This window comes from Mustelus asterias, chromosome 15 (genome assembly GCF_964213995.1).
Source record: "Mustelus asterias chromosome 15, sMusAst1.hap1.1, whole genome shotgun sequence".
In the NCBI taxonomy this organism is placed as follows: domain Eukaryota; kingdom Metazoa; phylum Chordata; class Chondrichthyes; order Carcharhiniformes; family Triakidae; genus Mustelus; species Mustelus asterias.
The window spans coordinates 23,140,181-23,284,359 of NC_135815.1; the positions used below are offsets into that span (position 1 = coordinate 23,140,181).

Genomic DNA, 144,179 nt, shown 5'->3' on the forward strand with positions numbered 1-144,179 from the left:
ACAATCCCACCCAGGCCCTACCCCACATATTTACCCGCTAATCCCTCTAACCTATGGATCTCAGGACTCTAAGGGGCAATTTTTTTAAACCTGGCCAATCAACCTAACCCGCACATCTTTAGACTGTGGGAGGAAACCGGAGCACCTGGAGGAAACCCATGCAGACACGAGGAGAATGTGCAAACTTCACACAGACAGTGACCCAAGCCGGGAATCGAACCCAGGTCCCTGGAGCTGTGAAGCAGCAGTGCTAACCACTGTGCTACCGTACCGTCTCAATCAATATCACCAAAAATCAGTTGCAAAGAGGAATCATATTGGGCTCAAATTGTTAACTTTCTCTCTCCACAGACACTGCCAGACCTGCTGAGATTTTACCAGCACTTTCCGTTTTAGTCAGCTCTCTAGCATTTTGCTTTTATATCAATATCATTGGGCCCTTGCTGTGTACAAGTTGGCTGCCGTGTTTTCTGTTATAGAGAGTGTTAGATACTATTTCTTTTATATCACGTTGTTGTAGTACTATACTCCCACATTAACCATATATATGCAAGACCCTTATACTACACTTTCCCCTGCCCTCCACCTTTATCCAATGTATTTCAAGTTATTCTTGTTTAGCCCTTATATTTACATAGTTATTACGATCCTATCTCCCCCCCCCCCACCCCCTTCAATTCTGTGAGTTCATGGGTTCAAGCGGTCTTTGTAATCTTAAATAGATATTTATTAACAATAAGAACTATGTATATTTATACAATAGAGAGCCAAACTAGGAGCCATCTCCATGCCTGATCTGACCACTAGGTTGGGTCATGTGTTCCTTTATGTCACATTGTTGGTAGTGCTATACTCACTCCCACAGTTACCATATATATGCAAGACCCTTATACTAAACTTCCCCCTGCCCCCCACCTTTATTCAATGTATTTCAAGTTATTCTTGTTTACCCCTTATATTTACATTGTTATTACGATCCCATCTCCACTCTTCAATTCTGTGAGTTCATGGGTTCAAGCATCTGAAGACTGTATAACCCTTCCACACCTTGTTCCCACTACTGTTTGGAGAATTGATTGGCTCTGTTGGTGCAGGTAAACTCTTGATTTGGATGTTATTCTGGTCTTTGAACATCTTCCTCAATGCCTGTTCACTGTACCATGGGACCAGGCACTCTAGGGATGATGAAGAGACTCCTCCTGTTTCTCCTGTTTGAACTTCTGGGATGCTGACCAGATAGGACAGAGGTTGATCATCGTCATTCTTGAAGTTAGTACCCTCTCTCTTAATCATTGTCTTTAATCCAGATCTTGTCCTCCTTTCATAGTGTTTGGGTGCTGTACCTTTTGCTGTAGATGGAAGCCTGTTTCTGCCTGTAAAATTGCTCTCGAGCGTGGATGTCCTGTTAATGTATTAGTTTCATCAGCAGGATTGGAAGTTAAGTGCAGAGTTTCCTGCCCATCAGGAGTTCGGATGGGGCCAGGACGCATTGTAACGGGGTTGACTTATAAGTTAGCAGTGTTGTGGAAAAGTCTTTATTCTCTTTTAGAAAAGTTTTTACTGTGTAGTCTCCTCTTTTGGCCTCCCCATTTCACAGTTGGTATCTCGGGACAAAGTGTACAAAATACTCATTTGAAAATTATGGGCCGTTATCAGACACAATTTTGTCCTGAATGTCATGGCTCACAAACATATCTTTCAGTGCCTTAATTATTGCCTCACCTTAACCCATCTGGAAAAGGAATAGACAATAAGGCACAATTTGCTGTTGAAGACAAATAGTTCAATGTCCTGTCTCTCCCATGACCTGGGAGGAAATTATGTGGGAATCAGGGACTCTCTTTGGTTCTGCCTGCGCATCGCACACATCTGACAATTTGCTATGTTGCCGTCAATCGCCCTGAAATGCCTCTTGGATAACAGTGGATTGGGTCTCTGCCCTGCACTTTGTAATGTCCAGGTGGACCAGTATATTTTTTGAAGAATCTTGGCAGAAGGGAAATTGGGATAACCAGTCGCTCATTGGAGACCAGGAAATTCTCTGCAACGTAAAGTCTTTTTGTTGTTTGAACCAAGCTCTAATGGTAGCAATGCTTGATCTCTGTTTTGGCCACCTTTGTTAGCAGTAACAGTGGATGTGGGAACACTCATCATCATCCTGGGGAATCAGTTGGAGTTTACTTATGATCGCTAACAAATTATCCTTTTCAATTGGCAGCATGCTTCTAGCTCTTTGATGTGATTGATGTCCTGTTTTGCCAGAGGGCCTACTGAACTCTGAAGAAATGTCATAAGGATTCAAAACATTAACTCAGCTTTTCTCCCCACAGATGCTGCCAGACATTCTAAGTCTATCCGACATTTTCTGTTTTTGTTTCAGATTTCCAGCGCCTGTCGTATTTTGCTTCTACCATGTTGTAGGGTGTTGGATACTGTTTGGTAGATCTTAATTAATTCTTTGTAGTCTTGGGTTAATTCTGAGTTTCTTAACTACAAAAACTACGTACATATCTACAGTAAATGATTCATTCTAGGAGCTGCCTCCATGCTTGCTTGTGCACACTGCTCAGTCCAATAACAAAATTGACCCCTATGTGTGGACCATGTGTTCTCTTACATCATTTGTGGACAATACTATACTCTAGTTCTGGACTCACCTACAAGAGGAAACAGCCTTTCCACATCCACCTTGTCAAGTTCATTCAGGATCTTATATAAATCAATTAAGTCACACTTAACTCTTCTAAACTCCAGTGGAAACAAGTCCAGCCTGTCCATACTTTCCGCATTAGAGAATCCGCTCATTCCAGGTATCAATCTGTTAAACCGCTGACGGATTCCAATGCATTTACATCATTCCTAAATAAGGAGACCAAAACTGTACATTGTATTCAAGATTTGGTCTCTCCAATGCCCTGTGTAACTGAAATATAACATCCTGACTTCTATGTTCAATTCCTCTTGTAATAAAAGGTAGCATTTTGTGATGATACTGTGCTATTGATATACTTTATGTTTCTGTAGTGTTTAAAATTCATTTTTTTTCTACAGGGAGCCAATGTGTCTGGAAGGAATACAGCTCAGATACTGGGAAAGCAAGATAATTATTCATTTTAGCAATGTAGTGTTTACTCAGGTAAGGCTAATAGACTGTTGTTTATAATTGGAGATTTCATAGAAATCATAGAATCATAGAAACCCTACAGTGCAGAAGGAGGCCATTCGGCCCATCGAGTCTGCACCAACCACAATCCCACCCAGGCCCTACCCCCACATATTTACTCGCTAATCCCTCTAACCTCCGCATCTCAGGACTCTAAGGGGCAGTTATTTTTTTTAACCTTGGCCAATCACCCTAACCCGCACATCTTTGGACTGTGGGAGGAAACCGGAGCACCGGAGGAAACCCATGCAGACACGAGGAGAATGTGCAAACTCCACACAGACAATGACCCAAGCCGGGAATCGAACCCAGGTCCCTGGAGCTGTGAAGCAGCAGTGCTAACCACTGTGCTACCGTGCCGCCCCATAATAGAAACCCTACAGTGCAGAAGGAGGCCATTCAGCCCATTGAGTCTGCACTGACAACAATCACACCTCAGCCCTATCCCCGTAACTGCACATATATACCCTGCTAATTCCTCTAATCTACACATCTCGGGACCCTAAAGTGCAATTTAGCATGGTAGTGCACCTAACCGGCACATCTTTGGATTGTGGGAGGAAACCGGAGCACCCAGAGGAAACCCACACAGACATGGGGAGAACGTGCAGACTCCACACAGGCAGTGACCCAAGCCGGGAATCGAACCCATGTCTATGGAGCTGTGAGGCAGCAGTGCTAACCACTGTGCCACCGTGCTGCCCATTTCGCCTGGGTTTTTTTTATTAACGGAATAGAAGTTTTTTTTAGGTATATAAGGTCATGTCATGATATGGTTAATGAGGAGAGCTAGGTTTGTGTGATGATACTGTGCCTTTAAGAAATGTATTTTTATCATGTTTCTTATAAGGGGTATGTTTAAAAGTGAGCTCTGTTTTATAGAGTGCTGATTTGTCTGAGCAACAGACAGCTTCAATGTTGAGAATGTAGGATTTAGTCCAGGATATGTTTATTTAAACAGAGTTAATGCATTTTGTTTACTTAGCGTTCCCTTGGGCTTTCAGAGTAAGGTTTTGATTATGTTGATTGACAGAGGCATGTGATTAATAGGAGTTGCTAAGCTTGCAGTAAAGACAGGTTTTTAGTTTCATTTTTAAAATCAAGAGCAGTTGCTGACCGTAGCTGTTTAAAAGAGGTGTCTCTCTCAAATGATCACTCTCTCTCCAGAGGTGTTCAAAAAGCTCTAGGACTGTTAATAAATACAAGGATGTAAGCCTGGGTTTTTGCTAACTGATTTTGAAGAGGAGTTTAAGTCTGTAAGAGGAATATTGCTTGAATTGGAACTAATAGAAATCGGTTAGCAGTTAAGAATTGTATCTTGTCATGTTTAAGTATTGTTCCAATGTTAAATGTTGAGCTGATTCATTTGTTATAGTTAAACTGTATTGTTAAATCCATTTTTTGATAAAACCTCCTAGTTTGTCAATCGAATCACACTTGGAGTGAAGCATCTTATCCTCACACTAATGCCGAAATAGAACAACTGTCGGGGCCAAGTCTGGCTTCATAATATACCTTGGGGTATCTGCTTTCTGTTTCAGTTTAAAGTTCAGTTGTTGACTGGAGCTGTTTATAGACAAAAGTCTGCTCTCTCTCTCCACAAAATCTCTCTGGAAGCTCCAAGGCTGTTTACCAAAGTTAGAGCAAATATATCTGTGATTGCCAACTATATTTAAAGAGGGGGTTTTAGTCTATAAGAAGAATGTTGCTTATTTGGAACTGAAGGTGATAAATTAGAAATTAGATTGTTTTTTTTTCATGTTTAAACGTTGTTCAACTGTTAAGAGTTAAACTGCTTCATTTTATTAGTTATGCTTAGACTGTGTTGTGAATAAAGCCTGTTTTGATAAAAGATCCCTAATTTGTCAGTGAAATTACTCCTGGACCGAAGTATCTTTTCCTCACACTATGCAAAAATAAAAAAAGTTGGGGTCTGGTCTAACTTCAGAATATACCTTGGGGTTCTGATCCGGGACGCTTACAATTCCATCAGCCTTTTTGATTATGTGCTGTACTTGCATTCTAACTTTGTGATTCATGCATTGAAGCACCTAGATCCCTCTTAGAATTCTGCAGTCTTTCTTTATTTAATACTTTTTTATTCTTCCTGCCAGAGTGAGCAACTTCATATTTCCCATATTATACTTCCATCTGCCAGATCACTCAACCTATCTATATCATTCTGCAAACTGTCTTCTTCACAACATACTTCCCCATTTATCTTCGTGTCATCTACAAATTTAGATAACATGCTTTCACTCCCTAACCTTAGTCATTGATGTAAATTGTAAAAAGGTTGAGGCCCCAGCATAGATCCCTGGTCACTTGCCATACCCTACTACTGCCAATCAGGCAAAGACCCATTTATGCATTTTCCGTTTTCGGCCAGCCAGACAATCTTCTATCCATGCTAATATGTTAGCCCCTACATCAATAGCTTTTATTTTCTGCAATAACCTTATCAAATGCCTTCTGGGAATTCAAGTACACTACATCTACAGTTTCCACTTTATCCACAACACATGTTACTCCTTCAAGGAACTCCAATAAATTGATTCAGCATGATTTCCCTTTCACAAAATCATGCTAACTCTTCCCACTTATCTTTACTTTCTCTAAGTTCCCAGCTATATCCCCTTTAATGATTGATTTTAACACTCTTCCCATGATAGATGTTAACTGGCCTATAGTTTTCTGTTTTCTACCTCCTTTCCTCTTGAATAGAGGGGTTTGTCAGGAAACAAAAGTAGGTTTAAGTGATCTATGTTTGTATCGTTAAATATTAGAAATGAAGTATAGATTAAAGTGGTTTAGTGTTTCTGCAGAAGAAAAGTTACAACCCTAGTTAGATTCATTTTAAACTAAGGTATTTGCATGTATGGGGTGAAATTATAGTCACTAAGAAAGCGGAGACAAGTCTCTGGGTCCAAGTGGACACCATTGTAGGGTGTTTCTGTTGTGCTATGATAGGAAAAGTGAACACTAGCTTGGAGAAAGAATGGCATATTGCTTAGCACCATGGGCCACGTTTAGGGAAAATACCTTTTGAGTTTAGTTTTAACTAACAGGCAGAGTAGAAGGAGCATAGCACAGAGAGGGAACATCTTTCACAGCTTTGCTAGAAGAAAAGCCAGGCAATGGAGTAAGGGGCAAGAAAGCAAGTGCCAGAAATCTAAGAACAACTAGTTAGGGAACCTACAGAAATGTGAAATTTCCAGAAGCCAAAGATATCTGAAGTGATCCTAACGTTTGTGACATTTTACTACACCTGTTGAAGTGATAATTGAAGTAACTGTGAAGCAACTAATGCTTGTTGGGTTATAGAGACCAAGAGCATTATATATTTTGTAACGCCATGTTATCCTTAAAATCTGTGAACATTTGTCAAGATAAGTGGGAGTGAAGTGGGAATATAAAAGTAAGGAAGTCTTTTTACAACTGTACATGTTGTTGAAGGTCTATTGTATTATAATCAAACTTTTCATGCTTAAATTATTTCTTGTTATTAAAAGCCAATTGGTAACTGACTGTTCATCCATGTTTTCTAAAAAAGTAAAAGTTGTGGTCTTTTGAGCCAAGGTTCTATTCTGGGATCTTCCTGTACAGTAGTATCAATTGGGATTGTGACAAGTTATACTTGTTACTTTCCAGCCTGATATAACTGCCAAAATCTAGTGCATTTTGGAAAATTAACACGAACACTTCTATTTCCTCATTAGACCTCTCTTTTAATACCCTACAATGGTGTCCACTTGGACCCAGAGACTTCTCACCGCTTTCTTAGTGACTGTAATTTCACCAAGTTCCTCTCCCTTCCGTCTTATGATTTACAGGTATTGCTGAAATGTTTTCTGCATCCTCTATAGTGAAGAAGCAAAATATTTGTTCATTTAATTCAACATTTCATTTTTATCTACTATTAACTCCCCATTCTCACTCTCCAGAGGACCAGCACTCACTTCACTTACTCTTTTCCCTTTTAAATATCTGTAGAAACTCTTGCTCTCCGTTTTAACATTTCTAGATAGCTTCCTCTCATACTCTATTTTTTTTCTCATTAGCAGTTTAGTAATTCACTGCCGGTTTTTATATTCTGATCAATCATCTGACCTGCCATTCATCTTTGTGCAGTTACATGCTTTTTTCTTACTTTTGATGCTTCCTGTAACTTCTTTTAGTTAACTACAGATGGTGGGTCCTCCCTTTAGAATTTTTCTTACAAGAATATATCTGTTCTGAAATGTCCTTTTAAATATCTGCCATTGCTTCTTGATTGATTTTTCTCACTAGGCTAGTGTCCCACTTCACTTCAGTTAACTCAGCTTTCATGCTCACATAGTTGTCCTTTAAGTGTACAATACTAGTCTTAGACCCACTCTTCTCCCTTTTAAACTGGATGAAAAATTCAATCACATTGTTATCACTTCTACCTAGGAGTGTCTCTACTCTCAGGTCATTAATCAATCCTGTTATATTACACAATATCAAATCCAATATAACCTGCTCTCTGGTTGGTTCCAGAAAGTGCTGCTCTCTGAAACTATCTTGAAAGCATTCTATGAACTCTTCCTCTAGGTTACTACTGCCAATCTGGTATTTCCAGTTTTTCTGTAGAATAAAAGTTAATAAAGCATGCTGGATCCTGGGCTTTATAAATAGGAGCATGGAGTATAAAAGCAAGGAAGTTATGGTGAACATTTATAACACTTTGATTTGGCCTCAGCAGGAGTATCATGTCCAATTCCAGGCACCACACATTAGGGTGTGTAGGCATAGAGAGGGCACCAAAAATATTTATGAGATTGGTTCTATGGATGAGGAACTTCTGTAACAATGGATAGATTGAAGAAGCTGGGATATTTTCCTTAAAGCGGAGATTCAGTACAAGTGTCCAAAATCATGAAGGGTCAGGACAGAAACTATTCCTGCTGGTGGAAAAGTTAAAAGTCAGATGACACCAATTTAAGCTTACTGGCAAAAGAAGCAATGGTAACATGAGACTTCTTATGCACTGCACATTTATGATCTGGAATGCACTACCCAGGAATCAACCTAGTAAAACCTTCTCGGAACTGCCTCCAATGCAAGCATATCTCCCATAAATAAGATCAAAACTGTATGCAGCGATCTCACCAACATGTACAGTTGTAAAAAGACTTCATGACTTTTATATTCTATCTTTCTCGATAAAGGCCAACATTCAATTTGCCTTCCTAATTACTTGCTGTATCTGCATGCTGTTTTATGTGGGAGGGCCATCCAGATCCTCTGTGCCACGTTTAAGTCTCTGCATTTAAATAACATTGTTTTATTAGTCCTTCTACAAAGAGAATATCCTCACATTTTCCCATTTTATCATCCATCTGCTCACTTTATCTATATTCCTTTGTAGACAGGAATTATCCTCACAATTTGTTATGTATTGTCATCAATACACCAAGTAGCTTCATCCAAGTCATTAATATAGATTGTAAATAAAGTCCAGCATTGATCCATAAGAACACAATAGTAGACCATTCAGCCCCTCCGTCATCCATGGCTAACATTCTACCTCAATTCCACTTTCCTAACTCCTGCCCATATCCCTCGATTCAGAGATCAAAAATCTGTGACGAATGAGGTGTTTGAGGACTCTGGATCTGGACTCGATGGAGTTTAGAAGGATGAGGGGGGATCTTATTGAAACATGAGAATACTGAAAGGGCTTGGATAGAATGGACATGGAGATGTTGTCATTAGTGAGAGAAAATAGAATCCGAGGGCACAGTCTCATAGTGAAGTGATGGCCCTGGAACCAAGATGAGGAGCAATTTCTTAAGCCAGAGGGTGGTGAATCTGTGAAATTTATTGCCACAGAAGGCTGTGGAGGCTAGGTCATTGATTGTATTTAGGACCGAGATAGATAGGTTCTAGATTGGTAAGTGGACCGAAGGTTAGAGGGAAAAGGCGGGAGAATGGGGTTGAGAAAGAAATCAGTCTTGATTGAATGGTGGAGCAGGCTTGATGGGCTGAATGGCCTAATTCTGCTCCTCTATCTTGTTGTCTATCATCTGTCTTGGATATGCTCAACAATGGAGCATCCAAAACCCTTTGGGCTAGGCAATTTAATGATTCATCACTGAAAGAAGAAATTTCTCACCTCGCCCTAAATGATCGGCCTCTTGATGCTGAACCCATGTTCTATGTTCTCCAGCTATAGGAAACAACCTCTATGTCTATCCTGTCAGATCCCTTCAGGATCTTATGTTTCAGTGAGATCACCTCTCATTCTTCTAAATTCTATTAAGTTTCACACCTTGTAAAAATGCTTTTCTATTTTTTTTACAAAGGCAAAAAATCCATACAAAATGCTATGCTACTTTGTTGCCTACTCACTTTTGTGCCCACCCACTGTACATTCCCTTACATTGTACTGTCAGCAAACTTGGATATATTACACTCAATCTCTTTGCCCGAGTCATTAATATAAATTGTAAGTAGCCGAGTCTCCAGCATTGATACTTGGAACATGATTAGTTACAACCTGCCAACTTGAAAATGGCCCATTTGTCCCTATTCTGCTTCTGGTCCATTAACTAATCCTCTATTCATGTTAATATATTATCCTTGCCTTGCAAATTAACCTGTGTGGTAACTTATCAAAAGCCTTTTTAGAAATCCAAGCATACAACATCTTACCCTTTTTGTCTACCCTACTATTTAGATCCTCAAAATATGTCGTCATTATTTTCCTTTTAGAACATAGACATAGAACAGTACAGCACAGAACAGGCCCTTCGGCCCACGATGTTGTGCCGAGCTTTATCTGAAACCAAGATCAAGCTATCCCACTCCCTATCATCCTGGTGTGCTCCATGTGCCTGTCCAATAACCGCTTAAATGTTTCTAAAGTGTCTGACTCCACTATCACTGCAGGCAGTCCATTCCACACCCCAACCACTCTCTGCGTAAAGAACCTACCTCTGATATCCGTCCTGTATCTCCCACCACGAACCCTATAGTTATGCCCCCTTGTAATAGCTCCATCCACCCGAGGAAATAGTCTTTGAACGTTCACTCTATCTATCCCCTTCATCATTTTATACACCTCTATTAAGTCTCCCCTCAGCCTCCTCCGCTCCAGAGAGAATAGCCCTAGCTCCCTCAACCTTTCCTCATATGACCTACCCTCCAAACCAGGCAGCATCTTGGTAAATCTCCTCTGCACTCCTTCCAGCGCTTCCACATCCTTCCTATAGTGAGGTGACCAGAACTGCACACAATATTCCAAATGTGGTCTCACCAAGGTCCTGTACAGTTGCAGCATAACCCCACGGCTCTTAAACTCCAACCCCCTGTTAATAAAAGCTAACACACTACAGGCCTTCTTCACAGCTCTATCCACTTGAGTGGCAACCTTTAGAGATCTGTGGATATGGACCCCAAGATCTCTCTGTTCCTCCAGTCTTCAGAACCCTACCTTTGACCCTGTAATCCACATTTAAATTTGTCCTACCAAAATGAATCACCTCACATTTATCAGGGTTAAACTCCATTTGCCATTTTTCAGCCCAGCTTTGCATCCTATCTATGTCTCTTTGCAGCCTACAACAGCCCTCCACCTCATCCACTACTCCACCAATCTTGGTGTCATCAGCAAATTTACTGATCCACCCTTCAGCCCCCTCCTCTAAGTCATTAATAAAAATCACAAAGAGCAGAGGACCAAGCACTGATCCCTGTGGCACTCCGCGAGCAACCTGCCCGAAAATTTTCCATCCACCACCACCCTCTGTCTTCGATCAGATAGCCAGTTACCTATCCAATCGGCCAACTTTCCCTCTATCCCACACCTCCTCACTTTCATCATAAGCCGACCATGGGGGACCTTATCAAACGCCTTACTAAAATCCATGTATATGACATCAACTGCCCTACCTTCATCAACACACTTAGTTACCTCCTCAAAAAATTCTATCAAATTTGTGAGGCACGACTTGCCCTTCACGAATCCGTGCTGACTATCTCGGATTAATCCGCATCTTTCTAAATGGTCGTAAATCCCATCCCTAAGGACCCTTTCCATCAAAAGGCTTAAGAGGAGGAGTGATGGTGTTGAATGTTAGTTCAGTTAGCTAGAGTGTGCTTAATAATGATGGCAAAAGTCCTCATAAAGGCTGGGGATCTCAGAGGTCTGCTTCTTCGGCTTGCCCCATTGTGATATCATGGTATAGAGATGTGAGAGCCATGATCAGCAACCCTCAGACAAGGACACAATGTAGAGATTTCCCTTTCATTAAACCATGTTGACTGCCTGATCATAACAATGCTCTTAGAAAAGCATGGTAAGATTTACAGATTTTTCCTGACAATTGATATCAGGCTAACTGGCCCACTTTATCTCTCCATTTCTTGATAGCGGTGTTAGCTATTCTGCAAGATATACAATATATAAAAGGTAATCATTTTTTAAACATGGTCTAGTTTACTTTCATTGAATTTTTCCATAATAGGAACAAAAGTAAGCCATTCAGCCCTTCATAATATCATGGCTGATCTAACACTGAGTCCACTTTCCTGCCTTCTCTCTGTAACTCTTAATTTCCCTACTGATTAAAAGCTTATTGATCTCAGCCTTGAAAATATTTAAGGACTTGGCTTCCAGTTTCCTGGGGTAAAGAATTCCAAAGAGTCACCATTCTTTGAGAGAAGAAATTCTTCCTCAAACCCATCTTAAATATTTGAGTACCCCCTTATTCTGTGACTATGTCCTCTGGTTCTACACTCTCCCATGAACGCAAACATCCTCCCAATATTTCCTCTTCCCCCCCCCCCCCCTCCTTCCATAACAGCCTTTTGGTTACCCTCGGCTTGTTTCTGAAGTTTTCCAAATCCTCAGACTTATGGTTTATTCTTTGCAATTTTATACACCTCTTTTAATCTAATACTGTCCTCAACTCCCCTTGTAAGTTACAGATGAATCTTTGATTTTATTTCAAGTGGAAGGTATTTTTGTTGAAAATTTTCAATTTCTTTGAATGCTTCCCACAGTGTATTTATCTTTATACCTATGCAATTGCAGTTAAGGTAGTTTTGGATTGGAATATATTCCTCTCACGATTAATATGGAATGAGTCACCAGGTAATACAGAACTTAAATTTTGCCGAAAAAGACATACTATCAAAGCTTTTCGTCTTGCACTCATCAGGATAGGCACAAAACTCCATCCCCCAGAGGATCTTTTATTAAGATTGCAAAATAACCCTGTCTCATTACACAGGTGTAGACATAGAAAATCTTTATACCTAGTTGGTTTACAACATGTTGATCTAGGAAGCAGTCACCAAAATGTTCCACAAATTAATCTTTGCCAATATGATTTGTAGAGATTTAAAATGATAATGAAGATATTTGATTATTTGAAAAAGAATGTGCCAAATGGCTGACCTTGCTGTAAATCCTGTAATTCTAAGTTCTGAGAAATGTTTGTGGGCTGGAGATGGGAACACAAGTCAGAATAAATGCAAGTCTTGTTTTCTTTCCTGTGCATCAACTGGACTGCAATCATTAACAATACAAGTTAACAGCCAAGTTCTTTATTGATACTGAGGCCAGCAACAGTACATTATGTAGAATCTGTCTTTATTGGCGAAATAAAAATCAAAGCAAATGACAGTATTTTCTTCCAATTCATATCATTCCTGTATTAAGTTTCAGAACAAAATCTTTGAGGAAAGATGGACTGTAAATTTTAAAAAATTAGAAATGTATTTCTTTCATAATGCTCAATTCTATGGTCAAATGAGCATAATTCTGCCACTTAGCTCTCAGTTTTACTAGATCAAAAACTAAATACAATTAAGGAAACATGCAACATAACTACCAATGAAGTAAATGAAAAGTGATCATCTCAACATGCCATTCTGCAGACATACACAGGATTAATTTTAGAAGTTATATCTACTGCACTGTCACCGAAGAGTTGGTAGTTCTGTTTAAAATTTGGGTAACCAGCTTTTTACTAAAAAGATGCTAAATGCCGGTACATTTATAAAAAAACATTTTTAACAGCGCCTTCATTGGGGTTAACAGTAATCTGTTTTATGTCAGACAAGGAATTCTGTACTGGTACACTGTGAAGTCAGCACTTAGCAATATAATCTGTACTTTCACCAAGAATAACAGGCTTTTCACTCTCATGCACTACATAAAATTGAGAGAATGCCAAGTTGACTAACTGAATATTTTTCAGACGCATTTACATGAATTACAAGCCAGGTGGGGTTAGACTTTGTATTCTCAAAACAAACATATGTTATTGTGAATTTCATACAACTCAAATTTTGTAATCATGTCATTCACTCATTACTTAGCTACAAAAGATACAAAGGCAACTGAACTATTCAAAATAAATGGGAAAAGACTAAGTATAAGTAGTGGAGAAAATAAAAATGGAAGAAATGCACTTAATTTTAGATACTTAGTCCACTTTACAACTACTATAAAAGACTCTTCCACAAGAATTCTTGGAACAAAAACAGCCATCACTTTAATGTTAATTCCAGTTCATTTTCAAAATCTACATTTAAAACACACGGAAAATATAAAGTGATGTGCTAATGCTAAATGCAGAAAAGCTTGGTAACAAATTTTAAAATGAAGTTACTAGTTCCCATTATTTTCTGCTTCTGAAATGTTACCTGTCTGGACTCAAGACTGATGTAGATTTTTTAAAAATCAAAACTTCTGCAGTTATGAAGGTCTGGTTGTTTTGACGTGCAGCAGAAGATAAACATTCATACACAAAACTGGACAATCAAATTTAATATTAAACAATGGCATACAAAATATCTTAACAAAACTTCAAAATGATTCTTCTGATTTTTTTTATACGGAGATCACAGACACAAACCATCAGTATACAACACTTTGAAAAACAGATTGCTGCAAACTCAATTAATGAATTCAATTTCTGAACATGTTAAGGCATTTCGTAACAATCTACCGCAATTAGTTTACACTTCTTTCCACCACAGAATGCTTTATGCATTACAAAGTTATGCAAGTTGGCTAAACGAATTTGTGGCAGAAATAATTTTATGGGGATATAACTTACACCATTAGCAGTCAACTAGATATTTTAGAGAAATATCTAGCCACTAAATTGTTAGAGTTACTATCCTGGCCTCATGAAAGTATTTTCTTTAGGTGAGCAGTCATTTTAAAGTAGCTATTTGATGCTAATTTCCACTATGCTAATGTTGATGAACACCTTACAACTAAAGACACACTACAAGTTAAAATCAACATAAAAGGTCCATTTTATTCCATTAAGCATGAGTGGAAGTTAAACAGAGCCTGCCACTCTTCACATGTCCTGAGCTCTTGGGTCAAAGAGAGGAGTTAGGACATTGTCTTCAGTCGTTTCTTCTATTGGCGTGGTGGGCTGAGGTTTCGGTTTCTTAAAAAGGGAGGGCAAGTTTTTGATATGCACCTCTTTTTTGAACTTCTGCCCAAGCGGCTTCTGAATAAGACAGGAAAAAAAGATGATTGGAATAAAAAATATTTTTAAAAATGGTTAAAGATTAACTTTGTGCACAAAATCTATTGTATGCAACATACTACATTGTGGTGAAAGCAATATGCAAAGTCAGGGATGCAGAATATAATTGCAATTAGGTTTAGTGGCAGTAAATTAACATATCTCAAAAGGAATAAAAATAAACAATCACGCCAAAACAAAAAAAACAAATTGTAATCAAAACTAATACATTAAAAACTACGTTTTGAAAACCACAGTAATCATTCATCACAAGTTTGCTTTCTTCACAAAAGAAGGGTGTCGTACTGGTTTAGGATTAGTTCCAGCACTTCTCATTTAAATGCTAAGTTTTGGTATCTCAATTTTCTAAGAGGAAAATTTACTCTCATCATCCTGTCAGACATCCCAAAGTGCTTCACATTCAATGATCTACTTCTGGAGATAGGTTACTGCTGGAGAATACAGCATTTTAGAGAAATTGCATTGACCTAGATTTATGTTTCAGCAGTGGGTCAAATAAAGGTTTCAGATTTCAAACAGCATTTTGTGTCACCTGCAGAATTCTCTCATGGGATCAAAGAGAACATTAAAGACGTCTTTGAAAACAAAGTTCTTGCTCCATGGATCAAATAAGATCCCTAAATGTGATATTTTGGTTCTCCACATCTGTCCACTGAGTACTAAAAATATATCCTTGCATTGTAAGGTCATCCATAAACACGTTGCAGTAAAACATATCAAGGTCAAGGTGCTTCACGGGAGTGTTTTCAAGCACAATTTGACACTGACCACAAGGAGATATTAAAGTGTATTGAAGGAGGAAAGAGTTGTTGAGGGTGGGAGCAGGGTGCTGGAGTGTTTGGGGAGGAAATTTAAGAGCTTGATGCTTTGGCACCTCAAAGCATGGCCAACGATGGAGCAATTAAAATTGGGGATGCAAAAGTCAGAATTTGGGGTGTGCATACTTGAGTGTTTTGGGTTGGAGAACTTTACAGAGATGGACCAGACCATGGAGGGATTTGAAAACAAGGATGAGACTTTTACAAATCAAGGCATTGACTCCAAGTAATGTACGTTAGCAGGAGATGGATGAATGGGTCTGAGATCGAGTTAGGATACGGGGAGCGGCTTGGATGACTCAGGTTTACGAAGGGTACAGCATGGGAAGTTGGTAAAAAAACATGTTAGAATAGCCAAGTTTAGAGGTAACAATGACACGGATGAGAGTTTTGGTTGATGAGCTGAGGCAGGAATGGAGTACGGCAATGTTACATGGTGGAAATAAGCAGCAATAGTAATGGATGAGGCCAGAAGCTATCTTGGGTTCAAATATAAAGTCAGTCACAAAGAGTCTTGTTCAGCTTCAGGCAGCTGTCAAAAAGATAAGTCAGTGGATATAGAAAAGAGTTTGTGAAGGGGACCTAATAAAATGGTTTTGATCTTCCTCAAATACAGTTGGGAGGAAGATCCTGCTCATCCAGTATTAGATGCTGGATAAGCAGTCTGGCAATTCAGAGAGAGTGAAGAGGTCAAGGAAGATGGAGAAATAAAGCTGTGTGTAGTCAGCATAAATGTAGAAAGTGAAGCAAGGGGACAGATCATGAGGACTCAAGTCAATTGCCTGGGTGCTGAGATCTGGTTATGACAGAAAAGCTAAGAATGGAACCAGACGAGTGCCTTCCCACACAGCTGGATGAAGCAGCAAAAGGTACTGTAAGAGGAGAGTATGGCCAGGGTGTAGATTGGTGAGAAGGACAAGGAGGGATAACCTTTGTAACAGTCACAGAATGAGATTTGTGACTTACTAAGAGTTGTTTCAGTATCTTAGAAGTGTCATCAACCTGACTGGAGGAACTTAATCATGGACTTCTGGCGAAGATAGGCACAGATATGGAGGCAGTGACAGAGTGGAGATGGGACATTCATTTGAAAGGACTTGGGGTTAACGGTTGTACTTTTTTGAGGGGGATGACGACAGCAGATATGGAGCAAATCTTGCAACAGTAACAAAGAGGACCATTTACATCATCAACTAACGCAGGAAATAGGAAGGGAAGTTTGGTGGCCGGCAATTTAGAAGATCAATCTCACGCCAATTTGAACTCAAGATTCCAGAGCTTCTTCGTCCTCATAACCTATCAATAGAATTCTAACAGTTCTTCAGCATATAGGAAAGTATCCTTTCCAAAATGTTCAAACAGTCCTTTTTAAAAAGATTGTAAATGGTCCAAAACTGCACACCAAGCAAGGCATTTTGAAAGACAAGCAAGAACATAACTAGGAGTAGGAGTAGGCAATTCAGCCCCTCGAGCCTGCTCTGCCATTCAATACGATTATTGCTGATTTCAACTCATCCCAGCACAGTGGTTAACACTACTGCCTCACAATGCCAGGGACCTGGGTTCAAATCCTGGCTTGGGTCACTGTCTGTTCAGAGTCTGCACGTTCTCCCAGCGTCTGCATGGGTTTCCTCCCAGTCTGAAAGACAAGCTGGGTAGGTGCTAACTTCTCCCTCAGTGTACCCGAACAGGCGCCGGAGTGTGGCAACGAGGGGATTTTCACAGTAACTTCATTACAGTATTAATGTAAACCTACTTGTGGCACGAATAAATAAACTTTAAACCTTCCTGCCCACTCCCAATAATCCTTCATCCACTACTAGCTAAAAATCTACCTCCTCAAATTTGTTTAGTGTTCCGGCGTCCACTGCAATCTGCAGTGGAGATTTCCATCAATTCATGACCCTTTGAGTAAAATAATTCCTCCTCATTTCTGTTTTAAAATCTGCCACCTCTTAGTCTAGAACTATGGCCCCTCATTCTGGAACGTCCAACAAGGGGAAACATCTGCTCTTTGTCGACCCTGTCAATCCCCGAAAGCATCTTAGATACCTCAATTAGATCTCTGTTATTCTTCTAAACTCCATCAAATATAGGCCTAAATTGCTCAGTTTCTCTTCATAAGACAAGTCCTTCACTCTTGGAATCAATCTTGCGAACCTTCTCTGAACCGCCTCTATTGATTTTATGTCCTTCATCAAGTAAGGGGACCAAAGCTGTGTGCAGTACTTCAGATGTGGCCTTACCAATGCCCTATACAGTTGTAACAGCACTTCTCTACTTTTATACTCTGTTCCATTAGCAATGAACGCTAAAATTTTATTTGCCTTTTTTATTACCTGCTGCACCTGCAACCTAACATTTTGCAATTCACACACGAGGATACCCAGATTCCTCTGCACCGAAGCATTTGGAAGTTTCTCTCCATTTAGAAAATAAGTTGCCTTTTTATTCCTCTGACCAAAATGGATAACCTCACACTTATCCATGTTAAATTCCATCTGTCAAATTTGGCCCACTCGCCTAACCTATCCATACCTATTTGTAAATTTCTTATTTTCTCATTGCAACTGGCTTTCGTACCCATTTAAGTGTCATCTGCAAATTTGGCTACAATACATTCTATCCCTGCATCCAAGTCATTAACATAGATTGTAAATAGTTGGGGCCCCAAGTACCGATCCCTGTGGCACACCACGAGTTATAGCCGGCCAACTAGAAAATGACACATTTATCCCCACTACTTCCTTTTTGGTGATTAGCCAATCCTCTATCAAAGCTAATACATTACCCCCAACCCGTTGGATCTTACTTTGTGTAATAACCTTGTGTGGCACTTTATCAAATGTGTTCTGGAAGTCCAGATACACTACAGCTACAGGACTATTATTCACTTTGGTATGAAAATCTGTGATATGTATTGGCGATTTAATCATATTTGCTTCTTAAAATATTACATCATTGTGGAAGGCAACCTTTTGAAAACACCATATACTCAAACTTACCCCAATGCAACCAGACAAGAGTTTCTTGAAGAGGTCCTTTCTCCTTTTGTCACCCATCTTATGAGAGGATGGGTTCAGAAGTTTTGTATCAAATTGATCCAAAGCATCTCCAGAGATTTGAGGAACCTGCTGCATCACCGTTTTCAAATCAGGATATCGTGGTCTCTACAAGTGTAATTCAAAAAGAAAATGATTAACAATAGTACATACAGATTAAAAAAATCAATTAAGTACATTATTGCATCATGAGGATGCTCAAAATGTTCACAATACTATTAGTCTCTCCATTCCAAATATTATTTTACTTGCTCAATTTAGATGCCTTGTGCACCATTTAGCATTATACCAATGAAAGGATGGGCACCTGTGTGAACATTCCCAAGCCTACAGTTCTTACTGTTTGTTAGAGCTGGGTACAGTCGTCATGGGGTGGGATTCTCCCAAAAAAATTCTAAATGCCAGTAAAAACTGGAGTAAGTTCCGCTGGTTTTTTCAGCGGGATTTTCAAAATGAATCTCCCACACTCTAGGGCACTCTGCAGTGCACAGTGTGAATCTCCTTAAAAAGCTGTGGGCCGGGCCTATTCCTGCAGGAGAGACTGGCAGCATAGCGCTGCGCAGACCAGCGCGCATGCACCAATCTGTCAGTGGAGATTAGTGCATGCGCAGTTGTCCCGCACTGCTGGCCTCCCGATCACTGGCCAGCACAGCAACTCTCCATCACCCAATCGCTGGCCTCCCGAATGTGTCCGGGCCTACCCCGACTCCAGATGCCCAATGGGCAGTGCCAAGGTGCCCCTTGGGCAATGCCAGGCTAGAGCAGCACAGCACAGCAGGCTGGGATAATCGCTCCCATGGTCTCTCTGAATGAGCACGAGCTGCTCACACCCTCGATGCAAGATGAACAAATTGATTTAAATCTGCTGAAAAGGCCTGTGTTCAAAATAGCGCGAATGGGAAACAAACTTATTTGAAATTCTAACTTTAAAAAAGTTAACATAGGTGATACACTGCAATAATTTGCCTCCCTTAGCTTTGGTAGTTAAGCAGTAAAGATAGACTCCTGATTGTTTAAATAAGTTCAAGTTGTAAGTGATTTTGATAGTCACACAATTTACAGCTAAACCAATTCTAAGGGATTGTATTATAATGGAGGATGGGTGCATGCTCCGGCCCCCAGTCTCTTGACTGCTTTTGCATAATTCCAGAGGCAGAGTACCAAGAAATCTGGCTAGCTTGGCAGCTGCAGTTGATGACTGGTATAGGTTTAAGTCATATCATCACAACGGGGGCAAGATGGGGAGGTAGGCCCCTGATGCTATCTCAGTTGTTTGTGTTATTCTACCACACTCTTAGCCAACTGAGCTAATGGCCCCTGGTATACGAAACTGTGAAATTAATTACCTACAGGATATATAAAAATCAGAAAAGATATGCATGCACAGACAGAACAGGAAGGTGGATCTTAAAAGCTACTAAAAATAGCTCTGGAAGAAAGGTAGGAGGCTGAAGGTTGAGTCTCAAGCAAAAAATGTGGCTGCAATCATGGTCCAGTGAGAGAAGTTCCACTAAGGCTCTGGAGGGAAAGAGGACATGAGATTGGAAGACAAATAGCCAAAATCTACCTGATCCAAGTTACAAGTGCCAATCTTAATTCAGTGGTAGCACTCTTGCCCTGGTCAGAAGATCATGACTTTAAAAGGCTTCACATGAAGATTTCAATGCCTAATCCAGGCAGGCACTTCAGTGCCTTACTGAGGAACTGCTAAACTCCAAGATGTGCCTACTTTCAGATGAGGTGCTTATATGGATGTTAAAGATCCCTGGTACTATTCAAAGAGGAGAGGAAATTTAATATCCTGGCCTAAAGTGAACCCTCAATCAACACCAAAAACTGGTCATGTCCATTTTCTTACAAGAATATTTCAAAAACCAATTAATCTGGCTGTAAACAGCAACTTCATTGCAGTGTTAATGTAAGCCTACTTGTGACGAATAATAAAACAAATACATTAAAAATGAGGATATGAAAGATGCTATATAAATGCATTTCTATACAAGTTATAAATGTGACCATAAGTAACCAATTTTACCATTTTGATTCTAAGTGCTGGGACTTGAAACTGTGTTTCAGATCTGACTTTTAGACATGTTCACACACACACTGCCTGAAAAAATATCAGCAATTCGGAATCGCACTGCAGAATCCTATGGGTGGGGCTTAACACGCACAAAATCCTGCAGCTCCGATCGGAGAATCCAACTGGGTGCGCAGGGAAAAAAAAGTGGCTCCCATGCCACATCGCTCCGAGGCCGGATAATGCCTCCCCCTGGCCCCTACAGACATTGCCCCACCCCCACAACATTACTGACCCCTTATTCCCCCCACCACCCAGACCGATTACGGGCCCCTCTCCCAGCTCACTGATCATATGCAGAGTGGCAGCAGATCCCCTTTCCCCTCACTGATCTCAAGCAGAGAGCTGTTGGACCCACCGATCCCAAGCAGAGAGCCATCGGACGCTTGGCACTTACCTCCTCACTACCTGGACTTTTACAGAGCATGTCTGTTTCGCGCCGATTCTGGATGGGTGAACGCGGTGGTAAAGGTTGGGCATGCAGCCCATTAAGTCAATTTAAATGCACGCAAATACATTTAAATGGCCATCACGCCTGTTTCGGGCGTGGGCCACATCGCGGCTATTTTCAGACCTTGGTAAAGGGGGAACCGGCGTGGAGATGGGCGCGGATCACGCTACTCGCCTTACGGGGAGGCGGGAGGCACCCAGAGGGAGGGAGGGGGGAGCGCCCAGAGGGGGGGGGGCACCCAGGGGGGGCGCCCAGAGAGCAGGTCACCCAGAGGGAGGGGGGAGGCACTCAGAGGAGGTGGGGAGAGGAGGTGGGGGGAGGGGGGGCACAGGGAAGAGGAAGAGGGGAGGGAGGGGGGAAAAGAGAAGACATTTGCTTTACACAAGATAGTAATTTTAAATTGGGGACATTGATAGATGAATGGAAGGTCAGCAGAACAAGACACTGGCCAGAGTGTTGTAGACTATGAGGGGTGAAGGATGAGAGTTGGCCAGAAGGACACTAGAATGTTTCAATGCTGGCAATTATGAAGTCACGGACCAACATTTCAGCAACAGATAGGCAGAGGCAGGATATGGAGCAAGAGGCTCAATTTAGGTTTGAACGCCACCCACTGCGAATTTTCCTTCAAGTTATTATATATCCCCCTGAATTGGATCTACATTGCTGTTCCTTCATTGTCTCTAGGTCAAAACACTGGAACTTTGCCCTAAACGTCACTGCAGTGGTTCTGGACATTACTCACTATTATCTTCTGAAAAGGTAAATAGAGATGGGCAAAAATGCTGCTGCGGCCAGCACTACACACATCCCATTTAAAAAGAATTCTAAGCTTGTCAGTAGTATGGTTCTGCCGAGATAGTACATGGTGAGGGGGGTGCAAGAAATAAAACATGTGGTAAAGGCATGCAGTTTGAAGACAAAGTTAATTTGAGGAAAGTGAGGCTCTTTCAGCGAGACATAAATAAATACAAAATCAAGGCCAGAGGCCAACTGCAACTCAGGGAAGTCTCATAAAATGTCACACTTTGTCAAAGGTAAAACCAGAAATTTCAGGTAATGCCTGGGATAGATCCCATGTGCAGTCAAAGATCAGAGAAGGGAAAGACTGAAAGCAGCAAACAGAAACTTTTTAATTTTACAGAGGAGAGCAAACAAACAAAGCCCCTTAAGCCCCTCAAAAAACTGCTCTTTTAAGAAACTTTAAATGTAAGGCAAAATGTTTAAAGTTTTAAAAAAGACTCAAGATTTTGAAAATTTTCAGAAACCTTGTGCAGAGATTTACAGAATGCACACAAATCCACCCAACTAATAAATCATGGGATGGAGGTATTACTGGCAAGGAAATCATTTATTGCCTATTCCTAATTGCCCTTGAACAGGTGATGGTGAGCCACCTTCTTGAACTGCTGCACCTTGTGCGGTGCAGGAACACTCGTATCACTTTTTGGGAAGCTGTTCTGGGATTTTGACCCAGTGTCAGTGAAAGAACAGCAATACATCCTCAAGTCAGGATGTCATATGGTATGGAGGAAAACTTGCAGGGGATGTTCCACTGCACCAGCTGTACTTGTTCTTAATCTAGGTTGCACATTTGGTAGGTTCTATCAAAGGAGTCATGGCGAATTGCGTATCTTATAGATGTTACACATTCTCACACAGTGTACCGATGGTACACATTGCTCACACAGTGGTGGAGGGAATGCATGCTTAAGGTGGTGGATGAGTGTCATACAAGTGGGGTGCTTTGTCCTGGACGGTGTTGAACTTCGAGTTTTGCTGGACCAGAACTCATCCAGGCAAGTGAAAAGTATCCCATCTCATTCCTAATTTATGCCTTGTAGATTTATCATTTATCATAGAAACCCTACAGTGCAGAAGGAGGCCATTCGGCCCATCGAGTCTGCACCAACCACAATCCCACCCAGGCCCTACCCCCACATAGTTACGCGCTAATCCCTCTAACCTACGCATCTTAGGATTCTAAGGGGCAATTTGTTTTTAACCTGGCCAATCAACCTAACCCGCACATCTTTGGACTGTGGGAGGAAACCGGAGCACCCGGAGGAAACCCACGCAGACACGAGGAGAATGTGCAAACTCCACACAGACAGTGACCCGAGCCGGGAATCGAACCCGGGACCCTGGAGCTGTGAAGCAGCAGTGCTAACCACTGCGCTACCGTGCCGCCCTCTGAGCGTAGATGGTATGACATAGATGGTAGATGAGCATAGATGGTATCTGTGCTCATATAATTCTGGACTCTTGAGCATCTCCAATTTTTAACTGCTCCACCACCATTGGTAGCTGTGTCTTTGGCTACCAAGGCCCAAAGCTATGGAATTTCCTTTCTCCACCTCACTTTCACGCACTCCTTGAAACCGACCTCTGATCATGCATGGTTACCTGACCTAATATCTCACATTTTGTTTTATGATTTATGTTTTATGAAGTGTGAAGCACCTTGCGAAGTTTCATTACACTATAAGAATTATAACAAGCATTGGAATCAACAACTTTTGTATTGCATTTATCAGACACTTTTCTTACCAGTGCCTCATAGATCATGAAAGCAAGGTGCACCAATGCTGCAAGGCAGCCTTCATGTTGTCCATGCATTTGCAGCCCTCTAAGCACACTCATGAAGAACCAACTGGCTGCGTCGGAATGCAGGGTTGCAGACAATACCTGAATACAAAGAATAATCCAATTTGACCATCAAGGTTCATAAAAAGTAAAGGGAACATAAGAGACATACAGGAGGGCGGCATTTAGTCCCTTAAGCCTGCCCCACTATTCAATAATGACTCATTTGACTTTTGGTCTCAACTCCACATTCCCACCTACCCCCGATAATGTTTGACTCTCTTGTTAGTCAAGAAACATTCTACTCTTACCTTTAAAATATTTAATGTCCAGCCTCCACCTGCTGTAATCTCCTCAATAAAAGATTCAAGCATTTTCCTTTGACAAGATTTTAAGCTAAATGACCTGTAGTTTCCTTTCTGCCTCCTCTATTCTTGAATAAAGGAACCACATTCGCTATTTTCCAAACTAATCAGACCTTTCCAGAATCTAGTGTATTTTGGAAAATTAAAACCAATGCAACTACCAGCCATTTCTTTTAAGATCCCAAGATGAAGTCCGTCAGAACCTGGGGATTAGTCAGCCTTTAGTTCTAATAATTTTCACATTACCCTTTCCCTAGTGATTGTAATTGTTTTAGATTCCTGCCTCCCTTTTGTCTCCCGATTGTTACTTATTTCTGGGATGTTATTTGCATTCTCTATAGTGAAGAGGGACACAAAATATCTGACCATTAATAGTAGTGAGCTAAATGAGAAGATCAGGAACTTAACGCAAGATGTCAGCAAGTTGTAACCCAATTAATGTATAAATGCATGTAGGTTTAAAAAAAGTCCAAAATTTCGTATCTGAAACATCCATGGCTCAATTGTCCAAAGAAAAAAAAATTGTTCAACAGAAACAGAAAATAGTTTTGGTATGCCTGCCAATTCCTTTCAACATTTAATTACATTATTAAATGAATTAAATATTTGATTAAATTTAACAGCTTTTTAAGTGAGTTATACATTTTGGTGGGGTAGGCACTGGCAGTCAAATAGGTTTCTAAGACAATGGACAGGGAAGAATGCTCCAAAATGAATTGGATAGAATGCAGCAAGTATTAATTGAAGTATGTTGCAAACAGCAAAATCTTTAGCTTGCCAGCAATGGCAGGCATAGAATTAGTAACTGAAATAGCAGTACAACTAGAAATAGCTTTTGTAGGCAATATTCTGCAGTATAACTGGAGTAATCTCCGCAACATTGTAACGCCTACCACATTGTTTGACACAAAACAAAATGGAGTAAATATTTTTCAAACACAACAGAAGTTGGAATATTGCTGGAAAAAAAAGTCATGTCAAAATGTTTTATCTTATGCCCATCGTAACATCACAAGAATGCCAATATAAGGGGAAAACATCAATTTATACTGTATGAGAATAGGGTGTTGAGTGGTTGGCAAGTGGCCTCTAATTGGTAGAGGTGTTGCCATCGAGAATGCACCAGTTGATGGTGACTGATAGATAAATGCCAAGCATTGTTTTAAATTTAAACCAGGCAGCTTGACTCTGATTGGTTAAAATCAGTGAACGGCCACCATTTATTTTGTTTGGCTGAAACAGATGCATTGTGCGCACATGTTCTTGTTTGCAAGGAACATGGCCCTGTGTATCAAGATATGTAGCTTCCAATCAACGCAAATGCACCACACTCCAAGCCCAACTGATTTTTAATTGGTTGTCAGCATAATTCATAGCATTCTGAGAATTATTTAGCAAATGTTGTTCAATCGCAGAATCACATCTATTGCTGGTCACGGTTTTGAATTTCACAAGCATAGGTTGGTTGGGTACGGTCTGTACCTTGAACATTTGCGAACAGGGGCTGAGACATGCTGTTTGATACAATCCACCAGTCTTTCGGCCATACGCTTATATACCTAGCATCACACTGGCACTGAAATTCATATACCACATATTTAACATTTGGAATGGGAGCAGTCAAATTAACTCCCTTGACATACTAGTAGAGAAATCTGCCAGGAAGTTCTCTACCACAGTCCACCCCAAATCTACCTACTGACCAATATACGTGCTGGGATTATTACAGTTCCACACGCTATAAATTGGTCATATTGATAACCTTGTAAATAGGGCTCAAGCCATTTCCTCACTGTGCAAGCTTGATGCTGAAATAGGACTCAAAGGCATTCTATGCACTGGAAGCTACATATATTAATACATCTGGCTCTGTTCTTTGCAGCCAGAAAGAACTGTACACACATTGCACCTGTTTCAGCTAAACAAAATAAGTGACAGCCATTCATTCCCCAGAATAATGCCATGACCAATCAGGTTCGAGTTGCCTGGTTTAAATTTCAAACAGTGCTTCGCAGTTACTCGTCTGTCACCAACATTCTTTATGGCAATGCCCCGACCAGAATCCACATGCCAACCAATCAACATTCTCTTCTCTTACAGCATAAATTAACATGTTCCTCTTCAGTATTCTTGTGAAGTGCAAGACAAAACCTTCGACATGTCTCTTTTTTTCAGCAATACTCAAATTCTGTACGACCAAACAACTATAGGTTGACGTTTTTAAAATATAGCAAAACTGACAAAACTGTGCAATAAACAGGCACGCCAGGCAAAAGGTGATATACCAATTTACCAATGGTAAATGGACTAAAATTGGTAGCAATCACAAAAATATCTATTTAAAGCAACTTCAAGCAGTAAACATTTCCCTTGATGATTTAATTAATAAACACACTATCCAGCTCAACATGCAAATCAGATGCAAAGATCTCAGGTGCAATCTCTTGTTTATACTATATTTTGTCCCACCAAAGCAGGAAGAAAAACAGGGGGGGGGGGGGGGGGGGGGGGAAGAGAGAGAGAGAGAGAGAGGCTCACTCCTACTACTAATCACTACCCAATGACAGGGCTGGAGTTGTTATAATAGCCTTAATGGCAAAATAACCCACCAACTCGTACTGGACTCTTTCCCAACACAAATCAACTCCAAAGACATTGGGAGGCAGGATGTAAAACATTCTTTATGAACTGCTCAATTCAAAATATGGCAACCACAGGACCGCTGGACAAAATGGATAGTTGCTTTATAGGATGCATGGCTGCTTTCTGTGCATCTATAAACCATTGTTGTCACCACTAACAAATTCATACTCTCACAAAAACATGTGTACTCTGGACCCACTTATATACTTGCCTGTTTGATCAATGGCCAGCAGAGTTGGAGTGTCGCTCGCTGGCATGTTATAGTGTCACTCCAAGTGACTGCACTGTAAGCGGTTGCCAACAGTGCTTTACAGATATCCTAAAAATGAATAAAGGAAATCAGTCAGAGCTATTAACATTACACAGAGTTAGCTAATGAGCAAATTTTGGTACTGGTCTGATCTGCACCCAAACAAAACCTAGTGAGATCACCAGTAGATATTAGAAATCAAGGCTTGTGCTTATAACTCCTCCCACTTTCAACCAAAATTGCTTTGCCCAACATTAAAGAAAAGCAGACCTGTTTACCTCAGACTTCAACAGACACTTTCCAAGGTCAGTGAGTTCTTCAGATCCAACATGTGGACCATCATTTGTATTCATCATTTCATCATCTATTTAAAAAGATTCACAATAAATGCAATGCTGCTATAAGGAAGAAGTGACATGTCTTTTAATGATTAAAGTTAAATCCTAGCATTCATTTAAAGAGTTCATCTAAGTTTTCCAAGTGCGTAGAAAAATACCACATAGAATCGAACTGTAAACTTTAGAGATCACACCATGGAATACATCCAGAGCACATTTTATATTTATGTTCAGCAAGACTTAGTGACAGTAACAGCCAGGAAACCAGATTTTATTTGAACACAACTAAAGGCATGTATTAGTGAGAGTGATGGTGAGGGGGTCAGCGAAGGTCAGACATTTGACTTCCTTCTGGCTACAGAAAAGGGTTAAGGCCTTAGCTAGGAAGGCATTTATGGCCTCTTTGTACCTTTCAGAAGAAAAAGACAGCAGTCTCCACCACTTAAAATGTTCCTATTTAAATAAAGCAGTTGCCTGCATAGACTAAAAGGTGAAAACCAAGAACCATTTTCATTAATGTCAAATTCAAAGTCGCCAGATGGTATTGCAAAAGAAAGGTATAAGCACTTTTATTTTGATGTATAACTATTTATTTACCTGTTTGCACCTTATTGTGGTGCACTATATGCTCCACTTAAGTGTCTGGGGACAAAAAGGTTCAAGAACCACCAGTTTAAATGAAATTAGTTGTAATGCATGCAGTCTTGTTCAGTTTCTTCAATAATGCTACCCCATCAATGCATAGAGTGGGAAATTAACTTTTGCATGAACATGCTCCACTGAAAACATTGGGGTCTATACTAGCTGATTTCAAGAACTGTTAGTTTGTAATGCAACTTTAGTCACGGAGGAATGGCATACTTAATTTAAAAGTGACATGTAGCAGGCTGAAATGGTTTAGTTTCTTGGTTTACAATTAAACTTCCCACACTGACGCAAGTATCAGTCTATGGAAATATCTAGTGACAATGAGCCTAAAATAGCTATCTAGACAAAAAAAGAAAACTCCTCCTTGCATCCCCATCTCATTTGAAGATTTACAGATTCCATCCAAGCTTTGTCAGTAGCACAGAAAATCAAACCAAGTGGTTTGGCCTATGCCCAACCTTCTCTATACCTTCCCCCACTCTCCAGCACACATGTGGACCCCTGGATCTGGTAATGTTTCAGTCCAGTAGGCGATTGGTTTTACAAATCTGCTCTAATTGACACAAAGATGACTTAGTGATAAAAAATGCTCTAAAATATGAAACAAGCCCAATTATTACACAAATAAATCTGAAAAAGTACTAGATTACTTACCATCCATATCACCTGATATAGACTCAGGGCCCTTCTTAACACAACAGCACACAGCTGCAATAGAGAAATGAAGAGTAAATATTTAGTACCAGTCCTTACAGTGCATTTACCATGTGAAAGTTACCATGCATGCTGGTGGATAGGAAACATTAGGGGCCACAATGCTTAATTATAATAATTGTATGCAACAAAATAGACCAATTGCTTGTTTCCTGTCCACCAGTTTTGCAAATATTGCTGTCCTTGAATGTTGCCAAAGCAGAACTCTTTACTAACTCACAGCTGGACAGACAAATATTCCACCTCTCATATGTTGTAGGAGACATTCTGGAATATGTTGAGCACTGCCCATATCTTGGCAGCTACCTCTCTCTCAAAAGGCCACCTTGAATGAGGGATCAAACAGCAGATCAGCTGCACCATCTCAGCTTTCAATAACTACAACAGGGAGTATCTCACAGCAAAGACCTTTGAAAGTCAACAAAACCACCACATTCTTGTACTGCAGTGCAGCATGGACTGTGTATTAGTGACACACAAGAGCACTGGAGAAATGCCAGCAGCAATACCTCAGACGCATCCTCGAGATTCAACAGGAAGGGCATCAAACAAACTTTCTTTCTTGAAGCATTCAGGAAAAACTCCTGCAAGATCACTGCAATGGACTGGACACTGTGCCTGGAAGGATGAAGAGCACCTTCCTGACCAGGTCCTGTTTTCACAACTCTCAATTTTTAAAAAATTCATTTTTACTGGATGTGGACATTGTTGGCTAGGCCACCATTAATTGCTCATCCCTGGTTGCCCATCAGAAGTGGCGGTGAGCTACCTTCTTGAAGCGCTGCAGTTGAAGTGAAAGTACACCTACAGCGCTATTAACAAGGGAATTCCAGGATTTTGACCCAGCAACTGTGAAGGAACAGTGTTACATTTCTACATCAGGGTGGTGAGTGGCTTGGAGGAGAATCGCCAGTTGGTCATGTTCCCAGGTATCTGCTGCTCTTGTCCTTCTAGGTGGTAGTGGTTGTGGGTTTGGAAGGTGTTGCCTAGGTAACCTTGGTGAGTTCCTGCAGGTCATCTTGTAGATGGTACATACGGCAGCCACTGTTTGTCGGTGGTAGAGAGATTGAATGTTTGTGAAAGAGGTAATGATCAAATGGGCTGCTTTTTCCTGGATGGCGTTGAGCTTCTTGAGTGTTATCAGAGTTGTACTCATCCAGGTAAGTGGACAGTATTCCATTACCCTGCTGGCTTGTGCCCTAGGATGGTGTACAGGCGCATGCATGTGTGCTGGGGGGGGGGGGTCGTCAGGTGGTGAGTTACATGCCACAAGATTCCTAGCCTTTGACCTGTTCTGATAGCCCCAGTATTTATATAGCTAGTCCAGTTCAGTTTCTAGTCAGTGATAACCCCCAAGGATGTTGATAGTGAGGGATTCAGCTATGGTAATGCTATTGAATGTCAAAGGGCAATGGTTAGATCCTCTCTTGTTGGAGATGGTCATCACTTGGCAATTGTGTTGTGTGAATGTTACTTGCTGATGGCCACTGTTCTAAGGGAGGACAAAGAAAATGTTTCAAATCCACTCTGAAGCTCTCTTGAAGTACGGCAACATTGACATGAATGACTGGGGGGAGCTTGCTACCAACTGTGCAAAATGGCAGCAACTTGTCCATGAAGCTGCATCAACTTTTGAGTCCAAATGATGAGACAAAGCAGCAGCAGAGAAGAAATGGAAGCTGATGACGAACAAAACAAATGGGTGTCAAGAAGGAAGTTGCTTTAAAAAGAACCAAAACAGATACCAGAGAACATCAGCTGAATGTGCTCCAACAATTAAGATTTCTGACCTCTCCCCTTGCATTTTTTTTTGCATTTGAACAATAGAAAGTGCCCGTTAATTGCCTGCTAGCGGCTATAGACATCTATTAAGTATACAATTTAATCAATGTTTTCAAAGCAACTCTTGCTCTAATGAAAATAGAGGCAGCATTCTTTTCAAAGCCAGAAAATCTTGGATTTTACTCTAACTGTTCAGCACCCAAGGGTAATAGTTACTGCTCCTCTATCTGGCCATGCACTGTGGGATACAAGATGTAATTACACACTCCAGCTCCCAACAAGCCTTTTCTTTAAAAAAAAAATTAACATTGGTAACACACACACAGACATTAACTTGTCTGGAATTTATTTCAACACAAAGCTTTTATTTCTTTATAAAATGCAATTTTCAGTTTATATCGTTGATTATTAACTGAACAAATAGTATAGCCCTTACTCATCAAATCAATGGATTCGCGGGTGAGAAGACGAGTCAGTTGCTCATCTAGCATTTCTTGGGACTCTGGATTCTCCTCAGGAGCACCACTTTCAGCCCTAAAAATAAGCACATCATTGTAATCCTCATAAAAAGGTCAAAAGGAGCAGGATTTATATTACTTCAAGGCAACACATCCATGTATCTACCTTTTCAAATATGAGGCCAACAATTAACAGAATGCACTTCTAAATGTAATTTGAAAATTAAATTATCTACAATTTTAAACTATAAACTATCTTGAATGTATAAAGCACTGGGAATATAAAACACTAATACTACAAATCAAAGGTGAAAGCACTTGCATTTATAAAGTGACTTTCAGGATGGCAGTGGTTAGCACTGCTGCATCACAGCACCAGGGACCCCGGTTCAATTCCTGGCTTGGGTCACTGTCTGTGTGGAGTTTACACATTCTCCCCCGTGTCTGCATGGGGTTCCTCCTGGTGCTCCGGTTTCCTCCCACAGTCCAAAAGACATGCTGGTTATGTGCATTGGCTATGTTAAATTCTCCCTCAAATGTACCCAAACAGGCACCGGAGTGTGGTGACTGGGGAATTTTCACAGTAACTTCATTGCAGTGTTAATGTAATCCTACTTGTGACAATAATAAATAAACCTGAAACTTGTGGGTAAAGCACATTCATAACTTAAGTATATTCACTGTTTTAACAAAGAGAATCACAATTTGTACACATCAATGTCTCATAAGCAACAATGGGATAAATGCACAAATTATCTCCTTTCGGCAATGATGGGTGAAGACTAAAGAGTGCCCAGGACATCAGAAGAAATCCCATGGGATCTTTGTGATAGGAGGACAGATGAGTCTTCAAGTTAATTATTCCATTAAAAAGACAATGGAGCACATCCTCAGTGCTGTACCAAAGTGTCAACCCAGGTTATGTTTTTAAACATCAAGTGGATATTGAAGGCATGATATTCTGATTCAGGGGTATGCTAGCACGGAGGAAAGCTGCACCAGGAAATGAATAAATCTAAAGATGGTAGGTAATTATCAGAAGTTAGTTTGATTTGGCATGATGATGGAATTAAGATTACTTTCTCTTAGGTAAAAGAAATGGAAGACAAAATTGTGTTTTAACATGCAATTTTGTTAAGACAAATTAAACCATCATTGGTCCCAGCATTTGTACCCTTGCATACATCCAAGTAAACTACAATCTCTACTTAACTGAAATCAAACCTGTCCCATTCAAAAAAAATATAATTGTGATATTAACACAATATGCAGACAGTAATAATGGTCTCAAAATCTAAAACTATGACCATAAAGTTTGACACTTACTCCAACAGGCCTCTCTGGTTGATGACAACCCACTTGGCACTTAGTCTCTGTCAGGCAAACAATGGTGTTACATAGTATACTGACAGATGAGCAAGTTATGAAATTTGAATTCTAAACAATACTATTCATCAATAAATTAGTTTCAATATGCTGACAAAAAGACAAGATATATCGTGTTTTTAGCACCACGTTTTAAAGTCTCCAACTTTTGAACATTTTGTTTAATCAAAATTTAAGATTATTTTCTAGATTATTTTCAGCCAGCTGGTCTAACAAAGTTTCAATGTAAGAGCCAATCACATTTTTCTGCTGCTCTCTTGAGTTTCACAACACTTTTTCTACATTGCATTGATTGCAAGAATATTAGATATTATGTTCTAACATTGTTGTCTCAGAATACAACACTTCAATCAGAATCTGCACAGAAAAGGCAAGTTAATAGTCCAGATGCTTAGTTGACTGATACTTTGCCCAGAATTTTCCTTCATTCCATGTTGAATTCACTGAAGTCTCTGCATAGTTTTTTGTTGCTCATCTACCTGAGCTACTGTTCTCACCAGACCATTCCTACCTTTGATTACAGGAAACTGTACAAAACCTACTTTAATACCTTACATCACTGTTCTCTGACTCACCGCTATCAGAATAAGAACCAACAAAATATTTAAAGTGTAATGTAATCTTGAGAATCAAGTCCGAAGAGAAAATCTCTGAAATTTTGAGGTACTGCAGAGTAACTTCTCAATAGCTAAACAATTATCCATCAGACTTTATTCAATACTTACCTGCAGTAGGTAAGAGAACAGGGGTCCAAGAATTGGGCACAACACAGATTCATAATTTTCAGGTGGGCAAGACTGGACCAAAGGCTTCACAAACACACGTGTGTACGAGTTAAGTAAAATATTTTCCACTTATTTTGCAACATTGCACAACACAACATAATCAACACATAAGGGTGGCATTACTCAGCATTCTCTCCCTCCAGGTTATCAAGTACATTTCCATTATAACAACATACAACAGATTTTGTTGAGATGTAGTGGCAAAACTTGTGTCACAACTCAATGTCACACCATGCTACATGTTGCACCACATCACGCATTTTCATTCTCAGTTAACTTTAACTACTTCTGCCATATCATTCTGAAGATATGGCAGAAGTAGTTAAAGTTAACTGAGAATGAAAATGTGTGATGTGGTGCAACATCTTACATCAAGTCGAGCCATCCTGTACAGCAGGAAAATAGGAAAGTTTCTCCCTATTTACTCTGTTCAGACATGTCATCATTTTGATTATCTTAATACCATCAATTCAGCTCCATACAACAAGACAAAACATATATCGCATTACTTAAATATAATACAAATGGATCCAATAGATTTGACCAACTAACTGAGGTTCTAAAATTCAATTATCAACACACAACTGCACCAAGACATGTAAAGAGGACATACAATTTTAGAAAATGACACCCATGTGTGATATTATCATACCTGCAGGGAAAATGTAGCAGAGATTTAATATAGGACAAATGTTTATTAGCAAATTTGTTTGTAAATTTATCCAATTTATAAAAGTCTATGTTTCCAATTACACATTTTTCACTAATAGTGATAGATACTTTGAACAACTTAACCACCAAAAAAACCTGAAATTCTCTCTCCTCCACTTTTGTCACCTCCTTTGCTCAAATAAATCTATAAAAATGCTAAAGATCAAAGGCCCAAGACCAAATGTAAATTTCAGACACCGGATATCACAAATTCAAAAGGGAGCTTTATCAAAGATTTGAATTCATACCAAGTACAGACCAATTTTATACTATTCAGTTTTTCCATATAGATCTGTTAAATCATTGGAAAGCAAAAGGATATGTAGCACGGGACGGAGCCTGTAGTCAGGGATATTCTCCAGATTCACAAAGGCTGAATTTATTACAGATTCTGCAAAATTGGTTATGTCGAAAAAATCTTGAAGCATACTTGGTCCAGCATTCCCGAGGATATGGAAACTGTTCAACGGGTAAAGTTAAAGGAATATAATGTTTTAAAATCTAAGAATGCAAGTTAAAAACACTATAAAAATCAAATAGTTCTAGAAAAAGATGTTCACAAATGGTTTAAGCTTGCAAACATATGGTGAGGTATTGAGCTATACAGATGGAAAAAATTGTGGTTAATCTCATGTCAAGTTTGCAATAATTGCGTTACACTTCGTTATTTGCCAAAAATATGAAGGGAGAAAATAAATATAGCAAGACTGCTGTCATGTTACCCTCAAAAGCCAAACAACCTCACAACTCTCACCCACCTGATGTATACTTATGAACATATAAATTAGGATCAGGAGTAGACCGTTCAGCCCCTTGAGCCTGCTCCACATTTCAATATCATAGCTGCTCTGACTTTGGCCTCAACTCCATATTCGGCCAATCCCCAATAATAAGCAAAGCACCAAAGGGTTGCATACCTCAACATACACGTACAAAGCAGTTAACATTTGGCAGATGAAGAAGTATCCTGACATCTTAGTTAACAAAGAGTGTACAGTAATTCAGCTAAAGAAATGGCCCATGTAAAAGAACCATAGATCGGCAGCTTTATGACTTGGTATGATGTAATCACAAGAACAACGTTATCAATTTCTATTGTCCCATGCTCAACAACATGCACAGATGACCGTTTTTGCTTTCAAAACATGTTACCCATTAAATACAAATTTTTAAAGTAAAAGTAAACTGACAAAATAACTTCCTACCAATTGTCATACAAGGTACAAAAGAATCCTTGCATTCGTTCCAACACAGATTTGTACACTGGAGCATCAGCATGATCAAGCAGAGGCTGTGGAATTCCTGCATGGAATGCAACAAGAAACAGATTCTTTGGTTAGAAACTCCTTACAAGGAAAGCCTATGAAAATTACAAATTAGTCTAAATAATAGGAAGTCTGGCATCAAGATAAGGATTTAAAAAATCTTCTATAGGATAAGTCAATCCCAGAACAATTATTGGCAATGTATTGAAGTAAAAAGCACTGAATCAACTATCGTAGTCAGGTGATTTTGGGAAGGGAGAGGGGAACTGTTCCTTCAAGTGGTTTATATGCATAAATTATAATGTACAGTTAAATACATTAATATAGCAGCAAGAGGCCTAAAGCAACCCAAATCCAGAGACTTAAAAATTCGAGAGAATGCTATCAGAAGTTATTGATCATAAAAAATCAAATATTTGCATTTTTGCTTTTACTAAAACATTTATGAAATAACAAAATGAGTATTTGAATCTACACAAGTCTTAGGCCACTTGGATGCACAAACTAGCAATTAATATATCTAAATGATATGTAATGGTTGAGTGTTTCTGAATGGCTTCAGTTTAGAATTCCTACCAGACTTGAAATGGCAGATGCTTAAGTTTAATGAACTATTCCTACACCAAACTGAGCAGATTGTGGAACTGCCAGCAAACTAAGTCAGTGTTTTGTTTTTAGATTTAGTACGTACAGGGTAATTATACCATTAGATTGAGAGGTTATCAAAAAGTAAGCAGCTAAGAATATAGGGCTTCTTTCAATATTTTTTTTACCGAGAATAGCATTTTTTTCCACTTCCAGCATGTCATGGGCCTTTGTGAAGTGCGGGCTGAGTTGAGCCAACATCTCTGGCAGCCAAAGATTATTGTGCGTTCTACAAACAAGAAAACATTACAGCGCTAATAAACAACAGTTCACTTTAATTTTCCAATCCCTTGTAGGTAATATACTGCAAAGGGATGTGCAGTTCTTAACACTAGGAATAAAGTAAAGATAGCTATTTAAGGAGACAGTTTCTAAAAATTAATATGCACAGGTGGAATTTTGAGGGATGTGACACCAAATAATTAAATCCTGCAACTTTGTTCACTTTATGGTCTCCAATTGAAGAGCTCCTCTGTTAAGCCAAGCATTTGTTGAAGGTAAATGGTGAGAAACTAACTCGCTGGAATAAAGCCGGGAGATGCCCTTCAAGGCCTCCAAAATCTGGGCACACCGTGCAAATCTACTGGAAGACTAATTACACTAAAGTATTTCAGTATTCAATGAGCATTAAGGCAACAAATCGCTGCTGCTCAAAAGAATCTAATTATATGGAACATAATTTGTCAGAAATCTTATTACTCTGACTGATTACAGTGGTTTCAAATGTTTTAACTGAAAAGGCAAAGTAAAAGAAAATCTGAAAAGATATTGGGCATATATAAATTAATCAGCATGTGTCCCGACTCTTTCCACCCAGATTGTAAGCATGCTTCCAACCAGTTTTCAGACTGTGAAGCTGCTGTATATCCCCAGCATTTCCTACTACAGATTACAAAAAAATAATTTCAGGGAGGTGGGAAGCTCGTAACTGCACTTGCTAGTAGCAAGCTTTCCTTTAAATAGCAAAACTTGAAAACAAATGCCCAGCTAGTTAATATACAGGAATGATTTTATTTTAATCAGTTTCTGCAATCACATGGTTGGAGAAACTGTCATTAAATTCTAAACCAGTTCAATTGCTTTTTCTCCTGCAAATATACATCGAAGTAAAAATATTCCCATCAAATGAAATTCAGGTCATTACACTGCCTTAGGATACAAGGTAGAGCACCACAATTGTGCTTAGAGAGCATGTATCCTATTTCCCCATTCTAATGTACAGATCTTAGACCACTTAGCTATGTTTTTGGGAACAGGGGTGTAGATTGGTGGAAAAAGTCAGTCACTGCCACATATCTTCCCAAGGTGAGCACAGCAAAAGAAAAAAAATTAAGGATTCGTATCCTCACAAAAACTTTGGATGCTTCAATTGATAGAAGACCCAATTTGCCCTCCCATTTTAATATTTTCCAAATTCATCAAGGATTTTCCAATCAAGTGACACTTATTTGGATCGTTCCATACTGCAAATGCTTCAGTGAGTTAGTACACAGAAGCATCATGCTGGAGAAGTCAAAGGGCCCATCTTGTTCACTGTGGAGAATTTTGTTAATAGAATTGATAGATGATCAGTAAGGCACACCTTGAGATAAAACATTACGTACTGGGAGAAGAAACAATTTAAAGTTCATCACTTCCACATCAGGCAAGGATGTTTTTCATTTAAATATTTTAAATAATTCTTCATTAGCCTCAAGTATCTTTTCTAACAAATAAATACAGCAATCATATTTCAGTAAAATATTTTAACACACCAAATAGTTTTCAAACAATATGCACAAGAATTAGCAAATGAAAAAGAGAGAAGCATGAGAAAGGAGGAAAAAGAAAAAGAAAACGAGTGCAAGAGAAGAAGAGAGGAATGGATGGACAAAACAGCGAATGAGCATAATAATCAATCAACAGAACATTTACAAGAATTCAGGGACCACAATCACTTACCTGCACATTTGAAATCAAATTCTTACACTGCCTTTATAGACTCCAACAATTACACTTAGTTCATGTTGAACAGTAGTTACATGAAGACTGTTTCAAAATGAGGCAGAACGTTGGAATATATTTCCAGAAATTGAAGAAGTTTTACATAGTTAGAATACTATCTGTTCAAAACAATTGGTGCTTTCCAAGCAGATACACTTGTATTGCACTACCTCTGCATTCTGACTCACACTAAACTGTCAACCCATGAAAACACTTCAGAAACATGCCATATCTTTCTTAACTTTGATTTAATTCCCAACATTTCAACATAAACTACACCATTTAAAATCACAGTATTCAAGATACGTATCAATTTCAAAACACTATTTTGCAGATTTTTCAACTTGCTGCCAAGAGGCTACCTCAAATAGCAGAACAAATAAATAAGTAACAAACTTGAATATAGTATGTTCTAGATACATTTGTTTTTCCAATTTAAAAGGATGCCACTTAAATGAATATTTAAAGGTCATTCAAACATTTTTTAAAAACCAAGATGTAACTTGTGCAGTACCAAGCTGAAACAATGCTTTATTGATAACATAGTTCAGAAAACTAAAAGTTGATATATCATGAAAAGTCAAACTATTTAAATATAATTCATAACCATAAAAGGGAGAACTTGCACTTCTAAAGCACTTTTCATGACTTCAAGACTTACCAAAGTACGTTACAGAAAATTAAGTACTTTGAAATGTAGTCACTGTTGTAATACAGAAAATGTGGCAGCCAATTTGCGCAAACTCCCATGAACAGTAGTGTGATTATATTTAAGTGATCGTGATTGAAAGATAAATATTGACACATCAGGAATAACATCTGCAAAATAGTGACATAGGATCTTTAATGTCCACTAGAGAACAGGGATTCAGTTTAACATCTCATCTGAAAAATTGTTAAACACAGCTAACAAGCACAACTAATCTGCAGCTAACAACTAATTTGGCCTCGTGTGGGTCATCTACTCGTGCTAATTGTTAATTTTCCAGAAAATTATCCAAGTTGTGAGACCTAGTTAAATTGCCTAAACTTAATTTGACAAGGTTATTTAATGAACCACTTCAATTTGGTGAATCCTTGCTTGCTATATTTACTAACTGCTATAATATGAAGTGTCTATTTGTATTTAAAAATAAAGTTATAGAACCTATAGCAGAGAAACTAATTATTTAGTCCAACTGATCTGGTGAAATTTATGTTCCATACGACCCTTATTCCACTCTTCTTCATATAATCCTACAAGAATATTCAATTACTTTCTCCCTCAAGCACATAACTAGCTTCCGCTTTAGAACGTCTATATTTGTTTCAACTACTACTTATGGTAGGTAGCAAATTTCATATTCTTACCACACTTGAATTCCCCTAGTACATTTATTGGTGACAACCTTATATTTGTGGCTCCTAATTTTCATTTCCCCCACAGTGGAAGGCATCTTCACTACTTTACCCTATCAAACTCCTTCATTATTTTAAACCGTACAAATTTGCAATCAGCTGCTTCAGTTCAGACAGATTACAAACCATAATGGTAGATACTAGTACAACATATTTCATATTTCAAAACAACATGGCTAAATTCCCACCAGGGCCGACTACATCAAGATATTTTCTCCAATCCAAAACCCATAACACAGCATCACACGTGCAATCAAAACAGTACTGCTTGGCTACAAGCAAGGCAAAAGATAATCCAGTATTGATAATACAAAAAAATGCTCGGACCAAGGCAACACACAGAGGCAATGCAGATGACTAGAAAGCTCTAGAAGCTACAATGGGGGACCAATTCTGCAGACACAAAGGGTATTGTTTATGCAAAGTTTCCTATTTTGCTGCAGACCTTGGATATCCAAACCCTTCAGCATCCCTTCTCTATCAACATGTCCATGTATCCAAAACTGCAATTTCACCAGATGTCAATGTCCGTATTTCTGCATCCAAATTCTTTCACCTCATACTCAATCCAGCAGCAGCACACATCATTCAAATCAAATATTTGGTCGGAACAATGCTTCAGACTTCAAACTATACAAGAAAAACTGTTTCCCGATGACTTAGCAAGTAGCTCAGCCATATGAACCCGCATGGGAGCAAGAGGAGCGAGAAATTGCTTCAGCAATAGCAGGATAGATTATGGAATGGTACTGGTTGCCGTTCACAACTATTAATCAGTGATCCTTATTAGAAAGGTGCATGCCAACATTGGATAAGGGTTGGTTAATCGCACCCTTCCTTCAAATGATGGGCACGCAGCAGCACAAGCACTTTCTCTTCTGCTCATTTTAATATCAACTTTAACAAGATGATAGACTCCCAGAGAGCTACACCTAACAAGGAATCAACAACTTGTTCCAACAAAACCTGGCAAATGTGCTGCGGCATAAAAATAAAACCAAACTTATTTTTTACTGACTGGCTTACACGCATGAGACGCCAGTCAGCCTAACTCCAGTGGTGAGAAACGATCACGATCCTTGAGAATATTCACTTGGAAAAACAGATTAGTGACAACCAACACAGATTTGTTGAAGGCAAATTTGTGTCTGACAAAACGGATTACATTCTTCAATGAAACAGCAAAGGGAGATAATGAAGTTGATATTGAAGTTGATGCACATGTGGACTTCCAGATAATTATCAATAAAGTACCACAAAATGAACCTGTTAGCAAAATTGAAGCTCATGGGATTAAGAGGGGCAAGGGCAGAATGCATAGTAAATAGGTAAAAGACAAAAGTTTGTGTAATGGTCAAAGCCTTTGTTTAAATTGGAGGGAAGTGCAGTAGGAGCAGTACTATTTTTGAAATATATTTGGGCAGTATGGTGGCAAGGTGGTTAGCACTGCTGCCTCACAGCGCCAGGGACTCTGGTTTGAATCCTGGTTTGGGTCACTGCCTGTGTGGTGTTTGCACGTTCTCCCCGTGTCTGCGTGGGTTTCTTCCAGATATTCCGGTTTCCTCCCACAGTCCAAAGATGTGCCGGTTAGGTGGATTAGCTATGCTAAATTGCCCCTTTAATGTCAGAGGGACTAGTCAGGGTAAATGCATGGGGTTATGGGGATAGGGCCTGGGTGGGGGTTGTGGTCAGTGCAGACTCGATGGGCAGAATGGCCTCCTTCTGCACTGTAAGATTCTATGATTCTATATTGACCTGACTTGGGTATAGGTAGTACAATTGCAAATTCTAGAAATCCAATAAACAGTGAGGAGGGTAATAGCAAACTTCAGAAAGACAAACTAGTGTTAAGGGCAATCAAAATTTAAAGCAGACATGCAAAGTGATGCATGAGCGGAGACCCAGAGGTACACGTGCATAAAAAACTTGCCCTACCACATTCAAAGTTATGAAGGCAGAATAGAAGCTGAGATTGTTCTCTGAGCAGAGAAGGCTAATGAAAGATTTAATATCTGTGTTCAATACAGGGAATAAGGAAAATGTGTTTACACTGGTGGAAGAGTCATTAACTGAAGGACACAAATTTAAGATAACTGACAAAAGAACAAAGAGCCAATGAGCTACCATGATCTGGAATGCACTTTTTTTTTTAAAAAAAGGTGATGGCAGCAAATTCAATAACTTTCCAAAGGGAAGTGGATCTATACTTAAAAAAAGGAAAGATGCGCACGGGGTTATGCAGCAAGCGTGTGATTAATTGAAGAGCCCTTTCAAGTTTTATGCACAGGAAACAAAAAAGTGTTCCATCATTTATTTTTAAAATCTATTAAGTCTCCAACCACATATGTGCACTCGATAACCCCCAGTACATCGTAGGCATTTGCTGGTGGCATCCAGTGGCAAGATGCCACTCACTGCAAAACAGTAATCAGATGGATTAAAGTAGAAACATTCACAGATTGATTTCTGGTGGCACACCTCCTATCATTATAGCCTTGACAAAAGGTGCAGACCATGTTGACAGCCAGGCTTTGGTGTGACAACAGTCCAGGTCAATTTTTTGAAACCTGGAAACACTTCTGCTCCTCCTTGGCCTCACCAAAATGGAAAACTTACCAGCTGCACTCATCTTTCTCTGGACAACCAAAATGGTTATCAGGATCTATGTACTTTATAGAACCTGAATTTGCACATTTAAAGTGCTAAACACTGAACCCAGGAAGACTGTCCAGCTGCCCAACAGTTAGTCCTGGTAAAGGTACAGACATCCACAATATGGCCGTAAGTCAGTATCCACCATTTTTGGGGTGTTACTGTTCCATATTCACTGGTTGGAGGCTTCACATCTCTCCCACTATTTGGGAACGAAATGATGTTAGAAGCTTAGAATTACATTAATAGCAGGTGTCTGCAGTCTAAGACTTTCTTTTTTAAAGCCTGCTACAATTATTAATTTGACAAGTATTTTCTTCAAGTTTTAAACAAAAAGCCAGGCGAGTCTTGGATTTCCAGTCATTTTGTAAATACGCTAAATTGGCCATCTGTGGAAAAAGATGAAATTCAGAGGCATTTAGCAAACAAAGTTAAACTTATGAATTGGATTAAAAATTCAGCATTTTTTAAAAATTAAAAATGGAGCAATTTTTATGGGCTTAAAATGCTAGCCTACTAAACTAGCATTAGAATACTAAGTGTTCCGGAAAAAAGCATGTTCGAAACTCAAAGTTTAGGTAATAGAAATCTTAAAAATGCATTACTGAAATTATCTGCTCAATGGGGAAATTTAGTGAGGCAAGTGAAATTGCACAACACATTAGGCAAAATGGCTGAACAGAGGATTAGTTTACAAAAAGACTTAAAGATGGTAAATCTTCAATTTCTATAGAAGTGATCATTTTTTGGAATAGAGAGGAAGGTTCTGTGGTCAAAAAATGCCAACTTTTAAAATTAAGTAGGAATGCACAGAACGGTGAATCCTCAAAAATCTGGAATCCAGCAATTATCTCTAGCTCCATTTCACACAATTACTCGCAACTCTAAAGAACCGACTTACCTGACAACCTACCTGAATCTTCTTCAAATGGGTAAAAAAAACCCCAAGGCTTTGCAGAAAAATTCAAGTTAGGCAAGATGTTCTAAGTTTAAAGCTATATGGTGATTTAGGCAATGCAAAACAAATCACACCGTCTAAATTATTACTCCTTATTTTCCTAAACTGTGATGCAGTACAAAGGTTTTAAGCAACAATATCCAAGCTCAAAATGAAAGACTTTGTAAAAGAGCACTATGCAGACTAGCTGATAGTGTACTTGTCTTGACATTTATTTTTCACTGGTTCAAGACCATGTTTTCCTGGCCTAGATCCAGTGTTGGTATAATGGCTTTGGTTTACGTGCTGCTACTCTTGTCCAACTTGATTCACCTTATCAGGGCGAGCAGGTTGTCAAGAAGTTTGATGACATGCTCAGTGCAGGCGTTGCGGTAGATCGGAGACCCGCTGGGTGTGAATCCAACAACGAACCCTCCGGCCTTTGCCTCCTCCAGGTCAGTAGGCCAGCGAGCCCGCTTCACAACTCCAAGTATGGTGTAAACACACAAGCTGATCTGTTAAAATAAGGTAAAAAGCAGAGATGAAAGCTCTCGCAATATTTAATTGACCTTTACCAGTAGTACCAGGGTATCATAACCTCCGGGTAGCTGTGGCAACAAATTCCTGACTGCAACAGTTAGGAACAGCGAGCGGGCTTCGATTAGGATTTTTTTGTGGTGGAAAAGGCTGGCAATGTGAATGAAAGCGCCAAGAATTTCCAAAGGCAGTAATACACACAGGTGCTATGCAGGTTTTCAGTACTCCTTGCTAAACATGCACAAGTACCATTTGGTTTCGGAATCAAAACAGCAAGTACACAATTAAGTCGAGATGCAGTCCAAATCCACTGCTTTTACTAGATATGGAACTGGCAATATAGGAACAAATGGACAAAATCAGACATAACCTATATGATATTGTATGTGGCCTAACATTTTGACCCCTATGAAAATATATTTTCAGAACAGAGATCTTTTTATTCTCAACACTCCCCTCCCAAAAGACACACTTGTAGCAGCTCCTGCCATTAAAGCCTGAAGTAAACAACACATCATAAACTACACTTCTAGGTACTTATTGCTGTAATACCAAAAGATGTACAAGTTATTCCACAACCTCCCAACAGAACAGACTCTGTCCAGACAAATGAAGCTTATTTCCAATTACAAAACAATGTTCTTCATTATCACCAGCATCTCAAGATTAAGCAACGGTACCATTCAACCCCAATCTCTTCTCCAAAAGTCACAATACTGTGATCAGTTTGACATAACCTTTCTTGTAATTTAAAAACGCATTTCAGACAGCTTCTTTAACCTCTCCGTCCAACTCCCCATTTTTAAAAAAGCACTTCACGGTACTTGATTTTTTTTTGTAATATTTTGTTTGAATTACTGGTAGAAGTCTTCATCATAGATAGTGAACAGCAAGCCTTGATATGCTCCATGACCATCCCTTAAGAGGGTTCCTGTGGTACACGGTTTCTAAATTTAAGATTGAATAAAAGATAATCTTTGATAAATTATCCGAACATTCATATATAGTAGCAGGACAGATGTTAGTTGAGTCACAAAAACTAAAATGGTTTTCCAGTACTTCTGAATGTAAACATCGTCAGTTTAATGGCACTGAATTAGCCATCCTCCTGGAATAATCCACAAGCGGATAGATATGCATTCCTTTGGCATAGTTTAACCACAACCATATACGTACCCGAGATCTATTGATGCCTGCTGGGTCTTCTCTAATGGGATCATCTGGAGTGACATCCGCACCAATGTATGAAAGGAACATCGCTGGATCTGAAAGCACTCTGCAACACAAAACTATCTTTAAGTAGACGGACTAAAAGAAATGATGCGGAGATGCCGGCATTGGACTGGGGTAAACACAGTAAGAAGTCTCACAACACCAGGTTGAAGTCCAACAGGTTTATTTGGTAGCAAAAGCCACAAGCTTTCGGAGCGCTGCTCCTTCATCAGGTGAGTGGGATTTCAGTTCACAAACAGGGCATATAAAGACACAAACTCAATTTACAAAATAATGGTTGGCATGAGAGTCTTTACAGGTAATCAAGTCTTAAAAAGGTACAGACAATGTGAGTGGAGAAAGGTTAAGCCCAGGTTAAAGAGGTGTGTATTGTCTCCAGCCAGGACAGTTAGTGAGATTTTGCAAGCCCAGACAAGTCGTGGGGGTTACAGATAGTGTGACATGAATCCAAGATCCCGGTTAAGGCCGTCCTCATGTGTGCGGAACTTGGCTATCAGTCTCTGCTCAGCGACTCTGCGTTGTCGTGTGTCATGAAGGCTGCCTTGGAGAACACTTACCCTAAGATCAGAAGCCCAATGCCCGTGACCACTATAGTGTTCCCCAACAGGAAGAGAACACTCTTGCCTGGTGATTGTCGAGCGGTGTTCATTCATCCATAGCGTCTGCATGGTCTCCCCAATGTACCATGCCTCGGGACATCCTTTCCTGCAGCGTATCAGGTAGACAACGTTGCCGAGTTGCAAGAGTATGTACCGTGTGCCTGGTGGATGGTGTTCTCATGTGAGATGGTGGCATCCATGTCGATGATCCGGCACGTCTTGCAGAGGTTGCTGTGGCAGGGTTGTGTGGTGTTGTGGTCACTGTTCTCCTGAAGGCTGGGCAGTTTGCTGCGGACAATGGTCTGTTTGAGGTTGTGCGGTTATTTGAAGGCAAGAAGTGGGGGTGTGGGGATGGCCTTGGCGAGATGTTCGTCTACATCAATGACATGTTGAAGGCTTCGGAGAAGATGTCGTAGCTTCTCCGCTCCGGGAAGTACTGGACGATGAAGGGTACTCTGTCCGCTGTGTTCCGTGTTTGTCTTCTGAGGAGGTCGGTGCGGTTTTTTGCTATGGCACATCGGAACTGTTGATCAATGAGTCGAGCACCATATCCTGTTCCTCCTCAGAAGACAAACACGGGACACGGCGGACAGAGTACCCTTCGTCGTCCAGTACTTCCCGGAGCGGAGAAGCTACGACATCTTCTCCGAAGCCTTCAACATGTCATTGATGTAGACGAACATCTCGCCAAGGCCATCCCCATACCCCCACTTCTTGCCTTCAAACAACCGCACAACCTCAAAACAGACCATTGTCCGCAGAAAACTACCCAGCCTTCAGGAGAACAGTGACCACGACACCACACAACCTTGCCACAGCAACCTCTGCAAAACGTGCCGGATCATCGACACGGATGCCACCATCTCACGTGAGAACACCATCCACCAGGTACACGGTACATACTCTTGCAACTCGGCAATGTTGTCTACCTGATACACTGCAGGAAAGGATGACCCGAGGCATGGTACATTGGGGAGACCATGCAGACGCGACGACAACGGATGAATGAGCACCACTCGACAATCACCAGGCAAGAGTGTTCTTTCCTATTGCAGAACACTTCAGCGGTCACAGGCATTCGGCCTCTGATCTTCGGGTAAGCGTTCTCCAAGGCAGCCTTCATGGCACACGACAACGCAGAGTCACTGAGCAGAGACTGATAGCCAAGTTCCGCACACATGAGGACGGCCTCAACCGGGATCTTGGGTTCATGTCACACTATCTGTAACCCCCACGACTTGTCTAGGCTTGCAAAATCTCACTAACTGTCCTGGCTGGAGACAATACACATCTCTTTAACCTGTGCTGAACCCGCTCTCCACTCACATTGTCTGTACCTTTAAGACTTGATCACCTGTAAAGACTCGCATTCCAACCATTATTTTGTAAATTGAGTTTGTGTCTTTATATGCCCTGTTTGTGAACTGAAATCCCACTCACCTGATGAAGGAGCAGCGCTCCGAAAGCTGGTGGCTTTTGCTACCAAATAAACCTGTTGGACTTTAACCTGGTGTTGTGAGACTTCTTACTAAAAGAAATGGTCAGCTTCTAAAGTTACACTGGTCATCAGTCACCCCTTGCTCTTAGGAAATCAAAGTTACAAAACTATAAAGCAGTTGACTACCTTTAATTTCAAATATGAAAGCTCAAAATCGTTAGCAACAAAGATTTGGTCTCAACAAGACACTGGGTGGAATTTTTTGATCTTTTTCTATTGCTGTCTTGGGCGGGACAGATGTGGGTATACAGGAAAGCGGTGAAAAAAGATGGCTGCTGGGTGACCTTTCAAAATTTTAAAGAGTGGATATGGAAAAAATGTGGGGAGGGGCAGAGTGGAGGCCATTAATAAAATATAGTCAACTAGAAATTTAGAAGAAACTTCTTTACTCAGAGAATGGCAAGAATGTGGAACTCGCTATCACAAAGTCTGATTGAAGTGAATGATTTAGATGCATTTAAAAGGAAATTAGACTATCATATGTGAGAGAAGGGAATAGATGGTATGATCTCAGATGAGAATAGATGAAAGCAGGTGTGACCTGTAGAATAAGGATGGGTTGCACTTGAATCCCAGGGGGACCAATATCCTGGCGGGGAGGTTTGCGAAGACTACTGGGGAGAGATTAAACTAGAATGGTTGGGGGGTTGGAATCAAATTGAAGTGACTGGGAGAGAGCAGGTTAGCTCACAAATAGAGAAAGCTTGTCAACAGTGTGAGAGGAAGGATAGGCAGGTGATAGAGATGGGGAGCGCTCAGACCGAAGGTTTAAGATATGTCTATTTTAACGCAAGGAGTGTTGTGAACAAAGTGGATGAGCTTAGAGCGTGGATCACGACTTGGAAATATGATGTGGTGGCCATTACAGAGACTTGGATGACTCAGGGACAGGACTGGTTACTTCAAGTGCCAGGTTTCAGATGTTTCAGAAGGGACAGGGAGGGAGGCAAAAGAGGTGGGGGAGTGGCACTGTTGATCAGGGATAGTGTCACAGCTGCAGAAAAGATGGACACCATGGAGGGATTGTCTACGGAGTCTGTGGGTGGAGGCTACGAACAGGAAGGGGTCAATAACTTTACTGGGTATTTTCTACAGGCCGCCCAATAGTAACAGGGATGTTGAGGAGCAGATAGGGAAACAGATCCTGGAAAGGTGTAATAATAAGAGTTGTCGTGATGGGAGATTTTAATTTCCCAAATATTGATTGGAATCTCCCTAGAGTAAGGGGTGTAGATGGGGAGGAGTTTGTTAGGTGTGTTCAGGAGGGTTTCTTGACCAAGTATGTAGAGAAGCCTACAAGAGGAGAGGCTGTACTTGATTTGGTATTGGGAAATGAACCTGGGCAGGTGTCAGATCTCTCAGTGGGAGAGCATTTTGGAGATCGTGATCATAATTCTATCTCCTTTACAATAGCATTGGAGAGAGATAGGATCAGACAAGTTAGAAAAGTGTTTAATTGGAGTAAGGGGAATTATGAGGCTATCAGGCAGGAAATTGGAGGCTTAAATTGGAAAGAGGTTCTCTCAGGGAAATGTACAGAAGAAATGTGGCAAATTTTCAGGGAATATTTGTCTGGAGTTCTGCATAGCAACATTCCAATGAGTCAGGGAAGTTATGGTAGGTTACAGGAACCGTGGTGTACAAAGGCTGTAATGAATCTAGTCAAGAAGAAAAGAAAAGCTTACAAAAGGTTCAGGGAGCTAGGTAATGTTAGAGATCTTGATAGGAAGGATCTTAAGAAGGAAATTAGGAGAGCCAGAAGGGGTCATGAGAAGGCCTTGGCAGGCAGGATTAAGGAAAACCCCAAGGCATTCTACAAGTATGTGAAGAGCAAGAGGATAAGACGTGAAAGAATAGGACCTATCAAGTGTGACAGTGGGAAAGTTTGTATGGAACCTGGGAAAGTTTGTATGGAACCAGAAGAAATAGCAGAGGTACTTAATCAATACTTTACTTCAGTATTCACTATGGAAAAGGATCTTGGTGGTTGTAATGCAGACTTGCAGCGGACTGAAAAGCTTGAGCATGTAGATATTAAGAAAGAGGATGTGTTGGAGCTTTTGAAAAGCATCAAGTTAGATAAGTCACCGGGACCGGATGGGATGTACCCCAGGCTACTGTGGGAGGCGAGGGAGGAGATTGCTGAGCCTCTGGCGATGATCTTTGCATCATCATTGGAGACGGGAGAGGTTCCGGAGGATTGCGGATGTTGTTCCCTTATTCAAGAAAGGGAGTAGAGATAGCCCTGGAAATTATAGACCAGTGAGTCTAACCTCAGTGGTTGGTAAGTTGATGGAGAAGATCCTGAGAGGCAGGATTTATGAACATTTGGAGAGGTATAATATGATTAAGAATAGTCAGCATGGCTTTGTCAAAGGCAGATCATGCCTTACAAGCCTGATTGAATTTTTTGAGGATGTGACTAAACACATTTATGAAGGAAGAGCAGTAGATGTAGTATATATGGACTTCAGCAAGGCATTTGATAAGGTGCCCCATGCAAGGCTTATTGAGAAAGTGAGGGGGCATGGGATCCAAGGGGACATTGCTTTGTGGATCCAGAACTGGCTTGCCCATAGAAGGCAAAGAGTGGTTAGAGATGGGTCATATTCTGCATGGAGGTTGGTCACCAGTGGAGTGCCCCAGGGGTCTGTTCTGGGACCTTTACTCTTTGTGATTTTTACAAATGACCTGGATGAGGAAGTGGAGGGATGGGTTGGTAAGTTTGCCGATGACACAAAGGTTGGAGGTGTTGTGGATAGTGTGGAGGGATGTCAGAAGTTGCAGCGAGACTTTGATAGGATGCAAGACTGGGCGGAGAAGTGGCAGATGGAGTTCAACCCAGATAAGTGTGAGGTGGTTCATTTTGGCAGGTCAAATAGGATGGCGGAATATAATATTAATGGTTGGACTCTTGGCAGAGTGGAAGATCAGAAGGATCTTGGGGTCAGAGTTCATAGGACGCTCAAAGCAGCTTTGCAGGTTGAGGTTGTGGTTAAGGAGGCGTATGGTGTACTGGCCTTCATCAATCGAGGAATTGAGTTTAGGAGTCGTGAGATAATGTTGCAACTATATAAGACCCTGGTCAGACCACACTTGGAGTACTGTGCTCAGTTCTGGTCGCCTCATTACAGGAAGGATGTGGAAGCCATAGAAAGGGTGCAGAGGAGATTTACAAGGATGTTGCCTGGGTTGGGGAGCATGCCTTATGAAGATAGGTTGAGTGAGCGCGGCCTTTTCTCCTTGGAGAGACGAAGGATGAGGGGTGACCTGATAAAGGTGTATAAGATGTTGAGAGGTATTGATCAAGTGGATAGTCAGAAGCTTTTTCCCAGGGCTGAAATGGGTGCCACAAGAGGACACAGGTTCAAGGTGCTGGGGAGTAGGTACAGAGGAGATGTCAGGGGTAAGTTTTTCACTCAGAGGGTGGTGGGTGCGTGGAATGGGCTGCTGGCAACAGTGGTGGAGGCGGATTCGATAGGGTCTTTTAAGAGACTTTTAGATAAGTACATGGAACTTAGTAAGATAGAGGGTTATAGGTAAGCCTAGTAAGCGCTAAGGTAGGGACATGTTCGGCACAACTTTGTGGGCTGAAGGGCCCATATTGTGCTGTAGTTTTTCTTTGTTTCTATGAAAGAGGCTCAGATAAAGTATAAACACCAGCATGGAATGGTTGGGCCAAATGGCCTGTTTCAGTGTCATATACCCCATGTAATGCATGTTATTTTCTTACGTATGTAACTGATGGCAAGTTGCTCCTTTAGCTAGGTCTGAATTTTTAAAACACTAACTTATTTAAAGCAAATTCAACTACATGCTGGTATTTAAAATCAACTTTTAATTACTCAGCAAAATCTATATCTCAAATCCAGAATGGGGACAACTTTTGCACTAAGTCACAAGCAAGGCATATTAATTTCAAAGCCAATTCAATATATAGTATGTATAAAAATGTACTTTTTCACACATCAACTGCAACATTAGCTGTTAAAAAAAGTATATATACCTTTGCATCTCTTCAGACAACCAAAGGTTAGTAACGGGGGCCATCAGCTCCTCCAGGAAGGCTTTCTGTCGTTCATAATCCTTAAACTGATTGCTCAGGAGAACAAGAGATTCCATTAAAGCGCACTTCTCCAACTGTGTAAGTTGCCTTTCGTCCTGCTGGAGGCGCTTGACATGTGCGTAGAACATTTCAAACACCGGCTAAAAATAGAAGAACCATTTCAATAAAACTTTTGCACAATCTTGTAGAAAAGGACAAATCCTATTGCTAAGGACGAGAATGGTACTGCAACCAAGCAACCAACTAATTTTGCTGCTAAATGCCAGGCCAAATTTGCCAATGTAACTATACTTGCCTAAGACAACAAACTGAATTAGCAGAAGTAATACTTGAATCAGAACACTCAGCTAACTCCCCCTTCTTACCCATCCTCTTTTACAATACCTGCACATCTGTATTAATTGTGAGAGAAAAATTAAGGGCAGCACAAATCAGAACCAATTCTACAGACTCATTGAATAGCTCTGGCCTATTAAAATATCAGGGAAACAAAATAAATTGACATACTTATCTGCATCACAACAGTTAAAATCAATTTTAAAAGTCAAAGATCAGAAGCCCTCTTTCCTGTCCCAATTATTTTATTTCCAGGAGGTGCTTGCACTTGCATTTCGATAGGCACCCCAAATTGACATTTAAAATCTATTAACCTTTTAGCCCCATCAGTCTACACTCGATCATCAGTAAAGTGATAGAAGGGGGTCATTAATAGCACTATCAAGCAACACTTAGTCAGCAATAACCTGCTTACAAATGCTCAGTTTGGATTCTGGCAGGGTAACTCAGCTCCTGGCTTTATTACAAACTTAGTTCAAATATAGGTACGACGGTGGCACAGTGGTTAGCACTACTGCCTCACCGCACCAGGGACCCGGATACAATTACGACCTTGGGTAACTGAAGTGTATGGGCGCATGGAGTTTTCATGTTTTCCCAATGTCTGCGTGGGTTTCCCCCGGGTGCTCTGGTTTCCTCCCACAGTCCAAAGGTGTGTAGGTTAGGTGGATAAGCCATGGTAAATACACGGAGTTACAGGGTAGGGGGCGGTGTAAGACGCTCGTTCAGAGAGCTGGTGCACACTCAATGAGCTGAATGGTCTACATCTGCACTGGAGGGATTCTATGACTCTTATGGACAAAGCAGCTGAATGCCAGAGAGGCACTGAGTCACTGCTCTTGACATCGAGGCAGCATTCGATCACATATGGCATCAAGGAGCCCAAGCAAAATTGGAGTCAATGGGAATCAGGGGGAAAAACCCTCCATTGGTTGCAGTCATACCTGGCAAAATGGAAGGTGGCTATGGTGGTTGGAGATCAATCATATTAGCTCCAGGACATCACTGCAAGAATTCCCAGGGTAGTGTCTGAGGCCCAACTATCTCCAGCCACTTCATCAATGACCTTAATTCCATCATAAGGTCAGAAGTGGGGATGTTTGCACAATGTTCAGCACCATTCGTCACTCCTCAGATACCGAAGAAGTCCACTTCCAAATGCAGAAAGACCTGGACAATATCCAGGCTTGGGCTGATAAGTGGCAAGTAACATTTGCACCATACAAATGCCAGGCAATGACCATCTCCAACAAGAGAGGGTCTAACAATGAATGTCTAGTTCCTTGACATTCAATGGCATTACCATCGCTGAATCCCCCAATATGAACATCCTCGGGCTTACCACTGACCTAAAACTGAATAGGATTACCAAAATCAGTCAAAGGCTAGGAATCCTGCGGCAAATAACTCACCTCCTGACTCCCCAAAGTCTGCCCACCATCTATAAGGCACAAGTTAGGAATGTAATGGAATATTCTCCATTTGCCTGGAGAATAACAACACTCAAGAAGCTCAACACCATCCAGGCCAAAGCAGCCTAGTTGATTGCTACCCCTTCCACAAACATTCACTCCCTCCACCACCAACAAACTATGGCAGCCATTGTGGACCATCCAGAAGATGCACTGCAGGAACTCACCAAGGTCCCTGAGGTAGCATCTTCCAAACCCAGAACCACTGCCATCTAGGTGGACGACAAGATTCTTGACTAACAAGGGAATCAATCTACATACGTCTTAATATTTAATAAGCTTGCCTCTATCACTCTCCAGGAAAGAGTTCCACAGACACAACCCTCAGAATAAAATTCTTCTCATCTCAGTCTTAAATGGGAATCCCCTTCATTTTAAACTGTCTTCAAGTTCAGGTCTTTCCCATCGTGGAAATATCTTTTCAGCATCCATTCTGTCAGTTCTCCTCAGGACCATACAAGTTCCAATAAGTTCACCTCTCACTCTTTTAAACTCCAATGGATACAGATCCAAACTGTCCAACCTTTCCTCATAAGATAACCCCTTCATCACACTAATCAGTGAACTTCTCTGAACTGCTTCAATGCAGTTATATCCATTCTTAAATAACGGGACCAAAACTGTCCACAGAATTCCAGATATAGTCTCATCAATGCTCTGTACTACTGTAGCAAAACATCCTTGCTTCTATATTCCATTCCCTTGGCATTAAATGGCAACATTCCATTTTCCTTCCTGATCACTTGCTGTACCTGTAAACTAACTTTTTGTGATTTATTTAACAGGACACCTCCTTCAGTTTCACAATGAGATAATATGCTGCTTTTCTATTCTTTGTCAAAGTGGACAAATTCACATTTTCCCAAATTATACTCCACCTGCCAATTCTATCATTTTCCCTACAACCGATCTTAAGCTAACCGGTCTTAGTTTTCCCCTAGAGGAGTTACATTAGCTATTTTCCAATCTGATGAAACCTTTCAGGCATCTAGAGAAGTAATCTGGCTCGTCTAGCATAACTGAAAAAGTATTTAATCAATAAAAAAGACAAAACAGCCTGTCAACACAGCAGGTCTAGATTCACAAGGAGTTGCCAAGTGGGAAATGATACCAGACGGAACCCCGAACCATGACGTTTACTCTAACAAGAGTCAACATTGTTTGAAAAGAGGGAGAATAGGAAAGAAAAAATAAACTGACCTGACCAAGAAAATATAGTCTGGTCAACTTGGACTGGACTTGTCAATAACATTGCCCACATGTATTTATAATGTTGATTTTGTATTGGCTTAGAAAGATCATATTTTTCAAATAAAACTCAAAAAAAGCAAATTCAACTTCAACTTGATAGCAATCCTTGAGAATAAGGATTTTGGTACTTACCATGATCAGTTCTGGGTGGTCTCTGCACATCTTGAGAATGGATGAACAAGCGTGCCTACGAACATTTTTCACTGCTCTAGTTCTTGGAGCCTGCAACCCCAATAGAGGCACATTCTAAGTATAGATCTGCTTTCAATGTTTTAGTACAATTTTGTTTTTCTTTTAATAAAGAAAGTTGTCCTACCTGGCTCTCCTCAACCACTTCAAAAGTAGCAGATGCAAAGAGCTAAAAAAAAAATGTACAAATTAGTATAATTCTAAATGGCTGACATTCAGAAGGTTCAGAATCTTTGGAACTGTCTACCCCAGAGGGTTGTGGATGCTCCATATTGAGCATATTCAAGGCTGAGATAGACAGATTTTTGATATCCCAGTGAATCAAGAAATATGAGAAGTGGGTGAGAAAATGGAACTGGGGCAGAGTCAGCCATGATTCTACCAAATGGCAGAGCAGGCTTGATTGCTGCTTTGCCTCAAGTCCTTAAAACCAGCATATCAATTCATGCAAAAGGGCAAGTTGTGTGTTTACAAACATCATTTTGTGATCCAAAAAATAGTAGCTGTTAGCAGAGTACTGGGTGTGTTTCAATGTGCAGGGATCATTCTCCCCATATACTATTTTATTATTTGTCCCTTCACCATTATGCAGAATTTGCTGCTTCTTTCTAAATGTGTCACGATAACTGTAAAAAGTTTCAACATACTGGAGCACGGTGTAATAAGCGCTGCAATACCCTATTAGGTGGTGCCAGATGCACCCATCTGCACACACACACGGAAGGCAGCTCACCACTACCTTCTCAAGGCAACTAGGGATGGGCTATAAATCCTGGCCTGGCCAGTGATGTCCACATCCACCAAATGAATTTTTAAAAAATAGACATACTAAACAAAACTAGTACTGAAACCTGCGTACACAATTCCAAGTTTCCTTTTTGGGAGGAGAGTGAAAATAAAAGATGGCAAACAGAAGCTTGATGCAACTTTCAGACCACCCCACAGCGTCTGCATGAAAAAATATTCCATCACTGGAGTTCGCTTTCCCTATTCACATTTCTAAATCCATTACTGCAAATAATTGTACTTTCTATTTCAGGTATCTCTCGTGCATTATACATTTAATGAAGGGTATCAACATTTGCTGATGGTACCAAGCTAGGTAGGAAGGTAGGCCGTGGGGAGAGGCTGTCAAGAGATATAGACAGGTTAAATGAGTGGGCAACAAGCTGGCAGATGAAATGTAATGTAGAGAAGTGTGAAGTTATTCACTTTGATCACAAGAGTAAAAAAAGCAGCACATTTTTTAGAAAGGTGCGAAACTTGTAAATGTTGAGATTCAAAGAGATTTGGGTGTACTTGTACAAGGAATGCAGAATGTTAGCATGCAGGTGCAGCAAGCAATTAGAAAGGCAAATCATAGAATCCTACAGTGCAGAATGACATGTTGGTCTTTATTGCAAGGGAATTGGAGTCCAAGAATATAGAAATATTGCTACAGTTGTATAGGACTTTGGCAAGACTACATTTGGAATACTAAGAATCAAAGAAAGAATATAGTTGCATTGGAGGCAGTATTCAAAGTACACTAAATTGGTTGCTGGGATGAAGGGGTTGTCCTGTGTTGAACTATGAGATTGTGTCTCAGGGAATTAAGGGATATGGAGAACAGGCAGGAAAGGAGGGGTTGAAGCCTGAGATCAGCCATGATTTTATTGAATGGTGGAGCAGGCCAGATAGGCCATATAGTTTACTCCTGCTCTTATTTCTTGTGTCTCTGCAACTTTTTCAATCTTTAGTTACACTGCATTTCAGTTGTCAGCTTTTTGGTAACTGTGCCAGCTTGCTTTGAAAGTACAGTTTTTTCTAAAGTTCCATAAACCGATAGACAAAAATGATGTACCTTTTCGAGGACTTGTGGCAAGACAGTGGCATCATGGAGAAGGAAGGGAGAAAGTGTGGACACAGCTGTCAGGATGCATGACAGAATGAGCGGATCGTGGGTTTGATAGCTTAAAACAGCTTTGAGCAGCTCAATCCCATCTGCCACTGGTAGTTGCTGTAAAAACAAAAACGGTTAAGCATCTAGATAGCATTTTCATCTTCAATATTAAACGTTGTGTATAGAGATAAAATTCCAGAAGTTACACTTGTGTTCCCATTAAGGAAGATATCATTCATCTGTTTTATTATGCTGCTCCAAACAATGGCTTGAAAAAATAAAGCAAATTATATTCTCCAATTCCCCTCCCGACACACAAACAAAAACAGCAAACATGCATCACTTCCCTCAGAACGAAGTGTTTAGCTTTGAAGAAATATAAGCCTAAATTAGAATGAGAAAATGTAGTCCATCCCCAAATCTATTGCCTTAGTCTCTTGCCACAACTCTCCCAACACCAAGAACTGTGGACTGCTATGGTCTCCTTATCAAAAAGTGATAAACCTGCATTAGAGTGGGTGCAACAAAGGCTCATTAGATTGACTCCTGTGATAAGGAAATGGCCTACAGAGGAGAAAGCGAATAGGATAGTGAATTTAACTCTAAATTAGGAAACGACATGTGATTTCATTAAATTATCAAATTCTTGGAGGACTCAATAAGATGGACACTGAGTTTTCCCCTAGCTGGAGAGCCTGAAACTAGGAGTGAACTTAAGACTGATGAAAATAATTTCTTCAGTCAGGACGTAGTGAACCTTTGGAATTTCCTACCTTAGGAGATTGTGGCTACTCAGTCAAAAACATATTTAACCCATGATTTTGGGGCACCAAGGGAATCAATGGATATGGATTTGATGCAGAAGTTCAACTATGATCTTATTAAATGTGAGGGGGGTGAATGTCCTGTTCCCATTTCTTAGGTTATCACTGAAACTTCAAATGGTTCATACCATTTGAAAAGGAAGGGTGTTCATATGGGTACAGGCTGACAGTTAGATTATGGTCATGGTAAATTCCTTTCATTATTCACACGCACCTCAGGTTCCATTGTTCTGAATAGCTGGCTCATCACACTCTCCATAAAGAAAGTTAATGCATCCCATTGCACAAAAGATGGCGAAAAGATAGAGCACAAACCTTTGCCAGTCTTAGCTGTAGAAGAAAAATAACAACATCTAACCCACTGACAAAAGGACTTGTCTATTAATTTATCTACAAGACAGAAATACCTGAAACGATGCACAGAATCACAACCAATAGGTTACCAAAAGATGTTGACCGAAAACACTGGTTTAAAAGAAAAAGAATTGAATTCACAGGAAATGTGATTTGCAATAAACCACAACTCCCAAAAACTTGTGCGATTAAACAATTAATTGAATTTATTTGCTGTAAAAAACTATATCAACAACCTATCTTAAGGGGCAAAATATGTTAAATGACTGTTTCATAATTACCACTGTTATATTGTTAAAACACAAAAAGGTACAAGCAACTAATTTGATTCTTTCACAATGCACAAGCTGTTGGCCGGTTGTGTTATTTCCTTCTTCAGTTCCACAGTTGAGAGCTCAGACACTGGGGAGTTTGAAGTTAGGCCTGGAGATAACTGGCGCAAGTACTGAGGCTAAGGCAGACCCAAAAACAGACACATAATGGGTTTGGTGGGGGTTCATACTAACTGAAAATCTCAGGAAAGGTGACAAGAGTAAGGCAAGTAGAAAGGAACTGCCAACCCAACTTTGTCTAGAGGCCTGGAATGATGGTCAAGCTGAGCTTTGTTCATCCAGTACAGTTTAGTCTGATCCAGTCACTGGCTCAGGTCACAATCCCAGTTACTGGCAGCATCCAAATAGAAATGTCACAAACCAGGCATGTCAGCAATATTCCAGCAGACAGGCGGCTAGAAAACCCCCTGCAACATTCAAGAGCTGAGTAACAAGTGTGTGGGCAGTGTAGGGTTACATCTGAAACGATGCCACTGTTTCCAAAAAGGAGCCAGCCACCAAGCTTAACACCATGCCAGGAAGAGCATGGAGATGTTGTGCAGTGAAGTATTCAATCATTATATAACTGAAAGGATATATTTCAGCTGAAGGGTATTTTTTTTTTCACATCACCAGCTGAGCGGCTTAAAACAAAATCAAGGTCATCTCAGGTGGACATAAAAAGATTAAATGGCACTATTTGAAGAAAGGCAGCTGAGTTTGTCCCAGCGAGCTGGCAAATATTTATCTCTCTGCCAACAGAACAGATTATCTCTCTGCTATTTGTGGGACACTGCAGTGCACAACTGACTGCCACAATTCCCTACATTGTAACAGTGACAACACCGCAAACATACTTCAAAGGCCAAATACAGGAAATCTTCACAGGTTTTGATTTCAGACTAATCTTTCTCTTCCTTTGCTTTTGGGGGTCAGCCATTCAACCTTCTGCCATTTACACCTCCTCTGGACACAGCTTAGGCTTCTTTCCTTGATCCAGTGCCACTTCCTTTGACCTTGCACCATCAATCCTATTGCCACTGAAGCTCTCCTGTCTTCCACCCCATCACAGGCTTTTCACTTTGCTCTTTTTCCAATCCTCCCCCATTCACTTGCTTAAAGCCCAATACATTTGTAATTCTCCCAGTTCTCTCTCTCTCTCTCTACAGATGCCAACTTATCCACTGAGCCTTTCCAGTTTTTGGTTAAGCATTTTCGGATGCCCTGAAAAGCAATATAACAATTCAAGTCGTTTCTATTCTTCTAACAGTAGTCCAAACTGCATTTAAGTCACATGAAGGCAGAGTAGAGTTTAACTGTTCGTGCAGCTTTGACTGCAACTGCATTAGAACTGTTCAATGTAGCAAAGAGTGGGAATTTCAAGACTAACGTTAACATTTTTCTCTTGTGGGGCAGGGCAGATACTGCTGACTTTTCTTTTGTTAAGCACAATAGACTAATAATGAAAAAAAAAACATGCTTTCTGCACAAAGCAGCGTAAACATACATTTATCTACAGAACAATTCCAAAGATCACAGCAGGAATCCACAATCCTATTTAAAAGCAGAAAAGACCGTACTTTGCATACATATAAATTTTCCAACTCAATTCAGAATTCGGCAAGTATTTTTGAGTCAGACCCAATAACCTATAGCATGTGTCACATCATCATTGAAATGATAATTTACAAGTGCTAACTCGCCCCAGTATATAATAAATGTAAAGATCTGAATAACTTAAACACAAACAGAATGCTTAACAGCTTACACATAGTTGGGCCAACATCAATGACTGCCGTAAGTTGATACTGCAGTGCCTCAGAAGCCATGTTGAATCCGGTCATCGGTGATAGTCGACAAGAGAGTCTAATGGTCTCTCCTTGTTGAGCTCTGAATGCTGCAAAACATAAAAAATTAACCTGCATAAACAAAACCTTTCATTCAAAGTGCTTCAATATGCTTCCCAGAGAAGTCCATTTAATTGCAAATTCACTATCAATAGGGCAAGTCGAAATCAAAATGTTACATTTATCGAGAGCAGACTACCACGTCAGCATACACAAAGACAGAAACAAATATACCTGATCTGTTGGGATAGGATATACTGACCAACTGTTTAAAGAGGAAATTAGAATCACAGTTCTTTTGCTAGAAAAGAGCATTTGATTTAATATATTAATACAACAATACACTGCACAAGAACTTACAATTGAAAAACGCATTGAAGTCTTCATCATTGTCAAAATCCACACGAGAATATTCACAACTTGGACTGTCACTCTTGGAAGGAAATCCAACCTAGTCAAAAGAAAAGGTCAGTTACAAAAATTCCACATGCAATTTCTTATAATAAGTTTCCAACTGGAGAGAGAATAGGACCCCTCAAGGGCCGAAGTGGACACATAGGTGTGGAACCGCAGGAGATGGTCGAGGTTCTCAATGAATATTTCTCCTCTGTGTTTACCGTGGAGAAAGACATGAAGACTTGGGAACCTGGGAAAGTTAGTGGTGATATACTGGGGACAGTTCGCATTACAGCAGAGGAGATGATGGATGTATTAAAATGTATGAAGATGATTAAGTCTCCTGGCCTTGACCAGGTATATCCAAGAAAACTGCGTGAGGCTAGAGAAGAAATTGCGGGAGCACTGGCTGAGATTTTTGCACAGTAAGAAGTCTCACAACACCAGATTAAAGTCCAACAGGTTTATTTGTTGGCACAAGCTTTCGGAGCATCACTCCTTCAGGTGAGTGAGGAGTTGTGTTCACAAACAAGGCATACATAGACACAAACTCAATTTAGAAGATAATGGTTAGAGTGTGTCTTTACAGATAATCAAGTCTTAAAGGTACAGACAATGTGAGTGGAGAGAGGGTTAAGCACAGGTTAAAGAGGTGTGTATTGTCTCCTGCCAGGACAGTTAGTGAGATTTTGCAAGCCCAGGCAAGTCGTGGGGGTTGACAGTTCCGATGCGCCACAGCGAACAAACCACACCGAACTCCTCAGAAGACAAACACGGGACACGGCGGACAGAGTACCCTTCGTCGTCCAGTACTTCCCGGAGCGGAGAAGCTATGACATCTTCTCCAGAGCCTTCAACATGTCAGCGATGAAGACGAACATCTAGCCAAGGCCATCCCCACTTCTTGCCTTCATACAACCGCACAACCTCAGGTAGACCATTGTCCATAGCAAACTACCCAGCCTTCAGAACAGTGACCACGACACCATACAACCCTGCCACAGCAACCTCTGCAAGACGTACCGGATCATCAACACGGATGCCATCATCTCACGTGAGAACACCATCCACCAGGTACACGGTACATACATTTGCGACTCAACCAACGTTGTCGACCTGATACGCTGCAGGAAAGGATGTCCCAAGGCATGGTACAAGATAATGGTTGGAATGCGAGACCATGCAGACGCTACGACCACGGATGAATGGACACCGCTCGACAATCACCAGGCAGGAGTGTTTTCTTCCTGTCGGGGAACACTTCAGCAGTCAAGGGCATTCAGCCTCTATCTTCGGGTAAGCGTTCTCCAAGGTGGCCGTCACGACACTTGACAACGCAGAATCGCTGGGCAGAAACGGATAGCCAAGTTCTGCACACGAGGATGGCCTCAACCGGGATCTTGGGTTCACGTCACACTATCTGTAACCCCCACGACTTGCCTTGGCTTGAAAAATCTCACTAACTGTCCTGTCTGGAGACAGTACACACCTCTTTAACCTGTGCTTAACCCTTTCTCCACTCACATTGTCTGTATCTTTAAGACTTGATTACTTGTAAAGACTCGCATCCCAACCATTATCTTGTAAATTGAGTTTGTGTCTATGTATGCCCTGTTTGTGAACACAACTCCTCACTCACCTGAAGGAGGGGCGACACTCCGAAAGCTTGTGCTACCAAATAAACCTGTTGGACTTTAACCTGGTGTTGTGAGACTTCTTACTGTGCTTACCCCAGTCCAACGTCAGCATCTCCACATCATGAGATATTTGCATCGTTAGCCACGGATGAGGTACCAGAAGATTAGAGGGTAGCAAATGTTGTGCCCTAATTTAAGAGCTGCAAAGAAAAACCTGGGAATTATAGACCGGTGAGCTTAACATCTGTGGTGGGTAACTTACTAGAGGGGTTTCTGAGGGATAAGACATACAGGCATTTGGAAAGACACGGTTTAATTAGGAGTAATCAGCATGGCTTTATGCATGGGAGATCATGCCTTACAAATTTGTTAGAGTTCTTTGATGAAGTGACCAGGAAAGTTGGTGAGGGTACGGCAGCAGACGTAGTCTATATGGACTTCAGTAAGGCCTTTGATTAAGTTCCACATGATAGGCTGCTCTGGAAGGTTAGATCACATGGAATCCATGGAGAGCTGGCAAATTGGATATACAATTGGCTTGATGGCAGGAAGCAGAGGGTTATGGTGGAAGGATGCTTGTCGGACTGGAGGCCTGTGATTAGTGGTTAGTGTTAGTTGATTAGTGATTAGTGTGCCTCAGGGGTCAGTGCTGGGCCCATTGCTGTTTGTTATCTATATCAATGATTTGGATGAGAATGTACAAGGCATGGTAAGTTTGCAGATGACACTAAAATAGGTGGTATTGTAGATAGTGAGGACGGTTATCAAAAATTGCAGCAGGTTCTTGATCGGCTGGGGAAGTGGGCTGAGAAATGGCAAATGGAGTTCAATACAGAAAAGTGAGAGATGTTGCAGGTGTTAAAAGTCAAAAAAAGGTGGGACTTTCATGGTGAAAGGTAGGACCTTAGGGAGTATCGTGGAACAGAGGGACCTTGGAGTTCAGATGCACAGTTCTCTAAAGGTGGAGTCACAGGTAGATAGGGCAGTGAAGGCGGCTTTTGGCATGATGGCTTTCATCAGTTAGGGCATCGAGTATAGAAGTTGGGAAGTTATGTTGCAGTTGCACAGGACGTTAGCGAGGCCACACCTGGAGTATTGTGTTCAGTTTTGGTTGCCTTACTATAGGAAAGATGTTATTAAACGGCGGAGCATTCAGAAGAGATTTACAAGGATGTTGCCAGGACTCAAGGGACTGAGTTATAGGGAGAGATTGGACAGGCTTGAACTTTTTTTCTTTGGAGCGTAGGAGACTGAGGGGTGATCTTACAGAGGTGTACAAGATCATGAGAGGCATGGATAGGGTGAATCCCCAGGGTTGGGGAAATCGAGAAGAGGGCATAGGTTTAAGTTAAGAGGGGAAGAATTAATCGCAACCCGAGGAGCAAATTCTTTTTAAACACAGAGGGTGATACGTATGTGGAATAAGCTGCCAGAGGAAATGGTTGAGGCAGGGGCATTGACAACATTTAAAAGGCATTTGGACAGCTACATGGATAGGAAAAGTTTAGAGGAATATGAGTCAAATGCAGGCAAAGGGGGTTAACTCAGGTGGGCATTTTGGTCGGCATGGGCCAGTTTGGGCTGAAGGGCCTGTCTCCATGCCATAGATTCTATGACTCTATAACTACATTAAATTAATCAAGATCTGAGTAACACATGAAAAAGCAGGAAAATTCAAACAAGTCCTTAAAAAAAGGAAATCATTGGGTTAACCAAAGAAGTTCAACACAAAATATATGGCTTAGTATGATACTGGGCCACGCAGTCATGAAAGGCGGCAAGAGGAAGTACGACATTACGGTTAGCTTCCAGGTTCCTCAATTTAGGATGGGGATTGCATGTCCCTGGTTAAAAAGACACCTATGAATACCAGAAGGAATGGAATAAAAACACAAAATTCTGGAAATAATTCAGTAGGTTTGGCAGCATCTGTGGAGAGAAAAACAGAGTTAATGCTGAGTCCAATACAACTCTTTGGAACTCAGGAGGAAAGGATTCAGCTCGTCTTTGTATCATTTCAGCAAGTGTTTCCATATTGCAAATTTACACTGAAGATGGCTTCCATAACCAATAACAAAAAGACAACTTATTTTCCTGCCATTAAGTTCACAAATTGTCCAAGTGATCAAGGACATTTCACTAAATCAGAATTGCTGTTAATCCACGTCTGTCTCTGAAAGGAGTATTTATCTTACTGTCAGAAATAGTTTTACTTCCAGGAACTTTGATGTTCCTATTTTGGCAGCGCTTAAACCTTCCTAACGCAGTAACAGCACCTTGTTAATTATTGCATTGCCATCACATTGATAATTGAGACAAAGCCACCTGAATGAAGTCACCACCACTCAAGGAAGTCCACAGAAGAAAAGTCCAAGTCCACATACCTTCAGAAGATTAGCCATTGTTGCATGCAACAATTGTGGAATGACATCCAGCAATACAGTGTCCTTAGAGACATGCTCATGTCTTAAAAACGAGCACCAAGCTATCTGGGTTGAAGATCTTAAATACTGGACAAAAGAGAAAATAGAAATAAGTGGTTAATTCTTAAGCCACCCTTTCTTCCAATCCCACCCCCATCCACCGAGTGGAGGAAAATAAATGTAATTCTGTGCAACTCTTGGCCAGTAACACTCTTATTAGTTTCTTTGGTTTGCTAGAATATTCAGTGATAGCGCACCACCATCTATACTTGTTTAGCACTCATGTCTCCACCCCATCCACCTGCCTCAAAACATTGAATGATTTTGATTTTGTGGCAAATGGACTAAGAGGAGACAATTATTTTAAGATATTACAGGATAATCACATATCAGGAAAGCTATTCAGTTACTCCTAATTCATAGAGAAATGTAACACTGTAGCATCTAATTGTTTCCCCATTTAAGGTTTCTCTGACACATGGATCAGTGTGTAGATTTCCTTGTATCTATCATTTACTAGTTTGAGCCCATGTCTCTAAATATTACATCTTCAGTTTAAATGTTGGTGATATTTTATGCTGTTTATCTCATATTCCTGCAAGATGACTACTCACACTTGGAGTGTTCACTCCAAGATAAAGTATGTTCCTCTTTCGCCAAACTTAAAACACCTGACAACGAGGATCAGCTTCCTGTTTCTTTTCTATAATGCTGCCGAAGCCTTATGATTAAAAGCTGTTGGATCAGACCACTTTACAGTTTGATGTTAACTCTTCGGACTTCTATTCTACAGTTTTGGCTAAATAGTTAACAAATTATTAAGTCTTCATTGATGCAATGTTGCAATGATTGGGCATGTTTAAAATCAAGTTTAAGAGTTCCATGTCCCTTTCATACCATTCATGGAATATGGACGTCATCTATTTTTCCCTTTGTGTGTGTTATATTACGTACTTGTCTCAACTGCGCGGTTTACATTTGCATGCCTTATCCAACATAGTACAGCTGAACAATGAGACTGATTTTATTTCCCTTCTTGTCCCATTTGCTTTTTTTTTACACTTTGCATTGAGTTACTTAAAGCAGACTATTTATTTGGATTACATAGTCCTACAATTAATTCAAGGCAACAAGCGTACAAATTGCACTCATGCATGCTGTACATTCAAATACTCATTACTGTCAGGAAGTTACATAATACACCAATTTTTTAAAAATTACCTGACTAGGATGATTGGTAAAAGCTAAGAATGCTTGTAAATATTTGTTGAAATTAGGAGGTTGGCCAACATCTTTATCGCTACCCTGAAAAAAAATTGAGTTTAATTTGGCATATATTCATTCTAAACACAAAAACAAATCACATACAAGTGAACTTCAACTTTCCTTTCATGGAGGGGCAGCCCTCCATGATCTACTTATAAAATTTGCTGTGTCTTCCAGTACTAACTCAACATGAAAAGAAACACGAGCACAAAAAGTAATTTAATTATTTCACAACCTACAACTTGCTCGGAAACAGATGATTATTACAACAATAAGAACACTTGTTTGAGCAAACTTTGAAACAACGTTTTTAAAAAAACTTATTTCCACCTGTCCACAAAACAACCTCAAGATAGTCTCATCAATTTCTGAAATATTTACAAGGTATTATTTGCAATCCTTTGAAACGAAAATTCAACATAAGTATCAAATCGGAGTTATATATTTTAAAAAGTGCTACGTTCACACACACATTATTTCAATTAGATACAAAAGGATATTGGCAGGACCACAGAATTAACACCAATTTTATTTCAGTGTAAAATCGCTTCAAAACCATGAGTTCAGAACATCTGGCAGTTTAACATGTAAACCCACCAGCTGTCTGGCTGAATGGAAACCTCAGTTAAGCAGATCTTTACATATCCATTAGGTTTATGATTACGCTAAAGTCAAATAAAAGAAAAAAGGAGTACAGAAAGCCTAATGAGACACAAATTAGCAGAAACATAGAACAGGTAGGTCAGCATCTCAGGAGAGAACACTCTGATGATGATTAATCTAAATCTTGTGTGTCTCCATAAATGTTGACTTATTGTTATGTTTCCCCAGTTTTTATCTTTCTGAAAACACATATCTCACTGTGACCACTCAAATGCATTGTATTGCAAACAAATCTATGACTTAGAAAGTGCTATCATTAAAACAGACAGAAAGAATCGATAAGCTCAACATACCCACAGTGCAGTCAGCTGTCCACCTAGGGCTGTAAGTACTTGACAAAGCCTTTTTAGAAACATGTAGTGCTGTTCCACAAGCCCTGCTCCATGAGCTGTCCTATAATAAGAAATATGGAATTTTAAATTTTTCCTGGCATATAACAATTAAACAGAGCGGTTTCCACAAACTTCCATAGAATAGAACCTCACAGCGCATGAGGCGGACATGAAGATTTGATAGAGGTGTATAAGGTGTATATAAGATTTTGATGGGTATAGATAGAGTGAATGCAAGCAGGCTTTTTCCGCTGAGGCTAGGGGAGAAAAAAACCAGAGGGCATGGGTTAAGGGTGAAAGGAGAAAAGTTTAAAGGGAATATTAGGGGGGGCTTCTTCACGCAGAGAGTGGTGGGAGTGTGGAATGAGCTGCCGGATAAAGTGGTAAATGCGGGGTCACTTTTAACCTTTAAGAAAAACTTGGATGGGTTCATGGATGAGAGGGGTGTGGAGGGATATGGTCCAAGTGCAGGTCAGTGGGACTAGGCATAAAATGGTTCGGCACAGACAAGAAGGGCCAAAAGGCCTGTTTCTGAGCTGTAATTTTCTATGGTTCTCTGGTTCTATGAAGCCCATTGGGCCTATGCTGGATTTTTTTTAGAGTGCTGTACCATTTAGTCCCTGACCACACCCTTTCCCCATAACTTTGCAAAGTAGTTGTCCTCAAGTACATATCCGATTACCACACAAGAAACCATAGAAACCCTACACTGCAGGATGCCATTCGGCCCACCGAGTCTACACCAACACTCAAAGAGCACTCTATCTGAACCCACTCCCCTGCCCTAACTCCGTGCATTGATCATGGGCCAATATACCTAACCTGCACATCTTTGGATTGTGGGAGGAAACCCAGAGGAAGGCATGCAGACACGGGGAGAACGTGCAAACCCCACACAGTCACCCAAGGCCAATTGTAGTTTTTAACTCTAGAATCCGATTCCAACACCTTTAGGTAGTTCCAGATCTCAGCAGTCCACCGCAGATGAAAATTTATAATTTCTCCTCTCATTCTTCTGCCAATCATTTAAAATCTATGACCACTGGTTACCAACCCACCTGCCAGAGAAAACAGTTCCTCCCAACATGCTCCATCAAAACTCCCTCTTCATCCCAGCTTCTCCAATCTGTCTACATAACTCAACTCTTTCATCCTTGGTACCAATGGATTAATCCTGCTCTTCGTCCTCTCCAGGACCTAGACAACCTGCCTGAAGTGGAGCGCCCAGAATGGAGCACATTCAGCGGAGGCTGAAACAGTGATCTGTAAAAGATTTAGCAGGATTTCTTTCTGTATTCACTACTAGTCTACGTCCTCTTGAAGTCTATTGTTGCCCTACTATTTCTGTAATGTTGATATTGTATCGAGGAATAGTATGACTTAATTTTGCTCTTATTTCTTATGCACTGTCATTTGTGTCACGTTACTTTCTTCTGTTTCAGTGACCTTCAGAATTGTATTCTCTCTAATCAATTAAAGGTCATTTATTGATAAGAAAAACAATGACCGTGTCTGATCAAGCCCAAGATGGGATGCAATGTTTCATCTTGTCTGCTTGGATTGGTTGTTCCTTATGTGGGCACATCAATTGGATTCAACTTGAATTGGGTTTTTTGGTTGGAATAAAAGTACGGGGGGGGGGGGGGGAGAGAGAGAGAGAGAGAGAGAGAGAAGAGACACACACACACCACACCAGAGAAAAACTATCGTTCATTCAGCCTTATTCCCATCTCATTACTTATATGTCCAAGTCAGTACTTCCCCTTAGCACTATTTGCATCCAATTTCCTCGGTTATGAGACACTATCTAAACTACCTTTTGAAATTCCCCATATATAACGATCCACTTCACTACCTTCACTTCTGTACTTCTGTTACTACAATGGATTTAAGTCAGGTTAATCAAACACGATTTGCCATTAGCAAGTAAGTGCTGGCTAGTCCTCAATGGCCAAGCTTCTCAAAGTGAAAATTAATTGCAACCTTAGCAATAGTGTCCAGGAGTAATTTTCCCACCACAGGCATGGCTGATTGGCTTGTATTTAACCAGATTGAACAGGGAGGTTTGCATGCTCAAAATATTACCATTTATTTTCAAGTACAGAATCTAATATGTTAATTTCTAATATATGATTCTGTCATTTGATTTTTCTACCCATTCAAGATCTCTTAAATACAAATGATAATTTCGCTGATATACAATGTGTTCAAAAGCAAACAATGTAGAGTCAACTCCTTCCATTCGGGGAGTTCCGTTCCAACAAACTGAAATCACGAATGGCAAACCTATACATGCGCAGCGCACACTATATGAAATGAAGTGGGAAAGTCGCGATTAACATTTTAAACTATGGATAGTGAACTTTTAGGGATGCAAACCGCAATAATGTGTACAACTACATTTGTGCAAATAAACAAATTCGCCATAGAGGGGGTCGTGAGTGACAGGAGTTAACCGTAAAGTAACTGAATTTATGAAATTAACATCCAATTTTTGACCAGGTGGAAAACAAACACTTACTGTGCAGCTGACAAAATGCAGTGCATGGCTGCATCACTATAGAGGACCAGGAGAGGCTTACGATCCTCCAGCTTACCCTAGCAAGTGAAGAAAGCAGAGGTGATTCAGCCTGAATTTACAAGAATTTTGTAGTCATTCTAGGTCTCTAATTTTTATATGAAGTAAATAGAATATAAGAATAAGAAAGGGAAGAAAAATGATAAAATCAACCAGGTAACTTGCATTATGAATTTCAAGCAGGCTTCTGTGTGAAAATTATAAAGGACAATTCAAGAGGTTTCAAATAAAATTCAACCTCTGAAATCAATTAAAACAACTTGCTTTAATCAAACATACTTACATATTGGGATCTCACTCATGGGGCAGAATTTTACATTATACTGTCTGCTTAAGTGCGTAGGGGCTTGCTTTGAAATTCTTCCGATAGTGAATTCTTCAGTTCTTGTCCACCCTAACATCTTTGTAATTTTACAGTGGAATGGAAAAACCTAAGCCCATATGCTAATTGAGGCAATTAATGGCCACCACGGTCAAGGCCATTGCTCACCCAAGCTCAATTTTCAGGCTGGCATAAAGAGTTCAAGGGGAAGGAGGAAGCTTGAAAAGTGACCCTGCTCACTTCCATCAGCAGCCTCCGTTCAACATTGCTGCCAACCCCACCCCTGTCCTGGACTGGCACTGCTTGTAGTCCCAGTCTTGTCCACTGGGACTAAAGAGCTACTGGCCAACCTGATTGGCCAGCAGTTCTTGAGATGGTACTTTCTTCCAAGTGAATTCAAAAATCCAGCTTCTAGCCAGTAAATGCTTGCCAGAGCGTTAAATAGCTGTGGGGCAACCAAAAATTAGGGCAAGACTCCTTGGAGGGCATGGGGGGGGGGGGGGGGGGGGGGCTCTACCACCCTCCCAGGCAGTGCATTTCAGACAGTCACCAGCCTCTCAGTAAAAAAGTTTTTCTTCACATCCCCCCAAGCCTCCTGCCCCTCGGGTGGTATATTCAGCTTGCAAACTACGGTACAAAAGAGCAATGAGAATACTGGAACTACAAGACTGATTTACATATTAAAATAATTTAACCCTCAACTCCTGCTCACCCAATGTGTGCCTCATTCCAAATCTTGACCGCACATTAAGTTTGATTAGTCCATTCATGTTAAATTATTTCACTAGATTCTAATACAACGATGAAAACATCCTGTGTGATTTTAATATAGTTAATTTGAATTACTTCAAACTTACCAAAAAAAACCCAAGATCATTCGTACTGGATTCTATTTATTGTTTAAACTAGGTCTTAAAGTTCCCAACCTAAAACTGTTTAACTTTAAACATTAACTTTAAAGTTTTACCTTTCTGCTGATGGCAATGAGTAGACACTCTGCTGCCTCGAGCTGCAATTCGGGTTCAGTTAATAACATGCACAGCACCTCAAGTAGTTTGCAGCTATCTGCTGTAATATGGTGCAATGCAACCCAATCCACATATCCAGCCAGGGTATTGAGAGTTGCTACCGCAACACGACAGTGTGCCTTGGCCTAAAGGGCAATAATTTTATGGTTTAGAAAATCAGCTGCACAGTGTTCAAATATTAAAATGCATGAGCCAGAATTCTCCAGCTGTTTACGCCCCACTGTTGCTGCCAGCGAGGACAGAGAATTCAGCGCTCAGCCAAATCTCCATTCACTGCAGTGGGACCAGAGAATCCTGCTACCGTTAACAGCCAGAGATCTCGCCCATTACTTATTCAGCATATGTGAAATCCACAGACATTTAAAAGTTGCATACAATGTGTTGTTACAGGATTTATACCTTTAACTACATTTTACACTGCTAAATTGCAGTAACCAGATATCTAGCAATGCTCCTTTAAGCAGCAGAAAGAAAAATAGCATAAAGCAACCCACCCACCGGAGAATTAATTGCAAAATTGCATTCAACTTTTTAGTAAAATTTGCAGGACCTTCAAGTTATTATTTTTATTTAAAAAGCAAAAATAGAAGAATATAAATGCAAACCCACCTTGTTTTCTTGAGTAGTATCTGCTTTCTGCAAGAAATTAAAAGAAAGATGTTAAAACATGGATATTTTGCAAAAGGTCAACATGGAAACATAAATAGGAGCAGGAAGCCATTTAACCCCTGCATCTTCTTCACCATTCAATAATATAAATGTAAAGCTCTGCACTGGCCAGATCATGGCCTAAACGCCACTTGTCCCTCATAACTCTAGACTCCCCTACAGATCAAAAACCAAAAGTGGCTACTAAACCAGGAACAAACGACCAAAGCCGCAGATTTGCGGTTTTCAAGGACAAGTCCATTGAACATTTATCTTCAAGATGTTAATATCGCATAATCCTATGCAAGAAGAAACAAACAGATCCCATCGTACAACAGGGTCATTACAAACGACTAATCAAAGTGTACAGATGGATAACTATATTACATTGATACGTGGTGCACTGAATGTACAAAGAACAAAGAACAGGAACAGGCCCTCCAAGCCCGCGCCGCTCCCTGGTCCAAACTAGACCATTCTTTTGTATCCCTCCATTCCCATTCCGTTCATGTGGCTATCTAGATAAGTCTTAAACGTTCCCAGTGTGTCCGCCTCCACCACCTTGCCCGGCAGCGCATTCCAGGCCCCCACCACCCTCTGCTTAAAATAAGTCCTTCTGACATCCGTGTTAAACCGCACCCCCCACCCCCCCTCCCCCTGAACCTATGACCCCTCGTGAACGTCACCACCGACCTGGGAAAAAGCTTCCCAGCGTTAACCCTACCTATGCCTTTCATAATTTTATACACCTCTATTAGGTCACCCCTCAACCTCCGTCTTTCCAGTGAGAACAACCCCAGTTTATCCAATCTCTCCTCATAACTAAGCCCTTCCATGCCAGGCAACATCCTGGTAAACCTCCTCTGCACTCTCTCCAAAGCCTCCACGTCCTTCTGGTAGTGTGGCGACCAAAACTGGGCGCAGTATTCCAGTATCAGATCTGAGACACTGATAAAGTGTACATAACCTATATTTATTTCAGTTCTCATGTCCCAAAGAAACTGGCGCATATCACCAAAAACACTCCACAGTATCTTGCTCAAATAGTCTCTCCGTGGATATACTTGTACAGTCAAAAAACTGTTCAGTCATAAGGTGCACCACAGGTAACCCTTAGCTGAAGGCACGTATTTTGCTGTAGAATTCTTTGGGATCAAGGGAAGCAAGCCTAACTATCTGGTGTCCCTTCCCTACTGTAGCAGGAGGTGCTGAAACCCTGCTTTCTGAAACTTTTAAAACAAAGTAGACTAATCTAAAATAGGGACCATAATGTGCCTTATATATACCAAAAGGTATCACGATGTGCCTCCTACACATATAATATGAAAGTATTGCCTATTAAACACAATTAATCAATAGTAGTCAATTTTTAACAAATATTGTTTTGAATATCTTGTAAGCTTTGGCCAAGGGTGGCTTGCCCCAAAAGCAGAATGGGAAAAAGCAGAAACAGACAGGCCACATTCTCTGGATCAATAAAATATAGAACTTAATCAGTGAAAGGCTTTGGAAGACCTCGCAGCTGTAAGGTACTAAGATCATGGAATGAATAGAAGGGATTAAATTGCTAATTAAAATGAATAGGAACATTCTGCTCCTCACTCTTGGCCTCCCTGTGGGGGGGCTGTGATAAGGTATAGCTAGTTAGACAGGATGACTCCTGACTCCCCTTTAGTTCAGTAAGAAGTCTCACAACACCAGGTTAAAGTCCAACAGGTTTATTTGGCAGCACTAGCTTTCGGAGTCTCAGGCTCCTTCATCAGGTGAGTGAAGAGCTGCGTTCACAAACAGGGCATATGCAGACACAAACTCAATTTACAAGACTTTAACCTGGTATTGTGAGACTTCTTACTGTGCTTACCCCAGTCCAACGCCAGCATCTCCACATCATCCCTTTTAGTTCTCGTAGTATGCAGGTGGCGAGAGCAAACCTTGAACCTGTCAGACATGCATAGGTAAGGTTGCTAAGCAGCGGGGGAAGTCATCCAGGTCCAGTTAACCAATGAGTTCCTAATTATGCTAAGGGACAGAATACTGTTGGCCAAGGTAAATAGTGTGTATTAATGTAATTGGACCATCCAGTTTGTATGACAGATTGGGCAGGAAACACAAATCTTCAAAAATAGTATATCAGATGTGTTCACGTGATGTAATTTTAAAGAGAAGTTGGAATCTATCTGGCATCTCTCTCCCAACGTGTATTGGTTAAATAAAGAACGTCTTTAACTGCATTCTGTCTCTCACAAGTTTTGTATTAGCTGAATTTGGCTCAATGCAGGACCCGCAGAAAATTCCCCTAACACCAATCTTAACAGACTGAGATGCACTTATTCACATGTCATCTCAGGAAAGATTAGCAAATGAACCGTGGACATTTCTGTTTGTCAGGTATAGCACATTACCACACTGTAGGTCTCTGATTGTTCCAGAAGGCAACTTGTGAAATTCAACAGTTAATGGAATTCTTCCAGAATTAGCAATAGCAACCAAATATACAGTAATTACCAGCTGTTTGTAGCTCTGAGTGTGCTCCTGCAAGATGTCCAAGAGAAAACTAAAAAGCTGCATCATATTTTGAGTCAGTGCGTGCTGGATGTCTTTACGACGCTGTGCAGGTATGGTCTGGAAAGTCACCACATCTTCCACCAGGCGCAGAAGGATTAACATCACCAGCTCAGTTTGTGTCTCCTAAAAAGTTAAATCACATGAATTATGAAATAGTATGCAATCCTTGACAGGCTATTTCGTGGAGGGATTTACAAAAAACCGATACCAAATGTGTGATGATTTGCAAAATCAGAAACATTTCAAATCCAAATTATTTTCTTCACTTGTTTCCTGATAGTTACACCATATGAAAGGGTTACAATCGATCTTGCTTCTTAAGTTATTTGCCAGCTACCTCATGGAACATAGCATGTACACTACCACTACTTACATCTTATACAGTCCCAATTGTTCTGCTGCAAGAATGAAATACTTGCCAAAGCAAATTAAAGAATGAACACGTGGGTCACTTTTCTATTGGGATGCAAAAGTTCGAGGTGACCTAATAGATGTCTTTACAGTTACGAAAGGTTTTGATAGAGTAAGCACATGGGGTGTTTCCATTTGTGAGAAAGGGAGAAAAAAAAAAGAGGCTGTTGATCTAAAATAGTCACCAAAAAACAGAGAGTTCATAAGGAACTTAACTAAAAATGGTGAGAATATATCACTACCACAGGGTGTGGTTGATGTGAATACTTTGGTTTCATTTAAGGTTAGATAAGCAGAGGAGGAATAACGGAATACAGGTTATGCTCATCGAGTTCATGGAGGGGTGGTGGAGAGTCTCAATTGGAACATAAACAGGACGGACTGATTCTGGGCTGTACATTCTATGTTACAGTATGTAGAGATAAAGACAGAAACTAAAGAGAAGCGAAAGGTGGGTTTGCATGGAAGCATTATCAGCACAGAATTTAACAGATACTGTTGAAAAAGAGCGCATCCATTTTGAGGATTTGTACTTACCCCCATAGCAGTTAGTTTATCCATTTCGTTTAGCATATCTGGCCACTGCTGTGGCCACTCTCGCTTGATCATTTCTACCACAATGCGGGAAAGTGCATCTTTAATGTAAGCCTCTTCCACCATGATATTATGAGTACCCTGAGGATACAGAATAAATGTTTGATTTAACAATTCCTTTCAAATCTATAAAGATTTTAGAAAATACATTTGTATGTTTAAATAGAACTACAGTCATCTGTTAAGCACAAAAACACAGAACAGTTTGTCAAGAGAAAACAACTTAATTTTTGCACAATATTCAAAAATTGTGCGCTCCCTTGATCATGAAAACAGATATTGCAGCCTCTCCCTACTAAAATACACTAAGAAGTCTCACATCACCAGGTTAAAGTCCAATAGGTTTATTTGGAATCACGAGCTTTTGGAGCGCTGCTCCTTCATCAGGTGAATGGAGCTCACCTGATGAAGGAGCAGCGCTCCAAAAGCTTGTGATTCCAAATAAACCTGTTGGACTTTAACCTGGTGATGTGAGACTTCTTACTGTGCCCACCCCAGTCCAACATCGGCATCTCCACATTATACGAAAGTACATATACGGAATGAAATATTATGATCACTGGAATACTGGATAAATAATCTTCAAATCCAAATCTTCAGACTGATCCTAAAAACAGACTCAAGAAACTAATCATTCATGTCACCTGTTGATACACACTGCTAGTTGCAGAATCCATTGAAATCATAGGAGCTCACTAATAGAAACCAAGCTAACACCAAAAAAATGAGTCAGCTTGAAATGTAACAAGAATGTTCTTCATTAAAATTGGGCTTTTTTGGAACAACCATTACCCTGGCTCTGGACATATGTCGAAGCAGAGAATTTCCTGGTTGCCTTTTATCTTTCTTGCATCAGAAGTTTAGAATCTACATGGAATGCCATTTATCCCCGTGATACAAAGAGGCCATCATCCCTTTATACAATGAATTAACTCCCAAACGTTCTCTAATAAAGAACAAAGAAAATTACAGCACAGGAACAGGCCTTTTGGCCCTCCAAGCCTGCACAGACCGACTGAACTAAAACCCCCTACCCTTCCAGGGACCATATCCCTCCATTCCCATTATATTCATGTATTTGTCAAGATGCCCCTTAAAAGTCACTGTCATATCTGTTTCCAATACCTCCCCCGACAGTGAGTTCCAGGCACCCACTATCCTCTGTGTAAATAACTTGCCTCACACATCTCCTTTAAACCTTGCCCCTTAAACCTATGCCTCCTAGTAATTGACTCTTCCACTCTGGGAAAAAGCTTCTGACTATCCACTCTGTCCATGCCCCTCATAATCTTGTAGACTTCTATCACGTCACCCCTGAACCTCTGTCATTCCAGTGAGAACAAACAAAGTTTCTCCAACCTCTCCTCATAGCTAATGCCCTCCATACCAGGCAACACCCTGGTAAATCTTTTCTGTACCCTCTCAAAAGCCTTCACATCCTTCTGGTAGTTTGGCGACCAGAATTGAACACTATATCCCAAGTGTGGCCTAACTAAGGTTCCAGAAAGCTGCGACATGACTTGCCAATTTTTAAACTCAATGCTCCGGCCGATGAAGGCAAGCATGCCGTATGCCTTCTCCATCTGCGTTGTCACTTTCAGTGACCTGTGTACCTGTACACCTTGATCCCTCTGCCTATCAATACTCCTAAAGGGTTCTGCCATCTTCACAGAACCTTGCAGAAAAAGGAATCAGGAAAACTGAATAGTCGCCTTAGGCTGAACACAGTCATCACTTTACATAACTCTATATTGAAGAAAATCTTTAGTGCCAAGCTCTCTGCTTAGCAGATATTATAATAAATAACCACAGCAATTGGAATCTGGCATAAATGAAGAACATGACAGGTGGAAGAACACAAGGAATCACTTTCATTAAAACCTTCATCGCTGAGTTGCTGGTACCCCTGGCAGCATGCACCAGGTGAGTAATCATAAGTTTTGTTTAACAACCCATGTGAAGTGCCTTGGGTTATATTACTACCTTTCAGGTGCTATATAAATGCAGGTTTTGTTATTGTTACAATGGAGGGTAGAGAAAAGCAGAACACAGCCAGCTCCAATAAAATACATTATTCTTAAAGAAACAGTGATACAGAAATGAATGGGACTTCTGGATTTGATGGCCTGCATCCTAAATTTCAAGGCGGTAACTAGATATAATACATTGGTCATTGATTTATTTTGATCTTCCAGAGTTTTAGATTCTAGAACATTTCCCAGGGATTAGAAGATAGCAATCATAATCATGGTCTACAAGAAGGGAGAGAGAGAGAAAACAGGGGCGTACAGGTCAGTTAGTTTGACATCAACAAAAGGGAAATGGTGGGATCTGTTATTACAGAATGGTAACAAAATCATGTCTGGCATATGTGTTGAGAATTTTTCTGAAGTTGTAACTAACATTAATAAAAGGGAACCAGTGGTTATACAGCAAGTCCTTGTTTAACGTTGCTAAATTCCATATGGTTTCTCTTTAACGTTGGTAAGTCAATGGGGCCGACAATCAAGTTAAACACCACAAGATTCATTTTAATGCAATTTCCCACGTGACCCAATTGGCGACATGTTGGAGCAGCTTCACTTTGCTCCCGAACTCAGAACTGCAATCACTTCCCTCTCCCCAATCCTTGCTGAACCTACCACTCCCTGACTTGCCATTGTAAGTAAAAGGTTAAAAAAAGTTAACTTAACAATATAGGAACCTAGAAATCTATAATATTGCAACTTAGAAAGTATAATACTTTGTCTTCTGATAAGGAAGGTCCTACAGAACCCAAGAAGTTTTAACATTGCTTCTATTTCACTTAAAGTCGTGATTTGTAGGAACACAACCACAACTTTTTAAGTGAAGACTTGTATTGCTTCTGGATTTTTAAAAAGCATTCAGTAAGGTACCACACAATTGAGATTACAACACAAAATTAATGCTCATGGAATTGGTGGGCGGGGGCTGGCAGGCTATGACTAATCGGGTACCAGAAGGATCAATACTAGGGCCTTGGCTATTTACAATTTATATCAATTCTTATCAGGTATGTACCAAGTTTGTTGTTGATAAAAGGCTAGCTGGGAAAGTAAGTGGAAGCTGACTCCAAAAGGTTAGTCAAGTGGGTAAGAACATGGCAGATGAACAAAGGTATGAAGTTATTCAATTTGGAAGAAAAATTAGAAAGGCAGAATATTTTTAAAACAGGGGAAACTGGAAAATATTGGTGTTCAGAGGGACCTTTGATTAATCACAAAGTTAGCATGCAAGTACAGTAAACAATTAACAAAGCAAATACAGTGCATTACTAAAATTGCATAGGGCATTGGTCAGACCACACCAGGAGTGTTTTGGCCTCCTTATCCAAGGATGGATAAACGGGTCTTGGAGGGAGTGCAACAAAGGTTGACAGGGAATTTCGAAAAACAAGAGGCAATGCAATTAAAACATACAAATTCTTAAGGGACTTGAGCTAGATTTTAGGATGATGCTTTCCTTGGGGAGTCTAGAACTAGGGGGCAGTAATTTTCAAATATGGAGTCAGCTAAATGGGATAGGGATGAGGGCAAATTTCTTCAAAGGTTGTGGATTTTGGAATCCTCAATCCCACAGGACTGTGAATGCCCAGCCATTGAGCATATTCTTGCCAGGGATAGATAAATGTTTGGACACTAAGGGAATTTAGAATATTGGGATAGCGCAGAAAGGTGGAGTTGAGGTTGAAGATCAACCATGATTGTATTCAGTAACAGACCAGGTCAAAATGCTGAATGATCTACTCCTGCTCCTAATTCTAATGTTTTTATTAACTGCTAACTTATAATCTAAATATTCAAAACTGGTACAAATCCCACCATGACCATCTCAAACACTCTAGAAACTCTGTACAGTGACAAATGTAAATTAGAGACACCAATGGGACTTGCATTAGGTACTCTCTATTTGGAAATGCTCAGTGTGCACCTAAACTGCAGGAGGCAAATATTCTGCGATTGGCTGTATCACCCGCAACGCTCCACTTTTACCCTACCCAGACTCTGGATTGTGCCCAAATCTGCAGCCCTGACAACAGCATGTTATATCAGTTCAGTGGGTTTCCTATTCATTGCCATCTCAGGGTCCATTTTTATCGAGGTAAGCATTCCAGATCCTGGTATCTGCTATGTTGGCGGGCTGTATATGTTGAGGCGGTTATGGGCCAGAGTACCTACTAGATCCCAAACAAATTTGGGGAAACATTGTCCTACAATTCCCTGTCCAGGATCCCAACCCTCCATGTGCTAAAGCGGCTAGGGGATATTTTGAGAAATTCCATGGGATCTTTGATATTCATCAATAAGGATGGTCAGGCTGTCAACTTTAGTTGGAGGTACTCCTGGAGGTTTGATCATGCAAAGTTCTGCCACATGGCCTTGGATCACATGAATTGTACAAATGTCAAAGGATTTACCTTAGATTCATGTGAGGAACATGCTTTTGAAAATCAATTGAAGAACATGAATATTGGACACACCCCCTCCTGATTTTTCTTTAAGGCTACAAATTCACTTTGGTCTGTGTGCCAGCTATTCCAACCCACCCCTGCCCCCCCAACCCCCTACTCCCCACCCCTCCTCTCTTGCAGCAAGTGGATTGATGCTATTGTTATGGCCTGTGGAGTAGCAGGCTAGAATTAACTGCACACTGCTCCCATCCTGGTTGCCTTTAGTCGAAAAACTGTTACAAGAAGTTGGAACTTCTTGTAACAGCAGCTGTTACAAGAAGTTCCAAGCAGCAAGAGATCACCAGAGAGAAGTTGAGAAAGAGGAAAACAAGAGCAGGGGAGAGGCGAAATGATCTGCGTAATTCTCAAAGCTCCTGGTCTCCATAGCATCCCCTGAGCCCCAATTTAATTCACCCCCAAGCCCTCATTGTCTTGCTTCAGCCCACTTGGGGATTTCAAGGCCCCTGCTTACTTCTTTGTCTACTAGCAGTTCCTGCCTTATGTGTAATGGAGGTATCTTTAGCCAGCATCCAGTGGCAGAAAACCTCCTCTATCCAGATTCAAACTCTCAGATAGATCAGTTTCTCTGTCACCTCATATCCACTTGTGTCACCTGTGCTTTAAGTCGTTAGCAGACTTGGTAAATTAAAGGGTGTCCAGAATTAACAATTTACAAGTGCCAAGGTTTCATGGTGCAGTTTACATCTATTACAATGCTAGCTATTTGGGTCTGTCAGTAAGTATCCATCTACTGGGGACAGCCATTTGTACAAATTTCACTATAAAAATCATGTGGTGGGATTGGAGGTCCGAAAAGCAGAAAAGTTAATAAGACAACTTACACGTGAAAGAAGAGTCATCACACTATTCTTCAGCTGGACCTTATCACGGTGCACCATACCATTCCAGCGAAATCTAAAAAAAGCCAAGAGAGTCAGCTTTACATAATTTTGTAAATACCATGGTATTCTTTCTGTTTTTGCAAAGGTGAAACATTTCAGTATTTTGCTGCACAAGAATTAGAACATTCACAATCATTACTATTTGCAAAGAATTGCAACACACACCAACAAGAACTGAAAAAAAATTAAAATTGGATCAAGGAAAAATTCACTGATTAATAACCATGCACAAGAAACAAAAGTCTATAACATGGGGGGGCGGGGGGAAGCAGGGAGTGGTGGAATTGACTGGGGTGAGGATGTTAAATCAAAATCAGCGTTTGATGCAGAAGCAAAAAAACAGGTCTATGTCTTAATTTATATCATAGTGGAAACTAAAGCCCATGTTTTGCAGTGGTAATGGAGGATGAAATGGTTTGCCATTAGTTCACTAAAAGCAACAGTAAGTTCAGAAGTCTGCATATGTGCAGATTAACATAGAAACTGAAACTGCTGTCACTGATTCCACGTTCCTACAGGGTCATCCCCCCACCACATACATAAAGCAATCCCTAAGAAATCAGTGAATTGATGAGAACTTGCCCTTTACACCATTAGTCTCACTGTAAAAAAAAGTTACACCTTAGATTAGATATTATTTGATTTAATAATGGCATTATAACTTCATAATTACTATGAAATAATCTCTCTGACCCTGAAACAGTAATTTTATTACGCAACGTTAAAGTTCTCCACTCCAGTAATTCTTTTTTATTTTGTTTATATCAACACTTTGGTTTCTATTTAAATCCAATAAATTATTATTCACAAAACGAAAAGGATAAAGTGTTTTTACAGATAACACTTTAATGTGATTCTGTACTCATCTAATGATGGGATTCCCAATTTGAATTGTTCCACCATTGGTGGTCTTGCCTTCAGCTGCCTAGCTCTAAACTATGGAATTGTCTCCTCATATCTTGCCCTCGCTTTCCTCCTTCAAGACACTCCTTGAACCCATCTCCTAGACTAGGCTTTTGGTCATCTGACCTAATATCTCATGTGGCTCAGCATCATTGTGTTTTATAATGTTCTTGTGAAGGGCTTTGGGGCATTTTATTACACTATAGGTGCTTTCAAAATAGGTTGCCGTCGTCATTGGCTGTTTTTCCTGTTTGCTGATATCACTGCTGCCACATGCCTGGAAATCACCTTAGCTTGGCACTAAGTTTAAACCACCTCAGAAAAGGGAATGCCTGCACCAGGTTGCTAGATCTTAATGGGCAACTTTCTCAAAGCTCAGGGGCATGCAACATTGTTCTACTAGTTACTGCAAAATTTAACACACTGTTATCATCAGGATTGCATTGAAGGTTGGACATATCAGAAACTTACGTTTAACTTATTTATTAGTGTCACAAGCAGGCTTACATTAACACTACAATGAAATTAGTGTGAAAATCCCCTGAAGTGAAATAAATGTATAAAATACTAATAAAAGACAGGATTAATAAATGTTAGGATTTACAGCTGTACCATGCCCTCTTAGTTGTAATATATCTTGTAAATATATATTTTTTTAGCATTATGTTTATAACAGTTTGACAGATAAAATTTCACCCACTTGATAGAATGCTCCAGTATCTGAAGTCCAAAGTGACGGACAATCCCTGTATTGTTTTTCTCAGCCAAACGTAACCCACATTGTACTGTATGTGGACACTTCTCCTTAAACTCCTCACAAAACTGTTGAAGAAATATGTTTGTACAGTTTACTTACAGAATGCCATCACGGTGAAAATTTGCTCAAGAATATTTCTCAGTGTTAGAAACCATTAAAATAAAATTTCATTGAACCGGTTCGCTCTCAGCAACAGTGATCTGCACATGATATTTTGCAACCTGAAAACAAATGCACTCAACGTGGTAAACTGAAACACTGGAAAGCAACTGCGCCGAATTAAAATTAACATCCTTGCTCAACAAGTGTTAACACATGTCAGCAAGAAAACCATCTAAATGACCAAAATACAATCCCATTCTGCTGTGTAGCTAATGGAGCCACAAGTGAAAACCTTGTTTGAAATTTTGCTAATCCTAATAGAACCACACCAACAATGTAAACAAGAAACTGATAGAATTTCTCTCTCATGGTCAAACATTTAGACACAAGAATATACAACTTGGGAGCAGGAGTTGGCCATTCGCCCTCTAAAGCCTGCTCCACCATGCAATAGGACTATGGCCACTCTAATTGTAGTCTCAACCCCACTTTCCTGTCGCTCCCCATAGCCAAGGACACCCTGTCAATCAACAACCTAACTCAGCATTGAATAATTCAATTACCTTCCCACCACTTTCTGGGGAAGAGAATTCACAGAATGGTGACTCACTAAGGAAAATATTTCATCTCTATCTTAAAGGGAAATCTTTTATTCTTAAATTGTGTTCCCTAATTTTAGCCTTCGCCCGCATAAGCAAAATTCCTTCTTGTATCCACCCTTTAAGTCCCCCCCTCAAGATCTTATATATTTCACTAAGATCACTTCTCATTCTTCTAAACTCCAATGGATGCTGAATAAGCACAACTTGTTCAACTTTTCTTCACAAAACAAGTCCTTCATCCCAGGAATGAGCCAAATGATCCTTCTTTGAACTGCTTCAAATCAATTTTATCCTTTTTAAAAAGGTCAACCAAAACCAAACACAATGCTCCAGATGTGGTCTCATCAAGGCCCTGTAGCAGCAGGAAAATGTTCCGCTTGTATGCCATTCCCTCACAATAAATACCAACATTCCATTCACTTGCTGTACTTGTGAGGACACCTAAATCCTTCTGTACAACCGAGTTTTGCAATCTCTTTCCACCTAAAAAGTATACTGCTTTTTTAGTCTTCCTGCCAAAGTGCACAAGTTTACATTTTCCCACATTGTTTCATCTGTCAAATTTTTTGCTTACTCACTTAACCTTTTTATATCACTTTGCAGACTCTACTTCCTTTTGACAACTATGGGGTGTCAGAGCGTTTAGCACTGTTGCCTCACAGCGTCAGGGACCCGGGTCTGATTCTCAGCTTGGGTCACTGTGTGCGGAGTCTGCACATTCTCCCAGTGTCTGCGTGGGTTTCCTCGAAGTGCTCTGGTTTCCTCCCACATGCCAAAAGACATGCTGATTAGGTGCATTCACCACGCTAAATTCTCCCTCAGTGTACCTGAACAGGGGCGGAGTGTAGTGACTAGAGGATTTTCACAGTAACTTCATTGCAGTGTTAATGTAAGTCTACTTGTGACACTAATAAACTTAAACACAGTTTGTGGTTGCTTTACAAAATGGTGGCTAAGAGGGCAGATGCTTGGTATTCTGCAGTAACTCTTCTCAAGGCTATGTTAGACAAATTTTTCCTCAAAACAGGAGTCGGGGGTTGTGAAAGTGGAGTTACGGTCACAATCCAATCAGCCATGATCTTATTAAATGACAGAGCAAGCTCCTATTTCTTATGTTCTTCTTAATTCAGCAAACTCTTTCCCATCATCTACCAGCGCACAAATCAGGCGTGTGACTAAATATTCACCTCACCTGCCTGGAAACTCCAATAAAGATAAGCTTGACACCATCCATTCAACATGGCCCCACATTTTAAATGCAACAATCTTTGAGCTGTTTCAATTGCATTTATTCAATTTTCCACAGTTAAATTTTAATCTTCTCAGAACTAAAAAAATACCTCACAAATATTACTGTAAACTATGAAAGAGATTTAACACAAGGTGCAGTGCAGCAATTGGGCAAGGTTTCTCCTACAGCACCTGTAGCTTATTTTCATTTGAGACGAGCATACCTCTGATAGAGGAATGTATTGGTAAGACAGAGGAAGAAAACAAAACAACCATGTTCTAACAGCATGGTGCAGTCCTGAGTTTTGATTGTTTCTTACCAAAAAATTAATGACACCAAGGTAAAAGCAATTTACAAACAGAAATTGACCACTGATATCAAGTCATCAGCAACTTACTATCAGCAACTTTTGTGTCGAGTGATGCAGTTATCCAATGAATCAGATTACTGTCATAAAATCATAGCTGGGCCCTTGACTGGTCCATGGTAGGATTTTCTTCTTTCAGAACAGATCAGTGGTTGGGTGAAAATTCTCCTTGGCCTTATCTGGTGCCTGATCTATTGGGGGCCTATTTGCCAATTAACGTATGATCCTCACACTGAAACTACTGTCACTGCACTCAAGCAGGCAGTGAGGGGAATTAAAGAACCAGAATTTGGATCTGCACACTGAGGTAATATGGGCTGAAGTTAGAAATAGGAAAGGAGCGGTCACGTTGTTAGGAGTTTACTATAGGCCCCCAAATAGTAATAGAGATGTGGAGGAAGAAATTGCTAAGCAGATTATGGATATGTGTGGGGGTCACAGGGTAGTTGTCATGGGGGACTTTAACTTTCCAAATATTGATTGGAACCTTTGTAGGTCAAATAGTTCGGATGGGGCAGTTTTTGTGCAGTGTGTGCAGGAGGGTTTCCTGACACAATATGTGGATAGGCCGACAAGAGGTGAGGCCACATTGGATTTGGTACTGGGAAATGAACCGGGCCAAGTGTTAGATTTGGTTGTGGGAGAGCACTTTGGCGATAGTGACCACAATTCGGTGTCTTTTGTTATTGCAATGGAGAGGGATAGGGCCGTACGGCAGGGCAAGGTTTACAATTGGGGGAGAGGTAATTATGATGCGATTAGGCAAGAATTAGGGGGCATAAGATGGGAACAGTAACTGTCAGGGAAAGGCACTAATGAAAAGTGGAACTTTTTCAAGGAACAAACACTGGGTGTCCTTGATAGGTATGTCCCTGTCAGGCAGGGAGGAAATGGCCGAGTGTGGGAACCATGGTTCACGAAAGAGGTGGAATGTCTTGTGAAAAGGAAGGGGGAAGCTTATGTAGGGATGAGGAAACAAGGTTCAGATGGCTCGATTGAGGGTTACAAGTTAGCAAGGAATGAGCTGAAAAAGGGGCTTAGGAGAGCTAGGAGGGGACATGAGAAGTCCATGGCAGGTCGGATCAAGGAAAACCCCAAGGCTTTTTACTCTTATGTGAGGAATAAAAGAATGACCGGGGTGAGGTTAGGGCCGGTCAAGGACAGTAGTGGGAACTTGTGTATGGAGTCAGTAGAGATAGGCGAGGTGATGAATGAATACTTTTCTTCAGTGGTCACCAAGGAGAGGGGCCATGTTTTTGAGGAAGAGAAGGTGTTGTTACAGGCTAATAGGCTGGAGGAAATAGATATTCGGAGGGAGGTTGTACTGGCAGTTTTGAATAAACTGAAGGTCGATAAGTCCCCTGGGCCTGATGAAATGTATCCTAGGATTCTTTGGGAGGCAAGGGATGAGATTGCAGAGCCTTTGGCGTTGATCTTTGGGTCCTCGCTGTCCACGGGGATGGTGCCAGAGGACTGGAGAGTGGCGAATGTAGTTCCTCTGTTTAAGAAAGGGAATAGAAATGACCCTGGTAATTATAGACCGGTTAGTCTTACTTCGGTGGTTGGTAAATTGATGGAAAAGGTCCTTAGGGATGGGATTTTCGACCATTTAGAAAGATGCGGATTAATCCGGGATAGTCAGCACGGATTCGTGAAGGGCAAGTCGTGCCTCACAAATTTGATAGAATTTTTTGAGAAGGTAACTAAGTGTGTTGATGAAGGTAGGACAGTTGATGTCATATACATGGATTTTAGTAAGGCGTTTGATAAGGTCCCCCATGGTCGGCTTATGATGAAAGTAAGGAGGTGTGGGATAGAGGGAAAGTTGGTCGATTGGATAGGTAACTGGCTATCTGATCGAAGACAGAGGGTGGTGGTGGATGGAAAATTTTCGGATTGGAGGCAGGTTGCTAGCGGAGTGCCACAGGGATCAGTGCTTGGTCCTCTGCTCTTTGTGATTTTTATTAATGACTTAGAGGAGGGGGCTGAAGGGTGGATCAGTAAATTTGCTGATGACACCAAGATTGGTGGAGTAGTGGATGAGGTGGAGGGCTGTTGTAGGCTGCAAAGAGACATAGATAGGATGCAAAGCTGGGCTGAAAAATGGCAAATGGTGTTTAACCCTGATAAATGTGAGGTGATTCATTTTGGTAGGACTAATTTAAATGTGGATTACAGGGTCAAAGGTAGGGTTCTGAAGACTGTGGAGGAACAGAGAGATCTTGGGGTCCATATCCACAGATCTCTAAAGGTTGCCACTCAAGTGGATAGAGCTGTGAAGGTGGTCTATAGTGTGTTAGCTTTTATTAACAGGGGGTTGGAGTTTAAGAGCCGTGGGGTTATGCTGCAACTGTACAGGACCTTGGTGAGACCACATTTGGAAGATTGTGTGCAGTTCTGGTCACCTCACTATAAGAAGGATGTGGAAGCGCTGGAAAGAGTGCAGAGGAGATTTACCAGGATGCTGCCTGGTTTGGAGCGTAGGTCTTATGAGGAAAGGTTGAGGGAGCTAGGGCTGTTCTCTCTGGAGCGGAGGAGGCTGAGGGGAGACTTAATAGAGGTTTATAAAATGATGAAGGGGATAGATAGAGTGAACGTTCAAAGACTATTTCCTCGGGTGGATGGAGCTATTATAAGGGGGCATAACTATAGGGTTCGTGGTGGGAGATATAGGAAGGATATCAGAGGTAGGTTCTTTACTCAGAGAGTGGTTGGGGTGTGGAATGGGCTGCCTGCAGTGATAGTGGAGTCAGACACTTTAGGAACATTTAAGCGGTTATTGGATAGGCACATGGAGCACACCAGGATGATAGGGAGTGGGATAGCTTGATCTTGGTTTCAGATAAAGCTCGGCACAACATCGTAGGCCGAAGGGCCTGTTCTGTGCTGTACTGTTCTATGTCTATGTCTAGAATATTCCCAAATGGGGAAAGGCTTCAACTTTTATAGACTCTCATTTGAGAACAAGGCCTGAAAAGAATGCTATCCAGGATCCCTGATCACGCGCTATGATCAAGTTGGTGATAACTATGCCCAACCTATCACATTGACATACACTGAGCTAACATCATCATCCCAAGTTGGCAGGAGTAGCTGCAGCATTTCAAAGGTGCCAAGGCAGGCTTTGCAAGTACTGGTGATGAGAGAAAAAAGGCATTATTTTTCCACCATGGAGATGGTGAAGAATTGTAAGATCTCTTTGAAACACCTATGCCTGTGCAACTTGACCACAACAAGCTACAATGCACTAAGAATCCATTTCAGAATAACACAATATACAAAATAATTGTCTTCCAATGTACGAAACAAGAAGCAAATGAGACAATTGAAAAATATTGCACACCACTGAGATAAATGGCTTCCAATTCTGACTTTGATGAACATGTCAAAAGGAAAAATCAAATAAACAAATAATTGAAGGTCGTCTTTCTCTTGTCAACTATGCAGGAAGGAACCGAGAAAGGCAAAATGCTGTCAGAGCTACTACAATTAGCAACATTGAGGCTGCCAACAATAACAGCCATGCTTGGAAGTTCAACTCTTGCAGAAAATGTTCTATCGCTTACATCCCAGAAAACCACCAGCAAAGCAATATTAGTCTCGCAGAGAGTTGTGACTCACACAAGCAATGTTTCCACTGTTGCAGCACTTGTCCACACTAGGAAGAATGCTCTGCTGCTGGCAAACCATGTAAAGCTTGGTATTACAGAACTTTGAGAGTATTGCTGGGGGTAAAAAGCAATATGCTGTCAGGACAGATGCAAGAACACCAAATTTCAAAGGAAGCAACAATTTATATTGCATGAGAGAACAGAGTGCTGACTGATTGGTCAGTCAAGACATTGCAATGGAGATTGTATCAGGGAACTATTGTTCTCCATACTCTGTTTAATTTAAATAAGGTGTATTGCCTGGACATGTTATTTTTGCCTGCAGTGGATAGATTCCAGTTGATGAATACACAGCTGTTAGCACGCATAAGTTTGTATTTTTGTGTCTTTCCTGATAAGTGAAAAATGAAAAGTTTCGACAGCATGACTCTTTCCAGCAATGCAAAGCTCAACAACTTGGGTTGCATTTGTTGCTCATCAACTTTATTTATTTTGAAAACGCAACTCCCCAAAGCCTCCTCATTTTGAGTTTGTGATCAATCCACCACGTAGGTGACAGTCCTCAATGCTGCACACAACATGCAGCACTTTGTGTGTTTTTCCACAAATGCATCAAGGTTTCTGTGGTGACTTTAGATCACAAATAAGGTAGTCAAGTGTATTGTTTAAATAAAATCAAGTTTAACAATAACAGTAACTCAGCAGAACAGTAATAACTATGAAAACAGGAGCACTAATAAAGCGGGTCTTGCTTACAGGTCATCTTGTTGCAGACTAAAATGCCTGCCAAAGCTCAGAACCCTTAACAGATGCCAGTAAAACAATTACACCGGAGAAAGGCTGATAAGAACACTTTGTGCTCAAAATGACACTTAAATTCCGCCCCCCCCTTAAATTTCAGGACAGAAATACAATGAAGGTAATGTCTTAACAATACAAAAGTCTGTCAGGAGCTTTGTGTTGGTGTTGTGACTTACGCAATGCCACCAGTGAATCTTGTAATGGTTGATCTGGAACCATAGGTGAAGGGGTAGATCAAGAATCTGTACATGAAAGTTCCTCTTCCACTCTCCCAGAGTCAACTGGCAAAAATGGAAACACAGAAACCACTTCCCGGTGAACACCCACAGCAGCATTACCTTCTGCCATGTTATCTGTAACAGTTGCTGACTCTGAAACTTTTCCTGACTCTGAGTCACAATGTAAACAAAGACGGTCTTGGTGTCTGCGAACAACTCTTCGGTGTTGCAGTCTCTGGGTGGGCAAGGAGTCTACCCACCCTGCTTCTAACCCACTGTAAAAAATTAAAATCTCTCGGTCTACTGTTTGTAATACAGAAATACTTCCTTTGCTTGTGGACTGATAATGGGTCTCCATCATTCTATCAGGGAGTTTCTGGGATGGTTGTATGGCATCAGGGTTGTGCAAGATTCATCCTTTTTTTTTAAAGATTGTAATCCTGGCATTTATAATTGGGGATTGCATTTCATGATATCCCTTCCTTTAGTTTAATTATGGATAATACCAGTAGCATTGGTGTGCGAGCAATTTGATGTAGAGGTGGTGGGTATGGTCTTACAAGTACTCATAGCAGGTGAGGAAAACCCCCTTTAGAACTAATGGTGTCGCAGTTTTCCTTTATATTTTTGGGTTAAAAAATCCTTGTTGGTCTGCTCTGAAGGTAGAGACAGATCATGCATCCTGGAAAAGACTGGGTTTTGTCACTGGTGCCTCCAGCGTAGCAGGAGTTGGGAGTAATATTTACTTGTACACGCCCAAGCGTGGTTGGGGAATCCTTGACTGTCCAGCCTTTCTTGGGTTGGTTTTCTATACTTTCCTTGCCTGTAGGTTGCGAGTGGCTACTTGGTAGCGATGCATCATCATCCTGTTGGGAGGAGGAAGTTCTTGCCCTTCCCCGAGGTATCCCGACTGTGGATGTCTGGACAACCCATCCTCCTGTTGGTAGGATTTCCTTGATGGGGGGAAAATGGGTGGAATCCTGTTGATGGTCGGGCCCAAGTTGCACTTCCAGTGTGATTGAAAATAAGGGGAGTTTGTTTTGATTGAAGTCAAGGGGTGGCACAAGTACTCCTGGCCTATCGGTCCTTCTTTTAATTGCACCGACCACAATCCCACCCAGGCCCTACCACCACATATTTACCCACTAATCCCTCTAACCTACACATCCCAGGACTCTAAGGGGCAATTTTTAACCTGGCCAATCAACCTAACCTGCACATCTTTGGACTGTGGGAGGAAACCGGAGCACCCCGGAGGAAACCCACGCAGACACGAGGAGAATGTGCAAACTCCACACAGACAGTGACCCGAGCCGGGAATCGAACCCGGGACCCTGGAGCTGTGAAGCAGCAGTGCTAACCACTGTGCTACCGTGCCGCCCCGTCTGGACATTACATCGTGAGGTTTAGGTTCCTCTGTGGAGGCAGTATACTGTTGTCTGCGAGGCCCAAGTGTGAGCCCAGATACTTGGGCCCCGCATTATTTGAGTTTCTCCTAATATCCTGCATGCCGGAGTGGACACTGTCAAATCACATCTTGTGCCTATAGTCTTATCCTGGTGTTCCTCTCCGAGGTTCCCTTTCGTTATGTGTAAGTGAGGTGCTGATAATAGGCTCCGATTTGTTATATTTAGTCCTACAGGGTTCCCCTCATCTTGTCAGGAGGAGATTGTATCTCCCCAAGGTATCCTGTCTGTGGATGTCTTTACAATTCTTCCGCTTGGTGGGGTTTCCTTGGTGGAAAAATGTGTTAAATTTTCCATCTGATGGTGGGGCTTGAGCAGCACCTCCGGTGTGACTGGAGATGAGTGGGGCTTGTTTTATTGTGAGCACCCTTGGCTTATTGGCTCTTTTATCGGTCTCAATATATTTTCCTTTCTTAGGCTGTGTAGGCAAGGATAACAACTATTTTGAAAATTCATATCTGGAGATTATACTCCTAGTGGGAGATATTCTGTTATCCGCACTCATCCCATGAGGCTATGTAGCTTTGCTGCTGTTATCCTGCATGTGAGTGTGCACCGTCATGCCATGTCTTGGGTTTGTACCCTGATGTTCCCCTCTTTCTGGGGTGTCCTTTTATAGTTTGGAGGTTTTGGGTGCTGTTTTAAGTACCAATTTGATTGTATGTAACCTCACAGGGTCTCCCTTGTGCTGCGTAGCTCAGTCCTTATTATCCTGTGGGTGAAGATGCACACTATTGTGCCATGTGCTCATGGCTTTATTCTGTTATCCTCATAGAAATCATAGAATCATAGAAACCCTACAGTGCAGAAGGAGGCCATTCGGCCCATCGAGTCTGCACCAACCACAATCCCACCCAGGCCCTACCCCCACATATTTTACCCGCTAATCCCACACTCTTCGCAATATCCTTTCATTATCTACGCGAAGGGAAGCGCCAAATGCAGTGAATTGTAATTGATAATCTGAGCTAAATGTACTGATGTGGAATGATAATTATTCTGTGCTGCTCTGGATTTGGGAGGTTTGCATTTTGTTAAGATGGAAAATCTTCAATAAAAACATTTATTTAAAAAAGTTCTGACACCTGCATCTACAAATCCATCTTCAGCCTCTTCCCTCCAGGTTTATAATCCTCTAATGTATTTCTACTCTCCACAAGCATCAGTTGTTGTCGGGGACTTCAGAAACAGGTCAAGTAAAATCAACTGTTTGCCACTTTTGGCTGTAGTCATCAGCAAATAATTTAGCTTTAGTGGCTGCAATTGCATGTTAGGTTCCAACAGCATGAGATTAGTCATGTCTTATTGTAGCTCCCTAGTTTTCCACCACCATCAGCACCCAGAATATGATATGGTTATTACATGACGTATAGTTTTGTACCAAACTATTAGTTATAGGTAACTGAGCTCAGTCAGTAGCCTGCTGTTTTTAGTGCTTAGAATGCAGGTAACCATGCATGGTAGATTCACTAGTTTGACTTTTAATTCCTAATTATGCCTGGTCCATTCCTGTCATGCTTTTTTGCACTCTGAATAGAACCAGGATTGCTCTCCTGCCTTGACTGTGGTTAAAGTTGCAGGTTAATGTTATGTAATTGTACTGCGGTGCCTCATGGATGCCCAGTTTGGACTGTCAGATGTGTCTTAGCCAGTCCCACTTAAGACAGCATTGCAGCACAACTTTATCCAGTCACTCTTTACGAGAGTGGTTACTTCTACAAATGCTGTCAAGGGCAGACAGTCAGTTCAGCTATGTGAAAGTGAAGCAGGTTGCTTCCTTAATTTAGTTCTCTGGTCACCTGACATAAACTCACTCTGACGGCTTTGTCCTTAAGCTGCGCCACTACATTGAGATCTGCTATCCAGGACATATTCTATGTCTGTGTTGCTCAGAGCTCCCAAGTAAAACTTAACATGGAGGAATATTTTTTCATGAGGGGATGCATAGCAGTAAGTGACGCTGCATGTTCTAAAGCCACATCCAAGGCAGACCAGGATGATGACAGACTTCCTTCCCCAGAGCACATTAAGTGAAGAATCTGGGAACATTCACAAAAAAAGCCTTGCATTTATGACCATAGGTACATAGAATTCCTACATTGCAGAAGGAGGCCATTTGGCCATCGAACCTGCACCAACAACTATCCCGCCCCATATACTTACTCTGCTAATCCCCCTGACACTAAGGGGCAATTTTGCATGGCCAATCAACCTAACCCACACGTCTTTGGAGCGTGGAAGGAAACAGGAGCACCCGGAGGAAACCCACACAGACATGGGGAGAATGTGAAAACTCCACAGTCACCAAAGACTGGAATCGAACCCAGTGAAGCAGCATCTTGAGTGTTTTACAGCCAATTAAATACATGAAGCATAGTCCATGTTGCAATGTAGGAAATGCAATGGCCAATTTCCACACAGCAAGCTCCCACAAGCATTGTAATAATGACTAATTTGTTTTTGTGATGTTAACTGAAAGATAAATACACTAGGGACAACTTGGTGCCATGGGATCTTTTATTTTCACCCATGCTGCAGATGGGACCTTTATTTAACATCTAATCTGAAAGAGAGCACCTCTGAAAATGCAGCACCCTCTCAACACTGCAGTCTACAAGGCAGTCAGTCTTGATTTTTGTGCTCAAATCCAAGAGTGGAACTTTAACCTACAACCTTCTGACTCGGATGCCAGTGCTACAAACAGCTACAGCAGACATTTGTTTTCATGGTGCTGGCCCTCAAATTATAGCTTAGTCAACGTAGGTTCCAATATGCCATGAGATTTGTATTTACAGCTACGAGGATGGTACTCCAATGCTATCATCGTGCTGAGAGTGTAAGAAGACTTGTACCAGACAACAACTTATATTTATGTAGCACCTTGAAGGTAATGAAACATTCCAAGACGCTTCATTGGAACATTGTAAAGCAAAGTATGACCCCAACATTGGTGTCATAGAAGCTTGGCTTAAAGAGGGGCAAAATTGGCAGTTCAACATCCCTGGATACAGAGATTTCAGGTCTGATGAATCGGGGATAATAAAAAGGTGGGGGTATGGCATTACTGGATAAAGAATCAATTAGAGCCGAGGAGGGATAAGAGTAAATGAAGCATTAAAATGAGGCCATATTAAGCTCAGAAATTATAAAGGAACAGCCACACTGCTAACTTAGTGAAAGCTAGAAGAGCAAATATGTAAGCAGATTTGAATGCAAAAATAATAAGGCAGCAATAGTTGGGGACTATCCTAATATCAATTGGAATATTAACAGTGTGAAGGGCAGAGAGGACACAAAAATCTTGAAACTGCATTCAAGAGAACTTTTTAACCAGCACATAAGCCCAACAAGAGCAATTCTAGATTTATTCCTAAGAAATGAAGTGGGCAAGTGGATGAAGTAGCAGTGGGGGGAACCAGATTGGGGATAATGACCATTAATAGAGTTATCATAGAAACCCCACAGTGCAGAAGGAGGCCATTCGGCCCATCGAGTCCGCACCAACCACAATCCCATCCAAGCCCTACCCCCACATATTTTACCCGCTAATCCCTCTCACCTACACATCCCAGGACACTAAGGGGCAATTTTTTAACCTGGCCAATCAACCTAACCCGCACATCTTTGGACTGTGGGAGGTAACCGGAGCAACCGGAGAAAACCCACGCAGACACGAGGAGAATGTGCAAACTCCACACAGACAGTGACCCGAGCCGGGAATCGAACCCGGGACCCTGGAGCTGTGAAGCAGCAGTGCTAACCACTGTGCTACCGTGCCGCCCTGATTTAGGATAAGTTAGATTTAGGATAATTATGGAAAAGAACAATGATAGAACAGAAGTAAAAGCTCTAAATTGGAGGGGGACAAATTTTACAAAGCTGAGATGTGAATTGGCAAATGTTGACTGGATACAGCTAGAAGGAAAAACTATGTCAAATCAGTGGGACGCATTCAAAAGCAAGATTCTACAGGCAAAGTGTAAACATGTACTCACAAAGAAAAAGGGAGGCACTGTCTAATCTAGAACCCCCGAGTTATCCAGAAACATACAGGGCAAGATAAAGCATAAAAAGCTTATGATAATCATAAAAGGCTTAATACTGTAGAAAGCCTCGGGGTATAGAAAGTACAGGGGTGAAGTAAAAATGTACATTAGGAACAAAAAATATATTGGCAGGGAAAATCAAAGAAAATCCTAAGATGTTTTACCAATACATGAAGAGCAAGAGAATAATAAAGAAAAAGCTAGAGCCCAGAGAAGTACATGGTAACTTGTGGGTTGGTTCAGAAGATGTGGGTAGGGTTCTAAATGAGTACTTTGTTGTTGTCTTCACTAAAAACAGAGATGGCGCAGACATTCTAGTTAAAGAGGAATATGAAATGCAACAAAGAACAGTACAGCACAGGAACAGGCCCTTTGGCCCCCCAAGCCTGCGCCAATTGTTTACCTATCTAAACCAACCATTTCTATCCCGCTATCCCCCGTTTGTTCACATGCCGATCACGATGAGTCTTAAATGTGCCTAATGTAACTGCCTCAACCACCTCACTTGGTGGTGCATTCCAGGCCCCCCACACATCTCCACTGAACCTATCCCCCCTTATCTTGAACTTGTGCCACCTTGTAATTGTCATTTCTGCCCCGGAGAAAATGCTTTCAACTTTTCACCCTATCTGTACCTCCCACAATTTTATAAACTTCTATCAGGTCGCACCTCAGCCTTCGTCTTTCGAGGAAGAACAATTCCAGTTTATTCAATCTCTCAAAATATTAGATATAATAAAGTGAGGGAGGAAATACTGGAGGGACTGGATTCCTTGAAGATGGATAAGTCACCAGGGCCAGATGGATTGTATCCCAGACCTTTGCAGGAAGCCGGGGAGGAAATAGCAGACGTTCTGAGCATTATTTTCCAATCTTCACTAGATACATGAAAGGTCCCAGAGAATTGGAAGGCTACAAATTATTTTAAAAGGGTGTGGGGGTAAGCTTCTCATCTGTCAGTCTGACTTTGGTGGTGGGCAGGTTATTGGAATCAATTCTGGGAAACAGGGCAAACTGTCACTTAGAAAGGCATGGATTGATCAGGGATAATTAGCATTGTTTTGTCAGGGGAAGATCCTGTCTTACTAACTTAGTTGAATTTTTTGAGCAAGTAACAAGGAGGATTGATGTGGTTAGTGCAGCAGACATTGCCTACCTAGATTTTAGTGAGGCATTTGACAAGGTCCAACATTGCAGGCTGATCAGAAAAATGATATTCCATGGAATACAGGGCAAGTGACGAGCTAGATTCAAGATCGCTCAGCGACAGGAAACAAAGGGTAATGGTCAACGAATGATTTTACAAGTAGAAAGCAGTTTCCAGTGGCATTTCACAGGGATCAATGTTGGAGCCCTAGCTGCTTGTTGTATTTATTAATGAGTTGGACGAAATGTGAAACATAGGAATTAGGAGAAGGGCAAATTCAGCCCTTCAAACCTGTGCCACCATTCAGATAATGGCTGATCGCCCCCTGGTCTCAAATCCACCTCCCCACCTGTTCCTCATATCCTTTTTTTAAAAAATAGAAATATATCTATCTCCCTCTTGAAACCATTCAGCGATTCAGACTCCACTGCATCATGGGGCAGCGAATTCCACAAATTCACCACCCTCTGCAAGAAGTAGTTCTTTCTCATCTCAGTTTTACCACGTCTCAACCTATACCTGTGACCTCTAGTTCTAGATTGCCCCATGAGGGGAAACATTTGGTCTACATTTGCTTTATCAAATCGCATTTAAAATGTTATATACCTCAATCAGATCCCCTCTCATCCTTCTAAACTCCAGCGGGTATAAGCCTTAACTGTTTAATCTCTCCTCGTACGCCAACCCCTTCATCCCCAGAACCTCTTCTGAACTGCCTCCAATGCTACCACATCCTTCCTCAAATAAGGAGACCTAAACTAGACAATACTCCAGATGTGGTCTCACCAACACCCTACACATTTGAAACAATACTTCTCTACTTTTATATTCCAGTCCTTCTGCAATAAATGCCAACATCCCATTTGCCTTTATTATGTGCTGCACTTGCAGACATCCAGATCCTTCTGCCCGATGCATTTTGAATCTGCTTTCCATTTAGGTAATAATTTGCCTTTCAATTTCTTTCTCCCAAAATGGATAACCTCACACTTATCCACATTAAATTTCATCTGCCAAATTTTTGCCCATTCTCCCAGCCTATCTAAATCCATCTGTAAATTTTTTGTATCCTCTTCATTGCCTGCTTTCCCACCTATTTTAGTATCTTCCGCAAGTGTTGATGTGTTACACTCTGTCCCTGCTTGCAGATCATTTACATAGATTGTAAACAGTTGAGGTCCGAGGACTGACCCCTGCAGCACCGCGCTAGTTACATTTTGCCAGCCAGAAAATGACCTATTTATCCCAACCCTCTGCTTTCTGTCAGTCATGTGGGAGGATTGACACAAAAATTGACCGTGTAGTTGATAGTAACGAGGATGGCTGTTGTCTGCAGAATAATATTAATGGTTTGGTTAAGTGGGTGGAAAAGTGGCAAATGGAATTCAATCTGCAGAAGTGTGGAGTAATGCATTTGGAGGGGACCAAACAAAGCTAGGGCATACACAATAGACAGGAGGACATCAAGAGAGATAGAGGACGTGAGAAACCTTGGAGTGCATGTCCACAGGTGGATAGGTTGTAAAGAAAGCTCTGAAATACTTTCCTTTATTGGACGGTGTATTGAATACAAAAGCCAGGATGTAATGTCCAAACTATATAAAATACTGCTTAACTGGAATTGTGTACACACTTCTGGTCACCACATTACAGGATGAACATAATTGCTTTGGAAAGAGTATAGAGCAGATTTACAAGAATGTTGGCAAGGCTTGAAAATTGCAGCTGTGAAGACAGACTGGATAGACTCAGGTTGTTCTCCTTAGAATAGAGGAGTGATCCAATTGAAATGTGCAAAATTATGAAGGGACTAGATAGGGGAGACAGGAAAGACCCATTTCCCCTACCTAGGAGGTCAATTACCAGGGGCACATATTTAAATGATTGGTAGCAAAATTAGGTGACATCAGGAAAACTCTTTACCTATAGGGTGGTGGACAACTAGAAGTCACTGTCCAAATTGGTGTTCGAAGCGAAAATGATCAACTCATTTATAAAGGTACCTGGATCAGCACCTGGACCTCTGTACCTCCAAGGCTGTGGATCAGATGTTGGAAAGTGAGATTGAAGTGAGCAGCTGGTTTCCTTTTTCTCCTCATTTTTTGACTGGCACAGACACTGTGGGTTGAATGCCCTCTTTCCATGCCATAACCTTTCTATGGTTATGGAGGGATTTCAAAGGGGAAAAAAGAGAATTTTAAAGTCATGACAATGTTTAACTAGGAACCAAATGAAGTCAATGGGCAGAGGGAAACAAGACTTGCTGTGAGTTAAGACGCAGGCAGCAATGTTTTGGATGACATGTTTCTGGAATTTAAGTTTCTGTGCAAGAAGACATGTTTGGAGTAGATAGCTACGTACAAGATACTGTCATGGAGAGAGGTGATATAGCACAAAGACCTTTAAGCCCACTCTCCTTCAGCCTGGGCACACATGTAGGCCTATAAAGGCACTTTTCATTTTTTGTCACTTATTATCAAAGCAATTTCAGATTAGGTATAGCAAGGGCACACAGAACTCTACACAACCACAGGAAAGCATGCTTTAAAAGCAAGTTTTTAAAGCTTTTTTCCCCTATTTTCCTCACCAGCTATTGCTTTGGTTCTCATTCAGACAAAATGGTGGTTGATATAGTACTTCGACTTTGCAGTTGGAAAATCAGGCTGAAGGTACCATTCATCTATTAAGGAAAAGTTATAGCCAGCAAAAACAAACTGTTACCATCCCAATTACCTAAACAGGGTTGAACTGCTCCAGAGGTAAAAGCAGTGTACTGCTCTCTACCTCTCCCTTCCCCCAAAATAATGATGATGGAATCAATGAATGGTTACAGCACAAAATGACTCCATTCAGCCCACCACATCGATGCTATCCCTCTAAAAGAGCAATTTACCTAGTGCTACTTCCCTGTAGTCCTCCATATTTTTCCTTTCGATCCAATTCCCTTTTCAAAGCTATAGGATCTAAGATGGCACCAGAGCATGGTAACTTCTTGCGAGCTATTGCCAGCATACCCTCTACTTCTATCTTTTATTCTCATTCTGTACTTTTAAACTGTACGCTAACTCTTTTAAGCTCTCTAATAATGTCCTATTTCAATCTTTCTATACCCTCACTATGACTGTAACACAATATTCCGCACCCTCCTTTCCTTCTCCCCTATGTACTATGAACGATAATCTTTGTTTGTATAACATGCAAGAAACAATACTTTTCACTGTTATCAATCCATGTGACAATAATAAATCAAATCAATTGACCTCCTCTCCACCACACTCAAGCAGTTCATTCCAGAACTGCATGAAACAGTTCTCCCATATCGGCTCTGTCCAGACCCCTCATTATTGTGAATGCCTCCATCAAGTCAATTCAGCTTTATGGAGCAAGACAAAACACATTTCTAATTACTCCAATACTCCAGAGAGCCAATAGGCTTGACTAACTAACTGCGGTTCCAAATTCCAATTATCAACACACAGTTAACTATACCAGCACGTGTAAATGAGAGTTAAATTTTTAGAAGATGACACCGATGCGCTACATCATGCCTGCAGGAAAATTTCTAAATACGGGAGTGAGATCCAAGCACAACAAAACGTGACATCGAAATGAAAGAAAACTCAAATGGGGGCGTTTCAAATTCACGGATTTCAATTGTGAAAAACGCCTTGGGACTTTTCTCGACGTTAAAAGGTGCTGTTTGCTACACCAATACAAGCAACTATTCATGTTCATCGGACAACTCCACAGAATGAATGAAAAGGCAAAGCGCGCCGCAATGGCGCTACAATTTCTTTGCAGGCGGAATTGGTCAATTTGTGTGCATGTTGAAAAAAAATACACAAAGCAGAAACAAATACCCGGGCTAAGAAAATATTTAAAACTTGCCACTACTGCATTAACTTCCTGCTGGAATAACGATGTTGAAAAATAATCTATCCAGTCTGCAAAAGGGAAACCAAAAAAAAAATCAGGCGCCTTACAAAACTAATGCTACAAAAAATGGAAATGGTGGGGGACATGGAAACCCATGCGGTTGATGCATTGGAGACAAAGGTGTCCCAGTTGCCTCCTTGCCGAGACCAGGACTCGCCTTCAGGGCCTCCAGCCGGTAGCGCGAACTCGAGCCTCCATCCATGATCACGTTTACCGCCTTCATCAACTGCTCGCACAGCGTCGTGATCTGATCCGCCGACATGATGGCTGCAGCGGCAGAGACGGGTCCCTTTGGTGGCCTGGAAGAGCGCCGAGCGGGCGGGGAACGTCAAAACGAGGATAACCGGACGAGTATTTTCTCAGAAAAAAAAACAATAAAAAGCCAGCTACTCAAGCCGCGATGACGCAACCCTTATTGTCTGAAGGACCAGGGCGGCGTGGACAAGGCAGCGCCGGCGCTTCGACGCAGGCCTTCTGAGCATGCGCGCCGGGGCCACCCCGCGCGGGGGCGGAGGGGGGCAGGTCAAGTTAATAAAAACCGTCGCTTGTTGTCGACCCCGCTGGTCGCCGACTTCCGGCTCGTGGGGAACTATGGGTACGCGTTCCGCCAGGCGGGGACTACAACTCCCACAGTGCACCGGGAACCACTTCCGTTCTAAGGCGGTGCCGTCGGCCGATTCGAATTGTCGGTTGCTCCTCCTTCGCTCCGGGCAGTTGTTCATCCCAGTCGTCGATGCTCATGTTCAGTTGGGGTCGATGCTACAATTCATGTAAATATATGCCCGAGAGTAGGAGTGACGTCGGATGTATTTCTCTTGAGAAAGCATCCAGATGGGACGCTGACAACGGAGCCACAGGATGGGTGGGGGTGGGGGTTTTGTATTTTTATTCCAATTCAATCAAATCAAGTCCAGTTCAGAGTCTCAACAAGTTGAGACATTCCCGATCCAAGCTGACAAAACAGGGCTCTCACCTCCTGTCTTGGGCTTGATCTACATGAGCCAAGCTGATTGGAGTAGGTGCAGGTCCTCCTCCTCCTCCAAGGCTTGATCTCATTTGCATCTTAGCCAAAAGGCCAAGATGCCGCTTTTAAAAATTGCTTCAAATGAAGCTAAAATGTAACCTAACGACTTCAACCAAGCACAGCATGTCGATACTACACTTGATCTTGGGCAAGGTCCACCGTCTATTGTTCACCTGCGCCTGTTTTTGGTTGCCGTTCGTTTTTTTCCTTAACGCGACGGCAGTCTGGAAACTTTTTATCTTGTTTTGAGGTTGTAACTAGTAAGATAAGGGGTGGATGGGGGTGACATTAGTGCACGTTGTATCTTCGATGAAGCGTCCCATCAAAAAATTGTGAATGTAGCCCGGTTCCATCACGCAAACCAGCCTCCCATCCATTGACTCCGTCTACACTTCTTGCTGCCTTGGAAAAGCAGCCAGTATAACTAGGGACCCCACGTACCCCGGACATTCTCTCTTCCATCAGGAAAAAGATACAGAAGTCTGAAAACATGTACCAACTGCCTCAAGAACAGTTTCTTCCCTGCTGCCATCAGACTTTTGAATGGTCCTACCACACATTAAGCTGATCTTTCTCCTCACCCTATTGGTAACTGCAACTCTATCCTTTCCTTCTCCCCTATGTATTCTATGAACGGGATGTTTTGTCTGTATAGCACACAAGAAACAATACTTTTCATTGTATCCCAATACATGTGACAATAGTAATTCAATTCAGTTTGGGCAGTTGGAAGAGATCCAGTGAGGATTTGATAAGGTGCCACGCGAGAAACTATGATACAAAATTAGAGCTAACAGGCTTGGGGATAATATGTTAGCATCAGGATTGGTCAATAGACAGAAAACAGGGAGTAGGAATGAATGTTTTTGGGTCGGCAGGCTAAAACTAGCAGGTTACCAGCTCAATTGGCTGGACAGTTAGTTAGTGATGCAGAGTGACGCCAACAGCATGGGTTCAAATCCCGTACCACCTGAGGTTATTCATGAAGGCCCACCTTTTCACCCTTGCCCCTCGTGGCATGGTGGCTTGCTTGAGGTGCAGTGAACCTCAGGTTAAGTCACCAGCAGTCAGCTCTTCCCTTTGAGGGGAGTATGGTCACCTGGGATTATAGTGCTTTTACTGTACCCCAACAATCTAATGATTTAGATGAGGGGCTGAATCTGAATTTGTTGACTCAAATTGAGGGAAGAAAGTTAGCTGAGAGGTGGACACAGGAAAAGTTCAGCAGACAGGAATGTGGAAGATCGAACATAATATGCAGAATGTTGAGGTTATCCACTTTGGAAAGGAAAATAGAAAAACAACAGTTTCTTTAAATGTCAAGACACTGGAAAATGTTGTTGTTTAGAGGATCTTGGGTGAGTTAACATGCAGGTGCAACAAGGAATAAGGGAAGCAAAAGATACGTTAGCCTTTATTTCAAAGGGATTAGAGTATGAGTGAATGGTTGTTATAATTGTACAGGGCATTGGTGTGATTGCACCTGGATGCCGTGTACAGTTTTAAAAGTTTATTAGTCACAAGTTGGCTTACATTCACATTGCAATGAAGTTACTGTGAAAATCCCCTATTCGCCACACTCCAGCGCCTGTTCGGGTACACTGAGGGAGAATTTAGCATGGCCGTTGCTCCTAACTTGCACATCTTTGAACTGTGGGAGGAAACTGAAGAACCCGGAGGAAACCCACGCAGACACAGAGAGAACGTGCAAACACCACACAGACAGTGATCCAAGCCAGGAATCGAACCGGGTCCCTGGCACTGTGAGACAGTAGTGCTAAGCACTATGCCACCGTGCTGCCCTTAGCCTCCTTACCTAAGGAAGGATATACTAACGAATGCAGTGAAAGTTCCCTAGACTGATTCCTGGGATGTGAGAATTGTCCTCATAAGGAGTTTTTGAGTAGAATAGGATTATATTGCCTAGAAATGGATGATCTAATTGGAAAATATAAAATTCTTAGAGAGATTGACAGAGTAGGTTCAGGAATGATCCACAAACAGGACTGTCCTGGTAGGTCATTGTTTCAATCTGTTCCTGTCCTATTGAACATATTTGTTCCTATCTTGATTCTATTTTCTCTCCCCTTATCCAGTCCTTTCATAGTCATAATTCTTTTGACAACCTACTTCATTTCCAGTTTCCTGGCCCTAACCGCTTCCTCTTTGCTATGAATATCCAAACCCTCTACGCTGCCATCTAACACCAGTCTGAGGGCTCTCTGACTCTTCCTTGAACAAAGGTCTGAACAATTCCCATCCATTCCCACCCCACCGCCGCCCCCCCCCCCCCCGCCCCCCCCCTCACCAGGCTGAAACTCTTCTCTCATTAAACAGTTTGTCCTTTAACTTGTCCCATTTCCTCCAAACAAAATATGTGGCTATGGGTACCCACATAGCTCCAAGTTACGCCTGTCTTTTTGTGGGGTATGTGGAACATTTCTTGTTCTAGACCTACCCACGATTCTCTGGCATATCTCCAGACTGTTTCGATGAAGCTACATGCTTTCATCTGGATCTGGAAAAGTTTGCTTCCAATTTCCAACACTCTCTCATCTTGACATGGTGCATCTCTGACTTCCCTTCCTTAACTTTTCTGACTCCTTTCTGGCGATAGTGTCTGCCAATATTTATTACAAGCTTACCGACTCCCATAGCTAACTTAACTACACCTCACATCCTGCTTCCCACAAGATGAAGGCAGGTAAAATCACCGGCTCCAACGCACCTCTCCCCGATGAGCTCATTGCATTCTATGCCTGTTTTGAGCAAGAGGTCAGCGAGAGCACACCCTCCCATCCCAGAAGCCTCCATTGCAGAGTCAGGGCAGCCTTCTGAAAAGTTAACCCACGGAAAGCAACTGGCCCAGATGGAGTACCCGGACGAGCACTCAGGTCCTGCACGGACCAACTGGTGGGGGCATTCACAGACATTGTCAACTTCTCTTTACACCAATCTGAGATTCCTACCTGCTTCAATAAGACAACCATCATCCCAGTACCAAAGAAAAGCTAGGCAGCGTGTCTTAATGACTATCGTCCGGTGACTCTGGCATCCATCATTGTGACGTGTTTCAAAAGGTCAGTCATGGCACAAATCAATTCCTGCCTCCCAGACAACCTGGATCTATTACAGTTTGCCTATCGCCGCAGCAAGTCCACAGCAGATGCCATCTCCCTGGCCCTACACAACCCTAGAACACCTAGATAACAAAGACACTTATGTCAGACTCCTATTCATAGACTGCAGCTCAGCCTTTAACACCATTATTCCTACGAGACTCATCTCCAAACTTCATTGCCTGGGTTTGGCTCTTCTCTCTGCAACTGGATCCTAGATTTCGTAACCCACAGACCACAGTCAGTAAGGATAGGCAACAACACCTCCTTCACAATGATCCTGAACACTGGTGCTCTGCATGGATGTGTCCACAGGCCCTTACTATACTCCTTATACACCTATGACTGTATGGCCAAATTCCCCTCCAACACAATATTCAAGTTTGCTGATGATACCGTCATTGTGGGTCAGATCTCAAACAATGACGAGACACTACAGGAAAGAGATAGAGAATCTGGTGAACTGGTGTGATGACAATCTCTCCCTCAGTATCAACAAAACAAAGGAGATAATCATCGACTTCAGGAAGCATAGTGGAGGGTATTTCCTGTCGACTTCAATAGGGACAAAGTAGAAATGGTCGAGAGCATCAAGTTTTTAGGTGTCCAGATCACTAACAACCTGTCCTGGTCCCCCAAGCTATAGTTAAGAAAGCCCACCAATGTCTCTACGTTCTCAGAAGACTAAGGAAATTTGACGTGTCAGCTACAACTCTCACCAACTTTTACAGATGCATCATAAAAAGCATTCTTTCTGGTTGTATCACAGCTTGGTATGGCTCCTGCTCTGCCCAAGACCGCACAAAACTACAAAAGGTCATGAATGTAGCCCAGTCCATCACGCAAACAAGCCTCCCATCCATTGATACTGTCTACATTTCCCACTTACTCAGAAAATCAGCCAGCATAATCAAGGACCCCACGCATCTCGGACATTCTCTCTTCCACCTTCTTCCTTCGGGAAAAAGATACAAAAGTCTGAGGTCACGTACCAACCGACTCAAAAACAGCTTCTTCCCTGCTGCCATCAAACTTTTGGACGGACCTACCTCACATTAAAGTGATCTTTCTCTACACCCTAGTTATGACTGTAACACTATATTCTGCACTCTCCTCTGTGTATGGTATGCTTTATCTGTGTAACGTACAAGAAACAATACTTTTCACTGTACACTAATACATGTGACAATAATAAATCAAATCAAAGGATTGAATCCTCACAGTTTCTCCACCTCATTGTCGAAAAGATGTTAAAGTGAGATCTCTGCCTGTTGAAGTACATGTAAAAGAGCCTATGGCATAATTTAAAGAGCTAGAATGAATTCTGGTGTCCTGGCAAATATTTCTCTGAACAAACACAACCATGCACTTTCTGAACTCTTGCTATGGTGCAAATATTCTGTATTTGTCTTCATAATAATAACTAAATTTAAAATGTAATTCATTTTAGTAAAATGTAAATCAATTTAGGGTGGCACGGTAGCACAGTGGTTATCACTGCTGCTTCACAGCTCCCGGGACCTGGGTTCGATTCCCGGCTTGGGTGACTGTCTGTGTGGAGTTTGCACATTCTCCTCGTGTCTGCGTGAGTTTCCTCCGGGTGCTCCGGTTTCCTCCCACAGTCCAAAGATGTGCGGGTTAGGTTGATTGGCCATGCTAAAAATAAATTGCCCTTAGTGTCCTGAGATGCGTACGTTAGAGGGATTAGTGGGTAAATATGTAGGGATATGGGTGTAGGGCCTGGGTGGGATTGTGGTCGGTGCAGACTCGATGGGCCGAATGGCCTCTTTCTGTACTGTTGGGTTTCTGTGATTAGTTGTAACTTATTTTGAAGCATCCTGAGGACATGGTAAGATTATAGATGATTGCAAGTTTGTTTTAATTTTTAATTCCATGTGAAGGACAAAAATATACATCAGAGTCTCCCATTTTTCTGTTGCTAAGGGTTGGTTGAATGATCATAACTGGGACAAAGTATAACAATAACAAATGCTATCCTTGGGATTAATAAGCAGCAAAGAATGCGTTTCCACGGGATTTTTAATTAAGCCTTCCTGTGTTTGACACCTTTTTATTCTTTAGTTCAATCAATTGTACCTTATCTGCTTGCTTGAGTTTAACACAACATTTCATCCTGATAAAGTTTGCCTTGTTCTTCAGCCACATTATCAATGTTTCTGCACAGGAAGGGTTCAACAATGGACTGATCTGAGTTCAGATCCTACCATGAAAATATGCAAATTTGATTCAGTTTAAACAAAAAGCTGCTATCATTGATAGTGGCCAAGAAGCTGTTGATTGCCATAGTAACCTAATTCATTTGCTAATGGCTTTTTAGGGAATTAAACCTGCCTTCCTTACCTGTCTGTCCTTTCAAGTGACTTCAGGCAGACACCAATGTGACTCTTAACTCCTTTCTGAAGTTGCATAGTAAGCTATTGCTTGTATCAAATCTTGCATAACTTGCAAGCTTTTAAGAAGATGGCACACTGTCACTTTATCAGATCAATAAGGGACAGCCAACAAACTTTAGCTTTACCAGCAATGCCTACATGTTCATTTCTTTGCTGCTGTCACTGTGCATCGGTGGAAAATAGAATATTTCAGGTGGTGGTTGGGGTAATGATCAAATGGGTTCCTTTATCTTTGGTGTTGAGTTTCTGGAATTATTGGAGCGATACTCATCCAGGCAAGTGAACACTATTCTATCACACTCCTGACTTGTGCCTATCAAATCAATAGCAGATTTAAATGGGGTAAGCATTTAGAAAGCATTTAGTAATATGTATTATAGAGTAACAGACTTAAAGATTTAATCAATGTAAATCTATACTACTACAGTAATTAGAATAGAATCCCTACGGTGCAGAAGGAGGCCATCGACCCAGCACCGACAACAATTCTACCCAGGCCCTATCCCCATAACTCAACATATTTACCTTGCTCATCCCCCTGACTCTAAGGGTCAATTTAGTATGGCCAATCAACCTAACCTACATATCTTTGGACTGTGGGAGGAAACTGGAACACCCGGAGGAAACCCGCGCAGACAGTGACCCAAGGCCGGAATTGAACCTGGGTCCCTGGCACTGTGAGGCAGCAGTGCTAACCACTGTGCTACCGTGCTGCCCATGCCATAACAGATTTAATTAATGTATATACTACTACAGTAATTAGCACAAGACTGTATTTTTTTTTTAAAACAATGCTTGTCTTTCTGGTGATTTTTCTTTGCTAGGGGTGTGTTTGTGTCTGCATTTTTTCTCCTCACATTCAGCTGTAAGTACAGGTTTCAATGTTATTGTCTACATTTTCACATCTAAAATTTAATACACACACTTTTATATTCTCATTTACATTTTCATATAATGGCTTATTTTTGTCCTTATTTGCAAAATGAAGCTATTCTGTAATTGCTGCACTAGTAAAGCTGCCAGATAATATCGACAATACATGCATATGCCTGACCTGTCCTGTCCTTGAATATTGTCAAAACAAACTCATCAACCCACACCTGGTCAGCCAAATATTCTACCTCCCATATATGTCAAAGGAGAGATTATGAAATATGTTAAGTACTTCCCACACTTTGGTAGCCACCTCTCGCAAAAGACCGCCATTGAAGAGTACTGGAGAAATTACATCAGCAATGCCTCTGCCTCATCCTCCAGATTCAATGAGAGGATCATTAAGCAAATGTCCTTGGAACCTGCTCCACAAGCATTCAGGCAAGAACTGCAAAATCAACTTTGATGGACTGGACATAGTGCCATCTGGACACAGATGCCTGAAAAGTGTCTCCCCTGCCAGGTTCTGTTTTTCAACTCAAATGGCTAACATTCCAGGGGAGGACAAAGAAAATTCTTCAAAGACACTCATTCTCTCCTTGAAGCATGGCACCATTGACATTGATTACTGGGAGGATCTTGTTATCAATTGTTCAAAATGACGACAACTGGTCATCAAGTTGCATCACACTTTATGAGTCATGTCTTAATGATGAGGTAGAGTAGCAGCAAAGAAGAAAAGTAAAGGAAGCAAATCCTGCACTCTTGATGCCACTCCCTTGTGGCACATCCAGCTCCATGTGCCCCAGAAATCTTTAGATCAAGAATAGGTCTGTGCAGTCACATGAAGGCCCATGGCAGAAACTCATGACCATGTGTTGTCATCCTCAAATCGAGGAACAGCTGACTGATGTCAGATACCAAATTCTCAGAGCAACTGTTCTGCTCTAAACTTAGTTGTGGCAGGAGACTCCCAAGAGTATAGTGGAAGTACTTCAGAGATATCCTCAAAACATCAGAAGAGATCAAATATCCCACCACAACTCCTGGGAGTCCTTGGCATGTTACCGTCCAAAACGGAGGTTCCTTCAATAAGAACCAAACACATTGGAAGACTTTGGGAGCAGGATTCAGGTATCGGAAAGAGCACACAAACCTCTAAACACCTAACCCATCCAGCACTACAATCAACACGTGGAAGAGTCTGCAGATCACACATTGGACTTAACAGCGATCCCAGAGCACATCAAACCAGAGTAGAAGCAAGTCATCCCAAAGGACTGCCTAAGAACAAAAGACCATTTCTGACTTTCTCCTCAGTAATCTTTATGTATGTTGAGTAATCTGCATGATGCACATGTCAGTATTGATCCATTATCTGTCCTCTTCCTGAACGTGCTTCCTCATTTGGTAGTACTAGCAATTACTCCCTTGATTCCAAGCTGGGACAGACAGATGATTTTCTTAATTTAAATCGTTAGATATATTTTGGGTAAGGAGACCTTTATTCATAATGAAAATAACTTTTCTCTTTTACCATGTAATATTCTCACCATCCTGAGTTGGAAATATATCACCATTCCTTTGCAGTTGCTGGGTCAGAATCCTGGAATTCTCTTCCTAATAGCATTGTGGGTCAACACCTACAGGTGAACTGCAGCAATTCAATAAGGCGGCTCACCACCACCTCTGAAGGGCAACCAGGGATGGACAATAAATGCTGGCCAGCTAGTGACATCCATGTCCCACAAATGAATTTTTTAAAAAAGATGCAATCTGAAGACTTATGATGCATCAAATCTTTTTGTTGCTCCTGTATTTGATTATAATCATGAAATGTCTTGATTTTTGCACATTTGGCAGCGAATGCAATATGATAATTCAGAAACTTGTATCGCATATCATGTTACTAAAACTCCAGAAAATTCACCCAACACTACGACTCTCACCAACTTTTACAGATGCACCATAGAAAAGCATTCTTTCTGATTGTATCACAGCTTGAAATGGCTGCTGCTCTGCCCAAGACCGCAAGAAACCACCAAAGGTCATGAATGTAGCCCAATCCATCACGCAAACCAGCCTCCTATCCATTGACTCTGGCAAAGCAGCCAGCATAATTAAGGACCCCACGCACCCCGGACATTCCACCTTCTTCTGTTGGGAAAAAGATACAAAAGTCTGAGATCATGTACCAACCAACTCAAGAACAGCTTCTTCCCTGCTGCCATCAGACTTTTGAATGGACCTACCTTGCATTAAGTTGATCTTTCTCTACACCCTAACTATGACTGTAACACTACATTCTGCACTCTCTCGTTTCCTTCTCTATGAACAGTATGCTTTGTCTGTACAGTGCGCAAGAAACAATACTTTTCACTGTATGCTAATACATGTGACAAAAGGTCAAATCAAATCAAAATGTGGCCAAAAGAAACATCGCTGCATATGTTTTAGAATTGCCCATGTCGAGCATCTTGGTTGCAAGTGCCACGTGGGATCTATGCTGTTTCAAGAATTTCCTCTTCAGTCCTTTGCTTTAAGCTGTAACAAAATCATGGTCCGGATCTTTTTTTTATAAAAACCTGGAGGTGTCTTTGTCTTCAATTTTATTTCGCCATTTTAGCTTGTGAGCCATTCTGCTGGGATGATTGACAAATTTAAACTGGTTTCTGTTAACCATCTTTTAAGCAGTGTTTTTTTGTGTGAATGGTTGAGTGATTACTATTGTCTGAGTTTAAAACCGCAGCAACTAAATCTGCTGGCTATGTATGGATCCAGGATTATGTCAGGACAATTCATGCTTTATTTTGTAGTTTCTTATCAGACAGATGTTAAGGAATGCAAACTTTCAGATACAATCATTCTGTTTATTAGATAAGCCACCAAAAAGAAAGAAACAGAAAGCCAGAACAGCTAAGTTGTTGGTTTTCTCTGACATATTATTTTTAAAATATTGCATAGGGTTCATTCACACTGCCCACAAACTTTTTTCGCTTCCTGTTGTCATGATGTAGTTGCAGGCTCTGGCCACTAAGTGGCTCTGTGCCGAACAATTCTGAAGTGTCAACTAATGCCAATGTAATAATACAACACATGATACTTGTCAGTTGATCATAGCAAATACAGTCTACTGACAATGCTATAGAAATGTGGACATCTACTAAATACGCCATTACCTGTGCAGTCCCCCAAAGAACTATCATTGGCCTCCCCCTATTTCTCATCTACATGCTTCCCCTTGGCACTATTCTTTCAAAATACAATGTTAGGTTCCACATGTTGCTGACAATACCCAGCTATACCTCACCACCACCTCTCTCAACCCCTCCACTGCCTCTGGTTTGTCATGCTAAGCAGAAATATTGAGAATATTGAAGTCATTGTTTTGTGTCCCGACCTCGAGCTCCACACCCTAGTTTCCAACCACATATCCCCCGCCATCACCTAAGACAGCATGTTTCTGCTTCTGTAACATTGTCCGACGCCACACTGTCCCCAGCTCATATGCTCAAAATCCTTCATCCATGCCTTTGTTATTCTCTAGGCTCAACTATCTCAATGGTGCCCTGACCAGCCTCACACCTGCACTCTCCATAAATTTGAGCTCATCCAAAGCTCTGCTGCCCTACCTCACACCAAGTGTCATTCATCATCAACCCTGTTACGGTTGTGCCTCAGTTGCTTATGCCCTAAGCTCTGAATTCTTTCACGAAACTGATTTGCTTCTCTACCTCCCCTCCTTAAAGTCTACCTCTGAGATCAACCTGCCTCCTTCTGTGTCTGGTTGTCAAATTCTGTTTAATTATTGCTCTTGTGAAGAATGTTCATATATTTAGCATTTAAAGGCACTATGTAAATGCAAATTTTATTTAATAAAATACTTGTGGCCTATTGAGTGATAAGAAGCATATTCAACTACTTCCATCTTTGTGGCAGGCAGAGATCCTTCAGTTCACTTGGTTTAATTGTATCTCTGTGCTGCTGTTGTGAATGAACTCCATGAGCACCAGAGGATACATAAAAACTTATGGAAAGGACTGCAAAAAAGCAAGTTAAGGACCTCAGTAACCATTTGTCATTTTGATCTCAGAAGTGAGTTAAATATTTTATTTGTTGAGCTGGTTTGTTTTAGCATATATTCCTTTCTCATAAGAAGTCATTGATTTTCAAAGACACCAAGAGAATGCTTTTTGTTTGGTTTAAGTCAATAGTAAAAGGACTGATAGTTCAGCTGAGATACCCATATTATTGTAGCGAATGAGACATGGAGTAAGTTTTGGTTCATAAAAGGCACATGTATTTATCAAAGTCATCTTGGGCACAAGTCCAAACATCAACAATGTGAAACTATTAATATTCACAGATCAGTGATATAAGCTCATCCAGTTAAGGTCTGTAGAGTTCAATAAAAAATTCAGATGGGAGAGGGCAAGATAAAAGGCGGGGGGTGGGGGGAGCAGGTAATGATCCCAACAGTAGTTTTAAACATTACTAATTACTTAAACTTTGTCATCAAATTGTTTTGGCATCTGAATTTCGATAAAGACCATTTTTAAAAGGTTCTAAGTTGAGACTAAACAAACCAATATAAGAATTTAATTAGTACACTGCTGCCCGAGAACAAAGATGGGTAAAGACTGAACAAAGGAAAATATATACTTGGGGTAATGAATGTTCCATCAGAATTATAACATTTGAGCATTCCCACCTCGGATTCTGAAACTGGGTAATTTACCTCATGCCAGGACTGTTTCCCTGGGTCCCAACAATCACCAGCAGTTGATTTTTAATGTACTGACCATTTGGTTGACAAGGAGCATGCCAATGAGCCTTGGTCGTTAAAGTTAGCCACCAAAGTTCTCCCCGTGTCTATGTGGGTTTCCTCAGAGTGCTCCGGTTTCCTCCCACACTCCAAAGATGAGCGGGTTAGGTTGATTGGCCATGGCAAGTTGACCCTTAGCAACAGGGGGATTAGCAGGGTAAATAGGTGGGGTGATGTGGATAGGGCCTAGGTGGGATTGTGGTTGGTGCAGACACGATGGGCTGAATGGCCTCCTTCTGCAGGAGGGAATAGAGGAAAATCCAGAGTTTAGGGCCTTGGCCATTAAAGGCACAGCAATCAATGGTGAAGAAATTGAAATCCCAATTCTCAAACTTAGAATTAGATCTAGATCTATCCCAGAATGTTCATGGGCCTGGAGGAAATTACAGAGCTATGGCGAGGCAAGGCAATGGAGCAATTTGAAAACTATGATGAGATTTTTTAAAATATAGGCCCTGCTGGAGACTATGCAAGTCAGGAAGAACAGGGGTTAAGGGTAAACAGGACTTGGTGCCAGTAAGGACACAGGCAGCAGAGTTTTGGATGAGCTCAAGTTTATGGAGGGTAGAATGTCAGGCTGGGCAAGAGTACTTTGGAATAATCAAGTCTAGAGGAGGCAAACACATGGATGAGAATTTCAGGAACAGATCAGCTGAGGTAGGGGTGAAGTTAAGCAAAGGAGTAAAAATATAGGCATTATTTGTGATGGTGTGGCTATGTTGTTGGAAGGTGATCTCAGGGAAATATTGCACCGAGGTTGTGAACAGTTGAGTTCAGCCTCGTAGTTTTCAGGGAGTGAAATGGATTTCGTGGCAAGGGAACAGAATTTGCAATGGGGTTTCGAGGCAATGGTTTTGGTCTCTAATAATTAGAGAAAATATTTGCTCATTCAGTACTAGATTTCGAACTAGCCATCTGATAATACAGAAACATTGGAGGATTTGGAGAGGTGGTGACTGAGGTGGAGTCGGGTACTATCAGCATACTTGAAGAAACTGAAATTGTGTTTTTGAATGATGTTGCTGAGGGGAAGCAGGAAAACAAGAAATGGGAGGGGGCCAAGAATAGAAGGTAGAAATAGGAGAGTGAGTAAGCTATTTGGCTGCACAGGCTTGCTCTGCTGTTCAATAAAATCAATCATGGCTGATCTGATTGTGGCCTTAATTCCACTTTCCACCCTGCACTACCACCCTGGACCCACTCCCCCACTATTACCTTTCACTCCCTTCTAGATCAAGGGATAGGTTAATTAATGTATCTCCCTATTGTGTATGTGGTGTCTGTCTCTTTAAGACAGTACAGCAGAAGGGGATCACCTGATTTGAGGGAACAATGGGAACCGAGACTGAATGATTAACCCACCGGGTCAAGTTCTCTCTCAGGCACCTAGGGCTGCAAACTCCTGTATGTAGTTTCTCATTATCAATAAATAACTTTTGTTCCTAATAAAGTCTGAAATCTCTTGACGATGCAAGAGTGTGCCAAGACATATTGGTGATGAGGTAGATCAATTAGATGGCACTGCCTACCTGTGAGCACCTGGTTCAATTGGAGTTTGGAAAAGAGGGATACCCATCCGAGTACCTGTTTGTGAGCAAATGGACTCAGGCTCAGTGAGAATAGTGAAAGTAGCGCCAGACCCAGAGGGACAGATATAAGAAAAATCAGAATGAAGAGAGATTAGTCTTCAGGAGCAAAAGAAGTAAAACCTGAGCTAAAAAAAAAAGTTTTTGAAATAAAATGAAAATATATCCACCTACAAAAAAGCTGTGTTTCAGATTTTAAAAGAATTTTTAGAAAGAATGCAGACATTGACTGTACTTAAATAAGTTCAGAGGCCACAGAAGGGAAGGCACAGTGGTTAGCAGTGATTCCCAGCTTGGGTCACTGTCTGTGTGGAGTTTGCACATTCTCCCCGTGTCTGTGTGGGTTTCTCCAGGTACTCCAGTTTCCTCCCACAGTCCAAAGATGTGCGAGTAAGGTTGATTGGCCATGCTTAATTGCCCCTTAGTGTCAGGGGGACTAGCTAGGGTAAATGCATGGGGTTATGGGAATAGGGCCCGGCTCGGATTGTGGTTGGTGCAGACTCGATGGGCCAAATGGCCTCCTTCTGCACTGTGGGATTCTATGATATGTCTATGATTCTAAGAAAAGTCAGGGAGTTGCAGAGCTTGTCCCAAAAGTGCGGGAAAGTGAAAAGCTGAGATTGCAAATCTCCCAATCTGAACAGAACCTGCCAGGAGCCACTGAAGGACTACAGACAGTGAAGTATGAACAATTTCAGATAAGTCCCTCTACCTGTAAAAGAAAGTTAAAACTTTAAAATAATATGGTCCTAAAAGGACAGCGCCAATTTCTCTGAACTAAATTAACAAAAAGAATGGCACATTTAGAAGAAAAACAAACCCTCCAGTCAGCCAGGAAAAACGAGAAAACTGTAGAAATCGAAGTAAAAGTCTTCTGACAACAAAAAGATATGTTAAGTCTTTTTAAAAGAGGACTTGTCAAAACTTCAGGAATGCAAAAAAAGCACAGAGAGAAAAACAGCAGCTGTAGCAGTTAAAAAAACAAGTTGACAGTCTTAAAACGGTATTGCATTTAAAGTTGTAAAGATTTAATGAAACAACCACAAGAAGAAACAAAGGACAGAAAAATCATTGAAGATCCCAGATGGAGGGTAACTCTGAAAAGGGGGTACGTAAGCAATACAAGACCTCAAAGCAGGAAGTTAAAACCTCAGAAAAGAGGCAACGCTGGTGTTCAGAGAGGTAATAAGCTCTCAAGTAAGAGGCAATACCATACTCATAGTAGGCAACACAAGTCTCCTGAGAGGGGAACGGGGAGTACTGAAAAACCTCAGAGTGGGAAAACCAGAAGGAGGGCAATGAAAGGCCCTGGAAATCATAGAAACCCTACAGTGCAGAAACAGGCCATTCGGCCCATCGAGTTTGCATCGACCACAATCCCACCAAGGCCCTACCCCCATATCCCTACACATTTACCCGCTTATCCCTCTAACCTACACATCTCAGGACACTAAGGGGCAATTTTAGCATAGCCAATCAACCTAACCCGCACATCTTTGGACTGTGGGAGGAAACCGGAGCACCCGGAGGAAACCCACGCAGACACGAGGAGAATGTGCAAACTCTACACAGACAGTGACCCAAGCCGGGAATCGAACCCAGGTCCCTGGAGCTGTGAAGCAGCAGTGCTAACCACTGTGCTACCGTGCCGCCCTAGCTGGACACAAAAAAGGCCCCCAGGGAAGGACATATGAAAGATCCCTGGGGTTGGGCACATGTAAAACCCGCAGGGGAGGCACAAACGTAAGACCCTAAATGACTAAACAAAGAGCTGAAAGCAAGACTTGATTGCATCCCATCCTTTTGTATTGTAATGAGAAGTTCCTTTAAAGTTTTAGCGCTAAACCAGAAGCAAACAATAAAGCTGCAGTTAGTCAGAAAGTAAGACCAGCCACAGCAGAAGAACAATGAGGGGGAAATACTGGATAAACTTAACTGAGAACTACAGCAAATAGGAAACGAGATAAAAGTCATCTAAGTGAGGAGCAGCCAGCTACGTCAAAGCCAAGGAAAAAAACAAGGATTGAGAGGAAAAAGCATAAGCAGAACTCAACAACAAAGGTCATAGCATGGAACTCGAGAAAACCCAAGGAAATCCCACATAATGGTGATATCAGTTTTGTGTTAGGTGGGAGAGCTAGTCTCAGAGCGAAAAACATCAAGAATTTGATTCCTGTCGCTGATGTAGGACATCCTGTATCATCTATTACAAAGGCTGTTGAAGCATAAATTAGATCAGAACTACCATTCACCATTGCCATTATTGGGAATCCTTTTGAGATCCAAACAAATGATCGAACTACCAATCGTGTAAAATATAATAAATGAGCTTGAGAAATTGGCAATCTGTGGAAAGATAGAAACTGTCTGGTATTTAAGGATGCTGAGGAGGACATAGCAATGAACAACCCCAAAGAGAGAACACAACTGTTGGAATCAGTAAGCAATTCAGGAAACTTGTCTAATAAACATAACAAGAAAAATTAGCTTTCAGTTGAGTGAGAGATTGGGAAGGCAACAGTTGGGAAATAAAACTGAGTTGGAACAAATTCGGAAATGGGTTGAAGGATGTGATCGCTGCAGGGAACTCTTAACAAAGAGGGGCCACTTAAAATTGTTAGTTCATCTAAGAGTACTTCAGAGGGATATCAAAAACGAAAGGAAAAGAATGATCAAAAACAGAACAACTGTGGGAGATGGATCTAGAATGGACTCAGATCAAACTACAACTGGTGGAGACAGGGTGCAAAATACTTGGGGGTGGAGGAGGAAGTGGATGCCTTGAATAAGAGAAACTCAGGTCAAAGCAGAAGATTGGTTAGAATCATAGAAACCTTACAGTATAGAAGGAGACCATTCGGCCCATCAAGTCTGCACCGACAACAATCCCACCCCAGGCCCTATCCCCACAACCCCACACATTTACCCTGCTAATTCCTTTAACCTACACATCTCAGGATACTAAGGGGCAATTTAGCATGACCAATCAACCTAACCTGCACATCTTTGGACTGTGGGAGGAAACCGGAGCACCCGGAGGAAACCCACGCAGACACAGGGAGAACATGCAAACTCCACACAGACAGTGACCCAAGCTGGGAATTGAACCCAGGCCCCTGGAGCTGTGATGCAGCAGTGCTAGCCACCGTGCCGCCCTCTGGTTGATCCAGAAGCCAAAAGAAAGTGATTGGTAAATTAAGCTACTCAGCTGAAGGAAATGTGCTGGAGAGAACTCAACTAAGCAGCAATTCAGACAGAGAAGGAAACTGATATTACATGCCAGAACAAGATTGCTGAAATGGTTACATTAATAGGAAAGTACAAGAACCAATATGATAACATGGCCAATTGAAAACATGCCAGATAGAAACGCTAGGAAGAGAAGAAACTTTATCACAGACCTAAGTACCAGAAATACAGTAGCACAATCACTTCCTTCACAAGTGACAAACTGTTGCCATGCAAGATATGTCATGACATAAGACTGTTACATTGTGATATGTTACCTACATGAATGCAAACTAAGATGCTTGACAGAGAAAAGGTTCAACAAAGGATTGGAAACTGACATTATCTGCAGAGTAAAGTATGTCGTCCACAGTATAGGACCCGAACTCGGAAAGCAGCAAAGCTACATGGAAGAATCCTATGCAGGACTATATTTGAAACTGTGCATAATTGAAGATTTCTCATAGAAATGTTCTGTTAAATGCAAGCCTCAAGATTCCTATAAAAATTTACAAATGTCTAATTTATGTGTATAATATTTATTTAGAATGTGCATTGAGTAAATTGGTTTTGAAGATTGTGTAAGAAAATTGAAGGGGAGGGATGTTGTGTATGTGGTGTCTGTCTCTTTAAGACAGTGCAGCAGAAGTGGGTCACCAGAGTTGAGGGACCAATGGGAACTGAGAGTAAATGATCACCCCCAAGGGTAAAGTCCTCTCTCGGTCAGAATACATCCAGTAAAGACTGGAACACTGCTTTAGGCAGCCTTGATCTGCAACCTCCTGTACATTGTTTCTCTTTATCAATATATACCCTTGGTTCCAAATAAAGTCTGAAACTTCTTGACGATGTCTGAAGCGTGCGACGCTATTTCACTCTCCTATAGATACAGCATTTCAGGCTACTTAACTAGACACTGATCCATCATTCGAACTTGAACCTTTCTCCTCTGTGAAGATTGATCCATCGTTAGATTTTGAACCTTTCTCATCTGTGTTTATATTAACTATTCATTAAATAAAATCTGAGTCATTGAATGCCTTTCATTTTGTTTTCATTTCACTGGACTATAAGTCATTATAATGTGAAATACTTTAAGACAGTTTTGAACTATCATACAAAATAATTATGTTTTTTTAAAAGCATAATTTAAAGTGATTTGGAGAGAGATGGCTAATAATGTAGCTATCTCTTGACTCCCCAAAGCCTATCCATCATCTACAAGGCAAGAATCAATAATATGATGGAATACGTTCCACTTGCCCGGATCAGTGCAGCTCCAACAATACTCAAGAAGCTCAACATTATCCAGGACAAAGCAACCTACTTGATTGGCACCCCAACCACCACCTGAAATATTCACTCTCTACACCACTGGCCCACAGTGGCAGCAGTGTACCATATGTAAGATGCATTGCAGCAACTCACAAGCCTCCTTCAACAGCAGCGTCCAAAGTCAAAAATGTTATCATCTCAAAGGACAAGTGCAGCGGATGCACGGGGACACCACCAAGCCATTCCAAGTCACCACCAGGTCTCCTCCAAGCCACTCTCCATTCTGACTTGGAATTATGTTGCCATTCTTTCACTATTGCTGGGGCAAAATCCTGGAACTCCCTTCCTAACAGCACTGTTTGTGGTTCAAGAAAATGGCTCACTGGCAATGGCAATTAGGGATGGATGACAAATTCTAGTCTTGCCAACGATAGAAAATAATTGACAGAACATGATGCAATATTACATTTTAACTTAATTTTGTGTTTGTGACTGTGTTTAGCACTTTGCATTCCTGAAGGTGTTGAGTCTTTGCTGGAATGTGGTTCCATTGTCACTGATTGCTTTCCAGTACCTCAAGTGTTTTGTTTTTAGCTTTTAGAATGAGTTTCATCTGTAAGATGCATAACAGTTAAATGTGAAGATATTCTCATCTGATCTCACACATCTATGTAATCCAGAGACAAATTTGACTTGGGAGCAGGAGTAACCATTCAGCCCTTTGAGCCTGCTCTGCCATTCGATAAGGTCATGGCTGATCTGATTGTGCTATCAAGTCCACTTGCCTGTCATGCCCCATAAGCCCCGACTCCCTTGTCTACCAAAAATCTATATAGCTCAGCCTTACATAAATTCAATGATTCAGCCTCCACTGCGCTCGAGGGAAGAAAATTCCACATATCCTGAGAACCTCTAAGAGTGAAGAAATTCTCCTCATCTCTTTCTTAAAATGAAGCCCACTTATTCTTAAACTGTGTCCCATAGTTTTGGTTTCTTACCGTTCCTATTTCTTATATCTACCCTAACTGATTCTACATCTTGCATTTCGAGCTAAGGTTATCTCTCACTCTTGTACTAATGTCACCCTGATAAACAAAAGTACCCCAGCGTCTTTTCCTAACTTTGTGTCTTCCCGAAATGTCAAATACTCTTCAATATTCAGGCCCTAGTCTTGATACCTAGCAACTATGTGTCTACAATGGCTATCAGATCATTCATATTTATTTTTACCCATGCTAATAATTCATTCATTTTGTTACAAATGCTGTGCACATTTTGATACAATGCCTTTAAATCTGTCTTTTAACCATTTTTGCAATCTCTGGCAATATGTGTCTCACTGATGTGCTCTTAACTTTGTATGCTCTGTCCCTTCCTACGACACTCCAGTTATAATTACTCAAATTGCATGTCTGCTCTATTACCTTGTCATTTCCTTTTGATTTACCACATCTCTTCTCACATGACCCCTTGCCCATTATTTAATTTTATGCACTCTCTACCACCCTAGTTATGCAACTCACCAGAACACTAGTCCTACCACAATTTAGGGGAAGACTATTTCAATGTTACGTCTCCCACTTTCCCCAGTACTTATACCAGCACTGTGGAGCCTTCTGTACTTAAGTAGCTCAGCCGGTATTCTGTCCTATCCAGGTTTATTCCTTGCTGCCAGGGGTTCATCCAAAGTGAATGTAATTGGAAAGAAATTCTGGACAAATTGTCCCTCTCTGGCACAGAGATGTTAAAGCCATTCACAGCGACAAATTATCACCCAGTCTGAGAATATCTAGCTAAGTCTGTGTTTCTCAACTGAACACGATGTGGAGTTGCCGGTGTTGGACTGGGGTAGGCACAGTAAGTAGTCTCACAACACCAGGTTAAAGTCCAACAGGTTTATTTGGTAGCACGAGCTTTGAGTGTTGTCCCTTCACCAGGTGAGTGAAGAGTTCAGTTCACAAACAGGGCATATATAGACACAAACTCAATTACAAGATAATGTTTGGAATGCGAGTCTTAACAGGTAATCAAGTATTTACAGGTGCAGACAATGTGAGTGGAGAGAGGGTTAAGCACAGGTTAAAGAGGTGTGAATTGTCTCCAGCCAGGAAACTTAGTGAGATTTTGCAAGCCCAGGCAAGCTGTGGGGGTTACAGATAGTGTGACATGCACCCAAGATCCCAGTTGAGGCCGTCCTCATGTGTGCGGAATCAGTTTCTACTCAGCAATTCTGCGTTGTGTGTCATGAAGGCCGCCTCGAAGAAGGCTTACACGAAGATAAAGGCTGAATGCCCTTGACTGCTGAAGTGTTCCCCGACAGGAAGGGAACACTCCTACCTGGTGATTGTTGAGCAGTGTCTATTCATCCGTTGTCGTAGCGTCTGCATGGTCTCGCCAATGTACCATGCCTCGGGACATCCTTTCCTGCAGCGTATCAGGTAGACAATGTTGGCCAAGTCACAAGAGTATGTACCGTGTACCTTGATGGTAGTCTCACGTGAGATAATGGCATCCGTGTCAATGGTATGGCACGTCTTGCAGAGGTTGCTGTGGCAGGATTGTGTGGTGTTGTGGTCACTGTTCTCCTGAAGGCTGGGTAGTTTGCTGCGTACAATGGTCTGTTTGAGGTTGTGTGGTTGTTTGAAGACAAGTAGTAGAGGTGTGGGGATGGCCTTGGCGAGATGTTCATCCTCATCGATGACATGTTGAAGGCTCTGGAGAAGATGTCGTAGCTTCTCCGCTCTGGGGAAGTACTGGACGACGAAGAGTACTCTGTCCGCTGTGTCCCGTGTTTGTCTTCTGAGAATGTTGGTGCGGTCAAGCCCTCCGTATACACAGGATCTGCTCAGATGAGGAGGATCACAGCAGACACCTACAGATGCTGAAAGATGCCCTCGTAAGAACAGGATATGGCGCTCAACTCATTGATCGACAGTTACGACGTGCCACAGTGAAAAACTGCATCTTGGGTTCATGTCACACTATCTGTAACCCCCATGACTTGCCTGGGCTTGCAAAATCTCACTAAGTTTCCTGGCTGGAGACAATTCACATCTCTTTAACCTGTGCTTAACCCTCTCTCCACTTGCATTGTCTGCACCTGTAAAGACTTGATTACCTGTTAGGACTCGCATTCCAATCATTATCTTGTAATTGAGTTTGTGTCTATATATGCCCTGTTTGTGAACTGAACTCTTCACTCACCTGATGAAGGGGCAATGCTCTGAAAGCTCGTGCTACCAAATAAACCTGTTGGACTTTAACCTGGTGTTGTGAGACTACTTACTCAACTAAACACACCAGTATGTTGCTGAAAGGAAGCTGAAGTTTTTTATTCTACTATAAAAGCAAATAATTATTAGATCTTTCTTTTAAAGATGAGAAAATAGCCTTGTAAAATTCCAGTGATTGGGCACGAGTATAATAAAGTTATATTTGTGAAACTACAACCACTGGCAATAATTTTGCCAAGTACTATATATTTTCAAAGCAGTTGATTTAGAACAAACCATGAGTGTCAGCTGTGACTCAGTTGTTAGCACTCTTGACTCTGAGTCACAAGGTTTCACGTTCAAGTCTCTTCTTTTTTTTAAGCAGAGCCTTGAGATCAAAGATGACTTGCTTCCACTCCGGTTCGGTTAGTTCTGAAATGGATGATGAGTCCGATGCATGATCTGCAGACTTTACTACAAGTGGGGCAGGTGGTGCTTGGAGTGTTGCATATGAAATTCAAGTTCCATCCCAAGGCTGAAGTACAAAAATCAAAGCTAATATTCCAGTGCATTTCTGAGCTATCCATAGTGTCCTGGCCAATATTTGTCCTTCAAACAACATCATAAGCAGATTAGCAGGGCATTATCACATTGCTGTTTGTGTAAGTTTGCTGTGCAAATTGGCAGCTGCGTTTCCTACCTTGCAGCAGTGACTACGTTTCCAAAAAAAAGCACTTCTATGGTTTTGAAGTACTTTGAGATGGCTGGTATTGAAAGGCGTGAAACAAATACAAGTATTTCTATTTAAAAAGAAATAAATTCACAATCTGTTTTGTAATGACGCAAGCTACAGATTTCATCAGGAACACAAAGGCATTTATTAACAAGGAAAAACTATACCGAGGCCGGCTGCCTCCCAGCTGCCCTGGAGCAGCCCACCGGCTGTCCTAGTCCCTGCATGTCTTCTATATGCCTTCTAGATGTCTTCTGCCTAAGGTAAGACTGCATCTCCAATGGTGGATCCCCACTCTCAGTCGTAATTATCCAGGGCAGCATCGTGGCACAGTGGTTAGCACTGCTGCTTCACAGCACCAGGGAACCATTTCTTGAGGGCTCCTTGATGAGATCTTGAGGCTTGCACATCCAAATATAAATATTTTTATTGGTAGGCTTTAATAATGCACAGTTCCAAATATAGTCTTGCATGGAACTCTTCCATATGGCTTGCTGCTGTTCCACTCACATGACCATTTCTGTAATCTTTTTCTGGTACATAATCTCAGTTTCTCTGAATGAATTGCTGATTCTGCTGTCAATTTCAATGTTTTTACCTCTGTTATGTATTATAAACCAATTCATCTCTGTGTTATATGTCAAATGAAAATATGGTGACATCATCAGAGACTTTAGGAGATTTCCCCTTTCTTTCATCCTAGATTGCAAGCAAGCAACACCTATCTAATAAAGCTCCACAAATGAGTTAAGCAAACCTCTGTGTGGCAATCTTTTTATTCTTTCATCTTTGTTGTTAAAGTGAACTGACCACTTTAATATACAGCAGTAAAGACAAAATTGGCAACAAGGATGGTTTTCCAGTAAAAATAGTCAGAAGAAACAATTCAGACCTGGACCTGGAGTCAAGGGTCGGCTTTGCGGAGACCACTCCACCATTGATTGAAGTGTGGTAAACTTGACGATTGGAAATTAGTTTTTAGCCTTTGCCAAGGATGTACATTAATTCAAAGCAATTAATTTTTCACAGGAATGTTGGTGTTGAGAAAACAAATGTCATAATTGTGGCAAGAAAGATCACATAACAAAGGCTTGTTGGACCAGACAAAATCCACAAACCTCAAAGATGGGTGAAAACAAGAAAGTACCCAGACTCTACAAAAAAAGTCTATAGAATAACTGAAGACAATGAAGATTCCTCGGAAGACATAGTGTCTACGGAGATTCAACGAACTAAAACTCTGGGTCTATCCATAACTGAATGGGAACAAAATTAAAATGGAAGTAGATACGGGAGCGGCTGCATTTCTTTTATTTTTCAAAATTTATATGAATGAAAGCTCAAGAACGTACCGTTAAAGCCATCTAATATAATCCTGAGAACTTACACCAAAGAGGTAGTTCCTGTGTTCCAGTGTTTCACGTTTGGTGAAAGGGAATGCTGCACTTTTCAGAAGAATCTGGTTAAACAAAATCAAACAAAATTGGCATGCAGTTAATCAATTGGTTGATGGAAAGAACATATTACTGAAACTCATAGTAAAATACAAGAATGTATTTGAAAATACTTCAGGGAAAATGACCGGAGACAGGGCATGACTTAAGATAAAATGTGATAGCAACCTAAAATGCTTAAAGGCAAGAACTGTGTCTTGCTCTATCAAACCCAAAGTTGAAATGGGACTTGAAAAATTAATCAAAGATAGAGTGATCGAATCTGTAACCACGGGTGATTGGGCAACTCTCATCACCCCTGTCATTAAACTAGATAGTTTTGTAAGAATTTGCAATGATTTCAAAATGACGATAAATCCATTGCTGTATGTAGACCAATACCCCTTACCATTGATTGAGGACCTATTCACTGGATTGTCTGACAGTCAGTAGTTCAACAAGATAGACTTGTCCCAAGCATACCTCCAAATGAATGTAGCAACTGAGTTGTAACTATTGTTACTCACAAAGGATTATTCCCATGTAAACATCTACCATTTGGGATAACATCGGTGCTGGCCTTATTCCAAAAGTCAATAGATAGAAATCCTCACTTCAAAAAGAGAATTTGTAGAGTCGTTATCTGAAAGGCTAGCATCTAACATTCAAGGTTTGGAAAACCCTGAACCAACGGCACGATTGAGTCAAATGCATATTCTACACCAGTTGAATCAACAGCATCTGCAGAAGCTGAAAAAGAACCAACTTTATCAGATGATGTACCTGAGCCATGTGGTGAACAGACTATTGAGAACGTGAAAGCAAAGACTCCTGAATAATGGATTCTGCCTAAGCGGAACAAATGTCCGCCTAAAAAACTCTCGTACTGATTGAATATATATATATATATAAACTGCATTTGATAAAATAATTATTGCGCATAATAAGAAGTTAATTTTAATTGTTGTACTAGAGTAAAAGGGGAGGGATGCTGCATGCTGGTACAGTGGTTAGCACTGCTGTCTCACAGTGCCAGGAACCCGGGTTCAATTCCATCCGAGAGTAACTGTCTGTGTGGAGTTTGCACGTTCTCTCTGTGTCTGCGTGGATTTCCTCCGGGTGCTCCAGTTTCCTCCCACAGTCCAAGGATGTGCAGGTTGGGTGGATTGGCCATGCTAAATTGCCCCTTAGTGTCCAAAGATTTGTGGTTTGGGGAATTAGCCATGGTAAATGTGCGGGGTCGCAAGGATAGGGCGAGGGGGTGGACCTGGGCAAGCTGCTCTTTGGGACAGTTGATGCAGACTTGATGGACCAAGTGGCCTATTTCTGCACTGCAGGGATTCTATGTTATGGGTTGTAAACCAATGCATCTGTACAGTATGTCACATGATTACATGGTGACATCATCAGAGGCATTTGGGAGATTTTCCCTTCTCTCTATCCTGGACTAAAAGCAAGCAACATCGATGTAATAAAGTTCCACAAACTGGCAAAGTAACCCACTGTGTAGCAACCTTTTCACTCTTTATCTTTGGTGTTAAAGTGAGCTGACCACTTTATTTCTTCAAGCTCTTATTTTCCTGATTCAATTCTTCACTGGACTTGTTGTTATTTTCCAGTTGCTTTTCATGGAGTTCAGTTTTTTCTACATTGTCTCATTAACTTTTCCTACTTAACCTCATTTTGTCAATTTTTACAACTTTTTTCAAGTATGCTCTCAGTCATTTCATTGTTTTAATGTTTTCTCTAAAAGTTTAATTATTTTTGCTGATTCCTCTTTATGTTCAATAGGTCCTGGTTTCTTTCAACATCTTGAGTTCCTCTGTTTCTTCCAGGGTGAATCCATCATGTTCTTACTGGACAGATACATTTTATAACTGGAATATTCATTTCTACTTGTCTTAACTTCAGCTAAACCCTTTTTGACTGAACTGTTGGTCGGGTCCGTGTCCGACAAAGTGTTGACTTGTTTCAATTCTGCAATTCTCTTATTGTCCTTCATTTGGTCATTTATTGTCTTTTGTTGCCCTCCTTCCGGGCTCTCTCTGCGCCCTCCTTCTGGGGTCTTTATTTCCTTCTCTGTGTTTTTGCATTGCTTCTTCGCTGATGTCTTGTGTTGCTTATGGACATTTGGTTTTAGAACCCAAAAGAGAAAATGCTGGAAAATCTCAGCAGATCTGGCAGCATCTGTAAGGAGAGAAAAGAGCTGATGTTTTGAGTCCAGATGACCCTTTGTCAAAGCTAAAAGGCATAGAAAGTGGGAGATATTTATACTGCAGGGGAATGAAAGATGAGTCATAGCCACAGAAACTAAGGGAAAAGACTGCTAATGGCTATCCACAGAGAGAATAAAGGGTGTGAATGGCCAAACGGCAGAGAAGCTAAAATGAAGATGTTGGGGGGATGGATGGGACAGAGGTAAGATTTAGAAAAGGAGAAGCAAAGGGGGAGAAAAGGGAAGGGAAGGGGGATAAAGTAGGGGGAAGAGTTGGGAGGGGGGGGGAAAGAAAAATGAAGAGAGACAATAAAGAAATAAAAGGTATAAGACAGTAAAAAATTAAATAAAATAGAATGAAAATAAAGGGGTCGAGGTGGGGTAGAGCAAATCATCTGAAGTTGTTGAATCCAATGTTGGGACCGGAAGGCTGTAAAGTGCCTAGCTGGAAGATGAGATGCTGTTCCTCCAGTTTGCATTGAGCTTCACTGGAACATTGCAGCAAGCCAAGGACAGACATGTGGGCATGGGAGCATGATTGTGTGTTAAAATGGCAAGCAACCGAAAGATCAGGGTCCTGATTGCGCACAGACCGAAGGTGCTCAGCAAAGCGATCACCCAGTCTATGCTTGGTCTCTCCGATATAGAGGAGACCACATTGGGAGCAGCGAATGCAATACACCAAATTGAAAGAGGTGCAAGTGAAACACTGCTTAACCTGGACTGAATGTTTTGGACCTTGGGTGGTGAGATTAGAAGAGGTAAAAGGACAGGTGTTACACATTCTGTGATTGCATGGGAAGGTGCCATTTGTTTAGAGTTGCCATCTTTTTGGGTCTTCTCCAAATCTCCTGTCTTTTGCCCTCTGTTCCTGCTGCATTAAATGTATTATCTCTTTAAATGCATTCCCCACTTTAAGACAGTCAACCTTTTTTTAAACTATCAGCAGCTGCCAGTTGTGTGTGCTTTTCCTGTGCTTTTCAGGTTTTGGTGCAGGCCCCCCTTTGAACCTTTTGGAGGTAGATCCTCCTTTGAACCTTTTTTAAAACTTCTCCTTTTTGCAGACAGAAAATTCTCTTAGCAACTTTTTCTTTCGCTGGCCATTTGGAGAGTCTGTTCTTCTCTTATTTTGATGTGCTGTTTTTTTTGTCAATTTCATGGCAAGATCCCTTGAGATCCAAGGGACCATTTAAAAAACTTATTAGTTTTTCTTTTAGACAGGTTGAGGACTTCTCTCAGTGAAAGGACCGCTACCCAGAGCGACTCTGGAGCCTGGCAATCTTAGCTTCTTCATGGACCGTGTGGATTTTGCACATTTGTCACGTGTCTGTATGGGTTTCCTCCAGGTGCTCCGGTTTCCTCCCACAGTCTAAAGATGTGCAGGTTAGGTGGATTGGCCATGCTAAATTGCCCCTTACTGTCCCAAGATGTGTAGGTATAGCATCCACATAGTGCAGAAGGAGGTTATTCGGTCCATCGTGTCTGCATTGACTCTCCAACGGAGCATCTTACCCATGCTCACCTCTGCCCCATTCCCTTCATTTTCCACCGCCCTGGAAACCAAGCTACAATTCCCTGAAGCATGTTTTTTTCTATTTTTCACTCAAAACACTGTCTTTTAAAGAAATAAAATTGCAGCAACTTTTTGTCCTTTTTTAAAAGTGTAAGTTCCACAAGCTTTATTAGTAAGGGGAAACTGTACTGAGGCTGGCAGCCCCCTGGCTACCCTGGAGCAGCCTACCACTGGCCCCAGTCCCTACATATCTTCTGCCGAAGGTCAGACTCACCTCCTGGGGTGATTACCCACTCAGTTCCAAGTGGTCGCTCAAGCCAGGTAACGCTCTTCTGCTGTGTTGCGCGTAAATGGATAATCGCAACACATTTTAAGCAAGTTTTTTAAAGATTAAGTTTATTTATTAGTGTCACAAATATGCTTACATTAACACTCCAATGATGTTACTGTGAAAATCCCCTAGTCGCCACAGTCTGGCGTCTGTTCGGGTACACTGAGGGAAAATTTAGCATAGCCAATGCACCTAACCGGCATGTTTTTCAGACTGTGGGAGGAAACCGGAGCTCCCAGAGGAAACCCATGTAAACACAGGGAGAACATGCAGACTCCACACAGACAGTGATCCAAGCCGGGAATCGAACCTGGGTCTCTGGTGCTGCGAGGTAGTATGCGAACCACTGTGCCACCAATGCTCTGGTTAAAATAGGAGGTGGGGTGGGTAACAGAAACTGTTGGAAAGATCCAGGTTGTACTTGTGGAAGGAGAGGGAGAGGATTGCATGTGATGGGGCAGGTTGGCAGCAGGCGATGGGGCAGGTTGGCATCAGGCAATGGGGCAGATTGGCGGCAGGTGATGGGGCAGGTTGGCAGCAGGCACTTGGGCAGGTTGCCAGCAGGTGCTGGGGCCGGTTGGCAGCAGAGGCTGGGGCAGGTTGGCAGCAGGCAATGGGGCAAGTTGGCAGCGGGTGCTTGGGCAGGTTGGCAGCAGGTGCTGGGGCAATTGACAGCAGGTGATGGGGCAATTGGCAGCAGGTGATGGGGCAGGTTGGCAGCAGATGATGGGGCAATTGGCAGCAGGTGATGGGGCAGGTTGGCAGCAGGTGATGGGGCAATTGGCAGCAGGTGATAGGGCAGGTTGGCAGCAGCAACAGGTTGGCAGCAGGCGATGGGACAGTTTGGCAGCAGGCGATGGGGCAGGTTGGCAGCAGGCGATGGGGCAGGTTGGCAGCAGGCGATGGGGCAGGTTGGCAGCAGGTGATGGCAGGTTGGCAGCAGCAACAGGTTGGCAGCAGGAGCCGGTTGGCAACAAGCGCTGCATTGCTGCTGGAGATTGGCACTGGCGCAGCGACCGCCCACTTCCGGCTCTGACGTCAGGCAGCCTGAGTCACGGCGGGGCTGAGTGTTGTCCCGGAGCTGCCTGGAAGCGGAGAGTGAGTCAGAGAGAGAGCGGGGGCTGTGAGGGAAGATCACCGACCAGGAATACTCCGCAAGACATGTAAGCGGGCTAAACAAACAACCCCGCTCCCCATAACGGCCAGGTGAAGCGGGCCGCTCTCCCCAGGGACGGCCTCAGCAAACTGTGCGGACTGGCTTCAGATCAGCGGAGAAACTTAGTAACCGGAGAGACCGGTGGAGCAGGCCGCGGACAGCAGCACCCATTTCCAGAAGCTTCTTCCTTCAACACCTCCCGGGAAACATTTCTTACCCCCCCACCAACCTTCTTACCTCTTTGATTTTCCGGAGGGGGGCAACCGAAGGGAGAAAAACAAACATCCCGATTATAAATGCGGTTCGGACCCAAAATGATGCCAGTAAGTTTATTTATTGGGAAAATGTGGAAGCTCCAGAATCGTAACTCGTCGCCTGTTGATTATTTTTTTTTGGGGGGGTTGATTTTGTCGGTTGTGACTGCAACTTCTCGGTTGCTGCGTACCGTGTGGGTCGCCATTTGAAGATTTTCGTCTCCTCTCTGCAACGAATTGTAAGGAAAATGACTTCAACAAATCAGTCCCGCAGTTTTCCTTTTTTCTTTTGAAGTTTGTGTCTCCGTCCTCCCGCCACCCCCCCCCCCATCCAAATTATTGAAATAATGCCCACTTCACGTCAAAACATTTGATCTAAATGGTACTTTTAAGAATCTGTTGATTTATTTCTTTTAACGCCCTCTCCCAAATTTTGGAAAGAGAATCAGTTTGTCAGCTGCATTCACTAAATCTCCAGCCCCATTACTTTTTAAAATGTGGTTCTGATTATGTTCCTATATGTGATTTCTGCATGCGAACATTTAGATTATCAAAATAACTTGACCCGTATATATAATTTGCAAAGCACGCATAAGAGTGAGAGCTTTAAAAAAGCCACTCAATTATTATAATTAGGATGTCAATGCTATTTTACCACCCCATGTCTCTTGTTTAAACCTTGTATATTAACATTTGGGTTGCTGGCCTGAAAGAAATACTGAGTTTGATTGTAAGGGAGAAGACTTACCATTGGAAGAGTTGGTCAAAATTTATGGATTATTGATGAGGATAGTACTCTTGTCCTACATTTACATAAACTGTTCAGAAAAACATGGTTGCAGACTGGCAGTAAAGCTAAGCAGCTTTTTGGGGATTAACGTATGATTTGATTACTTTCAGTGTGAATCTCTGTAGGGAGATTTTTTTTGTCAATATAGTTGTATATACATTGTGTGTTTGTGTGCACTGCACCTGTGGAGCTATAATTTAGGGTGTATTTATGTTGAAGCTTTAGTTTCTGTGAAAGGTTGACACATTGCATTTGCAATGTAAATCCAGAGTCAGGGCCTACAGTGAGTGGAGTGAAGCGGTGTGAGATTTCCCACAGAGGTACCTGTGTTAGAGTGATAGAACTGATTTTTGGGGTGGGAGTAACTTGGATTTCCTGGACCTCTTTTGTACATCTGGTTTAATATTGAGAGCAAAGATTTCTCTCCCTCTGCTGTTTTAATCATTTAAACATCTAACTGTTGGGAAAGAGAGCTCTGTTGATCTGATGTCTTGAAATCAATAGTTATGCATGCTATATTGACCCATGGCAATATAAACCAAGATGTGGAGATGCCAGCGTTGGACTGGGGTAAACACAGTAAGAAGTCTCACAACACCAGGTGTCCAACAGGTTTATTTGGTAGCACAAGCCAGTGGCTAGTGGCTTGTGCTACCAAATCTTTGTAATATATTGTAACTTTTCTTATTTCACTGTATACATATTGAAACTGAAGCTTCCAAATTGTCTAAATACAAATCCATAAATGTTCTTCATCAGTATTATCCAGTAATGTAATTGACACGATGTTGTCATTTCTCTTCTCGCACTAAGTGGTGTACAAGGCAAAATATCATCTGCTTCCATCGTTAGTTTTTCCTCGAACAGGTCACTAGCCTGTCGCCAGAGGCTTATATTTTGAAGGGTGCCACCTGACAACAAATGTCTGACCAGGAGTCTCTCCCATTCTTACCATTGGAATGTGTAGGACGGATTTTGCAGGTTCATACTCAAACCTCATGTTTCTCGATTGTTTATATAAGGATCCCAATACTGACCTCTGGAGAAGACCACTACGAAGCTTCCTCCAGCCTGGAAAACACCCATTGACCATTATTCTCTCCCTCTTATTAATAAGTCAATTTTGTATTCACATTGCTACTATCCTTTTCATTCCATGAGCGAAAACCTTTCTTGCTAGTCTGTTGTGTGGTATTGTATCAAATTCCTTTTGAAAGTCCATGTACACCACATCAACCGCATTACTCCCATCGACTCCTTCTATTAACCTCTTCAAAAAACTCCAGCAAGTTAGTTAAACATTTCTCCTTAGGAAGAACCTGCAAGGATTTCTATCAACCCACATTTTTCCATGTGACTACTAATTCTATCCCAAATAATTTTTCTAGCTTGCCCATCACTGATAAATATGTTAGGCATGCCTGTCTTAAGTTGAATGTGATATCCAATTCATTGATTTTTGCAATAATGCGTTGACATTGTGGATTTGGGCAAGTTTCTGAAGGTTGCATCGATAACTTGTGAAATAGCACAAAACTGTTTTTTGACCCACAGTTCAGGCTTGTTAACTGCACAAATTAGTGTCATTGATAACTGATCTTAAAAGCCTATAAGTGACAAACTTAAACTAGTGTGTTCAAATATGTTTTTCCTGTTTAAGTACTTTTGTGATTGAATCTAAGCCATTTATCCATTTTGCTCATTCCATTGTCTGTTCCACATCCTAACCAGATTTTTGAAAGCTATCTTCTATTGCGCATTGGTATTCCCTATTTATCTTTGAATTAGCAAATATACTCATTTTGTTTCCAATGTCAACGTGCCTTCCATTCTATTAGTTTTGTTGATTTACTGCTTCCTCCTCCTATCAAGTGTTCACTTGTGATGCAGTTTATCAAAAATCTTTTGCGCAATTAGACATCTGTTTTGTTGTCTTTATCAATATTTTAAAAGTTAAACTTGTTGAGCCATTAGGCCAGTGGGTGTTTGGAGGTGGCCCAGATCAGGACAACTGTATCCTAACTAGAATCGGTTTCCTTTTTGTCATTAATGTGGTGATTTTTCTCTGACAAGTATTCTGACCACATAAAGTCTTACTTAAAGGAATTTTATTTCTGAGATGGTCTAAACTCACCTTGTAAAGGAAAAGTTCTATAATAAACCTCAACACCTTGAATTATGGAATGGTTATAGCAAAGAGAGAGGCCATTTGACCCGTCATGTTTGTGCTGACTAGCAACTCGGCTAGTCCCGTAGACCTGCAAATGTTTTCTCTTTAGATGTCCAGTTCTCTTTTGAAGGTCTTGATTTGCCTCCACCATCTTCCCAAGCATTGCATTCCAGATCATAACCACTCACTGCATAAAAAGGTTTTTCCTTCTGTCACCATTGATTCTTTTGCCAGCCTCTGAAATTGCTATGCTTTGATTCTTAAACTTTCCACCAACAGAAACAGGTTCTCCTGAGCTACTCTGTCCAGACACTTCTATCAAATCCCTTTAATGTTTTATTCTCTAAAGTGAACAGCCCCAGCTTCTCCAGTCTATCCAAATAACTGAAGTTCCTCATCCCTGGAATCATTTCTGTACCCTCCCTCATGTCTTCACATCTTTCTTAAAGTGTGGTGCCCAGAATTAGACACTACTCCAGTTGAGACTGAACCCATGTTTTATACAGGTTCATTGTAACTTCTTTGCTTTTGTACTCTGTTGATTTATAAACCCCAGGGTCCCTTATGCTTTACTAATTGATTTCTCAACCTGCACTGCCACTTTCAATGATTTTACAATGGTCTATTTCTGTGCCATATAACCTTTCATCCCAAATAGCTTGTGTTGGCGTTTGCTGCAGTCAAACATCCTCGTCATTCCTCATCTGACTCTATCTTTGTAACCCTCATTTCCCTTTCCATCATGCTTGCTCCTAAATGCATCTAAAATATTCCCCCCAATCACTATCTCTAGCAGCAAGTTCCGTCTTCTCATTATACTTTGGATAAAGGACTTCCTCCTGATTTCCATATTAAACTCCTTGGTGATTCTCTTGTATTGATGGTCTCTTCTCCGCAAAGTGAAGCATTCTCCTCTTGTGGAATCTCAGCAGATTTTCTTCGCCATCTGCTCAAGTTGATTCTATTTACCAATTTGTATAGACTGGACTGGACTTCAGTTGTTGTACAGTTTCTCCTATTTTTCCTAATCCCTGCTCAGTCTCTTGGCCTCTTTGACGCAAAGATAGTGTTCCTGAGGTTGTTTTTTATTCCTACTTGGAATGTTGGTGTTGGTGGCAAAGCCAATATTTATTACCCCTTCTCAGTTGCCCTGAGATGATTACAGTCTTTTATTGAGGGTCTTAAAAGATGAATGGGAGGTGAACAGGGGAAGTGTTTGGGGAAGGATTTGGATGTTGGCTTTTGGAGCTGAAGGTATGGTCACCAATTGTGAGTTGAAAGGAGGGAGGAGACGTAACTCTCCAGAGTAAGAAATTTAAGGTGGAGATTTATTTATTTATGGTGTCATGAGTAGGCGTACATTAATAATACAATTTATTTACTGTGAAAATCCCCTCTTCGCCACACTCTGGTGCCTGTTCGGGTGCATTGAGGGAGAATTTAGCATGGCCAATGCACCTAATCAGCATGTCTTTCGGACTGTGGGAGGAAACTGGAGCACCAGGAGGAAACCCATGCAGACACGGGAAGAATGTGCAGGCTCCGCCTAGACAGTGGCCCAAGCCATGAATTGAACCTGGGTCCCTGGCACTGTGCTAACCACTGTGGCACTGTGCTAACCACTGTGGCACTGTGCTAACCACTGTGGCACTGTGCTAACCACTGTGGCACTGTGCTAACCACTGTGGCACTGTGCTAACCACTGTGGCACTGTGCTAACCACTGTGGCACTGTGCTAACCACTGTGGCACTGTGCTAACCACTGTGGCACTGTGCTAACCACTGTGGCACTGTGCTAACCACTGTGGCACTGTGCTAACCACTGTGGCACTGTGCTAACCACTGTGGCACTGTGCTAACCACTGTGGCACTGTGCTAACCACTGTGGCACTGTGCTAACCACTGTGGCACTGTGCTAACCACTGTGGCACTGTGCTAACCACTGTGGCACTGTGCTAACCACTGTGGCACTGTGCTAACCACTGTGGCACTGTGCTAACCACTGTGGCACTGTGCTAACCACTGTGCCGCCTTATGGCAAACCTGGAGGAGGTTAAGCAGTCCTTAATACTGTGCTGATCTCTTCCTCCCAAATTCAATTTGTTTGAAACTATTTTTAGTATTTATAATAAATCATTCAATTTTAATACAAAACAAAATATTAGCAACAAGAACAGAATTTCTCGTGCATATAAACTTATTCTGCAGTATTTTAATATTGTAGTGTTCAGACTGCTTGGAGATCAGAGTTCATCCTAAAGTAAATTAACTGACTGCAGATGTTCATCTTTAAAACCAAAACCATGATGCTTAAACCGTGCTAGGTGTTGGCAACATTATTGATTTGCATTATAATGCAGAGTTTAATTTTTACATTCAAGTGACTTCCTCTCATAAGACATAGTGTGTAATATCCAATCTAAGCATTCACTGCAGCATACAGCATACAATTTTCTGCGATTATTTCCTTTTTTAGTAAACAATGAGTTCAATCTAGAAGTAGGATTGTAACATGCAAATGTCACTTCAGATTTCATTCCACGTTATTGAGAAATTCATAATTTTCATGACATTGGTTGCTGCATATGACGAAACAGCCGAAGGTACTGGATAAAACAAAGGCTATGGGCCTGACAACATCCTCGTTGTCGTGCTCCAGAACTAGCTGCACTCCTGGCCAAGTTGTCCAGCTCAGCAACAACACTGGCACCTACACAACAATGTGAAAAATCGTCCAGGTGTGTTCTTTCCACAAAAAATACAAATCTCATCCAATCAATTACTGTCCCATTAGTTGATCCTCAATCACAGGCAAAGTGATAGAAGGTGTCAGCGAGAGTGTTATCAAGTGCCATTTGCTGAGAAATAACCTGTTTATCATTGCTCTGCTTGGGCTCTACCATGGCCACTCTGCTCCAGAAGTCAATACAGCTTTGGTCTAAACAGAGCTGAAATCCAGAAGTCAGATGAGATCAAGGCAGCATTTAATCAAGGAGTCTGGGAAAATTGAAGTCAATGGGAAATGGGGGGACACTCTTCACTGGCTGGAATTGTACCGAGCACAAAGGAAGATGGCTGTAGTTAGAATGATTGAGTTATAGAATCCCCAAAGCATGTCCTCCATCTACAAGGTACAAGTCAGGAATCCGCTTTCCTGGATGAGTACAGCTCCAACAACACTCAAGAAGCTCAACAGCATTCAGAACAAAGCAGCCCACTTGATGAGCACCCCATCCCCCACCACAATCGTGAACTCCCTCCGCCACCAATGCGCAGTGGAAGCAGTATACAATCTACAAATTGCATTACAGCAACTTGCCTCTTTTAACAGTAGCTTCCAAACCCTGATCTCCATCACATATCGAAGGACAAGGGGAACAGATGCATGGGAACACTGCCTGTTATATGTTCCCCTCCATGCCACACACCATCATGACTCCAACTCCTTTACTCTCACTGGGTCAAAATCTTGGCACTTGCAACCTAACAGCAGTATAAGTAGAACTACACACATGGACCGCAGTGGTTGAAGAAGGTGGTTCACCACCATCTTTTCAAGGGCACTTAAGGTCAGCATTTTTTTGTCCATCCCTGCTAGTGTGTCTCGTGAGCGAATTGGGGGGTGGGGGAAAAAGGGGAAATTATTTGCTTTGGTATCTCAACAACTGAATTTTCATTCTCAGGACTGGGTGTGATTAGGAGAATAGGAAAATACCAAAGTGATTTTGATCACCTGGATTATTTTGCATAGATGGAGGCAGTGACAACCTACTCTTAATTCAGATGATGAGTTTGAATTTGTAGCAGTTTGGAAATTTTGGCAGGAAATTCCATTGTATTATATTGCTTAAACTAAATTGTTGGATATTTCACATATTTTTGCGCAAATTGACATTGAATAATCAGAAGTACACCAAATATTGTGGAGGAATTCAGGTGTTGTAGTATGAAAACCTATGTTTAAAGAAGATGGAGCACTTTTGCATATAAGTAAAAATTATTGGAAATACGATCGGTATTTATGGAAATGTTATTGAAATGTGTAGTCTTGAACTCTACAAATTTTGTATTTTTATAACTGAATGAATAGCATAGCTACTTTACTCCTAACAGTTTAAAAACTGACTTGATTGATCAAAAGCAGTTTAGATCAGCTTATAGTTTTTGTTTACCTGTATAATTTGCCAGTAACACTGCTGATTTAGTTTCCTTGAGTAAAATTTGGCAAAAGTTCATGTATTTTAAATGATGAAATAGTTTAAATAATTAACATTCCACTATGTATGATGAGACCTCGATAATGCTGTATGTGGACTTTCTTGATAAGGTGCAGTGACTAATATAAGGCTTGTTGCAAAATTGGAGTGAAGTATTTGCCTTCCAGTTCTTGGGTACTGTACTTCAGTTTGTTCATTTATTGTATCATTGTTCTGAGAAAGTGTTTTGGGTCACTGTGATTTGTTTACTTTTCTGCTTGTACATAAATATACATAAGTTTTACAAATTGCATGGGAAGCATCTTAACGTTTGGGGAATTGTAGAGGAAGCAGGGTGTGAGATGGTTGCTAAGTTTTTATTTGTAATAGGCCAGTTCGAATTCCCTGCACATTGCTTTTGACCTTGGTATGGTTTGTAAACTTAGCTGCAACTGTTCAAAGATTTGTTTCCAAAGTTGTGTGATAATGCACAAGAATTTGATGCATGATCTCTTGCTGATCAAATTTAGATGACTGAACTGAAATAGAGTAAATTATTCTTTTCTGGTTTGCGCTCAACCTATATGCTTTTTGAAGTCTCACAAACCAGGTTAAAGGCACCACTCGCCGATGAAGGAGCAGTGCTCTGAAAGCTCGTGATTCCAGATAAACCTGTTTGACTTTAACCTGGTGCTGTGAGACTTCTTACTGTGCCCACCCCAGTCCAACGCCAGCATCTCCACATCATATACACTTTTTGTACAGACTTCTAGTACAGTAGCTAATTTAGAGGTATAAAATTTGTACACTACAATAGCTTTGTCACAATAATCGGTATTGAGATGGATACATCTCAGACCAAAGTAGCCTTTGGTTTTTATGCAAATGTATGCACTGGCATCAGAACTAGGATTTGATGGCTACTTTCCTAAGTTTTTAAGAACCTGTTGGGCTTTTTGATTTTCATTTTCTACCTTATTTGGGAAAGGGAGAAACCTTAAAAGGCTGTATAACATCATAACTCCAATCAAAGGAAGTTTAGCTTCAGTTTGGGGTGCAAGCTTTCCTGTGGCTGAGGAATACAGTGATCCTGTAATTGTTCACCAAGTACATATTTTTTTATCATAACCCCACCTACACAACATCACTTCCTGTTTTCTTACCCAGCTGTGTGTTGGTTCATGTGAACAGTAAACTTGGAGGTCAGGCCTTGCAGAGGTAACTGGAAAATCACTTGTTAAATGAATAGCTTTTTAATAAAAATTGAATCTATTGTAGAAAAGTTTTTTAAATTGCGATGTGGTTGTGTGTTTTGTGGAATGGATTTTATCTCTCCAAACCAGATGTAAATATTTTGCAAATCATAGTATATGCGTGATGTCTGTTGTGCAGAAGATAATCACTGCAAGTACAGTGCCTTCAGACTCCAAGGGGGAATGCTGCTTGTGCACTGATCTCCTCAATAATAATGTGTGGTTGTGTGTACAAGCCGATAGCTATTAACATCACTTTGGTAAAGAATTGCACTGCTGCTGAGATGTGGCTTGTAAAAGAAGTGCACAAAACCAAAATATTTATCAGAAGCCAGCAACAAGAAGTTAATGTCATGAATGAAAACTAGAGAAATGCAAAAGGCAATCTCCAGGAAATGAAAGTGATTCAAGAGTTAAGGGAAAAGTATACACCAGGTTGTTATGTGATTTGGTGTTTCACCAGATATTTGGTTGTTTTTTTGTAACTTTTGTTTTTAAAACAGATACAAGCCAGAAAACATTTTCATCAAGCTTGAATTTGGGACACAAATCTGAGGGATTTTCTTTTGCTATGAAATGAATTTTTAAATGATAAAGAATTACTTTGTTAGATAATACATTAAACATATTTGTGGCTTCATTTCAAAGTACGATCTTCTATGGTAGAATTAAACTAATTTGACCACAGCCAAGATGGAAATTTTGAACAATTGATTATGTGAATGGGCTTGTTGACATCCACCAAAAACTACCAGGGGAACAGGCACATTAATTGATTGTGCGGACAAGGTTCATAAACCAATGCAGCACAAAGGTTGAAAAGAGCATTCAAATCAAATCAAGGAGACCTTGAATGGCACTATGTTAATGTACAATTATGTATTTTCAATTCGGGTATTGCATTCAAAATGTCTGCCATTCCTACAGAGATGTATGTAGCTGCAGGATGGCCTTTTTAACTGTTACCCCCTCACAGTTATCTAACAGCTTTGATGTAGTGAAAACAATTTTGCATGAGGAAGATAGCAGCGGACTTGAGGAGGATATGGACCAACTGATGAAATAGGAAGACAGTTTGCAGATAGAAGTTAATTTTGTACACAGCAGTGATAAGGGATACATTTTGAAAGGAAGAACGAGGGAAAGCTAGATGATGTAAATGCTACAATGCAGGAGTAGAGAGGTCTGATGTGTATGTACAGACACACTTGAAAATGACAGGATAAGTTAAAGCTGAGTTTTTTAATGAAGAAGCACATGTGGCCCTGACTTTATAAATACCAAAGCAAGAAAGTTGAGCTTTTTTAAAAAAATAATTCATTGGTTAGGCTTCAACTGGATTACTGCGAATCACTCTTTCGGCATAACGTCAAAGCCATTTTTGCAAAAGATGGAGAAGGGATTTGGTAGCATTAGACCAAGTGTGAGGAGCAGTTATGTGGAAGATCATCCAGCTGAAATATTAACTCTTTTGTGCTCCTTATTTGCTGCCTGTTTCCAGCATATTCCACTTTTATTTCCAGTTTGTTTAAATTCAAGTGCCTATATGTATCCTGCTGTGCAATAATTTCCACTTACCCATCACTTCTATTTTTAGTTACCTGCTCCACCATCTATCAAATTTAAATTCCTTGTCGTCTTTTCCAAATTCACTACGATCTACGATATATTTAATCCGTTCTTGGGTACCTTCTCTAGCCTTGCATTCTCTTATGTAGCCTTTGAACAGAAGAGCATAGGAATTGGGAGCACAAGGAGTTCATTCAACCTTTCAAGTCTGTTTCTCCATTCATGGCTGATCCACCTCAACTCCTCCTTCCTATCTTCACAAATTATTTTAGTGGTCAAAAAATCTATTGATCCTTGTATTGATTACACTCAATGGGTGAACATCCATAGCTATCTGGCATTGAGAATTCCAAAGATTCACAATTGTATCAAGGAAGACATTTTTCTTAATCTCAGTCCTAAATGGCTGATTTCTTAGACAGACTGAGACTGTGACCACTAGTTCTGGATACCCCAGCCAGAAGAAACAGCCTCCCAGGATACTGTCCATCATGCTTTGTGGTACCACCACTGTACTAAATAAGTTAGACTCAAATCAGATAGCAACTCAAAACTGGGCATTATCAGTTACAGAATTGCATTCAACCAAATCTGTAACCTCATGGCCTGGCATATCCCTTGCTCTATCATTAAACCAGGGGACAGATCTTGGTTTAATGAGGAGCATAGAACAGCATGGTGGCAAAAGCAGCAGCCATACCTACAAGGTGCAAAACGGGACTGCATGCATGTAAAACAGCTGAAGCAACATGCTACAGACTGAGATAAGTGGCCCCACAACCAGTGGATCAGATCAAAATTCTGTAGCCCTGCCAGATCCAGTTGTGAATGGTGGCGAATAATTAAGCAACTAACTGGAAGAGGAGGAGGAAGCTCCAAAAACATTCCCATTCTCAATGATGGGGGAGCCCGTAACATCAGCACAAAAGCCAAGGCCAAACACTCGCAGCCATCTTCAGCCAAAAGTGCCGAGTGGATAATCCATCTTTGCATTGTCATTGATGCCAGTTTTCAGAAAATTCCACTCCATGTGATAGCAAGAAATGGCACAGACACAAGCTATGGGCCCAGGCAATATCCTATAAATAGTACTGAAGACTTGTGCTCCAGAACTAGCTGTGCCTCAGGTCAAGTTATTCAATGCATCTACCAACAATATGGAAAATTGTCCAGGGATATCCTGTCTACATAAACAGGTCAAATCCGGCCAAATATAATTCCAGCATTCTACTTTTGATCATTAGCAAAGTGATGGAAAATGTTGTCTTCAGCACTATCAAACGGCACTTACTGGTAAGCAGCAACCTACTTCCCTGGGCTACTCGGCTCCAGACCTCTTTACAGCCTTGGTCCAAACATAAGAAGCCCTCAAGAATCGGGCGGAAACTGTCCCACTGGTTGGAGTCATACTGAGCACAAAGGAAGATGGTTGTGATTGTTGAATAATAATTATCTCTGCCCCAGGACATCACTGCAGGTATTGCTCAGGATCATGTTTCCTTCAAGCCGTAATTGAACCAGTGACCCGAGCTTGTCAGTTTTAGTCATCTGCAGTCCGCTTCCACTCTACCAGCTGAGCTATCGAATGGGAGCCCAATAATGTCCTGGGCCCAAACATCGTGAGCTAATTCATCAATGACTCTCCTTCCAATGTAAAGTCAGAAGTGGGAATATTCATAGTTCGTTGTAGTGTTCAGTTCCATCTGCAGCTATTCAGAGACTGAAACAGTCCAAACCCACATGGAGCAAAACCTGGACAGCATTCAGGCTTGAGCTGATAAATAGCAAGTGATATTTATGCCACTCAAGTACCTGACAATGACCAACTGCCCTTGATATTCAATAGCAATACCATTGTTCAACCCCACATAGAGGAAAGAGTCGAATTGGACCTCTCCGGAAGGCTGCTGCTCCTGACTCGACATCTATTCCCAAGCCATCAGGAGATGCGTCAATGCCAAATTCATCAGCCACACTCATAGGACAGCCCCAAACATCGCCCAAGCACAACACAATGCCATTCGTGCCCTCAAAACCAACCGCAACATTGTCATCAAACCAGAGGACAAAGGAGGGGCCACTGTCATACTGAACAGAATGGATTACTGCAAAGAAGTGTACCAACAACTGAACAACCAGGCACACAGACAGTTACCTGCAAAACCGACCAAAGAACACACCCGCCAACTCAACAGACTGATCAAGACCTTTGATCCGGACCTTCAGAGCACACTCCGTGCTTTCATTCCACGTACTCCCCACGTTGGAGATCTCTACTGCCTTCTGAAGATACACAAGGCCAATACACCCAGCTGTCCCATCGCATCAGGCAATGGAACCCTGTATGAGAACCCTCTGGCTATGTCGATGGCATCCTGAAACCCATCGTGCAAGGAACCCCCAGCTTCTGTTGCGACATTATGGACTTCTTACTGAAACTCGGTACCCATGGAGCAGTTGAACCAGGAACACTGCTCGTCACAATGGACGTCTCGGCACTCTACACCAGCATCGCCCACAATGATGGCATTGCTGCAACTGCCTCAGTACTCAACACTGACAGCTGCCAGTCTCCAGATGCAATTCTACAAGTCATCCACTTCATTCTGGACCACAACATCTTCACCTTCAACAACCAGTTCTTCTTCCAGACACACGGAACAGCTGTGGGGACCAAATTCGCACCTCAATATGCCAACATCTTCATGCATAGGTTCAAACAAGACCTCTTCACCACACATGACCTTCAACCGATACTATACACTAGATACATCGATGACATTTTCTTCCTTTGGATTCACGGCGAAGAATCACTGAAACAACTACATGATGGCATGAACAAGTTCCATCCCACCTTCAGAATCATCATGGACTACTCTCCAGAATTGGTTGCATTCTTGGACACACGCATATCAATCAAGGAAAGTCACCTCAGCACTTCACTGTACCGCAAGCCCACGGATAAACTCACAATGCCCCACTTCTCCAGCTTCCACCCGAAACACGTTAAAGAAGCCATTCCTTACGGACAAGCCCTCCATGTATACAGGATCTGCTCAGATGAGGAGGAACGCAACAGACACCTACAGATGCTGAAAGACGCCCTAGTAAGAACAGGATATGGCACTCGACTCATCGATCGACAGTTCCGACGCGCCACAGCGAAAAACCACACTGACCTCCTCAGAAGACAAACACGGGACACAGCCGACCTACTACCCTTCATCCAGTACTGATCCAGAGCGGCGAAGCTACGACATCTTCTCCGGAGCCTTCAACATGTCATCGATGAAGACTAACATCTTGCCAAGGCCATCCTCGCACTCCCGCTACTTGCCTTCAAACAACCGCGCAACCTCAAACAGATCATTGTTCGTAGCAAAGTACCTAGCCTTCAGGAGAACAGCGACCACAACTCTGCCACAGCAACCTCTGCAAGACGTCCCGGATAATTGACATGGATGCCACCGTCACACCTGAGAACACCATCCACCAGGTACATGGTACATACTCATGCAACTCGGCGAATGTTGTCTCCCTGATGCGCTGCAAGAAAAGATGCCCCAATGCATGGTACATTGGCGAGGCCGTGCAGATGCTACGACATTGGATGAACGAACACCGCTCGACAATCACCAGGCAGGAGTGTTCCCTTCCTGACGGGGAACACTTCAGCAGCCAAGGGCATTCTGCCTCCGGCGGGTAAGTGTTCTCCAAGGCGGCCTTCAAGACGCACGACAACACAGAATCACCAAGCAGAAACTGATAGCCAAGTTCCGCACACACGAGAACGGCCTCAACCGGGATCTTGGGTTCATGTCACACTCTGTAATCCCCACTATTTGGCCTGGACTTGCAAAATCCTGCTCACTGTCCTGGCTTGAGACAATTTGCACCTCTTTAACCTGTCATTATCCCTCTCTCTACTCGCATTGTCTGTACCTGTAAAGACTTGATTACCTGTTAAGACTCACATTCCAACCATTATCTTGCAATTAAGTCCATATATGCCCTGTTTGTGAACCCAACACTTCACTCACCTGATGAAGGGGCAACGCTCCGAAAGCTTGTGCTACCAAATAAACCTGTTGGACTTTAACCTGATGTTGTGAGATTTCTTACTGTGCCAACCCCACATCAACAACATCCGAAGTGTTACCATTGAGCAGAATTAATTGAATCTGCCAAATAAATACTGTGACTACAAGTGCAGGCAGTCTGGAACATGGTCGACTTGCACCACAGGTCTCCCCCATCTGGAGTAGTGGCTATCATCAGGGAGCCGCTGCTCAGGAATCCACTCCTCAGGAATCCACTCCTCCTCAAATCCCAATTCAGGTGGTTGGTAGAAGGATGGGCTGTGGCTGCTGGAGTGACCAGGATCGGGGACATGCTGGGTGGCGGAAGTATGGACTGGATGACGCCCCAAGGGCCGGACGCATCTTGTTGACGTTCGATGGTAGAGGTACCTCTACGGAGGGGTCCTCCCCCTTAACATCGGGGACCTGAGGTGGAGGATGTTGCACACAGCAGTCCCGTACAATTGTAGTTTGCATCAGTTCACAGACTCCCAAGATACCTGCACTTTTTGCAATCCTGTGGAAACTGTGGACCATGTATATATCGGTTGTTTTAAGCTGCATTCCTTTTTTGGTTATTTAAAAAACCTTTTGTTACAATTTTGTTTGTACTTCAGCCTCATGCTTCTGATTTACGGGCTCCTGGTGCGAAAAGGAGAGGGATCCTGGCTCCTGGGCTTGGCCAAGCTTGCCAAGAGCAGGTCCGGGCAGCAGGCGATCAAGGGGGTCGTCCAACTTGACTGTTTGCCCCTCTAAGCTGGCTACATTTGTGGGCGGGTGTCCCTGCAGAGGAGGCATGGTGCATCCATGAACACCATCGAGGCCTTCCGTGCCACTAAGGCACCATAGAGACTGAGATGCCTTACTGACCCTCTTAATCATATTTTGTTTTGATGTTTTAAGTTTCATTTGTGATTTGTCTTTGTTTTGGACAGTTCCCCTTTAAGAGGCTGGGCTTTTTACTTTGTCCGTCAGCTCATTTGATTTAGTTTAATTAATTCAACTTCAAAGAGTTGGAATCTGGGAATCCTGCAGTAAGAAACTTCAACAAAAATCAAGATGCTTGACACCATTCAGGACCAAGCAGCCTGCATGATCAACATCCCAACCACCACTTTGAAACATTCACTTCCTTCATCCCCGATGCACATTGGCAGCTCTGTGAACCATCTATGAGATGCACTGCAGCAACTAGGCAAGCTTCCTTCAAGAGCACCTTCCAGACCCACAAGTTGTATCATCTACAACTTGTATCAAGGACAAGGGCAGCAGACACATGGGAACGCCCCCATCTGCAAGTTCTCCCCTAAACCAGACACCATTCTGACTTGGAACTATGTCGCTGTTCCTTCATAGTCACTGGGTCAACATCCCAGCACTCCTTCCATAACAACACTGTGGGTTCCCCCACGCCACATGGATTGTTGGGGTTCAATAAGGCAGCTCACCTGAATTACCTTCTTCAGGGCAATTTGGGGTAAACAACAAATGATGATCTTGCCAGTGACACCCACTAACAATATATTAAAAACATAAACAGAACTCTTATTTAAATGAGCATTGTTCTGAAGTGATGAATCACCCCAATGAGGGTAAGCTATTCCATGTCAGTGCCTGCTGTGAACACAGCCAAGAATGTTTTGAGGCACTTAATCCTCTACAAGACCAAGATTTGTTTGTATTTCAGCTAAACCTCTATATTTATCCAGGAAATACACCAGCTGCATTAGCCGATTTTTGGCATTCTGCATTAATCCATATAGGCTGTAGAAAATACTTCTGGTGAAACTGCAAACCTTTCATTCACTGATCTTTGCAATACTTGACAGTGGCATTTTAAATTCTGATTTAGCTGTTAAATTCTAAACCAGCTTTGTTTGAGTGTGCGTTAACTGACAAAGCTCTGGATACACTTTTATCCATGTCTCTGAACAAACAGCAATTACTGTGGCCAAAATGTAAGACATTTACTTGGCTGAAGCTGTGTCTCAGTGCACTCTATTACAGTGGTACCCATCCCTCTTAAACCTTCTCTTCTAATTCCATTTCTCAGCCCCACCACCAGATGGCTGGAAAATCTGTTTTACTGACATCAGTCAAGAGATTAATATTGTCGGGGCAGAATTCCCCTGCTATTCTGTTCGTATCATGGGATATTTGTATATGATGTTTGATGTTGCGTCCAGAAATAACACTTCTGACCGCAATGGAATCTTAGTGATGCACTGAAATGTCATCCTAGATTATGTGCGCACTCCCATAATGGGGGACACTGCAGTGGATAAGTTTGCAATGAGATTAATACAAATCAGTTTTTAGTGAAGTGATACTGAAACTCCAGCATTGTTCAGGCCTGGGCATAATATAACTCAAAATTATACCAGTTTAGCAATGGCTCAAGCTGCTTTTTAAACATTTTGAGGAGCCTGTTGAACTGTTTGCTCCT

The 144,179-nt window shown here is 41.4% G+C and overlaps 2 protein-coding genes across 5 annotated transcripts in view; one reads left to right on the plus strand and one right to left on the minus strand.

Moving 5' to 3' along the window:
* Window positions 1-12,723: 12,723 nt before the first annotated feature.
* Window positions 12,724-99,054, minus strand: xpo5 (exportin 5). Of its 2 annotated transcripts, none has more exons than XM_078229616.1 (32): window positions 98,643-99,054; window positions 80,902-81,023; window positions 79,239-79,311; window positions 73,869-74,006; window positions 72,861-73,043; window positions 70,317-70,343; window positions 69,647-69,832; window positions 68,301-68,377; window positions 65,741-65,840; window positions 64,740-64,823; window positions 63,480-63,605; window positions 59,423-59,513; window positions 58,984-59,112; window positions 56,765-56,880; window positions 55,688-55,843; window positions 53,972-54,013; window positions 53,788-53,877; window positions 50,537-50,736; window positions 44,377-44,476; window positions 42,997-43,178; window positions 35,822-35,922; window positions 34,989-35,085; window positions 34,106-34,242; window positions 33,013-33,110; window positions 32,228-32,274; window positions 30,880-30,977; window positions 28,602-28,655; window positions 27,240-27,325; window positions 26,923-27,030; window positions 23,668-23,805; window positions 18,530-18,694; window positions 12,724-14,667 (listed from the first exon to the last, which is right to left on the minus strand). In XM_078229616.1, the coding sequence occupies exons 1-32, from the start codon at window positions 98,745-98,747 to the stop codon at window positions 14,512-14,514; spliced, it is 3,612 nt and encodes a 1,203-aa protein (XP_078085742.1). In that variant the 5' UTR covers window positions 98,748-99,054; the 3' UTR covers window positions 12,724-14,511. The 2 variants fall into 2 exon arrangements, with proteins under 2 accessions (XP_078085742.1, XP_078085741.1); XM_078229615.1 differs by having other exon boundaries at window positions 33,013-33,114; window positions 34,110-34,242; window positions 53,788-53,885; window positions 53,971-54,013; window positions 98,643-98,886.
* Window positions 99,055-127,315: 28,261 nt separating this feature from the next.
* The window catches only part of LOC144504393 (apoptosis-stimulating of p53 protein 2-like), a 74,571-nt gene continuing 57,707 nt past the window's right edge, over window positions 127,316-144,179 (plus strand). For all 3 annotated transcript variants that reach the window (XM_078229642.1, XM_078229644.1, XM_078229643.1), the window contains exon 1: window positions 127,316-127,745. In XM_078229642.1, coding sequence (XP_078085768.1) covers window positions 127,719-127,745 — 27 coding nt within the window. In that variant the 5' untranslated portion in view covers window positions 127,316-127,718. The remainder of the gene's footprint in view (window positions 127,746-144,179) is intronic.

What these genes read in the sequence shown, in the direction of transcription:
- xpo5 (XM_078229615.1), bottom strand. Translation starts at nt 98,747, where the DNA reads ATGTCGGCGGATCAGATCACGACGCTGTGCGAGCAGTTGATGAAGGCG. An exon ending in ACCACCCAGAACTGATCATG is followed by an intron (nt 50,737 to 53,787) that starts GTAAGTACCAAA and finishes TTCTATTTTTAG; the next exon opens with CCGGTGTTTGAAATGTTCTA. An exon ending in TGTTCTCTTACCTACTGCAG is followed by an intron (nt 32,275 to 33,012) that starts GTAAGTATTGAA and finishes TTTGCCTGACAG; the next exon opens with AGACTAAGTGCCAAGTGGGT.